Source organism: Oncorhynchus gorbuscha, linkage group LG18 (assembly GCF_021184085.1).
Source record: "Oncorhynchus gorbuscha isolate QuinsamMale2020 ecotype Even-year linkage group LG18, OgorEven_v1.0, whole genome shotgun sequence".
Lineage (NCBI taxonomy): Eukaryota > Metazoa > Chordata > Actinopteri > Salmoniformes > Salmonidae > Oncorhynchus > Oncorhynchus gorbuscha.
This window is the reverse complement of record NC_060190.1, coordinates 19,829,047-19,973,225: the sequence shown is the minus strand read 5'-3', so window position 1 is coordinate 19,973,225 and position 144,179 is coordinate 19,829,047. Positions and strand designations below refer to the sequence as shown.

The 144,179-nt window shown below is 41.8% G+C and overlaps 3 protein-coding genes across 8 annotated transcripts in view; all 3 read right to left on the bottom strand.

Annotated features, from left to right (window-relative positions):
* Window positions 1–6,514, bottom strand: part of LOC124003952 (heme-binding protein 1-like) — a 24,451-nt gene extending 17,937 nt beyond the window's left edge. The window contains exon 1 of the mRNA XM_046312621.1: window positions 6,406–6,514. The gene's annotated coding sequence lies outside the window, so the exon portion shown is untranslated. The remainder of the gene's footprint in view (window positions 1–6,405) is intronic.
* A 2,460-nt stretch (window positions 6,515–8,974) lies between these two features.
* Window positions 8,975–42,366, bottom strand: LOC124004258 (kinesin light chain 1-like). Of its 3 annotated transcripts, none has more exons than XM_046313045.1 (16): window positions 42,054–42,366; window positions 30,971–31,246; window positions 29,913–30,143; window positions 28,402–28,480; window positions 27,841–28,069; window positions 27,502–27,589; window positions 26,811–26,912; window positions 24,817–24,990; window positions 24,167–24,266; window positions 21,948–21,997; window positions 21,368–21,423; window positions 21,129–21,237; window positions 20,655–20,771; window positions 14,837–14,961; window positions 9,998–10,061; window positions 8,975–9,668 (listed from the first exon to the last, which is right to left on the bottom strand). In XM_046313045.1, exons 2-16 carry the CDS (start codon window positions 31,217–31,219, stop codon window positions 9,585–9,587), a joined length of 1,857 nt encoding a protein of 618 aa, XP_046169001.1. In that variant the 5' UTR covers window positions 31,220–31,246; window positions 42,054–42,366; the 3' UTR covers window positions 8,975–9,584. The 3 variants fall into 3 exon arrangements, with proteins under 3 accessions (XP_046169001.1, XP_046168998.1, XP_046169002.1); XM_046313042.1 differs by having other exon boundaries at window positions 30,971–31,250; window positions 42,054–42,365; XM_046313046.1 differs by lacking the exons at window positions 8,975–9,668; window positions 9,998–10,061; window positions 14,837–14,961 and adding an exon at window positions 15,847–18,473 and having other exon boundaries at window positions 30,971–31,250; window positions 42,054–42,362.
* Window positions 42,367–53,736: 11,370 nt separating this feature from the next.
* Window positions 53,737–135,893, bottom strand: LOC124003073 (phosphofurin acidic cluster sorting protein 2-like). 4 transcript variants are annotated; one of them, XM_046311106.1, is made up of 25 exons: window positions 135,499–135,893; window positions 95,301–95,388; window positions 91,550–91,639; window positions 91,093–91,218; window positions 88,545–88,707; window positions 87,353–87,444; window positions 86,837–86,920; window positions 83,695–83,754; window positions 80,867–81,018; window positions 80,307–80,400; window positions 77,513–77,602; window positions 74,897–75,048; window positions 73,852–73,984; window positions 73,418–73,522; window positions 72,756–72,862; window positions 72,237–72,433; window positions 71,818–71,928; window positions 68,455–68,557; window positions 67,906–67,938; window positions 65,261–65,303; window positions 63,063–63,105; window positions 62,541–62,679; window positions 61,608–61,831; window positions 61,190–61,303; window positions 53,737–57,034 (listed from the first exon to the last, which is right to left on the bottom strand). In XM_046311106.1, exons 1-25 carry the CDS (start codon window positions 135,729–135,731, stop codon window positions 56,916–56,918), a joined length of 2,895 nt encoding a protein of 964 aa, XP_046167062.1. In that variant the 5' UTR covers window positions 135,732–135,893; the 3' UTR covers window positions 53,737–56,915. The 4 variants fall into 4 exon arrangements, with proteins under 4 accessions (XP_046167062.1, XP_046167065.1, XP_046167064.1 ...); XM_046311109.1 differs by having other exon boundaries at window positions 72,279–72,433; XM_046311108.1 differs by lacking the exon at window positions 67,906–67,938.
* Window positions 135,894–144,179: the final 8,286 nt, after the last annotated feature.

Sequence of the window (144,179 nt, the reverse complement as noted above, 5' to 3'; positions counted from 1 at the left end):
TAGATACTGCTGGTTATGTAACATTATCATTTAATAATGCAAGCAAGGTAGGCTAGCTATCTACAGGCTAGCTAACATTTGCTAAAGTGCTCATACAAGTTTATTCTGTATTGTCTAGGGCAGGTATTCCCAAACTGGGGAATACCAGTTTGGTACCCCCAGGGGTACGCGCAATGCCGAAGGGGGTACGCCAAATAAAAATATGATTCACAATTAAAAGAATATCTAAAGCTTGTTGAGGATACACAGGTCTCTAGTGCCAAGCTCAACTCAAAAGATGGCACACAGAATGCAAAAATATTATTAGAAATATTTAACCTCCACACATTAACAAGTCCAATAGCTCAAATGAAAGATAAACACGTTGTTCATCTACCGACTAAATATACATGTTCTACATATAGTTAGAAAGATACACTGCTTCTTAATGCAACCGCTGTGTTACATTTATTTTTAACGTTACAGAATTCGTTCACTAGGCAATAATATGAGACGGCGCTCAGACATTAGCAATATGTCTACGCTATGTTGGAGTCCACAGAAACACAAAATTACCACATAAATATTCCTTACCTTTGATGTTCTTCGATCTGAAGTCGTGGAAGGAGTCATACTTACCAAAAACTGTGTTTGGCTTTCAAGTCTGTGTCTTTGTGTTATCAAACGCGACAAATTCTGGCTGAAATGCAGCCATTATTCTAGGGGATGCGCATCAAAACTTAAAAAATGCATATTATATGTCGACTAAACTGGTCAAACTAAGTGCAGAATCAAGCTGTAGGATGTTTTAAACGTGCAAAACAATTCTCAGCTCGAACAGACAAACTGACATCGTTTGGTGAATCCTGGAACAAAGAGAGCTCCAGACGCGACGCGCGCATGAGAGTACATGTATTTTCGCATGACCCGAAGGTTTTAGCCCGCCAAAGGGTGCTGGGGCGCGCGATTTTCACAATGAAACGCCCCATTGAAAGGAGACATCGCGCTGAAGAGATAGAAACTGTTCCCAGATCCGTAGCTGGTTGGGAAGGGTGTGGGCGTTGACGTCAAAGTTAGCCCAAATGTCCTGATGACAAGAGAGAGTTTGGGAGAATGGCTGCCCTGAGAGTTCTGCTTTACATACAGACATAATTTGAACGGTATTAGAAGCTTTATAGTGTTTTCTATTCAATAATAATTATTATATGCATATATTAGTAATTTTGGAAAGATTTATTTTCTGTTTACTATGGGCACGCAATTCCTCCAAAGGGGGCAGTATTCAGCCTAGCCCAAACAGGTTTTAAATATTATTATAAGTTATTTTTTTACATTTTTTAAAATTCACATTTTCAAACAGTCCATTTATATTTTCCAACAGGGCTATATATTTGGGTGAGGTTTTTTCTCGCCTGAGTAGCCTTGTTTCACTGACAAAAATAAAATTAAACCATCTAGTTTTCAGCAAAATAACAACACAATGTCAATTACAGGTAGCCCAGTCAAATAAATAACAAATCCAGTTGTTTGTGTCATCCATTTCAGGAAGGTACATTTGACATTGTCCGTAAGCTTAAGTACATTTGCACACAAAAAAATCATACAATGATGGAAAGACCTGTGTGTTGTCCTTGTTAATGCAGACAAAGGAGAGCTCCAGCTTTTTAATCATAGTGTCACGACTTCCACCAAAGTTGGTCCCTCTCCTTGTTCAGGCGGCGTTCGGCGGTCGAATTCACCGACCTTCTAGCCATCGCTGATCCTCTTTTCATTTCCCTTTGGTTTTGTCTTGTCTTGTATCATATCTGGTTCCAATCCCATTCATTACCTGTTGTGTATTTAACCCTATGTTCCCCCTCGTTGTCCTTGTCGGTGATTGTTTGTCTGTAAGCTTTGTGCAAGATATGTTCTGGTGTGCGACGGATTTTGTTTTATTTTGTGTATTTTGGTTTTCAGAGTTTTTTAGCACTTATTAAACTGCTCCGTTTATACCAAGTTCGATCTCCTGCGCCTGACTTCCCTGCCACCAGCACGCACCCTTACAGAATCACCGACCCACTGTGGAGTCAGCAGGATCAGGTACCCCGGTTATAGGGGTGGAGGAGCGCGTCTGGGAGCACACAGCAGTGCTTCACCATCTTGGCACCGCCATGGACCGCGTTGTCCGGACTATGGATTGCTGGGAGAGACAGGGAGTTCTTCCAGTGCCTCCACCAGCACAACCAGGGTCTTCTCTGAGCACCTCTTTTCCACCTGATTCAAGTGGGATTCGTCTCTCCCTGCCCCAGGAGTACGATGGAGAGGCTGCGAACTGCCAGGGGTTCATGCTTCAACTGGAGCTACCGTTCACCCGGTTCCATCGGGCTGTGAGAGGGTGTCCGCCCTCGTCTCGTGCCTCACCCGAAAAGCCCTGGAGTGGGCCAACGCCGTGTGGAGAGAGGGAGGTGCGGCGTTGGACCAGTTTGAGGAGTTCACCCGTTTCCGGACAGTCTCTGGCCACCCGCCTGAGGGTAAAGCGGCGGGTGAGCGCCTCTTCCATCTGAGGCTGGAGACGAGGAGCGCCCAGGAGTTCGCCCTGGAGTTTAGGACCCTGGATGCCGGCGCGGGATGGAGCGACAGGGCCCTGATCGACCATTACCGCTGCAGTCTGCGTGAGGATGTCCGTCGGGAGTTGGCCTGCAGAGACACCACCATCACGTTCGACCAGCTGGTGGACTTGACTATCCGGCTGGACAACCTGTTGGATACCCCGCAGACGTTCTGATCGGGGAGCCCTCTGTTGCACATACAGTGCCTTGCGAAAGTATTCGGCCCCCTTGAACTATTTAAAAAAAAAAAAAATTTAAACTAATTTTGCACGCCCAATTTTTCAGTTTTTGATTTGTTAAAAAAGTTTGAAATATCCAATAAATGTCGTTCCACTTCATGATTGTGTCCCACTTGTTGTTGATTCTTCACAAAAAAATACAGTTTTATATCTTTATGTTTGAAGCCTGAAATGTGGCAAAAGGTCGCAAAGTTCAAGGGGGCCGAATACATTCGCAAGGCACTGTATGTCTGAGTTTTCCCTGCATAATGCGCTCATGGATTCCGGCGCGGCTGGGAATTTTATTGATAGAGCTTCAGCCCATAATTTAGGGATCCCCATCGTTCCCGTGGATGTGCCTTTCCCCGTTCACGCCTTAGATAGTCGACCATTAGGGTCAGGGTTGATTAGGGAGGTCACCGCTCCTTTGGGCATGGTGACACATGGGGGTCATACGGAGAGAATTAGTCTCTTTTTTTATTGACTCTCCTGCGTTTCCCATGGTGCTGGGCCTACCCTGGTTAGCTTGTCATAACCCCACTTTTTCTTGGCCATAGAGGGCTCTCACGGGGTGGTCGCGACAGTGCTCAGTTAGGTGTTTATGGATTTCCGTTGGTGTTACTATGGTGGAGAGTCCAGACCAGGTCTCCACCGTACCCCTGAATATGCTGATTTGGCTCTCGCCTTCCCCAAAAGAAGGCGACTCAATTACCACCTCTTCGACGGGGCGATTGATCTCCTGGTAGATGCTGCACTTCCCAGGAGTCACATGTATCCCCTCTCACAGGAGGAGACGGAGGCTAAGGAAACATATGTCTCCGAATCGCTGCGCCAGGGGTACATTCGGTCCTCCACTTTACCCGCCTCCTCAAGTTTCTTTTTTGTGAAGAAGAAGGATGGAGGTCTGTGCCCGTGAATTGACTATCGGGGACTGAATCAGATCACTGTGAGGTATAGGTACCCGCGACCGCTCATAGCCACAGGGATTGAGTCAATACACGGGCGCGCTTCTTCACCAAACTAGATCTCAGAAGCACTTACAACCTGGTGCGTATCGAAGAGGGAGATGAGTGGAAGAAGGCTTTCAGTACCACCTCTGGACACTATGAGTACCTCGTCATGCTGTACAGGTTGATGAATGCGCCATCAGTCTTCCAAGCATTTGTAGACAAAATTTTCAGGGACCTGCATGGGCAGGGTGTAGTGGTGTATATTGATGACATTTTGATATACTCCACTACACGCGCCAAGCATGTGTCCCTGGTGCGCAGAGTGCTTGGTCGCCTGTTGGAGCATGACCTGTACGTCAAGCCTGAGCAATGCCCTTTTTTTCCAACAGTCCGGCAACTTCCAAGGGTTTCACATTTCCACCTCAGAGGTGGAGATGGAGAGTGACCGCATTGCATACAAATTAATTACTTAAAAATCATACAATGTGATTTTCTGGATTTTTGTTTTAGATTCCGTCTCTCACAGTTGAAGTGTACCTATGATAAAAATTACAGACCTCTACATGCTTTGTAAGTAGGAAAACCTGCCAAATCGGCAGTGTATCAAATACTTGTTCTCCGAAATGTATGTGAGAGTGGATTCCCAGCCCTCACTAGCATAAACACTAAATACATTCACAGACTGTGTGGGAAATGATTTAAGACTAAGACTCTCTCCAATACAACCCAATATTGCAGAGTTATGTGCATCCTTTCAAGCACACCCTTCTCATTAACCTGTGGTGAGTTATTCACCATTTTCGTTGAACAAATAAGGTTTTATATATAAGAGGGCTAAATAAAGAGCAAAATGATTGATTATTATTATATATTATTTGTGCCTTGGTCCTATAAGAGCTGTTTGTCACTTCCCTTGAGCCAGGTTTTGAGAAAAACTCGCATTCATTCTTATGTTTAATAAATGTATCCTATAGTGTGTGTAGCAGACTTACATTAAAGGTCAAAAAACAACATTTGAGATTTCGCTGACCCTGGTGCTAGAAGGGGTACGCAGCTGGAGGTTGAATGTTTGAAGGGGAACGTGACTATAAAATGTTTGGGAACCACTGGACTAGGGCAAAGCGAAATAATGGATGCAGCTGTGGTCGTAGCTAACTCATGTCTGAATCTGACTAATACAGTGATCTAGGAGCAAAAAAACGTAATGGCGTCACCGGCCTGAATCTAATCCAATCTGGAGCTTCAGTCAGGCTACATTTGTAAAGCATAGAATAGAATTTGCTTGACCCGAGTTACTGCTCTGATGACACAAACGGCTTCATCGACAACTGTAATGTGTGTTATTTGAAAAGTTTAATAAAAAATATCCGGTTTGATAAACTAGTAGGTTAATTACCCAGCTAAGCAGATACAAGTAATAGAGTCATTTTGGTTGTGAAGTGCATAGTAAAAAAGCTTTGTCCTTTCTTTATAACAAAATGCAATTTACCACTTGACTGTCTATTGTACAACCTTGTCACAGGCCCTCTCGGTCAACACCACCTCATAAAATGAGGAAGTACATTGTTAATGAGGATTGCCTGCTGCAGTTGTTCGAGACATGTCCAGCCGAACACGCAACACAGAGGAGACCAGCAAGGGGACCCTTCAGCATCACGGACATGTCCTTGCTTTGAGCATTGCTATAAATGGAACAGGGAGTACACTTAAACCAGGTTGGTGACATTTGACCTGGTCAAAGGTCAAAACTGTTTCGATTTTTGTCCAAATTCACCTTCATAACCTAGCCTGGTGAAACCAGCCTGATCACTGTGTTTACCATTCTATTTCACTTCACATATCATGATATCTGAAGTGAAATAAAAGGTGACTCCACCATGCTAATCATAACCACCATTGATAATGTAATCAGTGCTCTGGGAGTGTGCTTGTGTGTGACTGTCCAGTATCTTTGAGGGGCCAGGGCTGATCTACGCTGCCATGCTCATCAATGGGGCGCTGGTAAAGGCCTTACCTCCAGCCTCACCTCTTTCCCACTCACCAATGGTCATAGATTAGGCAGGTTTGAGTCTGGACCTGTTCAAACTTCAACATAGAAACATGCCTATGGTAATTCAACAGTGACTGTGTGTGTGTTCACAGAAACATGTATGGAGCCAGAACATGGAGACTTGCAAGATAATGTGATTAAGTCCAGTCTGACAGATGGGCTTGATACTGATGTCTTTAAATGTAGAAAGACCTGGCACTCAGCATAAAAAATGTAGTAATCAGCTTTTACTTGTATTGCCTTTTTAAAATTATTGAATTGAATCGTATCATTCAATATGGCGAGGGAGAAACCCTATGTATTCTGCACCAGGATCAAGGAACTCCTTTTGTACACAGGAAACCACACAGGAAGGTATGACCACTGTGACATGTTTGCCAAGGTAGCCTCATTTCCATCAAACAAAATTATGATAGGACCAGTATCTGTATCAGCTGGGAATGACAATGAAAGACGCACGTTGTTATATTAGCAGAACACTGCTTCTATGGTAATTATGTACATGGTGGTTTATTCTACACGGACCTGTTATTACATTTGAATATTATCAAAACACTTTGATTAGAATATCTACACAAATTCAGCAATTGCATTCTTAAATTACTCTGCAGGCTACTGACCTATTTGAAGCTTCCTCCAGCATCTCACCGCACACCTATCTGTCTGTAGTTATTGAACTCAACCCGCATGAGGTTTGTTGATTGAGTGGGATGAAACAGCTGCGAGCAAAGCTCTGGCAGATGGGTGTGTCTTGATGGTGACAATGACACAGCCAAGAAACATCCACGTCAAACTTCACAGACCCAAGCCAACTGAAGTTTTGCATCTGTCATGGCCACCAACATTTTTTGAGGAGCAACCCAAAAACAAGGCCAAAATAGCAGGTCCAGATCCCCTTTAAATATAACCTGCCCTACACAATAGCTTTCAACATACCAGTATTGGTGTAAACCTTTTAATACATTATACAAATAAAAAGTATGTCAAAATATCAATTTTTTCACATAGGTGGTTGCAATGCTGTGAAAAACAGTCGTACTGCACTAGAGTGTTGAAAAAACATCGATATGCCAAAAGTTCAGCATTAATTTGCAGGGGGACTTGTCAAAAATAAATCCCCGGTCGTGCTGCCAGCATAATATCCTGCTGCGATGAGAACAGTACTCAATGCCGCTGTGCGATAGGAAGCGGGGGTGTCACGTGTGCATGTCCTTGGAAAATAAAACACGTGCTACGTCAAACCGAAGACGGTGTGAATAACAATGCTTTTTATAAATATGGTTTATATAAATCCTTGGTATGTCAGCCACCAGTATTCCATTAAACGATGCCTGCACTATACTTGACTCTTAAAATTATAGTTTATCATTAGGGCTCGATTCCTCCTCGGGCTCAATTTTGTTCATTCTATTCTATATTCTCTTCTATTCCATTTCTATTATCAGAAAAGCAATACCCCTTGACAAGTTAAATAATTTGATTCATTTTCTCAAGACAACTGCTGACGGCTTGCTATGATTACCCAGCACTGACATGACATTGTTTGTTGTTGCAGTTATGCATTGGCACAGAGCGTTGTGCCTACATTATGTTCACTGTCATCACAGGCTATCAAAAGGTTAGTAATAATAATAATAATAAATACCAGGACATGATAGCAGCTATTTTATTTCGTGTTTATTTGCATTCAATGAATGAATTCTAACTGAAAATGATCACATGAGATGAATATCATAACCTGAGAATGTTAAACAATCAGTTTTACACCAACAGAGAGACCCTTTAAACAGCGAGTAATCTGAATAAAAAAAACTCATCTACATATAAACACATATATAGCACCAAAGTGATACATTTTAAATATAACAATCATATTTAAACAAATATTAATCATTTAAAAAAACATTCACAATTAAAGCCTAATGATATTTTTTAGTTCAATACTATATTCACATGACTGAATAATACAAACTCAATAAAACGTTATCATTATATTTAAGTAGAATCCTTTTTCATTATATAATTGAATATATGTGCTACAACTGGTAAATAAATCTAAAGGAACTTATCTCTTACATGGCTGAATGAAAAAAAAAGTATTACTTTTGGTATCAATCCAGTAACGTTCTTAGGGAGGAAAACCTATAGAATTTTTTTGTTTGTTACCTTCACTCTTCAACATTGAAACATTTTGACATTCATACAAAAGTTAGCCTTCGCCTGTGCCGGTCTGTTTGTGCTATTATGCCAACTTAGATGTCACTTATTATCATGCCAAACATGACAATTTTGCTGTGAGGCTAGACTGTTGGGCTTGAGAATGTGCAATGGAGTGGTCAAGAGCAGAAACAGATCAAGAACAGGGAAGATATGGCTATACTCTTAGAAAAAAGAGGTGCTATCGAGAACCAAAAAGGGTTCTTCGGTTGTCCCCATTGAGAAACCCTTGACACAGAGGGTTCTACATGGAACACAAAAGAGTTCTACCAGGAACCAAAAAGGTTTCTTCTATGGGGACACCCAAAGGATCCTTTTGGAACCCGTATAGCATGAATTAGAACTAAGATACAGCATTGTAAAGTATAGATCCCGGACTCTGAGATAAATAATTACTGTATTACTTTCTTATACAGAGCCTGAAGAAATGGAAAATAACCAGGTCAATATGTGGTTACAATCTAACCTAAAATGATAATTACATCATGACATTTGACCTTTACTGAGTAAGTACTGAGATTAAGGTTGATTTCAGTAGCTGCGCTTTCCCCTAGAGTTATTTGTGCTCATATTGCTCCTTTAACTTGAAAATCTCTGAGGAACACCCAAACTAATGAACATGGTAAAAAAATAAGTAATTTGGAACAAGCTACCAGCGGTCCTGGCACCACTTTAATTGTTTTTACACTCAACCATGCTAAAGGCTAAGCTGTAGTAAGAGCTATATTTTTTATTTAACTCGGCAAGTCAGTTAAGAACATATTCTTATTTACAATGACAGCCTACCCCGGCCAAACCCTAACGACGCTGGGCCAATTGTGCGCCATCCTATGGGACTCCCAATCACAGCCGGTTGTGAAACAGCCTGGAATCGAATCAGGTAGTGACACCTCTAGCATGGAGATGCAGTGCCTTTAGACCACTGCGCCACTCGGGAGCCCCCTATATAAACAAGAAATATCTGATTCCATAAACAATTTCCTTTGTGTACATTTTTATTAGGTGAAGTACCCCTTTCAATCTCAGATATATTTGATTCTATATTCTAAATTCATGAATAAAATCTTCGTGACTTAATTACTATTTAACTACAGTAGCGAGTATCTTCATGTTTATGGAAAGGGGGAGAAAACACTGCAAAAAGAAGCGTAATAGCTCAATTGGACAGCTCTTGAAAATACTAATCCTCTCTGATTTGGGAAGAGTACTGACCCACCATGCTTTCGGAAGTTTCGGGTATATTAAATAATAGATCCAGGCTTGGTCTCCATGGGAAACACTATAGTCCACAATATACTGCCCTGAGTGTCTGATTTCACAGAGCACCTTAAGGGGATTTGTATCAAACTGAGCTAAGCAGTAAGGATTCTCGCGGTCTAATCTCACAATATATCAATGACATTAAAACCAAGCACATTTTTACAATATATTTTTTGTATTCTACAGAAAGTCTACAAAATTAATACAATGTCTAGAAATCAGCAATAACATTAAACAGTGTTTAAATGTAGGAATGGAAACTACAGAATTTAGGTTTAGAATTAAACATAATATTTGGTAAAACTGTTGGGAGTGTGTGTGTTCAGTTTCCAGTTCCACTGTAGAGCTCAACAGTACTGGAACTCAGGTTCCTGCTCTGCCTTAGCCTCCTGCCACCTGCTGGACTCTGTAAAGAGAACGAGAGAGACAGAGACAGGAGGAGAGCGATAGGGAGACAGAGAAAGAGAGAGAAAATGAAAGAAATACAGATTTAAAAAAAAATACAAGGTCATGCTTTATCACTAAACCTGATTCTGAAGAGAGAGAATGGTGAGAATGGTATCACTAAACCTGATTCTGAAGAGAGAGAATGGTGGGGGTGTTTTTAGAACAGGTATCTTGGTCTTGGGTGAACTAAGGTGAACTATTCAGCAGGCAGCCGATAAGTTGCTACAAGGCCATAATGCAAACTAAGCAAGTATTGAATATCGCTATATCAACTAGGGGACGTGTTACCTGAAAGGAGTCGTCGTCATCACTTCTCTTGTTCAAATGGTTCAGAGAGGCAGCTCGTTTCATACTGCAAAGAAAAACAAAGCATTTTCATTTAAGCACATTTAGATTAAATGTCTTATGCTTTGGCGAGTGTGTGTGTGTCTTTGTTCGTGTGAGGCCACTGAAGGGTATTGGACCTAGAATGAATAGAGGGGTGTATCATGTTGTGTGAATTTGTGTGTCAAATGAATGTCACAACATTTTAATTTGTTTACACAGTTGTTAAGTGCATTTGCTTTGTGTGAGATTAATCATTAATATAACAGTACATTTAAGATGATTTTTGTGCTATTTATCTTCAACTGAATCGTATACAGAAATACTGGGCTGGTCGTCCTAATAAAGAGGCAGACAATAGCTGTAAAAAACAAAACAAAAAAACACTGGAGCATTATTCTTAACCAAAAACGCAGTGTCAGACTTGAGGTGATGTAGTTGCAGAAACACAATTAAGATCATGAAGATTGGAGTGGAGAGGGGATACAATTTTTTTTTTAGATTCTTGGTTAAAATAATCTCCAGTGTGTGAATAGTCATCTAAATATATATATATATTATACATATAAAATGGTATTTTGACACTATTGAGAAAGCATGGAAATAAGATGGGGATACAGGCAGGTGGGAGAAACATTGTACTGAAATGAATCACGTTTGACATTATTGGCTATTTTGGCATTTAATGCCCCATTCAGCCTCCAAAGCACCTAATTTTCTCAGCCACTTTGTGATGAAAATATATATATTTTTAACTTTTCCCATATTCAAGTCATTTCACATGTCTTCTTAATAGCCTCATGAACATAGCAACTTGGTTGCACCTTCTATCTGTGCTAGAATGGTTGAGAAGGCCATAAAAAGAAAAAGAAAAGGATATTGGTAACAGCCGAGAATATCCACACCGGTGCATCCCTAATTGAATGTCTAAAACCAGATCGAAAGTATGTAGTCAGGTCCAAAATTATTGGCAAAAGATCAGCAAACAAAAATTGTATATAATAAATAATAAATACTGAGCAATATAATTTATATTATTTTTTACAATTATAATATTTTATACTAATACAATTGCTCAGAGAAATTGATTTTGTTAAACAAGTAATAAGTAAATACAACTCTCTAAAAGACAAGGATCAAATATATTGGCACCCCTGTTTAATACTCCAGGACCCTCCGATTGCAAAGATTGACAATAGATTTCACAAGCTGTTGTGCAAATGGAATAGACAACAGGTGGAAATTATAGGAAATTAGCAAGACACCCCCAATAAAGGAGTGGTTCTGCAGATGATAACCACAGACCACTTCTCAGTTCCTATGCTTCCTGGCTGATGTTTTGGTCACTTTTTAATGCTGGCGGTGCTTTCACTCTAGTGGTAGCATGAGACGGAATCTACAACCTACACAAGTGGCTCAGGTAGTGCAGCTCATCCAGGATGGAACATCAATGCGAGCTGTGGAGGCGCTACCAGGAGACAGGCCAGTACATCAGGAGACGTGGAGGAGGCCGTAGGAGGGCAACAACCCAGCAGCAGGACCGCTACCTCTGCCTTTGTGCAAGGAGGACCAGGAGGAGCACTGCCAGAGCCCTGCAAAATGACCTCCAGCAGGCCACACATGTGCATGTGTCTGCTCAAACGGTCAGAGCGTCTGCTAAATGACTTAAATGTAAATGTAATGTAAATGTAGAAACAGACTCCATGAGGGTGGTATGAGGGCCCGACGTCCACAGGTGGGGGGGTTGTGCTTACAGCCCAACACCGTGCAGGACATTTGGCATTTGCCAGAGAACACCAAGATTGGCAAATTCGCCACTGGCGCCCTGTGCTCTTCACAGATGAAAGCAGGTTCACACTGAGCACGTGACAGTCTGGAGACGCCGTGGAGAACGTTCTGCTGCCTGCAACATCCTCCAGCATGACCGGTTTGGCGGTGGGTCAGTCATGGTGTGGAGTGGCATTTCTTTGGGGGGCCCTACAGCCCTCCATGTGCTCGCCAGAGGTAGCCTGACTGCCATTTGGTACCGAGATGAGATCCTCAGACCCCTTTGTGAGACCATATGCTGTTGCGGTTGGCCCTGGGTTCCTCCTAATGCAAGACAATGCCAGACCTCATGTGGCTGAAGTGTGTCAGCAGTTCCTGCAAGAGTAAGGCATTGATGCTATGGACTGGCCCGCCCGTTCCCCAGACCTGAATCCAATTGAGCACATCTGAGACATCATGTCTCGCTCCATCCACCAACGCCACGTTGCACCACAGACTGTCCAGGAGTTGGCGGATGCTTTAGTCCAGGTCTGGGAGGAGATCCCTCAGGAGACCATCCGCCATCTCATCAGGAGCATGACCAGGCCTGGTAGGGAGGTCATACAGGCACGTGGAGGCCACACACACTACTGAGCCTCATTTTGACTTGTTTTAAGGACATTACATCAAAGTTGGATCTGCCTGTAGTGTGGTTTTCCACTTTAATTTGTAGTGTGACTCCAAACCCAGACCTCCATGGGTTGATAAATTAGATTTCCCTTGATCATTTTGTGTGATTTTGTTGTCAGCACATTCAACTATGTAAAGAAAAACGTATTTAATAAGAATATTTCATTCATTCAGATCTATGATGTGTTATTTTAGTGTTCCCATTATTTTTTTGAGCAGTGTATATCAGGTAAATCGAAAAATACAAATGAATAAGTGTGATTTCCAAAAGCCAACCAAACGAAACATCATTACTTTTATGATACGTGTTTGAGCCGTCATGTGCATTAGTAGCACAATTTGTAACTTATTTACATTAGTTGTTACTTATACTTGTATGTGGACTTCTCCATATTAAGTGTTGGTTAAGTTTTGGCGAACTTTTCTTAGAGGATATACAATCATCGCAAATTGAATTATGGAGCGTTTCAGGCCCGGAGTGAACGAAGGCTGAGGGGCTTTACGTTGCCAACTTCCCTTGTTTGGCTAATCATTTGCACAAAACGACAAAGGTGGCCGCAGGAATCCCCCAAGGGCATAAGGCGACGGTAAGTGGAGGAGGGTGTGTCTTTTATGAGTTTAAAACGCAGTCAACACTTAAAAAGACACACCCTATCCCCTCAGCCCTAAAATTAAGTGGGCACTTCTGATGACGTTTCATGAGGTCCGAAGAGTATACACTTGCAGGGCTGAAAATTCGTCACGTGTTCATCCCCCGATGATTGTGTTTTCAGCCACTGGTAGTTTGTGAGTGCTTTATATGCACTACAGTCAATTATGACTACTTATATTAAATATATCATTATTAATATTGTAACGACCCTGGGTTTACTCTGCCGCACCAGCATGCTTTTGCGGCACTGTCGATTGCGCGCCGGACCTCGGGCTAGAAGGTTGAGGATTCGAGACCTGCTCCCTGCCTGTTTCATTACAATGTATACCTAATGTATGAAAGCTAGGAAATTAATTCACGTAAACTCACCTGACTTTTGTACATCGCCATGGTCCGTACAATTGACCTTAGTTGAGCGCCCCCAAAAACGTAATACTTCCAGATCAACTGTAATGTCAATACCATTGTGAAGCACAATTTCTCCCCTTTCCAACAGAATCAATTGCATGACCCCCACACGCTGCCAGTTTCGGCATGATTCAAGAAGGCAATGAGCCACGTCGGGTCTTTTTAAAAATGGCGAATGGGGAAGCGAAACTAATGCTTGATAGTGAGTAGAGATGTTGTGTGGGAAAATTGCTTTTTTCCCCACTCGATCTGTCCAATTTATCGCCTCTAAAATGTAAATAAAACACTATAAAGAGTTTATATAATGTGTCATTACATACCTGTTTGAAGGTTTGTGTCGAATTTCGAATCGGGTTTTTAGGACGGTGCTAAAGTGATCTTCAGAAGTAAACATCGGCTTTGAGAACGATCGCTTGCAGTGATGACGCAAAAAATTACTTGGTATCCCCCTTACCCCCGTCACTGTCCATTTCTTGTTTTTAAAGGATGAGGGAAGTGTTACACCTGGTGGAGAGAGATTGTAATAAATAGTTTCTTTATGCGTGCTGTACGTTACGGCATGACACGTCACAATCTAACGGAGTGTCAGTTCTCAACTTTTCTCCAATACTATAGAGCCATTACCATGTCGATCAACGCTGAATAGAAACGTGGTTCACACCCCAGATTTTGAAGTCAACGCAGTCCCATTAGTTTTCTTTGTTGCCTCGTTTGAATTTTGCGGTTGCGCACATTTGTAAGGAATGGGGCGAGTTTAAGTGAGCTTACTAACGTTAGCCTGCCTAGCTGGAACTTCTTAAGGGAAATGTTTAATTTCTACAATTTCCAAAAGATAACCAAACAAAAACATTACTTATTACGAGACGTGTGTGTCGTCATGTTCATTAGTAGCACATTTTCGAACTTATTTGCATTTGTTTTTACTTACACATGTATGTTGACTTCTCCATTGATGTTAAGTTTTTGCGGACTTTACCAATTTATGTGGTAAATATGTTCTTAACTCTTCTTGAACTGCACTGTTGGTTAAGGGCTTATAAGTAAGCATTTCAAGGTAAGGTCTACACTTGTATTTGGCGCATGTGACAAATTAAGTTTGATTTGCCAGATGGGCAACATTGGGGTCTGAAGTTATCATGTAATCATCAAAGCATTTTATTCTCTGATCCTTGCCACTTATGGCCATTTAGAGCCAATTGAATGAAAAAGTCTTCCATATTGTAGCTTTAAGGCAGCAAAAATGTTAACTGTGCATGTGGTGTGAGAACTCACTAGGCCCTGTGTATTTGTGCATGTTTGTCTCTTACTGGGGGTTGCGTGGGTCGGGGGGACCGTTCCCCTGTAGTTTCTTCACCAGCATCTCGCTGCTTCGCCGTATGACGTCCCGGAGCTTCCCCATCGATCCTGCTCTTCTCAGAACCCAACTGCCATCCTGAAACAACGCCCAGGGTCAGACAGTCCTGTAAACTCAGTCTCCCAATCCCTTCCTGACATTTTTTATTCCAGTCCAGCCCAAACATATCAGATTGCTTTGGAAAACTGTCTCCAAAAAGCATCAGCAATCAATCTAGGCTGCCAGCCTGAAACTTCCTTCACCATACCCAATATGTTTTTTTTTTTGCGCTGGCCTAGAACAAAAACCTGCAGACTTTGTAGCTCTCCAGGGTTGCATCTAGTAAAGTGGTTCTCATACTCACCTTGTCTCCTTTCCTTCATCTGTTATGGTGGGTTAGGGTTAGTACTGGAAGATTATAAATCAAGTCCACAAATTGGTAGCCACCCTATGGTTTTATACTGTTCAGTATTTTTCAGACCAGTACAAATGAAGGCTGCATGAGAAGCTACCGAACCAAACCCTGCCCTTACTAAGGCATAGTCAAGGGCATTATTTCAAAATTAGTACTTCTCCAGTAGGGGGCTGGAGATATAAGAATTTACAGTGTGTTGAAGATAATACCCTACATTTCAAACAAGAATGCATGAATAAGATGAAGCTGTAGAAATGTTATTTGCTTCGAGAAACTAGTCTTTGATGCCACACCACCACGGAAGTAAACCTTCAGTCCTTAAACTGACACACTTCGAGGGAGAATGTACAAGTGCACACTTCAGGTAGAAGGTGGTGAAATGTGATTGGATTCATTTGCAGCCTATTGCTGTGTACTACATTTTAGTATGGCAGTGAAGCCATCATGCGCCAGAGCTTCCGGGTAGTGATACTAGGTCAATGGTCTCCAGAGGGAGGGAGGGAGGAGAGCATATCGGATGTGCGGTTCCCCCTCAGGTCGGTTTACACAAGCATCCAGCCAAAGAAAAGCCCAAAATGAAAGTCTTTATTTTCAGTCGATGTCAAACAAGGTTAAGAGACACATTCATCACAATACAACAAGAGAGGGTGTGCGTAGGCCTACACAATGCCGGGAGAGGAGAACCAGTAATGGAGAGCACAACATTCAACAGATGGACCGATTAAAAAAAGTATGACAGCTAAATTGCTCCACCACATAGGTCTACCAGCCAGCCAGTGTGTGTCAGAATTGGCTAGCTCCACTACTACTGCTTTGGCTCTACAATTACTGCTCATTTTTTATATATGTATATTTAATCTGTTTGCGGCGTTCACTGAGATGCTAAAATGCCACAGTTAAGTGGAATTGCATTTTCATACGGTAACAATAGCGTAATTACTTTAAAATACACATTAACTACTTGAACTAATAGTCTCATAGTACCGCATCAGTTTTGGTATAGCACATGCACTTTTAAACCATTATCTTTAAATCTACTATAATTGAGTATATACCTGCAGATTGTGAAACAGTTATAATCATCGTTAAAGTGCTTAGAGTAACTACATGGCATACAGGCAACTTCAATTTGGTGGTGTTTGCTAATGCTGAAACGACTGGCTAGCTAGAAGGTTAGTTACTAATACTACACAGACTAAAATACATAGTTTCCCCTCATTCTATATTTATACTAACTAAACTAAAAGTGACTTAAACATGGGAGATACAAAAGAAACTGGGACAGTCAAGTCGTGTACATCAGTGAGTACATTTCAAGAAACAGCGTTGTTTGAAACATCTTTACAGTGAGGAAACATAACTGTTCAAAGATGTCTCACAATATGATCACACCCAACTTCAATCCAACCGAAAGTCGATCTTTAAGCTGCTAAAAGCGTAGCATAACAATAGTCATCAGCAGCATTCATAAAATCTCATGTCAATTTATAACATATAGCTTTTGAGCAACCAGCTAGGTCTCATGTTACTGTGTTCAAGGTAACTAGGTTGTTGGCTGACAAGATAGCTAACCTTGGTAATTGCATTTGTGCCCTGGCTATTCATAGTGGTGTCAAACTAACATAAGCTGTTATGACTGCCTTACGTCATGGCAGGGTAAAATAGGCTTTTAAGACGAGAGGATAACAAGAGGGAGAGCTATGCGAGGAACAACAAGAGGACCATCAAGGTAAAACCAAATAATTGACCTCACAAAATTTAACTTGGAAGCTTACAAAATACAAAGTCAAATACAACAACTTTGTGCGGCAGAGTGTATATTAATTTGTGTATCTGCTGTTTGTGTCCCTTTTCAATGGCTACTTCAAAACATGAAACAAGATCTCGCTTGGAGCATAATTACAGATTATTATATATTTTTTTTCAAGATGGGTTTGGAGAAGCAATTTGCAAAATGCCATTAAATTCAAACATTTATTCTACTGTTCGCAAGCTGTTCCCCTTTAAAAAGTCAATACCATAATTCCTAAACTTATGGCTATATAATAATAATAATAATAATAATAATAATAATAAATGGCTTAAAATATTAAGCAATTGCTTAGAGGGACAATGCAAAGAAATAAGCATTATGATAAACACTATGCTATATAAGAAACTATTTCAAAGTAAACAAAATAAAACAGGAGACTGATACACATCTCAATAACACAAGTAATCGATGTGTAAACTCAAAAGGTGCTTGTAAGTGGCGACGTGACTTGGAATCATGATAGGGTCACAATATTTATTTATTTTCTTACATTTCCTCCTATATAACATAATAGTACGCATAAATATTTAACAAGGGTCATGGTCACACTTAAAACAAGTAGCAAGATAACAAAATAAGTGAAAAACAAAATAAGTTAAAAAAAGGCACCTAGGTAGTTCAATCCCGGTCAAACGTCAAGGCAAAAAAATGGCTGCAGCAAAATAAAAACCACTATTGTAGCTAGTTGCTCTTCAGTGGCAAATAATGTTATAGCGATAACAAAATGGGATAAAAATTCTGACTGGTCTCATTTGGTAGTGGACTAATAATTGATGCCGTTATAACTGCTTGTTGAAAGATCAATTGAAAAACAATCATATTTGCATACAAGGAGCACAGAAGAGGGAAAATCAAACAACCAATCCGAAGCTTTGATAGTTAAGTTTCCAGTGTTCAATTGGCCTCTGGTGCCACTGTCCAACATCTCTTATTGGTTAGAATATAACACACTATACAAGCGATGACACAGCAAGAGAAAGGGAGGGACAGATGGATAGAGGAAGAGAAGGGCTGAAAGATGATGCAGAATGATGAGAGAAATCAGTGGGCATGAATGAGATAGGAAGATAACTAGAAAGAAAATGAGGTATAAAGAAAATGCAAGAAGAGGGCAAGAGACAAGGAGTAGAGTGTAGAAGAAGATAGAGAGCATGCGTGGCAGTGTGAGAGTGACGAAGGAGGGGAGAGAAAGAGGGGGCGGTGAAAGGTATAATCAGTTTGGGCCAGGATTTGGAGTGGGGATGAAGGAGGAGTCCTCCATGAGAGATTAGAAGAGGCTTCACACAGAGGAAATGACGAGGGGCATCCATTTTGATTCGATTGGCTTGATTTTGATTGGTTGAGAAGAGTGAGGCGGAGGAAGGTCATCCCACTGATTTAGGCCTAATGAATGAATGAAGGACAAAGAGAAAAGAGAACAAGAAGAAAAGTGGAGAGCAAAAGAGACCGATACAAGAGAGAGATGAGGAGAGACATACAACAAAAAAAGAAAAAAATGACAGGCAGAAAAACACAAGGTTAACACACCATTCTAGAGAGGAACATCGCAAGATTAGAACAAAGCTTAGAACATTATTTTATGACCAACATAAATAAAATCAGTATCAAACATGACTGCACACTTGCATTTGTCGTAAAGAATTAAATGTAGAAGACACAGTGTAGGGCCACAAATGATGACAATTATAAACCACAGTAATCATTTGAAAAGGTTTAGAGAAGACAAAGCTTTTGTAGTATTCGCTACGCTGCACTGAACGCAATATCGATGAGTCAGCTAATGACAATCAGTGTGAACCGCAGTGGGACTCAAGGGGCACCTTGGCAGTCTGCTCACCCTGCAATGCAGCGTGCACCTAGCCATCTACAGTTGGGAGCAGGGCTGTGGAGAATCTGCTTTAAAACTGATTAGAAACCATTATACACAGAGTATACCAAACATTAGGAACACCTTCCTAATATTGAACAGCTTCAATTTGTCAAGGCATGGACTCTACAAGGTGTCGAAAGAGTTCCACAGGGATGCTGGCCCATGTTGACTCCAATACTTCCTACGGTCTTGTCAAGTTGGCTGGATGTCCTTTGGGTGGTGGACCATTCTTGATACACACAGGAAACTGTTGAACGTGAAAAAAAACCCAGCAGCTTTGCAGTTCTTGACACAAACCGGTGCGCCTGGCACCTACTACCATACCCCGTTCAAAAGGCACTTACATTTTTTGCCTTGCCCATTCACCCTCTGAATGGCACAATCGATGTCTCAAGGCTTAAAAATCCCTCTTCAACCAGTCTCCCTCCATCTACACTGATTGAAGTGGATTTAACAAGTGATATCAATAAGGGATTATAGCTTTCACCTGGATTCACCGGGTCAGTCTTTCATGTATACCTAGTATATATTAAACCAAGTATAATATATAAAATACATTATTAGAGGATATAAATAACATGTCTTCTGGATTGACAAGTGCTCGTCGAACATCTCATTCCAAAATCATGGGCATTTAATATCGAGTTGGCCCCACCTTTGCTGCTTTAACAGCCTCCACTCTTCTGCGTAGGCTTTCCACTATATGTTGGAACATTGCTGCGGGCACTTGCTTCCATTGAGCAACAAGAGCATTAGTGAGGTCGGGCATAGATGTTGGGCGATTAGACCTGGCTCGTAGTCAGTATTCCAATTCATTCCAAAGGTGATCGATGGGGTTGAGGTCAGGGCTCGGCAGAGCAGTAAAGTTCCTCCACACCAATCTCGACAAACCATTTCTGTATGGCGTTGTGCGCAGGGAATTGTCATGCTGAAACAGGAAAGGGCCTACCCCAAACTGTTGCCACAAAGTTGGAAGGACAGAATGGTCTAGAATGTAATTATATGCTGTAGCGTTAAGATTTCCTTTCACCGGAACTGTGGGGCCTAGCCCAAACCATGAAAAACAGCCTCAGACCATTATTCCTTCTACACCAAACTTTACAGTTTGCTCTATGCATTGGGGCAGGTAGCGTTCTCCTAGCATCCGCCAAACCCGGGTTCATCCATCGGACTGCCATCGAAACCCATTTCGTGAAGCTCCCAATGAGTTCTTGTGCTGACTTTGCTTGAAGAGGCAGTTTGGAACTCGGGAGTGAGTGAGGACAGATGATTTTTACACGCTTCAACTGTCCCATTCTGTGAGCTTGTGTTGCCTACCACTTCGCGGCTGAGCCGTTGTTGCTCCTAAACGTTTCCACATCACAATAACAGCACTTACAGATGAGCGGGGCAGCTCTAGCAGGGCAGAAATCGACAAACTGACTTGTTCGAAAGGTGGCATCCTATGATGGTGCCACGTTGAAAGTCACTTTTTTTAAGGCCATTCTACTGCCAATGGTGGCCTATGGAGATTTCATGGCGGTGTGCTCGATTTTATACACCTGTCAGCAACAGGTGCAGCTGAAATAGCCTAATATACTAATTTGAAGGGATGTCCACATACTTTTGTATATATTTTACAGCACATATGCACTCAATACCTTCCTAAATAATATAAGAAGGCTTAGGTGTGTGCGTCTGTGCAGTGCACTCACCCCGTTCCAGTCCACGCTGCCGTCCTCCCCTGCTTCGGAGGGGCTCTCATATTTTACGCTGCTCAGACTCTCCCTGCTCCTCCTCCTGTCTCCGTCTCTCTGCAGCTCCACCCCACCCTGAACAAAACACACAAATCCTTCCAATATAATTTCACCTTTTGTTCTTACATTATTATTAAAAGTAATTGGTGCAACTGATTGGTAAAAATCAGTAAAACATGCAGTCACAAACACACAATTAAGCAAAATAGTCCATGACTATATGGATGTGCCCTGGATCAAAGGCAAGCAAGAAATAGGGAAATACTAATACTCAATATGCAACAATAGATCTTAAAAAGTCTCTGTGAATGTCAACATTCAGTTCAAGCATTTCCATAACTGAATATACACAAGTTTGGATTTAAGCTTGAACGTGTGTGCGTTTTTATAGATTTGAGGGTTAATGTGTGTGTGTGAGAGAGAGAAGCTGACCTGTTTTCGGGACCTCAAGGCACACTCCTCCAGGGTCTCAGCGGCCTCCATCTTGCCTTGCCGGCGGTACAGAGCTCCCAGATTACGTAGCGTGGTGTTAACAGTGGGGCTGATAGACACACAGACACACACACACACACACACTTCAAAATCACTGCAGTGACTACAGAGATGCTAATCAGTACCATTCCTTTACTTCGGTAGTGCTTACAAGTCTTTAAGTGGACTTATTTTCTTACCTGTTCACCTTGCAGTTTTTATACCAGCCACCATAATCTCCATAGCCGTCTTTGCTCTGGTGAAAAATAGAGTTGGATTTTTTTTAAATCACAGAAAGGGAAACCCCTCACATTTTTGAAAATGACTCAGCTATGACAAACAAACACAGTGGGGCAACATCCTGCTTACAGAAAACAGAATTTAAATCTGTCCAGACCACCACTACTGACTGTTAGCAATGTGCACCTTGAGGCATGCTTGGGAAAAGCTTTTTGTTGTTTTCAGCTAGCAGGAAGTTGCTGCCTCGGTGTATGATGTCATATCGCTGCGTCTAAGCATTCTTCCCCCTAATTTTTGTCATTTAGCAGATGCTCTTATCCAGAGCAACTTACAGCAGTGAGTACACACATTTTAATGTTCTCTTACTGGTCCCCATGGGAATTAAACCCTCAAACCTGGTGATTTCAAGCGCCATGCCCTACCAACTGAGCAACACGGGACCAGACCGAATTGACAAGTAAACAAACAGGCGTTCCTGAAAAGAATTGCCACCCCTGACACATGTCCGTTCATGCCCACTCGCTCTCACACACACTTTACCTTGCACTCCTCCCGCTCCTCAGCATGCATCCAGATGGGTTTGTTCTCAGCTGCAGAGACAGAGGAGAAAGAGAAAGGTGTGCTGTGTGCTGGCAAAAACACCCCCAACGAGTAACAGACAGGCGTTGAACAAATGGTAGGATACAGACGTAGACAGCTGCACCTTGCTGACATGTAGGCAACATTAGTTCAACTTTGTTCCTTTTTTTCCTGTGACAAGATCGTATCGCAGCCTCTCAATCTCAGTAATGGTTTGAGATGGTTTTAAAACGCTGTTTCAACCTGAGACCAGAGTTCTGCTAATCCCTCAAATTCATCCCCACCCCCTCACAGAATCATGTTTATTAACCGTGCATTATATTGGCATGGTATGAAACTCAAGAGAGAGACAAGGTCACAATTCTGCCTCAAATTTATTGAGAATATGGAAAAAGAAATGCGTGAAAATAAAGTTGGCATGAAAGGCACTTGTGTGTAAAAATACTAAAACCTCAAATCAACGTCAACCCATCATTTTGCATGTTACATCTTGAGAGATAACTTTGATGAAAGCATTTAATTTCATTATGGATAAAAAAATAAATGCATATTTAATTGATTTCATAAAAATGTCAAAATAAAATGAACAGAATATTGTCAATGTCAAAAACATTCAATAAACTCAACATAACATGTGACTGCGAAAGACAATGAAAGTACAGTAAAGAAGAATACATGTGGAGCTAACTTGAAATATCTTGGCATGTTAAGCCTGAAAAACAATATCATAATGAAGACACTTATCAATTTTTTAAAAAACTGTATGATAACCAATCTTTGTTTTCTTTACAACGACATAAGTATTATGCTAGTAGTTATAAGTGGTCATGTATGTTATGTATAAAAAATTACATGTGATCCTATAACAGTGTTACGAAGGCATTGTGTTACTACTTCAAGAAGGGATTTCCAAAGAAAGGTTTGAAATAAGAGACGACTTCATGACAGATGAACCAAAGAAAAACACCAAAAAAATACAATGCCACTATTATAAAGTATAACAAAGTATGGAATTTTACACAAGACAAAAAAATAATAATAAAAACACAAGAAACTAACAAAGTCTAGACAATTCCATGCCCTCATGCATGAAGACACACAAAACCGAGACTTAAATATCTTTGTATCGCAAATGGTAATAAATAATTAAATGGAGAGCAATATAATAAGAAACACCTATGTAAACCAAGTTGGATTTTGTTCTTGTTTCAGATATGTGCATATTTCACTCTGGGAAAAACCCCACCAATGTTTCCACTTACCTTCATTGCTGTGTATCATATGCACACGCCCAGTGATTATCCTACAATAATATGGCATTTAGAGAGAAAGTTCAAGAAGACCTTTAATGGCACTTCGATCATCCGTAACACCGCAAATGAAAACTATCATTCATCTGCATATCAGGTACAGCTTGCAAAATGCTAGAAAATAGGAAAAAAAGTTTCCAATACATTCAATATGGGAAGAAGTCAAATTCTCTTCTTCCAATGGGGTAATTTAACCAAAAAAGTAATTGTTTAGTTAGCCCTTAAAAAATATATTCAAAATCTTTACATCTAAATTTATTTTAATTTTAAATATACTAAACAATCCTTTTATATACTCTATATTCTTAGTAACCAGTTGCTTTCTTTATAATATAGAAATTCAAAAATGATTGAAGTATTTCTTGAACAGCTCTTAAAATCAGTCTGCTCTAGCCTGCACCATTCTGTATTTCAAGTCGAATGTTGACTATGTTCTCATTAGCAATGAACCGCTACACTTCATTGTCATTAACTTGGTGTCATAATAACCCATCCTAACAATTGATGGCAAAATGTGACAAATTACAGTTAGCATTGTCTGCTGGCAAACTAGCTGTGTGTGAAAGAACGGTGTTCTAAAATGTCAGAACCAGACTTTTTGTACGTCTATGGTCAGTACAGTCAGGTGCTCTATTGTTCCTTCTAGAAACCGAAGACTTTGAATTCACATAAGGATTTATGTAAATGGACTCACGTTGATGTCGATTGAACGGAACAGCCATTTAATGTGAAAGCAACACTAGATCGTACTGTAACTTTGTGTATATGAAAAACATTCTGAAAAAAAAAGTTTGCAAATAAGGAGGCAAAGTGACTACTATCCCCAAGTGTTTGTTGTGGCCCTTCCGAGTTTTGGACTAGTTTGCTCACCATCCACGGATCCAAATTCCTTCTCGTGAGCTTGGGTGAGGATCTCTTTGTAAAGGATTTCCGCCTCCTTGTACTTCCCCTGCTTCAAGTAACACGAAGCCTGGGAGATGGGAGAAAATAAGAGCGTCTGCTAAATGACTTAAATGTACATGTAAAAGGTTCAGACATTTCACCTTTGAACTACAAGTACGCACAAAGCAAATCACTGAACCAGATGCAACCATCACGGTTTTTGGATCTTTAAAAGGAAAACAAAGTTCATTCTCATCCTTGCACCATCTTGTTTAGTCTAATACCAATATAAATAAAAACAACATAACAGGATCAAAGAGCTATGGTATGGATGAGCAACTTTGGTTCTCATAGGACAGGGGTGTCAAATTCATTCCATGGAAAGCCTAGTGACTTTTAAATATTTGTATTAAGCCCTAGACAATCAGGTGTCGGGAGTCAGTTCACCCCCCCGTGGAATGAGTTTGACACCTGTGTCGTATGGCCTTAGTGTCTGCTGGTTTTTGTTCTTAATTTGAAACCACTGTCTGACTTGTGCAATTAGTGTCAGAGGAAAGAGAAAACCAGCAGACATGAGTTGTTCACCCCTGAGCAGCAGTAGACTCAAGCATGGCAGTCAAGCCAGGCAGCCCCCTCACCAGGTTGTTCTTGGTCTTGGCCACGTTGGGGTCGTCAGGGCCCAGCCGGCGCTCGTAGATCTCCAGGGCACGGCAGTAGTAGTACTCCACCTCCTCGTACTTGCCCTGATTCTGGCACAGCAGGGCCAGATTGTTCAGCTGCTTGGCCACATCAGGATGGTCCTTGCCCAGCACCTATATGGGAGGCGAGAGGACAGAAGCATCAACCAACACGAGTTGAGGTGCAGCCAAATAATCATTGGAACATTTCTAGAGATAGCAACTCATTCTGAAAGACGTATTGTATAAAGTCTCAGTCAAAAGTTGACACCTACTCATTCTAGGATTTTTCTTTATTTTACACATTGCAGAATAATAGTGAAGACATCAAAACTATTAACTAACACATATGGAATCATGTAGTAACCAAATGGTGTTAAATCAAAATATATTTTAGATTATTCAAAGTAGCCACCCTTTGCCTTAATGACAGCTTTGCACACTCACAGCATTCTCTCAACCAGCTTCATTAGGTAGTCACCTGGAATGCATTTCAATGAACAAATGTGCCTTGTTAAAAGTTAATTAGTGGAATTTATTTCCTTCTTAATGCATTTGAGCCAATCAGTTATGCTGTGACAAGGTAGGGGTGGTATACAGAAGACAGCCCTAGTTGGTAAAAGACCAAGTCCATATTATGGCAAGAACAGCTCAAATAAGCAAAGAGAAACGACAGTCCATCATTACTTCAAGACATGGCCAGTCAATGCGGAACATTTTAAGAACTGCCATAGAAAAGGAAGACCCGGAAGTTACCTCTGCTGCAGAAGATAAGTTCCTTAGAGTTAAATGTAGCTCAGATTGCAGCCCAAATAACAGACCATCTGAACAGCAACTGTTTAGAGGAGACTGCGTGAATCAGGCCTTCATGATCGAATTGCTGCAAAGAAACCACTAAAGGCCACCAATAAGAAGAGACTTGCTTGGGCCAAGAAACGCGAGCAATGGACATTAGACCGGTGTAAGTTTGTCCTTTGGTCTGATGAGGCCAAATTTGAGATTTTTGGTTCCAACCGCTGTGTCTTTGTGAGACGCAGAGTAGGTGAACGGAGGATCTCCACATGTGCGGTTCCCACCGTGAAGCACGGAGGTGGTGTGATGGTGCTTTGCTGGTGACACTGATTTATTTAGAATTCGAGGCACAATTAACTAACAAGGCTACCACAGCATTCTGCAGCGATACATCATCCCATCTGGTTTGCACTTAGTGGGACCATCATTGGTTTTTAAACAGGATTATGATCCTAAACACACCTCCAGGCTGTGTAAGGGTTATTTGACCAAGGAGAGTGCTGAATGCTGCATCAAATGACATGGCCTCCACAATCACCCGACCTCAACCCAATTGAGATGGTTGGGATGGGTTGGACCGCAGAGTGAAGAAAAAGCAACCAACAAGTGCTCAGCATATGTGGGAACTCCTTCAAGACTTTTGGAAAAGCATTCCTCATGAAGTTCTTTGAGAGAATGAGTGTGCAAAGCTGTGATCAAGGCAAAAGGTGGCTACTTTGAAGAATCTAAAATATAATTTAAATTGTTTAACACTTTTTTGGTTATTACATGATTCCATGTGTTATTTCATAGTTTTGATGTCCTCACTATTATTCTACAATGTAGAAAATAGTAAAACTAAAGAAAAATGAGGAATGGAATGAATAGGTGTGCCCAAACTTTTGACTGATACTGTATATATGATAAAACATTGATGTGTTATGGCTGCCATGAAACCATTAGAACTGTTATGGGACAGAGTGACGGCATCATTTATTAAAGAACCTCCGTTATCATCAAAGCTACAAAAAAATATAATAGGACCTCATATCAACGTCTCGCCAAGTTAAAAATGATTAATGAGCTGGTGATGAACTTCGGTTATTAGCACCACCTATGTAAAGTTACTAAAATGAACTGACATGGTATCAAGTATGTCTGCACTGGGTATGTACTGCACCCACCTTCTCTCTGATCTCCAGAGCCCTCTTGCAAAGGGGCTCAGCTTCCTTGTACTTCCCCCTCTTTCCATACAGCACTGCCAGATTGTTCAGTGTCGCAGCCACCTGAGAAACAGAAGGATTAGTGAGCAGCTTTCATCATGTTATGTAGCTGCTCTGTGCCTGCAGTGAGGTGAGTCAAACAAGGGAGCCTGTACTGTTTTAGTGCTCCCAAAAGTACAACTACAAAATGTGTAATCTTATAGACCTCTAACACTACTACATTATGACATTAATATAAATTGACAATAGTTATACAATTTGTGATAATGGACATTTCACCTTTGGGAGCACTTTACACTACAGTGACTGAGGACCTTTTGCATTCCCATCATGCCCATGTACTTTCCAGGAGCCTGTGATGTGGATGTATATGAATGCATATTAAATAACATCTCTCTGGCTAGATGCCTGTCCAAGTGCTGACAACCAGATTTGCCATTAGGAACGTGATAAATAGTACCTTCCTGTAATGTATTAATGGCCCACATGCTTTAGGATTAACCAGCCCTTGGAGCCGCTAACGGCGGTTTCAACCTGACCAACTCCAACCCATGTCTTAGCAAATCTTAATATCCAACCAAAGATTAACAACAAAAAAATGCAGAAAAGTCCCTTTCGTCTAGTGAGAAAAGAGATTGGTAGACTAGCTCACTGCAGGGTGGTCTTTCCCAAGGGTTTTCTCCCGGATAGACAGTGCGTCGTTGAGCAGGTGAGCCGCCTCCTTGTATTTGTTCTGGTCCCTGAAAAAAAAGGAAAAAAAAGATAAGGGAAATACATAAGTCTAAAGAAAAAGATACTGAATACACTCTGTACAGAAGAGAGAAGCAGTGTGTAGATAAGTGGTATTGGTGGTGAAGATGTGTGGTTACAGAGGTGTTACAGTATAATGACAAAGGACAGCAGCACATAAGTGTGATAACACGGCTCCAGCAGGAGAAGGGTTAATATTGTGGGCTACGACACAGACACACTCAACCACACACACACACACCTGTAGACCAGGGCCAGGATGTTGAGCATGGTGGCCACGTCAGGGTGGTCGTGTCCGGATGTCTTCTCCAGGTCCTCCAGGGCCTGTTTGCAGAGGGGTACTGCCACCTCGTAGCGGCCCTGGGAGGCGTACTGGATAACCAGGTTGTGGAGGGTCCTCAGGCGGGCCGGGATCTCATAGCCACCCTGCTGGGCTGCGGCCACCGCTGCGCTGTTATGCTGATGCGGCACTGAAGGAGAGGACGGGGCAGGGGCATATGCGGTTTGTTCACAGTTAGAAGGTTTGGGCTGTTGCCGCAGAGTTTTACGTTCGTATAATATGGATTTGGAATTCTCAATCAATAGAATATAAAGATTTGAAGAATTATCGGATTTGAGGGTCCTCAGCTCAATATTAGAGCAACTCCATTTCAAATATGAGACCTTAAATAAATAAAAAATAAGATGACGCAACAGGTTGTTGTTTGACGTTATGCACCAAAGATATGAACATGAAAGAATCTATACTAATCCGATACTGTATGACGACGCAGGATATGGTTGTAATAGACAGACCGCTTACTTCCTTGACTGTTTTCCTCCTCATCATTGGGGAAGAGGTCGTCCAGTGTATCTTTAGGAGGCTCTCCATCTTTCTCCTCCTGGAAAAAAAACAATGTCGCTTATTGCCAATATCATCCTTTTTCAGGACATCTGGTTTGGTCAAAGGAGTGGAATTCTAATTATATACTCAGTGGCAGTTACATTTGCCAAGACCTACCCCACAGTTTACAAACAGCCAGGGTAGTGCTTTTGACTAGAAATTAAAGTTACATTGTGCCTTTAAAACCCAGCTGGCCACAAGAAGTTTCCATCGAATTTAGAGTCAATGTTTGACAGACAGCAGGGTGCTCAAGGAGACTCATGCACCTCATCACAGTTCCCTTCAGGCTGAACTAGAAACACTCCAGCCCACCTTCCACATTCATACCCTCTGTCCTTACATTCCCAGACACGTACAAGAACTATAAATATTCAACAACCGACATCATTTGAACAGTGCTAAATTCCAGTCTGGACTACATTTGGTACATATTAACGAGCTCTCGTCAATATGTATAAATGTTAATGGCTAAATGAATTGCCTTAACAGCAGCCAAGGCACAGATGACTTCCGCCCAACATACACTTTAATCAGTTCATAATGGTTGGGGCGTCATTGTAAATAAGAATTTGTTCTTCTTAATTTGTTCTTTCTGTGGTCCTTCTGTAGCTCAGTTGGTAGAGCATGGCACTTGTAACGCCAGGGTAGTGGGTTCGATCCCCGGGAACACCCATACGTAGAATGTATGCACACATGACTGTAAGTCGCTTTGGATAAAAGCGTCTGCTAAATGGCATATATATTATTATATTATTATATATATTCTTAACCAACTTGCCTAGTTAAAGGGTAAATGAATGATTATAATATATATATATATATATATATATATATATATATATATATATATATAAAAGATGGTGAGTGAGACCCATTCATTCCCCTTGGCAGCCTGCATTGCTCATGGAAAGGGAGAAAAAGAGGGAAGAATAAAGAAGGTTACAAGAGGAGTGAAATGGCTCTTTTATGACAGAATATGGCACTCGTCTGTCTAGTTAACTAATAGGCTGCTAGGTTTTACAAAAGACGTGCTCTCAGCTCTCATTTCATCTCGTAGGGAGAATTCCCTCGCCCTCAATCCGCTCTAAAAATGATCTTGCACAAATGGAGAGATCCAAATCCTGGTTGAGAATAGAGAATGGCAGTAGAGAAGAGGTCAAGTATTATCGACAGGTCACAGTTGCAACCCCCCAGAAGCGACTTCATCAGCAGAGGCTTATGCAATGGCTGATTACTTGCATTAGGATCACAGCTCTGGAGCTGGTTCAATTGTTTATGATCAGGGAGTTTGTGTGTGTATTACCTCAGAGAAAGAAATGTGTTCTCTTCATACTTCATGAACTGATTTGGCAGCAGTGCGTTTGTGCTTGCGTGCAAGCGATTGTGTTGTGCATCTAAGTATGGGTGTATGCGAGTGCAGAACAACTCACAGTAGGGGACACATCCTCGTCGTACTTCTTCAGCTGATTCATGAACTCCAGATGCTTCTTCTCCTCTTCCAGCTGGGCCACACTCTGCTCGCTCTTCTGCAGCTTTTGCTGGGTGCCCGCCAGCTCGTCCCGCAGCCACTGGTTCTCTTGGCACAGTCGACGTACCTGGGCACGCAGCTTCTGCTTCTCAGACTCCACAGCGTTCAGGTGGGCAGACAGGGCCATCATCACCTGATAGAGAAAGGTGCATACATGTAGAGGGATCAATTAATTATGTATGCGAATCAGCCCTAGGACCATGCCTCAGAACGACCTGGTGACTCCTGGCTGTACCCGTCTCCCTGGTCATGCTTCTGATCCAGTTTCTGCTGTTCTGCCTGTGGCTATGGAACTCTGACCTGTTCACAGGGTGTATTACCTTGTCCTGGACCTCCTCTCTCTCTCACCCTCTCCTGCACCTGCTGTCTCAGCCTCTGAATGCTTGGCTATGAAAAGCCAGCTGACATTTACTCCTGAGGTGCTGACCTGTTGCCCCTCTACAACCACTGATTATTATTTGACCCTGCTGGTCATCTATGAACGTTTGAACATCTTGAAGAACGATCTGACCTTAATGGCCATGCACTCTTGTAATCTCCACCGGGCACAGCCAGAAGAGGACTGGCAAACCCTCAGAGCCTAGTTCCTCTAGGTTTCTTCTTAGGTTCCTGCCTTTCGAGGGAGCTTTTCCTTCTACATCTGCTTTGCTTGTTCTTTGTGGTTTTAGGCTGTGTTTCTGTATAAGTACTTTGTGACATCTTTATAAATCCAATTGATTGATTGATTAATAATGAAGGTCGCAATTTGTGGCAGCGGTGGATTCATGTGGACAGAGACAGGCAGCCTACATAACTTGTCTTTCTCTGGTTTAACTTCAAAACATGAAACTCTGACGCATGCAACATTAACTCCTGTTAACGTTAACTTATGGGGACCCCCCCCCCCCAAGAATGGATTGAGAAACCGTGCTATAACCACCCCAGGTCTCTTCCCATCACCCTTGGACCCTCAACCCTTACCTGCGCCTCGCCCAGCCCCAGCTCGATCATCTCCACTGACTTGCGCAGCAGGCTGGACTTCTCGTGCACCAGGTTGGCCTCCTCGTCCTTCTTCAGGCAGCGGATGGTCTCCAGCAGGCTGTGCAAGATGGAGTTGTGCTCGCTCTTCAGCGCCTCCAGGCCCTGGATCACCAGCTTGGTGCTGGAGATAATCTCCTCCTGGGACAGCTTCTCCAGACGGTCTTCCCTGGGGTACACCATGATTGACATTGCCTAGTGGACCTAGGACCTAATACACTTACTTAGTGGAGGGAAGTGGAAGAAAATGAAGGTGGATGTTAGGTCACTCTTCGGGTAGTGGTTCCTTTTAATGCCATAACCTCACTTTTGGGGATTTTCTTTGGACCCATCAGAGCAAAACAAAAGCCTACTTCTTTTCACAAGTTGTTTTTTAGTGACACAGAAGGGACTAGCCCCTACTAACCTCCATTTGGGAAACTGCTCTAGGGTCAAGTGGGGGGATTACACAGCTCAATTGTCTGGTCTTGTTACGAGCTACACAGAAAGCTTGTCAACAGGAGGCTTAATAATGCTCCAAGACAAGTCAGAGTGATGCTCCTGTTAACCATTTACAAAACATAAATATTCTATAGGCTATACATAGCTACTATTTTGACTGTGCCATGCATAGTTGATATACCTAAGTTCTACAAGATTCCAACATCTTGAGACTTCCACTGTCATTATTAGCAGAAAAAAAGCACAGCTCAAGCAAACATTAATTCATAGAGGTTGCTCCGTTTACAATCCACACTACACGTTTTGAATTAAACTGGATATAGATGTACAAGAAAATGGAAGCCTTGGGATACAAAATGACAGAGTAGGAGTCCAATCTAGCCCACAATCTCTACACTCCCTGGAGTCGACAAAGCCAGAGGAATAAAAGACTTTGCTCCCCCTGCCTTCACAAGACAGTCACATGATTATGCTTGGCGTGGGCATAGCAGCAGAAAATTAGGCTAACCCCCGAGCATTTAGCCCTGAGTTCATCATCAAAGAGCTTGGAGATAAATATTAGGAAACTGTTGTAGCTGGCTGAATGTGCATTTCCATTGTGGAAAAATTCTGCTCTAGTCACTCGTATTAGTATTCTTATTCCAAAACAGGCAGATAATCGAACTTTGTGGTGATTTTTCATTTAAATTGAAATATCCCATTACAAAGTCTGTTTAGAGCCATGGAAACAGACTGCCAGAAATAGAGCACCAAGAGCCAATCATAAAATGAGAACTAGTCCAGCAGTGTGCCTACATATCATTTCACCTGGATGCAGAGTGAACGCAAGCGCAGCTTGACAGAGTAGTACAGTAGGCTACTAGCTTGCATGACATTATTTTGATATTGAAACCACACATGGCATTGAGCCTCAATCCATTCTTTTCAGCAAGTTCTAAAATAGGTTGATGATACAGCCAAAGTCTATAGATTCAGAAAAATACAGAATTGGTTTTAAGAATGGGATTCAGCTAAATGTAATCTGGAAACAAACTGAATGGATATCTAGACTCTAGACTACATTGAACACAGGGTAAATAACAACTAGTTCAAATGGTAGCACATAGGCGGTCACCAAAGTTGAAACTTGGCATGACGGATTACAGAGGTCCAATTTCAAAGAGTAATGGCGCTTTTATAAGAGCATGAGTCATATTTAATGAAAGTGGCTACAAAGCCACTATTAAGCTTCTCAATGGGCATCTGTAGGAAATTCCATTTCAGATTAACCTCGAGGCATAGTCAACAGCGTGGGGGGGGGTTCATTGAGCAAGCATAGACAAGACGTTTCCAATACCATAACGCAGTTAGTCCATACATCCAAAAGGTAATGAGATCTGCTATCAAAAACACTAGATTTATTTGCATGGTAAAGCAAAGTAGTATAGTACAGAAATAATGCCACACATGCGAACCAAGCATACAGCAGTGATTAGTCTTCACAGGGTCAAGTACTGTTCAGCTACAATAGGTTAAGATGTGAGTTGGTAGAATAATTAGGCCTAATTATTCATTGCGGTATGTAAGTTAGCTGTAGGCTAAAGGGAAGCTTGAAATTAGCTCTCTTAATTATTTACACAGCGTCCCAAGGTGCACTCAGAAGAAGGAAAAGGCACAATGCAGAAAAACAATTATGTTAGCTCACATGAATAAGGGATATTGGGTTCCCTCAACAGAAAACACTAGCCAGGGTTGTACTAGCCTACATTGTATTCCCTTTCAGTTAATTCAGAGGAATTCATTGAAATACAACTAATTAATTAACAATTGCTCATAATTCTCTACTGTGGAGTTATCAATGAATGAAGTTGAATAAAGTTGCTGATTTGACATGGTATAGACCACAAACAAAAGCTTCTAGCAAATATGACGATGGTGACCGGGACACACTGCCATTTAAAGGAGAAGGAAGCTGAAATATAAAAATTGCCCTCCTTCTCACTTCCTCTGCATAATAGACCACCACCACGGGTGACATTAAAATTGCATGAGAACAGTGTGGTTAATTCATACGCTGTCTCCATCTCCATGCCCTGTCTCGTGTCATCCAGTCTCTTTGGTAGCATAAAGCCATTCCTCTACAATCCCATCACATCCAGATGGAATTATAGGGCCCATTGGTGAGCTATCTTTTAGCTGCTGATGACTTATGGGAGTGCTTTATCTTCTCTTGCCTCTGGTCTCTGCCGGTTACCAGTGGATAGGAGGGATTGCAGACTGATGTTTCTGATTTAGGGACATGTGGGAAGGAGGCACAGGTGGCTTTGGTTGGGGAGATCATATGTAGGGACGGCTGGAAACGTACTGGGGATGTCAATCAAAAAAAGAATACAACTTAAAAATACCTGAAATAGCTTGGTATACACGGTCATCATAAATCGCAAAAGCCTTCTTTGCAAAGTGGTGAAATATTGTTGTAGCCTCGTTTACATTTTGAGCTTCCATAAACATGAGTTGGGTCTACAGACAATCACAGACTACAAAAAGAAAACCAGCCATGTCACAGACACAGACGTCTTGCTTCCAGACAAACTAAACACCTTCTTTGCCCGCTTTGAGGATAATACAGAGCCATCGACGCTGCCCGCTACCGAGAACTGTGGGCCCCACCCTCTCCATGGCCGACGTGAGTAAGACATTTGAAAGTGTTAACCTTCACTAGACTGCCAGCCCAGACGGCATCCCTAGCCGTGTCCTCCTAGCATGCGCAGACCAGGTGGCAGGTGTATTTACCGACACATTCAATCTCTCACCATTCCTAGTATGCTGTCCCCACATGCTTCAAAAAGGCCACCATTTTTCCAGTACACAAGAAGGCAAAGGTAACTAAACTAAATTACTATCGCCCTGTGGCACTCACTTCTGTCATCATGAAGTGCTTTGAGAGGATAATCAAGGTTCATATCACCTCCACCTTACCTGTCACCCTAGACCCACTTCACTTTGCTTACTGCTCCAATAGGTCCACAGATGACGCAAATCGCCATAACACTGTCCTATCCCATCTGGACAAGAGGAATACCTACATAAGAATGCTGTCGTTGACTACAGCTCAGCATTCAACAACATAGTACCCTCCAAGCTCAACCCCACCCTGTGCAATTGGGTTCTGGACGTCCTGACGGGCCGCCCCCCAGGTGGTGAAGGTAGGAAACAACATCTCCAGATCGCTGATCCTCAACACTGGGGCCCCACAAGGGTGCATGCTCAGCCCCCTCCTGTACTCCCTGTACACCCATGACTGCGTGGCCATGCATGCCGCCAACTCAATCATCAAGTTTGCAGACAACATTAGTAGGCTTGATTAGCAACGACGACACAGCCTACAGGGAGGTGGTGAGGACACTGGGAGTGTGGTGTCAGCAAAACAACCCCTCACTCAACATCAACAAAACAAAGGAGATGATCGTGGACTTCAGGAAAGAGCAGAGGGAGCACCCCCCTATCCATATCCACGGGACAGCAGTGCAGAAGGTGGAAAATTATGTTCCTCGATGTGCATATCACGGGCAAACTGAAATGGTCCATCCATACAGCATCCTGCTGGGTTGCATCACCGTCTGGTACGGTAACTGCACCTCCCACAACCGCAAGGCTCTCCAGAGAGTGGTGCGGTCTGTACAAGCAACACCGAGGGCAAACTACCTGCCCTCCAGGACACTTACAACACCCGATGTCCTGGATAATCTTTTTGGCCTTCCTGTGACAACAACCACCCGAGCCACTGCCGGTTCACCCCACTATCATCCAGAAGGCGAGGTCAGTACAGGTGCATCAAAGCTGGGACTGAGACTGAAAAAGAGCTTCCATCTCAAGGCCAACAGACAGTTAAATAGCCATCACTAAACACAGGAGGCTGCTGTATACATACAGATTTGAAATCATTGGCCACTTGAATAAATGAATCACTAGTCACCTTAAATAATGTTTCCATATCTTGCATTAATCAGCTCATATGTGTAAATTGTATTTTATACCATCTTGCCTATGACGCTCTGTCATTGCTCATCCATATATTCTTATTCCATTCCTTTATTTAGATTTCCAGGTAGTTGTTGTGGAATTGTTAGATTACATTTTAGATATTGCTGCACTGTCGGAACTAAAAGCACAAGCATTTTCCAACACTCGCAATTACATCTGCTAACCAAGTGTATGTGACAAATAAAATTTTATTTGAGTATAGCGAAACACGAAAACACTGCTGTTTATACTGAAGCTAAGCCACTTTATCTTCTGAAGAATCCGACTTTGCTCTTCACTACTTCTATTAAGGATGTATTGACATTTACAAGTAGACATTTTACAGAAAGTAACTAAGATTGACAGTTTGTGTCTTGAACAAATGCATCTGCAACCTTCTAATATATCCATTAACTCATTCAACGTCAACAATCAATAACATAGCCTCTCACAAGTTAATTAATATTGTATTTATTTATTTATTTAACTAGGCAAGTCAGTTAAGAACACATTTTTATTTACAATGACGGCCTACTGTGCAAAGTGCACATTCTATAACATAAGCTACCCAATAGTGGTGCTAAAACTACCACATGCTTACAGGCCTAGGTCACACATGCATGCTATGAAGTCTTGCTCTGGACCAGACATAAAAGGCTTGGATCAGCATTTAGTGTCTGGTTCCTCTCAGGGAACCAGTTTATTAGTAAGACTACACTTTCCATCTAACTGTGGCTAAATTGTTGATTTACTGTATGTGAATATAGGTAGGCCTATTTGTACACAATATCAAGTGAAAATAATGCATTGATGCTCACAGAACTCTTCTTGCTTAGATACACCGAAGGACTTTAGACTAGAGGTCGACCGATTAATCGGAATGGCCGATTAATTAGGGCCGATTTCAAGTTTTCATAACAATTGTAAATCGATATTTTTGGGCATCGATTTTTTTTATACGTTAACTTAGCTAAGCAAGTCAGTTAAGAACACATTCTTATTTTCAATGACGGCCTAGGAACGGTGGGTTAACTGCCTTGTTCAGGGGCAGAACAACAGATTTTCACCTTGTCAGCTCGGGGGATCCAGTCTTGCAACCTTACAGTTAACAAGTCCAACATAATAACGACCTGCCTCTCTCTCGTTGCACTCCACAAGGAGACTGCCTGTTACGCAAATGCAGTAAGCCAAGGTAAGTTGCTAGCTAGCATTAAACTTATCTTATAAAAAACAATTAATCATAATCACTAGTTAACTACACATGGTTGACATTATCTAGCGTGTCCTGCATTGCATATAATCTGACTGAGCATACAAGTATCTAAGTATCTGACTGAGCGGTGGTAGGCAGAAGCAGCACTTTCGTGCGTTTTGCCAGCAGCTCTTTGTTGTGTGTCAAGCATTGCACTGTTTATGACTTCAAGCCTATCAACTCCCGAGATGAGGCTTGGGTAACCGAAATGAAATGGCTAGCTAGTTAGCACGCACTAATTGTCGTTGTGTTGCTGGTTCGAGCCCAGGGAGGAGCGAGTAAGCTATACTGTTACACTGGCAATACTAAAGTGACTATAAGAACATCCAATAGTCAAAGGTTAATGAAATTCAAATGGTAGAGGGAAATAGTCCTATAATAACTACAACCTAAAACTTCTTACCTGGGAATATTGAAGACTCATGTTAAAAGGAACCACCAGCTTTCATATGTTCTCATGTTCTAAGCAAAGAACATTAACTTTAGCTTTCTTACATAGAACATATTGCACTTTTACTACCTTCCCAAACCTTTGTTTTTGTTTTTGTCTTTGTTTTTGCATTATTTAAACCAAATTGAATAGGTTTCATTATCTACTTGATTGAATTTATTGATGTATTATATTAAGTTAAAATAAGTTAAAATAAGTGTTCATTCAGCATTGTTGTAATTGTCATTATTACAAATACTTTTAATTAAAAAATATATATATTATTTTTTTTATTTTTAAAATCGGCCGATTAATTGGTATCAGCTTTTTTGGTCCTCCAATAATCGGTATTGGTGTTGAAAAATCATAATCTGTCGACCTCTAGACTATAATGGACACATGCTGACTTGAGATCCACGCATATAATTTCAAATTTCTCAGAACTCTCCTTTTGAAAGTCCAATTTACACGCGCATATTTAAAGTTAGGATAGGGCCCGTAGATCAATTCTATCAAATCCAGTAAGTCAAAAGCAATGTTCTTCCGATGTTTTCCAGCAAAAGACAAATGTTGTTTTGAACATCCTAGACAACCAGTTACGGAGATTGAATGAAAAGCCCTGCTGAGTCGCTAACCACCCTCTCCCCTTTGTCTCCTCGATGTGAAGCACCAAGGCTAAAGATACTTTTATAAACAGCTGGTCTGATATAATGGCTCTTCAAGCTGACATTTTCCAACCATTCTGGCAATGGTGAGTCATGGCAATGAATCATTGATGCTGGTTCAAATGCCACGCTGCCTCTTTCAGTGAGGCAAAAGGAACAGGAAAGAGGGATACCTTGTCAATTGTACAACTGAAATGTGTCTTCCACATTTAACTCAACCCCTCTGAATAGAGAGGTCATGTAAGTCGTCTGTGCCCGGGGAATAGTGGGTTAACTGCCTTGCTCAAGGGCAGAACGACAGAGGGGCTCCCGAGTGGCGCAGTGGTCTAAGGTACTGCATCCCAGAGCTTGAGATGTCACTAGACACCCTGCTTCGAATCCAGGCTGAATCACAACCGGCCGTGATTGGGAGTCCCATAGGGCGGTGTACAATTGGCCCAGTGTTGTCCAGGTTTGTTCTTAACTGACTTGCCTAGTTAAATAAGGATTAAATAAATAAAATTGTATTTTGTAGGCCTCTTTGTATGTACATTTTTGACTGACAAAGGAGACAACAGCCCAACGTGATTTCAGAAGTCTGTATCACGAGGGTCAATTATAGGCCTATTACCGTTTGCGTCAGCCTGCTTTGAGGTTTCACCACCAGGGCATACATTTATTTGACAGAGCACGTTGAAAGGAAACTTCACTGCAAACTACTATGAAAATAATTACAGAGGAACAAAAGCTTTCATACAGTACTGTATGTCTTCTGGGTGTGTGCACTTGAGCACCTGTCTGGTAAAACTAACTAGGGGACCAATTTCTTCCTTTTATCTCACTCTTTCAGATCCAGTTACATATCGGACTGCCGTTGTTATGAGATGTAAAGTGACCTTTGGACTGCAGACTTTTCCACTCTAGTAAATAAACAGCCAAGTGGACTGGACAAGCATCTCTGCTCAAACCGTTTGATGTCTGTTATTAGGAAAAAACATCTGGGGGCAGGGCTCTAAATTAACATTTTTCATTTGTGGCAATGGTGCTCCCAATTTAAATTCGAGCTACTTTTGAAGCACACGTTGAGCCCTAGAAACTAATATAGAACTCTGTAAATACATGACTTTATTATAAAAGCTTGGTAAGAATACCTGTCATTGAAAGTACAAAGTCATTTGTGGAATATTAGGTTTCTACATTGTGTTAAAGCACTATTTTCCTATTGAGATGCATTACATTGAAAAGAAACCAGCAGGTTTCTGATGAGGACACTCAAGAGATGTCATTCATTCATTGCAATGATCATTGATATGCTGAAGAAGCTATCCCTTTTCCTTTCTTTGCGCCCCCAAATGTTTGTATATACTGGTAAGGTTGTTAGCCAATGAGGTAACATGACTGAAGAAAGACAAATGGTTATTATCGTCGACAAGCGAGTAGTTTTAGAACATCTCACGATATGGTTTATTAATGTAAAATGTAGTCCCATCGATTAGTTTGACCAACTACGATTTTTCAACGCCAATACCGATATTGGAGCAACAAAAAAAGCCGATACTGATTAATCGCAATGAACACTTATTTTAACTTAATATAATACATAAATGAAATCTATTTAGTTTCAAATAAATAATGAAACACGCTCATTTGGTTTAAATAACACAAAAACTGTTTTGGAGAAGAAAGTAAAAGAGCAATATGTGCCATGTAAAAAAGCTAACGTTTACATTCCTTGCTCAGAACATGAGAACATATTAAAGCTGGTGGTTCAATATTCCCAGGTCTTCAATATTCCCAGTTAAGAAGTTTTAGGTTGTAGTTATAGGAATTATGAAGCGTTTACTATTTCTCTCTATACCATTTGTATTTCATATACCTTTGATTGTTGATGTTCTTATAGGCACTTTAGTATTGCCAGCCTAATCTAGGGAGTTGATAGGCTTGAAGTCAAACAGCGCTGTGATTCAAGCATTGCAACGAGCTGCTGGCAAATGCAGTTTAAATGAATGCTTACGAGCCTGCTGCTGCCTACCACCGATCAGTCAGACTGCTCTCTCAAATCCTAGACTTAATTATAATAAATACAGAAATACAAGCCTTTGGTGATTAATATGGTCAAATCCGGAAACTATAATTTAGACAACAAAACATTTATTATTTCAGTGAAATACGGAACCGTTCTGTATTTTATCGGAAGGGTGTCAACCCTAAGTTTAAATATTGCTGTTACATTGCACAACCTTCAATGTTATGTCATAGTTATGTAAAATTCTGGCAAATCAGTTCACAGTTCGCAACAAGCCAGGAGGCCCAAACTGTTGCATATACCCTGACTCTGCTTGCACTGAACGCAAGTGAAGTGACACAATTTCCCAAGTTGATATTGCCTGCTAACATGAATTTATTTTAACTAAATATGCAGGTTTTAAAAAATACATACTTCTGTGTATTGATTTTAAGAAAGCCCTTAATGTTTATGGTTAGGTACATTTGTGCAAAGATTGCATTGCCCGAAAAAAAGCACCCTTTTGGCGGAGTTGAATTAGGCTGTGATTCAATAAATTAACAGGCACCGCATTGATTATATTCATCGCAGGACAAGCTAGTTAACCTAGTAATATCATCAACCATGTGTAGTTAAGTAGTGATTATGTAAAGTTTGATTGTTTTTTATAAGATACGTTTAATGCTAGCTAACAACTTACCTTGGCTCCTTGCAGCCACAAGGTCCTTTTGATGCTGCACTCACGTTAACAGGTGATCAGCCTGCCGCGCAGTTTCCTTGTGGATTGCAATGTAATCGGCTCCCAAAAAGGCCAATTACAGATTGTTATGAAAACTTGAAATCGGCCCTAATTAATTGGCCATGCCGATCTCTACCATCTATATACTACAAGAAAGACCTAGTTGGGCTACAAGCAAACCTTTTTCACTGCAGTAATGGTGAAACCATGACACTACTGAGCCTGCACTTCATCGTCTCTCTAGGGCAGTGTTTCCCCAAACTCAGTCCTTGGGACTCCATGGGTTTACCTTTTGTTTTATGCAATAGCACTAAACATCTGATTCAAATAATGAACTCCTCATCAAGAATTCATTATTTGAATCAGCTGTGTAGTGCCTGGGCAAAAAAATAAACGTAAACACCTTGGGGTCCACAGGACTGAGTTTGGGAAACGCTGCTCTAGGGCACTTGAAAACAACAGTACAGCGAAGCCTTATCATTACAATAATTATTATCTGGGAGATTTGTTTTCATAGGCGCACAGTTCTCCCAAAATTAAACTCCTGGTCACACTAGATGGGTGCAATTGCGGCCCCCTTTACACTTCTATTGGTTAATTTTTATGCTCGGACTCCAGTACACAGGCGCAAAGCGGGGGCGCTCCAGTACAGTAGGTGGCGGTAATGCACCATAACGTCAAATGCCAACTGGCGATAAACCCCAAAGAAGAGGCGGGGGTGACAATGGTAGCTAGTTAACTAGGACACAGGTATATGCAAAACTGGAGATTCCACCAAGTAGGTGTGGATATCACAATTGTCTACATTGGGCCATTTGATAGGGTTGCCTCTCCAGCTATGGGTAAACAAACAGTGACTGTGACAGTATACTGCGATAGCTGAATGCTACGACTAACTGTAAAGCTAACAAATTAGTGGCAGAATAATGTTCATGCAAATCATTTGTTGTTGTGATCGACAAGTATGTTAATATTAACGGACGACACTTGAGGCTGCTGAAAACGTTTATTGAAACGACAAAATGCGTCAGCAGTTTGTTTAGGATGCCGCCAAACCTAGGTTAATTAAATGGGAGTAACAGGAGTAACCTACCGCTGTATCATTCTCGGGGGCGTGGTCACGTTAAACCACGCCTTGCCGTGTATCTAGACAATAGCATGAAGACAGCGGGGGCGTCCGTGCATCAATCAATGCAATGCGCCCCTGCCCAGTCACGTGAAATCCATAGATTAGGGCCTAATGTATTTATTTCAATTGAATGATTTCCATATATGAACTGTAACTCATTTAAATTTTTCAATGTTAGGTTTATATATTTTTTCAGTATAAATAAAATAAGCCTTTACAAGAACTGTTATCAATAGGCTACTTACTGTTTGTAGTTAGGCTGTGTAGTCAATAAGGCAAGAACAAACACACTACCTCTCTGATGTGTCTTTCTTATGCAAAGTGTTGAATTCTGTGAGCCAAGGACAAAAACACAGATGCTGTTATATGTATGTGGTTACATACCTAAATTGGTTAATTCCTCGTAGGACAGCAAGGAACTATAGGAGCCTTCTCGATGTACATGCAACAGCAAGAAACCTATCCCAACAGAATTCGCAGATGAGCACGGCGATTTGGTTCGGGAAAAATGCGTGTGTTTTTTTTTACAAGAACGACGCCATTTCATTGCGCACAACTGACAAACAAACTCTTTGACGGTACATTCTAAATAAATATCAGGGCGACCGCAATGATAAATGTGTTGCCAACGGAGCTTATTTTAAATCCAAAATGTCTTCCATGGATATTGATCTCCCAGCATCCACAGCGAATATTTTTGAATGACGTCGTCATGTATTGGATTTTTCGGGCGTGGCTGCACAGAGGCTGTGTATATGAGTAACAAATCCAAATACATCATTCCCATAAATACATCATTGGTCATATAGATAAATAAATCCCCCATTAATTTGAATGGATACTTGCCTTCAACTGGTCTACATAGCAAATACATGAAATGTGTTGATTTGATTAATAACCTAGTTATACAAAAAATATAAATAATTAAATAGTTCTAACCAAACAAAAAAATAACAAAAATCCAGATGTTCGAATATGGTAAAAAAAAGTTCAATATTTCACAACTTAATGTTAGATGGTTCGTTACCCTGAAAGTAGTCTACGGGAGAAACTAATCCATTGTTCAGTTTTCCTTGAACATCCACTAAACTATTTAGCTAACATTAGCTACGACTATCTAATAATAAAAACATCTTTAAAGGAAATGTATTAAACAAACGGTCCTCAAGAAGGAAATAGATCAATCGTTTCTAGTAAATCATTGTGTGATGCATTTATTCATATGATACGAAGACAATTAGGAACACGGAAACTCATTTAAACGCGGCAGAAGAGTTGCGGGGTAAACCACAGATCACTCGACGAACAACATTAATAATGCATTCAAAGCAAATTGGAACTCGGAAATTTGAGACATGTAAACTCGTTGTAGAAAGATGAGGTCAGAGTTTCCCACTTTGATATGATCAATATATGACCAATAGGAAGCTCAACGCAAGCAAATTCAAGTTGTCATGAACAAGGCATAAACGTAATTCAGAGCCCACATACCCAGGCTTCATTCCAAACACATAAAAGACACACCCTATCCCCTCAGCCCTCAAATTAAGTGATTGCAGGGCGAGGGAAGAAGGAATGATTTTTAAATGGATCGCCCTTGCCTGGAAATTCGTCACTCATTCATCCCACGATGACGTTGATTTCAGCCACCGGTAGCTTGTGGGTGCTTTATATGCTCTACTGTCAATTATGATTGTATGTCTACTTATATTAACTATATAATTATTAATATACGACTACTGTATGATAGCTTGCAAATGAATTAGCTAACTAACATTAGCCTGCCTAGCTGGAACTTCTGAATAATTTAAATGTTTTATTTCTACAATTTCTAAAAGTCAACCAAACAAAAAAATCATTACTTTTACAAGAAGTGTGTGTGCATTAGTAGCACAATTTCTAACCTTTTTACATTCGTTTTTACTTACACTTGTATGTTGACTTATCCATATTGACATTGAGGTTTTAAGTTTCGGTGGACTTTTCTTAGCGGATGTACAATCATCGCGAATTGAATTTATGTGGCGTATTCTGCCCTTGAGTTGCGTTCCATTGCAAAACTAGACAGATAGCTAACAACTAAGTCTTCAATAAAACACACAAGGCGTGACTTTTCTTGAATTAATATATTGAAAACATTTGTTGTGAAACTGCAAAATACAGAAAATAATCTACTTTAGTGTTCAATTCACTCCGACATACTGTAGCTGTACATTAAACATTTGAAGTTGCATAAATACAAAGCACGCGCTAAGGTACCATGCATCTGGCATGATGCCAAACCATATAGCTAATAGTTAACCATATGGTAATTGGCTCCTTTCATTACTCTAATAATGTATAACCATCTATGTAGAATAACAAAGCATATTACACTAGAAACAGTAACAAAACTACAGTATTGTATATTTTACAATTCGTTTGCATGAGGCACGAGCAAAGTAATACAGCTAACGACATACATTAAAGGCATTGCAATTTGTGAGTAAATGCAACCAACATTGATATGTAAGCAACTCTATCAATAACAAGATTATCATCATTAGCTAAATGCTTGAATTGAACTTACAAACAAATATTTTTCCAAGGCTGAAGCGTGACAAGAAATAACTACATTGAAAGACCTGCACCGTAGCGTTGTTTGTAGCTGCTTCTATGCGTGCAAAACAAATTCTGTACTTCCTGTTTGCGTCGTCTTTCTAAGTACCAGAAAGCGCCACAAGGGGGCAAATAACACCATTGAACACAATGAAAATCCAATTTAACCATTGTAATAAAATAATCTGTTACCTTCTAACAGGATGGCAGCACATGGCGTTTCAGGCCCAAAGTGAACATAATTGTACACTCACAAACTCAATAAAAAAACAAGGGCTGAGGTGCTTACGATTGTTTGGCGAAGGTAGGTGGATGAGGGTGTATCTTTTTTAAATTTGAAACGCAGCCTGGAGACGTGATAGTCCGGTGTCCCATTGTGATATAGCTACATAGCTCTGACAGATGGGATCCACTTTCAGCGATAATTTGTCAAACCACACTAGCTTCGCCAGGAGTGGCTCAAAATGTGGTTGCTAGCAAACCGAGAGCATGCTAGGTATCAACCGGCCAATGCATTTGTTTGGGGTGGCAGTTAACCAAGTGGTTTGAGCGTTGGGCTAGTAACCGAAATGGTTGCTAGATCGAATCCCTGAGCCAACAAGGCAGTTAAACCACTGTTCCTAGGCCGTTCTTATCTGACGTAGTTAGATAAAGGTAAAAAATCAACACCCAAACCAGTAGGTTCGGTTAGTCAATCACGGCTCGATATTGCAGAGAATCCCGCCATTTTCATATTCTATCGCCCGTGCTCGCATTGCCCAACGGTCCCCCGCCCTCTTCGCTTCCCTTAGATGGAAATGAATGGATTCTGTTTTTTCATTGCCCCCTATCACCATCAGTGGATAGCTATTGTGGACACGCAGCTCGAACACACACCTTCTAAAATGTGCCGTGGATTACACACTGTTCAACCTTACTACATTTTTCAAACGATTGGACCTTAACGGTTATATTTCCAGACAGAAATATCACAGACTACCTGATCGAACCTGGTTCTCCTGTGACAATCACCCCAACAAGCAACCAATTTAGTAACCACACCAACAAAGGAAACAGCAGATTCCCATTTTTGAATTGTTCGGTCACCTCTGTCCTGAGCTACTGCTAACAACACAACACCTGTGAGATCTGAGGCAGATAGACCTGCAAAAAGTAAGAAGTCCAGGGGAGGAGGCTATAGAGGATCAACAGGGAGAGGATGTTGCTGACAACGAGGATGAACGCTTCATGAAGGCTGCGCACACACTGGTTGAATCAAAGTTGTAATTTGTGACGTGGAATCAACGTGGAAAATACATTGGATTTGAAAAAAGTAATCAACCAGTAATGTTTTCATCCCTGGGGGTTCGCCCAGGGAGCCATACAAGCCAGGACAGACACTGGGCCTAGGTCACACATGCATGCTATGAAGTCTTGCTCTGGACCAGACATAGGCTCAGCATTTAGTGTTTGGTTCCTCTCACTTACACTTTCCCATAACGTTCCCGCCTAACTGTGGCTAAATGGTTGATTTACTTTATGTGAATATAGGTAGGTCTATTTGTTTGCAATATCAAATAAAAATAATGCATTGATGCTCACAGAATTCTTCTTGCTTAGATACACCGAAGGCCTTTAGACTATAATGGACACATGCTGACTTGAGATCCACGCATATAATTTCATATAATTTCTCTGAACTCTCCTTTTGAAAGTACAATTTACATACACGTACATACACGTTAGGATTAAAGTTAGTATGTCCCCATTCTATCAAACACAGTAAATCAAAAGCAACGTTCTTCCGGTGTTTTCCAGCACAAGACAAATGTTGTTTTGAACATCCTAGACAACCAGTTACGGAGATTGAATGAAAAGCCCTGCTGAGTCGCTAACCACCCTCTCCCCTTTGTCTCCTCGATGTGAAGCACCAAGGCTAAAGATACTTTTATAAACAGCTGGTCTGATGTAATGGCTCTTCAAGCTGACATTTTCCAACCATTCTGGCAATGGTGAGTCATGGCAATGAATCATTGATACTGGTTCAAATGCCACGCTCAGAAGGAAAGGGAAAGAGGGATACCTAGTCAGTTGTACAACAATGCATTCAACTGAAATGTGTCTTCCGCATTTAACTCAACCCCTCAGAATTAGAGAGGTGCTGGGGGGTGCCTTAATCAACATCCACATCGTCAGCGCCTGGGAAACAGTGGATTAACTGCCTTGCTCAGGGGCAGAACCACAGATTTTTGACAGGTGTATAAAATTGAGCACATAGCCATGCATTCTCCAAACATTGGCAGTAGGATGGCCTTACTGAAGAGCTGTGACTCCCTCTTAGAGTCAACTGTAAGTGCTGTTATTGGGAAGTGGAAACATCTTTCATATTTTAGATTCTTCAAAGTAGTCACCGATTGCCTTGATGACAGCTTTGCACACTCTTGGCATTCTCTCAACCATTTTCACCTGGAATGCTTTTCCAACAGTCTTGAATGACTTCCCACATATACTGAGCACTTGTCTGCTACTTTCCCTTCACTCCATTTACATTTACATGTAAGTCATTTAGCAGACGCTCTTATCCAGAGCGACTTACAAATTGGTGCATTCACCTTATGACATCCAGTGGAACAGTCACTTTACAATAGTGCATCTAAATCTTAAAGGGGGGGTGAGAGGGATTACTTATCCTATCCTAGGTATTCCTTAAAGAGGTGGGGTTTCAGGTGTCTCCGGAAGGTGGTGATTGACTCCGCTGTCCTGGCGTCGTGAGGGAGTTTGTTCCACCATTGGGGGGCCAGAGCAGCGAACAGTTTTGACTGGGCTGAGCGGGAGCTGTACTTCCTCAGTGGTAGGGAGGCGAGCAGGCCAGAGGTGGATGAACGCAGTGCCCTTGTTTGGGTGTAGGGCCTGATCCCCTCACAGCTCCGTAGGCAAGCACCATGGTCTTGTAGCGGATGCGAGCTTCAACTGGAAGCCAGTGGAGAGAACGGAGGAGCGGGGTGACGTGAGAGAACTTGGGAAGGTTGAACACCAGACGGGCTGCGGTGTTCTGGATGAGTTGAAGGGGTTTAATGGCACAGGCAGGGAGCCCAGCCAACAGCGAGTTGCAGTAATCCAGATGGGAGATGACAAGTGCCTGGATTAGGACCTGCGCCGCTTCCTGTGTGAGGCAGGGTCGTACTCTGCGGATGTTGTAGAGCATGAACCTACAGGAACGGGCCACCGCCTTGATGTTGGTTGAGAACGACAGGGTTTTGTCCAGGATCACGCCAAGGTTCTTAGCGCTCTGGGAGGAGGACACAATGGAGTTGTCAACCGTGATGGCGAGATCATGGAACGGGCAGTCCTTCCCCGGGAGGAAGAGCAGCTCCGTCTTGCCGAGGTTCAGCTTGAGGTGGTGATCCGTCATCCACACTGATATGTCTGCCAGACACGCAGAGATGCGATTCGCCACCTGGTCATCAGAAGGGGGAAAGGAGAAGATTAGTTGTGTGTCGTCTGCATAGCAATGATAGGAGAGACCATGTGAGGTTATGACAGAGCCAAGTGACTTGGTGTATAGCGAGAATAGGAGAGGGCCTAGAACAGAGCCCTGGGGGACACCAGTGGTGAGAGCGCGTGGTGAGGAGACAGATTCTGTAGCAAGAATCTTATTGACTAAAATGATTAAAATGATACAGTACTGCTGAAGTAGGCTAGCTGGCAGTGGGTGCGTTGTTGACACTACACTAATCAAGTCGTTCCGTTGAGTGTAATAGTTTCTGCAGTGTTGCTATTCGGGGGCTAGCTGGCTAGCTAGCAGTGTTGTTTACGTTACGTTGCGTTAAAAGAACGACAATAGCTGGCTAGCTAACCTAGAAAATCGCTCTAGACTACACAATTATCTTTGATACAAAGACGGCTATGTAGCTAGCTAAGTAGCTAGCTACGATCAAACAAATCAAACCGTTGTACTGTAATGAAATGAAGTGAAAATGTGATACTACCTGTGAATGCGATCGGGTTGTTGAGTTCTATTCAGAAGACGTTGGCTAGCGTTGGCTAGCTAGCAGAGTCTCCTACGTTAAGGACGACAAATAGCTGGCTAGCTAACCTCGGTAAATTAAGATAATCACTCTAAGACTACACACTCTAAACCTAAACAACACAATTATCTTGGATACGAAGATACGAAGGCAGCAAAGACAGCTATGTAGCTAGCTAACACTACACTAATCAAGTCGTTCAGTTGAGTATAATAGTTTCTCCAGTGCAGCTAATCAGTGGACGTTAGCTAGCTGGCTAGTGAAGACTACGTTAGGACGGCGAAATACGATAATTACGCAATTATCTTTGATACAAAGACGGCTATGTAGCTAGCTGAGAAGAAATTGCTAAGATTAGACAAATCAAACCGTTGTGCTATAATGAAATATAATGAAAATGAAATGTAATGAAAAAGTTATACTACCCACGGGAGCGAAGTGCCGATGCGACCACTCGCTCCAAATCTACAGAAAAAAACTCACCGGTCCAACTTATCCCAAACCATCTCAATTGGGTTGAGGTCGGGTGATTGTGGAGGCCAGGTCATCTGATGCAGCACTCCATCACTATCCTTGGTCAAATAGCCCTTACACAGCCTGGTGCTGTGTTGGGTCATTGTCCTGTTGAAAAACAAATGATATTCCCACTAAGCGCAAACCAGATGGGATGGCATACCGCTGCAGAATGATGTGGTAGCCATGCTGGTTAAGTGTGCCTTGAATTCTAAATAAATCACTGTCACCAGCAAAGCACTCCCACACCATCACACCTCCTCCTCCATGCTTCACAGTGGGAACCACACACGCGGAGATCACCTACTCTGCGTCTCACAAAGACACAGTTGGAACCAAAAATCTCAAATTTGGACTCATCAGACCAAAGGACAGATTTCCACTGGTCTAATGTCCATTGCTCATGTTTCTTGGCCCAAGCAATGCTATTATTCTTATTGTTGTCCTTTAGTAGTGGTTTCTTTGCAACAATTCCACCACAAAGGCCTGATTCGTGCAGTCTCCTCTGAACAGTTGAGATGTGTCTGTTACTTGAACTCTGTGAAGCATTTATTTGGGCTGCAATTTCTGAGGCTGTGAACTGCATCAGAGGTAACTCTGGTTCTTCCTCTCCTGTGGAGGTCCTCATGAGAGCCAGTTTCATTATAGTGCTTGATGGTTTTTGCAACTGCACTTGAAGAAACTTTGAAAGGTCTTGAAATGTTCCACATTGACTGACCTTCATGTCTTAAAGTAAGGATGGACTATTATTTCTATTTGCTTATTTGAGCTGTTCTTGCCATAATATGGAATTGGTCTTTTACCAAATAGGCCCATCTTCTGTATACCACCCCTACCATTTCACAACACAACCGATATGCTCCAACGCATTAAGAAGGAAATAAATTCCACAAATTAACTTCTATCAAGGCACACTTGTTCATTGAAATGCATTCCAGGTGACTACCTCATGAAGCTGGTTGAGAGAATGCAAAGCGTGTGCAAAGCTGTCTGACATCAAGGCAAAGAGTGGCTACTTTGAAGAATCTAAAATTATTGACCACTTTTTTGGTTACTACATGATTCCATATGTGTTATTTAATAGTTTTGATGTCTTCACTATTATTCTACAATGTAGAAAATAGTAAAAATAAAGAAAAACCCTTGAATGAGTAGTTGTGTCCAAACTTTTGACTGGTAGTATAAATCAATGTATATGCAAAAACACATTTATTGAAACAAACAATTGTGAAAATCAACCTGCAATACATGCTGTGAAATATGATGATGAACGTGGTTTTGAGTGTTTTTTTTAGCAAACATACATTTATCTTTTTCTCAACAAGCTTGTTCAAATTCAGCTCACTTCGAGTAGTATTTCTTTAGTAAACCCACTTATACACATTATCTTAAATTCTTGTCCTTTTGCCCTCAATCCACATAATAATTTTGTTTAAGCCATTTTTTTTCATTCACGAAAGAGTTGGAACAATTCTTGAAAGTGTTGATTTTTAAAAACATATTTGGCTTTTTTTTTACCGTGAAGATGATGACACCATAGTCTAGGAAAGGAAGCAGTAGTTGGGTTAATGTCTTTTTAATGGATACAGTAAAATACAGTAAACAGTTATTTGATCTGTACTCTAACCCAAGGTTATTCATTGTTTTTCTTAGATTATCAATATGCTTTCCAAAGGATTAATCAAACAAATCCAAATATGTTTTTAAAAATCAAAACTTTCAAGAATTGTTCCATCTCTTGCATGAATTAAAAAATTGCCAGCTGTGAAGTTAATTCTTTGTCATGTCCCATACAGCATGATATGGGACTTTGTTTGATTTAAAACCAAATTATTTGCTAGAAACCATTTGTGTTCATCTTGGAGACTTGCTCGTATCTGCAAAACATTTGCACCATACAGTATTTATATAGAGGACTATCGTCAGCAGACCTGGGTTCAAATAGATGCCTTTAAGAGCCGCATTGTTGACAGCGCTCTGCAATGCGTGATCAAATTGAATCCCGGCCATCACCTTCTTTGGAATCTGTATCCGACACAGAATGTGGGGCTGGACGCTTGCTCAAGTCCGCTATTGTTGATTGTGCTTATGAGGAGATGACCAAGATGGCAGAGAGGGAGGGTGAAAGCTTCCTATTTGACAACCAAAGCTGGATCGGATGTAATTCATATTAAATCCAAATATTAAATTAAGCTCTGGTGTGTGGAATATCTGACCTTATTAACATTAAATTGAAAGATTCAGATCATGATTCAGATGTGTACAATGACTCTGCCATCTGCTGTTGGTAAGGGGAATCCAACACCATGTAAAACTGTCCAGACTCAGGTATGAGCTCATATTCTGTGTGTGTGTGTTCTGTATGCAAAGACAGGTCTAAGTATGGTTAATAGGTACATGGTATCATGACAACATGAGTATCTTTCCAAATTGAAACAGTAATAAAACAATGCAAATTATCTCAACACTCCTTTAATAGTCTGTTTTCACTTACAACACTTCAAAACCCAATTTCCAAACATCATTTTTTTATACAAAAGAGCTCAACTCTTTTCTTACAAAGGGTTAGAATCATAAAATGGCCATACAAAAACTTAATAAAGAGTAAGATTGAAATAAAAACAAAAATAAACAATAAACTAAAACTGATATGAAAAAAAAAAGACATACCGACATCATAAAAACAAGAGCTTCTACCATGTATTCTTTAGTGGTTCATTTAAAAAGAAAGAACACTGTCTGTCACATCATTTAAAATAATGTTTGTGCAAAAACATCAGCAAACTTGAAATATACTTAAAAGAGCTGTAAAGCTCAATGTTGGAGTTATTTGACTGTCCAGTTTTTCTTGGTATTACTTGGTGCCGCTTGACTTCCCAAAAGTAGTGCTATAATATACAGTTGAAGCCAGACGTTTACATACACCTTAGCCAAATACATTTAAACTCAGTTTTTCACAATTCCTGACATTTAATCCTAGTAAAAATTCCCTGTCTTAGGTCAGTTAAGATCACCACTTTATTTTAAGAATGTGAAATGTCAGAATAATAGGAGAGAATGATTTACTTAATCTTTTATTCTTTCATCACAGTCCCAGTGTGTCAGAAGTTTACACAAACAATTAGTATTAGGTAGCATTGCCTTTAAATTGTTTAACTTGGGTCAAACGTTTTGGGTAGCCTTTCACAATCTTCCCACAATAAGTTGAGTGAATTTTGGCCCATTCCCCCTGGCAGAGCTGGTGTAACTGAGTCAGGTTTGTAGGCCTCCTTGCTCACACACGCTTTTTCAGTTCTGCCCACAAAATTTCTATAGGATTGAGATCAGGGCTTTGTGATGGCCACTCCAATACATTGACTTTGTTGTCCTTAAGCCATTTTGCCACAACTTTGGAAGTATGCTTGGGGTCATTGTCCATTTGGAAGACCCATTTGCGACCAAGCTTTAACTTCCAGACTGATAACTTGAGATGTTGCTTCAATATATCCACATAATTTACCTTCTTCAATGTGCCATCTATTTTGTGAAGTGCACCAGTCTCCCCTGCAGCAAAGCACCCCTACAACATGATGCTGCCACCCCTGTGCTTCACGGTTGGGATGGTGTTCTTTGGCTAGCAAGTCTCCCCCTTTACCCTCCAAACATAACAATGGTCATTATGGTCAAACAATTATATTGTTGTTTCATCAGACCAGAGGACATTTCTCCAAAAAGTACGATCTTTGTCCCCCTGTGCAGTTGCAAACTGTAGTCTGGCTTTTTTTAATGGCAGTTTTGGAGCAGTGTTTTCCTTGTCGATATAGGACTTTGTTGTACTGTGGATATAGATACTTTTGTACCTGTTTCCTCCAGCATCTTTACAAGGTCCTTTGCTGTTGTTCTGCAATTGATTTGCACTTTTCGTGGTCGCGTGGTGTTTATACTAGCGTACTATTGTTTGATGAACGTGGTACCTTCAGTCATTTGGAAACTGCTCCCAAGGATGAACCAGACTTGTGGAGGTCTACAATTTGTTTTCTGAGCTCTTAGCTGATTTCTTTTAATTTTCCCATGATGTCAGGCAAAGAGGCACAGTGTTTGAAGGTAGACCTTGAAATACATCCACAGGTACACCTCCAATGGACTCAAATGATGTCAATTAGCCTATCAGAAGCTTCTAAAGCAATGACATAATTCTCTGGAATCTTCCAAGCTGTTTAAAGGCACAGTTAACTTAGTATATGTAAACTTCTGACCCACTGGAATTGTGATACAGTGAATTATAAGTGAAATAATCTGTCTGTAAACAATTGTTGGAAAAATTACTTGTGTCATGCACAAAGTAGAAGTCCTAACCGACTTGCCAAAACTATAGTTTGTTCACAAGACATTTGTGGAGTGGTTGAAAAAACGAGTTTTAATGACTCAAACCTAAGTGTATGGACACTTCTGACTTCAACTGTAAATATGCATTATGAAGTAGTGGAACATATTTATGTTTCAGTTATGTATAGATACACTACATGACCAAAAGTATGTGGTCACCTGCTTGTCGAATGTCTCATTCCAAAATCATTGGCATCAATATGCAGTTGACCGGGGCAGCTCTAGCAGGGCAGAAATGTAAGGAAAATACTTGTTGGAAAGGTGGCATCCTATGACGGTGCCACGTTGAAAGTCACTGAGCTCTTCAGTAAGGCCATTCTACTGCCAATGTTTGACTAGGGCGATTGCTCGACCGTGTGCTCGATTTTATACACCTGTCAGCAACGGGTGTGGCAGAAATAGCCAAATCCACTAATTTGAAGGGGTGGTCATATACTGTTGTATATATGGTGTCCATTTGGATCATGAAATAGTGTAACACTGTATAGTCAAATGAGTGGCATTGACCGAAGACCTTCCCCCTTTCAGAGGCAAAAACATGAAACACCTTGACCGTCAGCAATGCACGAAGAAAGGGTCAAATATACGGTAACATACACTGTTGTTAATACTCAGCTACCACGGTGAAGATGAACAAAAAATACATCAAATGTAATACTATCCATGTAGTATCTAATCGCAAGAGAAGCCATAGTTTTCAAATGGTTGATATTGACAAATGGGGTTACACAGTACCCCTTCTGAGCGCATGCACACACAGACACACACTTAAAATCTCCAAAACACACTTTCATCCAAATGAAATGCATTTTCGTGTCAAGTCACAAACATACAAGGTAAAAAGATGGAGAGAGGCAAAATAACTAAGGAAGGAAGCTTTGACTTCCAGGTGTCCTGCATAGCCTCGACTGAAGAGGCACAGGACGTTAATTTCCCTCATAGGTCTATGAGAAAATACACCTCATGAAAAAACAACACACAATACAACAACATTGCTGACATTAAAATCCTGGCGATTCCCTAAAAACCAATTAAGCCTGTGGCCCTTTTTGACTCAACATTATGAGTGGGTCTATCTTTAAAGAAAGTATAAAAACAGAGAACAGTGGACAGCAATTAGTTCATTGTTGAATACGGCACGCTAGTTTTATAGAAAGGGATTCTTGTCTTTCAGAATGGATAAAGTTAGAAAAAAGAACACCACTTCAATGTCACTGGTAAATAGTTTAACAACCTGTGGAATTCTGACCCTTTTCACACTACTGTACCAAGCCAAACTGTACTGTGTTTAACTGTTTTTTCCCCACATGGTCATTTTGAACACAGTTCCAACAACCATAGTGGATGCTTAACCAGGCCAGTGCAGTACAGCTTGGCTTGGGTCTTCTCAGTAGTAGTGTGGGAAGGGTATTACTGAAAACTGCACTGCTGAGCCCTTTGCAGAGAGTAGACTAATCAGGTGTGTTAGAGCAGGGCACTGCGAACAATACATTTGTTTCCTTCTTTCTTTGCCCTCCCTTTCTCTCACTCTTCTCTCTCCTGTACACGTTTGTGTCCAGAAATTCTTGCATGCACCTAGGGCCCGCGTCACAAATTCACAAGTGAAGTCATTGCATTGAACTCGCCTAAGGATACATTCCACTCTCTGATGAATGTCTCTCGTTATACAGTGCCACGTTTCTTGGTTACTGATTGTCCCAATTCTGTTTCCATACAATGTGCTTCTAAATCAAAAAGGCAAGTATACTAGCTAGAAAGTAGTGTATCAAAAACTTGAGTAAGTCACTTTTCTCAATAGAAAAAGAGAACAAAATACATCTTTTCATAGCAAGAGGGGTTCCTCTGCAAATTTCACAGCAATTCCTCTCTCAGCATCCCACCCTTTCCCCTAAAAATCAGTAACACACTGCCTCCCGGCACACACTGCGAACACACACCAACACACCCCTTCAATCCTCTTACATTATATACAGGACATTTCCCCACATAGGATTTCACAGAAATAATAATATAGTAACAAAACAAAGTGCCAACAAAGCTGCCATTACAGGTGGCCATTATAAGTGTCTAACCACAATATACACTATTCTACTTAAAAGGCAGCATACATTTTTTAACAAAACATGTTTTTTTCCTTCTTTTTTTTTGCTGGTGTATAAAACAGTAACATTTGACGTTGACAACAACATCCATTTTATACTGGGAACACAGGTTTGTAACTGGACAGTTTCCACAGGAAAAGGACTAGGGGGTTTGTTTCCGTTTTTTGCTTAGTCAGAGCAGGGCTGGGTTCCAATCTGGTGGATTACTCCCAGCCTTCCCCACTACCTTTAGCAACTTGGAGAGCCCACGGAGCTGAATGACTTGGAGTTGGATTCATTTCAAACTTAGACTTAGAAATGTATTTCTAATAATTACATTTTGAAACATTGGGAACCAACATATAAGGACCTATAATCTTCACTTCATGGAGCCATTACCATATTGATGGCCTCAATACCTAGTAAATACAAATATTAAAAGGACAGAACGGAAGGGAGTGATTTTTCAGAATGTATTCCAGCTTGTCTCTCTCTATGGAATATGAGGACTGTTCAAAGGGAACAGAATTATTTTTTTCAGAATTGAACCCAGCCCCATTCTCTCTATGGGAGATGAGGTTCGTTTTAAAGGACGGAAGGAAAGGAGTAATTTTTCAGAATGGAAACCAGCCCATCTCTCTCTATGGGAGATGATAAAGTCTGTTCAGGGGTCAGGGTTTAAGGAGAAGGGGGTAGCTGCAGCCCAATTTGTCGACCGGCGTATAGGCGAGTGGATGTGTTCGAAAGGAAAGTAATTGGCGTGTGGAAAGGAGTGGGTGTGTCGAAAGGAAAGTAATGGGCGTGTGGAAAGGAGTGGGTGTGCTGAAAGGAAAGTAATGGGCGTGTGGAAAGGAGTGGGTGTGTCGAAAGGAAAGTAATGGGCGTGTGGAAAGGAGTGGGTGTGTCGAAAGGAAAGTAATGGGCGTGTGGAAATGAGTGGGTGTAAAGCGCTCTGTTGCAGGCTAGACGTTTTAGTCCGGTTCTTACCACACAACTATCGTACTGCGAGAGTTTGGACTTGAGTCTGAATCATCCAGAGGATGAGTCTGAGTCGCATTTCGCTGGTAGTTAAACACAAATAATTGTAGATTTTTAGTTGTAAAACTGACGATTGTTTATTTTTTATTAAAAGTACTGATGATGGGCGTACTATTGCTTGTATGCATGTGCTCACTGTGACGGTCACCCTGATATTGGCTACTAATTAGCTACTTCCCACGCCGGGACAAGCACTTGGAAAGCGAGAGCAAGGACACTGTGTCCAGGTGTTGTTGCCCTTCATGTCATGCCCAGTGAGTAGACTGTATGTATGTATCAACGTGAAATCTCGATGGTTATCAATATTAGTTATTTCTTGTGTAGGCTTCTATCCTACTTGAAATAAAATCATAGGAGAGAAGAAGAAAATTGGCACGTTATCTACCGCTGGTGACAACTTGACACAGCTGCTCAGTGGGAAGCACCTCCGGTCAGCAGGCAACTCGATACAAAACCGGTGCACCGGTCGGCGGCTTACGAACTAGTATCAGCCATGCAAAAGGGTCTTGAGGGGCAACAAGTCTGCTCAATTAGCTGATTATCTTTCCAATCACCCACTCCTTTCGACACACCCACTTGCCCATACTCCGGTTGCCATATTGGGCTGCAGCTACCCATACTTGGGTTTATGTGGCAGTGATATGTCACATGGCGGGCTTGGTGTAGCCAAAGATGCCAACAGGGAAGTGCTTGACGTGAGTGGGCCACTGGGCAGCCAGCTGGAAAAACTTGACATCATTCCACTCCACGCCGTCAATGGACACTATGGAGAGTGGGAGCGAGAGAGAGAAAGGAGAAAGAGACGCAAAAATGTTAATTTCAACCACTTGGTGGCGATATTGCACTTGTTAAAGACTCAAAGATTGAATTGAGGCTATTCGGGGAATTCACATGAACCTATGTGTGTGTGTCTTCAGCATGTACACTACAGTATGTGTTAAAACAGGATAAGTATATAGTATACATGTATGATTGAACATGTTGGTGCATGCTTGCGTTGAAGGGATGCAGAGTGGGGTGTTTGGGTAGGGCTGTGGCAGTCATGACATTTCGTCAGCCCCGTTTATTGTCTAATTACTGTCGGGCTCACGGTAATTGCCCGTTAATTAACATAAACATGTTTAGCCTCCACGCATACAAGCCTCTGATGTGCGCCTTTGGAACATCTACATTTAATATACACCATCATAATACATCAATTTCGAAGGAAACATTTTTCAAAGGAAACATTATTTGGTAAAGACAATGTATTTCAGAAGAAGAGAATAGATGTCATCTGGCTATGCGCCATGCCATAGCCTGTATGCTAGTTCATTTAGCATGCAAGATATGCATAAAAGTCCCGTGGCGTTATTTTATTATTTTATTATATGATTTTATAGTAAGAAGAATATAATTGAACTTAGCTGAATAAAATAGAAAGGATATTTTTCCTATTCCGGAGCGACTGCGCATATGAAGTGGCTATGTTGAGCGTAAAAGTGATCATTTGAAACAGGTCCTATATGCTAGATTTAGATTTGAAAACTTTAGTTGTGTTTATACAAACCTTACAATGTCTTAGAAATCAAAACATATATGGGCTGCATGATGCGACTATAGACTATTGATGATTTGAGAAAGTTCCAAAGAAAAGCTTCCGCTCGTTCCTTGCCTCAGGCTGCACACGCTGCTCTCTCATCAAGTGCACTCGAATAGTAAAATGGGGCCGCTTTCCACGGTTCATTTTTCAATCATGCCAGGTAGGCTATTCCGGTATTATAGTGGAGCATGTTCTTAATATGAGCAGCTGAGAAATAAATAGAGTAGCGGCTGGGTTCCTCCTCTTTTTGGTGGCAACCATCGAAACTCTGCTTTCACACGGGATTGCATATCGAAATGTCTGGACATAGTACCAGTCAAAAGTTTGGACACACGTACTCATTCAAGGGTCTTTATTTTTGAAAACTATTTTCTACATTGTAGAATAATAGTGAAGACATCAAAACTATGAAATAACACATGGAATCATGTAGTAACCAAGAAAGTGTTAAACAAATCAAAATATATTTTAGATTTTCAATTCTTCAAAGTAGCCACAGCTTTGCACACCCTCATTCTCTCAACCAGCTTCACCTGGAATTATTTTCCAACAGACTTGAAGGAGTTCCCACATATGCTGAGCACCTGTTGGCTGCTTTTCCTTCACACTGTGGTCCAACTCATCCCAAACCATCTCAATTGGGTTGAGGTTGGGTGATTGTGGAGGCCAGGTCATCTGGTGCAGCACTCCATCACTCTCCTTCTTGGTCAAATAGCCCTTACACAGCCTGGAGGTGTGTTGGGTCATTGTCCTGTTGAAAAACAATTCATAGTCCCAACTAAGCGCAAACCAGAAACCAGATGGGATGGCATACCACTGCAGAATGCTGTGGTAGCCATGCTGGTTAAGTGTGTCTTGAATTCTAAATAAATCACTGACAGCGTCACCAACAAAGCACCATTACACCTCCTCCTCCACGCTTCACGGTGGGAACCACACATGCAGAGATCATCTGTTCACCTACTCTGCATTTCACAAAGACATGGCGGTTGAAACCAAAAATCTCAAATTTGGACTCATTTCCAGATTTTCACCGGTCTCATGTCCATTGCTCATGTTTCTTGGCCCAAGCTCTTCTTATTGGTGTTCTTTAGTAGTAGTTTCTTTGCAGCAATTCAACCATGAAAGTCTCCTTTGAACAGTTGATGTTGAGATGTGTCTGTTACTTGAACTCTGTGAAGCATTTATTTGGCCAGCAATATTTGAGGCTGGTAACTCTAATGAACTTATCCTCAGAGGTGATTCTGGGTCTTCCTTTCCTGTGGCGGTCCTCATGAGAGCCAGTTTCATCATAGCGCTTGATGGTTTTTGCAACTGCACTTGAAGAAACATTCAAAGTTATTGGAAAGTTTCTGGATTGACTGACCTTCATGTCTTAAAGTAATGATGGACTGTTGTTTGCTTATTTGAGCTGTTCTTGCCATAATATGGACTTGTGTCTTTTACCAAATAGAGCTATCTTCTGTATACCACCCTTACCTTTTAACTTTTAACAAGGCACACCTGTTAATTTAAATGCATGCCAGGTCACTACCTCATGAAGCTGGTTGAGAGAATACCAAGAGTGTGCAAAGCTGTCATCAAGGCAAAGGGTGTGTAAGAATATTTCGAAGATAAATACACAATGCAGAGAACGAGGTCAAGAGAGTACTAACGATCAATGGAAATAGTGTTTTTTCTGTAAGAGAGAATTATTGATCTATGGGTCAGAGACATGGTAGGAATTTGTCTCGTCATTGAGCCTGAAATATGATACTTACTATTTGGTCATTGGCCCAGTTTTAATGCAAGGAATTCTAATTGGTCAACCACAGGCTAAGGCTGGGTTATAAAACTACATCCTGTCCCTTTGTTCTGTGGCGAGAATCACAGGAGAGAATCACTGAGGACAGGGGAGCATGAACATCTACCATCTACCTCCCCGCATGAATTGTTCTCTTTGAATCAACATATTTTCCTCCCCTGATTTGCTTTTGGGTTTGTGTAATTGAAGAGGAACGTCAACTGCTAACAGGTGGCTAATTTGAAGAATCTCAAATATAAAATATAGTGTTCGGGAACATTGATAGCAACATGTTTTCACAACGAAACATAATTAATTTAAACTGTTGACAGCCCCTCTCTCTGCACGCTCGAGAAAGGAATAAAGGAGAGAGGAGATGGAAAATCACAGTGGTGAGATATTCTGTAGCTAAATGTAACGTGTCAGCCTATTAATTCTGAAAATATAAATTATTTCCAATTACTAGGCTATTCAAATTCAAATTCACTATAATTGTAGGCTAACTCTGTGTGCCGCCCTGCACAACCAACCAACAGCATCGCCTAGGCCTATACGTTCTCTCCCAGACTCATGGATAGAAAGTTTGGAGCGTAGCACAAGGTAAGGTAACCAGTCCATCCAGTATGCATAATAATGCACAATAATAAAGTCCACATTCAAAGGAGATTACTAGAATTTGTTTAATTTTGGAGTATAGGCGAGACCAATTACAAAGACATCTTAAATCAATGTTGTTTTTATATATTTTTTTGCTGAATAGGCCTTTGCGGTAGGCTATGTATTGTATGGCACAAGCATGTGCTCTAATATGTGTATGAGTGTTTTGAACGAATCATCAACTTAGAAAGCGCTGTCCATTTCGTTATGTTAGACTTTGATACAACATATACAACAACCATGCTTTCCACTCAGGTTCAACCTGCTGTTGAACTTCTTTCTTTAAATTGATCAATCACAGTAAGTTGAGTTTTAAAAACACAATACTGTTATGATGATAAGTGTTTGATGTGATTTTCGTTTTTTATTTGCATTGAAGTCAGAATGGTTAGAGGGACAATAGAGCCCTGAGTACCAGGCCATTAGGACCTGATGGTCGTTAGCGAGTTGGGTACTACTACTAACACAATCTCCAGAGGAGATTACTGTGACTCAATGGTCACTTGGAATTTGACTGCGGTCATGACTCATGACTGCAGGTGTGATGGTAATATGGTCACCAGTACTTGACTTGGACTGAAATAGGTAGGTGCCAGTACTCATTTTAGGTGCAGGTACTTTATATATTTAGGTGCAGGAGCTCCACAATACTTTTGAGCACATTGTTTTTGAGCACATTTTGTATTAGAGGAATAGGAGCTCAAGTAGTAGAAAATGTGATGTGCCAGTACTCAGCTCTGGTGAGCTCCTGCCCAAGTCGAGCTCTGGCGGTCAACGCAACAACCCTATGTGTGGGTATGTGTTTATGCTTACGTGTGTGTGTGTGTGTGTGTGTGTGTGTGTGTGTGTGTGTGTGTGTGTGTGTGTGTGTGTGTGTGTGTCTGTCAGGCCCGTACCTCTCAGCATGGTGTGCTGGTGTTTGGCAGTGCAGATCAGCCTGCTGATGCCCTCGATCACCTGGCTCTTGGAGTCCACCTCCTTCTCCTTGGGCTTTTTACTCAGGAATATCACTGCTCATCAAAGTGTGAGAAAGAGAAGAGCGAGAGAGGACATCAGTGAAGTAAGGAGATAATAAAATAAAAATGAAAGATGTAAAGGTAAAGACTTCTTTTTCATGCCGACATCAACACAAAATCTGGTTGTTGCTGTATTTGGCCAGATAACTAGATTACAACCAGAAAAAGACGTCTTCTTCATCAGGCACACATTTCCATATAGAAAAACACAACATGCTATGAGTTGTAAGGTGGCATTAACACTTATAACGGGTAATAACACATTCAACCCATCGGCTTTCAGTAAAGCGCCACCCACCTTTCTTGTTCTTCTCCTTCATGACAACGGTCATGGCCATGCCGGGAGGGGGTGTCAGCTCTCCCCCGTTGGGGATGCGGGACACCTGCAGCGAGCGGAAGTTGCTCTTCAGGGTATTCTTGATGCCCACGTCGCGTTTCTCGCCCTCCTTCTTCTTGTCGGCGCCGTGACATGTCCAGTAGTCCACCTGGAGCCCCATCACCTCCCCGCCTGTCACCGGAGAGCTGCACGGCGGAGGGATATGGGAGAGAAACGGTTTTAGGAATGTAACAGGAACGTTTTGTAGGCATGAAAGGGAAGAAAAAGGTTTAAAACGGCGAGGTTTAGTACCGTCTGAACTTGTGCGTGGCAGTGTGGGGCTGTAGCCAGTTTATTTTATTATGTACAACTTACAGGTCAAGTCATAAAAAGGAAGAAGACAAAGGGTACAAGTAGAGCTCCAGTGAAAGACAGTACGGAACACAGAACAGTGGTTATTTCCCTTCCCCTCACCCCACCCAACGTCTGGTCTGCAAGGAACATCTGGATGTAGTAAGGTCATTCATCTGGGAAGCATGCAGAGTGGCGGGAAAGTGGGGTGGTGAAGGATGGCTATCCACTCTCACTCGCTCCAGATTGGTACATCTTTGGCCTTTTAAATTAATAATATATAGTTTACGAATGACTCATTAAATTAATAATATATCGTTTACAAATGCCTCATGAGCATAGTTCAATTGCTCTACCCCATCAGAACCCAAAATATAATAAGAAACGCATTAATGTGGAAGGTGTGGTCTGTACCTTGTGAAATTGTTTTTATTGGCTATTGTGGCCAATGGGCCTCTGTGGGGGTTGTAGCCATAGTTATAAGGTTGACCTTCAGATCAAATAATGGTTATGAGAGAAGGGAAGATAACTTAATTAACAAGACAGCTAAGGTACAGTACGTACCCGGCTCCGGCGAGGGTGGCTGAGACGGAGGGGGAGGGGGGCGGGGTGCAGGTCAGGTCCTTCATGTAGGTTGGTCCCGGCTGGGGGAGAGGGGAGGCCAGCATATTGATGTTCCCCATCACAGCATCATCAGAGTCCACTGAGGATTAGGGAGGAGGATTTGTTAAATTATTTTCAGCAACCAGAAAAATACATCTTTATCTGGTTTAAAATCGGGTTATCTAACCAGATAACGACCAAAATATGACGTCTGTCCCATGGCATCTTGATCTCGTCATGAAAAAGTTGCTTTACCTGGTTGTATCAGTGGTTGTAATCTAGTTATATGATGCCTTTTAACCAGAAAAACCACTCTACAGGCAAAATATTACATGATTATGACATCATACATACAGTATTTTACCCGCTGGGCCCCTTCTCTCTGTCTTCCCTTCTTCCTTCCATCTCATTCAAAACAAAGGATTACCAAACAAGACAAAGCAAACGCATGGTCAAAGGAAAATAAAGAGTAGGATGTCTTACTTGAGGTCGAGAGGTTGTGCTCAACAATGCCCACTTTCACCAGCTGAGGGGGACAAAAGCCCAGATTGAGATTTACATTTTGGTCATTTAACAGACACTCCTATCCAGAGCGACGTACAGTCAGTACATTTAACCAAGGTACAATACATGACCAAATGTGTGTGGACACCTGCTCGTTGAACAAATCTCATTCGTGCATTAGTGAGGTCGGGCACTGGTGTTGGGCAATTGGGCCTCGCAGTCGCCGTTCCAATTCATCCAAATCAATTCAAATTTTATTCGTCACATACACATGGTTAGCAGATGTTAAAGGTGTTCGATGGGGTTGGGGTCAGGGCTCTGTGCAGGCCAGTCAAGTTCTTCCACACCGATTTCAACAAACTACTTATGTATGGACCTCGCTTTGTGCACGACGGCATTGTCATTTTGAAACAGGAAAGGGCCTTGCTACAAAGTTGGAAGCACAAAATCGTCATTGTATGCTATACAGTTAAGATTTCCCTTCACTGGAACTAAGGCCCCTAGCCTGGGCTACTGCTGTGTGGGATGCCCAAAGTCCCTGCTGTGCCAGCTACTCTACCTTTGCTGAGGAATTCAAGCGAGTGTTTCAAGGTCCTACCAGCGGCCCTGACTCAGCCAAACAGCTCCTGACTCTCCGGCAAGGTCAGCGCAACGTGACGGACTATGCCATCCAGTTCCGCACGGTGGCAGCAGCGAGTGGCTGGAACGACGAGGCGCTCACAGTGTGCTTTTTGAAGGGTCTTTCCGACACCATCCAAGATGAACTGGCCACTCGGGAACCACCGGACAACCTTGAGTCCCTTATCAAGTTGGCCTCGCGCATAGACCAGCGTCTGAGAGAGAGAGCTCAACCGCAGACCTCTCACCCTAGCTCCTATCGGTCCCAGCTCAGAGTCTCCACCTTTATCCTCGCTGGCTCCACCGGAACCCATGCAGATTGGACGCATCTCCCAGGCTGAGAGAGACCGCCGGTTGAGGGAGTGATGCTGTCTATATTGCGGCAAACCCGGGCCATTTCCGCTCCACGTGTCCCGGGCTCCAGGGAAACGTACTGTCCCGTGCAGGCCTGGGAGGACTGTAACGGGAAACATAACCTCCTCCCATCCATCCAACTCCTGCCTGCTCATTCCAGTCACCCTTTCCTGGGACAACCACAAGCTTACCCTTCAAGCCTTGGTAGACTCTTGAGCCGCAGGTAACTTCATGGATGGTGTCTGGGCTAAGGAGAATGGTGTTCCCTCTGAACCTCTACGTTGGATGGAAGTCTTTTGGGATCTGGATTAGTGGCTCAGTTTACTAAGTGACTGTTTCTCACACCGGAGACCCGAGTTCGTAACCGGGTCCTGACAACTATGGTATCGTTCTCCTGGCATCTGCTAAACCCAGATTCATCTGTCAACTGCCAGATGGCGAAGGGTGATTCATCATTCCAGAGAACGCATTTCCACTGCTCCAGAGTCCAACAGCAGCAAGCGTTACACAACTCCAGCTGACGCTTGGCATTGCGCATAGTGATCTTACGTTTGTGTGCGGCTGCTCGGCCATGGAAACCCATTTCATGAAGCTCCTGACGAATAGTTCTTGTGCTGACGTTGCTTCCAGAGGACAGACGATTTTTACGCGCAACTTGCTTCAGCACTCGGTAGTCCCATTCTGTGAGCTTGTGTGGCCTATCACTTCGCGGGTGAACCGTTGTTGCTCCTGGATGTTTCTACTTCACAATAACAGCACTTACAGTTGACTAGGGCAGGTCTAGCAGGGCAGAAATTGACAAACTGACTTGTTGGAAAGGTTGCATCCTATGACGGTGCCACGTTGAAAGTCACTGAGCTCTTCAGTAAGGCCATTCTACTGCCACTGTTTGTCTATGGAGATTGCACGTTTGTGTGCTTGAATTGTATACACCTGTCAGCAACGGGTGTGGCTGAAATAGCCAAATCCACTAATTTGAAGGGATGTCCACATACTTTTGCATATTATAGTGGAAGTAAAAAACAAACATATCCCAGTCATTGCAAGTAAAACTTTCCTCAATAAAGCAGCTATAAATAAAATTCTGTTCTCATTGTGCATTATCGTGACAGCTTCAAATAAATTACAGATAATTGTCAGTCTAATTAGAGATGAGCGCTCAAAGATAACACTCGCGTTATTTAGTTGCAAGTGAATATTCTTACCCCAATAAATGGCACAAACTTCTGACAGGAGTCCTCGTCAGGGCTGAGGGAGAGAGAATGGATAACAAATAGTAATGTTAGTATTGGATCCAGGATCAACACACTCCCTGTTTAGGATGTGGTGGTGTGATGGGTCTGAAGGAAGAATGAGTTTGTGTGTGTGACTAAGGGATGTCCAATCGGAATCGATGAGACATGGTGGCTCCCAAGTGGTTCTGGAAAACCCGGAACATTTTGGGAATGAAGGTCATGCAGTGATGGGAATGCCAGAGAACGCTCCTTACAACCGACCCCTAAACGGGTGCGTTGTAAGCCTGCCGTGACGTGAGCAGTGGATGTGGGGTGGCGTGAGTGAGGTGGCTAAAATTGTTGGTAACATTGAATGTGAACCTAATATACAGGGTGAGTTCTGCAATCCCGCTGGTTTTGGTTTCTCAGTATTTGAGGTTACTGAGAATCAGACGAAAATTAACAAGGACAAAAATATACAGAACTACGGCACTCAAGGACCAGCGCCGTGCACATCCATTATACATTGTGGGGCAAATCCTAACTTCCATTTAGGTACATTTTCACTTAGTCATTCATTGATGACAATGGGAGAATAAGCTAAAAGTTGACTTAAGTGGAAGTTAGGATTCACCCCTGTATTTGTAAAGGGTTGCTTAATAGACTGAGGGTTAAAGTACTGTTAGCAATTTCATATGTTCGGTCCCAGTCAACTACTTCTGCGTGACGTTGGTAGTGCTGCCTTCGTTTTACCAAAGCTATCCTTGCCTATTTCTCACAAATCCCCCAAAATATGCTCAAAAAGATGGATATGGATGGTGCAAAACCAAAATAACCTGCAAAATGAGGCCAGAGAAGGTGCATTTTTGGAGAGCATGGTGAAAAGAGCTGTGAGAAAAACATGTTAGGATAGCAAAGAGGCAGGACAAACAGAGCATGACAAGTTCATATCCCTCGCGAGACACACTCGAGAGTAGCATTGAGAGTTTTCCAGAGTTTTTAGAGATGGAAAAAGCATTGACTAAAATATTGAGTATACACATCTGAGACTTTGCACCCTTGCTTTTCAAAGAGAAAGAAGACAAGTAGGTACAAACATAGCACATTGAGCAAACTCAGTGGTGCACAGTAGTTTCCACTGCCTATCTGACCAGAATATTATCTAGGACAGGGCTCTCCAACCCTGTTCCTGGAGAGCTACGATCCTGTAGGTTTTCACTCTAACTCTTAGCTAGCGCACCTGATTCTAAAAATGAGATGTTTGATGAATCAGTTTAGTTATAATTGGGGTCGGAGCAAAAACAGTCCAGGAACATTGTTGTAGAGCCCTGATCTAGGATAATCTTCAAGTGCGTCTCAATATTCTAACGCGGCTTCCTCTCCTGGTCTCCTGTTCTTCAATGGCACTGATCTGAAAACACATGATAGATGAAAGCATTACTCCTCTCTGCAGAGTTTGGACTCGATCGGCTCTTTTCATGTTGTGACAATGCTCAGTGGACTCTGTCCCTGTCACCAAGGGGAGACCGGGATTAGCCAATCAAAAGTCACCCTTTGTGCCTATAATACAGTGCACTGTGCCTTTTATACGCCTAGTAATTGTTAAGGTGACCTTTAAATGTTTACGTGCTCATCCTCCCTGGTGGATATAAAGTGTGTGTCTATGTCATTACACTCTTAAAGGCCAGAATTGTTTCTGAGGTGGGTCAACAGTGACATCTGAGCAGAGTTTTGAAAATAAAAGTCACTAAAAATAAAAACACGCAGGTGTGTGTATCGTGTGTGTTTGTGTGTGAGAGAGTGTCAGGTGGCTGGTATTCTCTACCGCCACACTATCCACGCTTCCTTCCTTCCTCCCTCCCTCCCATCTCTTCAAACCACCTAATTAGATCTCCACTGTCATCTCTCCTTCTTTACACTCATCCTCCTCCTCATTTTTAATCTTGTTTCATCCCCTCTTTCTTGATCTCCCCCACATCTCTCTTCTCTCTCCGAGGTAATAGGAAAGAACACATCAATGTCAACCTTTCTCTCTTAGATCTCATTGCGTCGAGTTTGCCCTACCGTTCCCAACTATAAAGACCAAAGTACGTGGGAGACCTTAAAGGTAGAGTCAGCAATGTGACATCATCAAACACAGCGGGGCGACTTCCTGATTACAGATTTCAACGATAACAGGGTTTCAATCCACTAAGACGGTCATTATTGGCTCTTCCCAATCTGTACGTTTGGCACTCCTTTGAGGCATGCCGACATCGGAAAGATCCAACAATGGCAGCCTTGGCAGATTTGACTTTTGTTGTTGACTTCTGTAAGCAGGAAGTCACCCTGCAGTGTATAGTATGATGATGTCATATTGCTGACTGTATCTTATCCAAAATCCACATATCCAAACCAAATCCAAACCAGAAGCCAACCAAGCCAGACAAACAAACAAGTGGTTAAGACAGTAAGACATGCAAAAATTCAAATCAATACGGGGGTAGTCGAAGCAGACCAGATAGGAAGTTAAGACGAACAGCGAGTTATGTGTGGGCGGGTTAGGCATTAGACAACAAGGGGTCACAGGTTATATTGGTGGACAAAATGCAACACAGCAGGGGGGCGGGGTCAAACAAAAGGCTGCGGCCAGGTACCTGATGTAAAAATCAAAATATAAGCTTCTCTTCCTTGAATGCAAATGAAAGAAAAAGGTAGAAAAACTCAGTGTGGTAAAATGGTACAAGTCGTTGTTGTTCTTCATGAGTTCATGACTTCTGTATGAGTCAACTGTCGCAAAATATGTGCTGTCAAAGTGTAGTCGACATGTTGATATTCTGTTGGTGCTAATTTGAATAAGCAAATGTTGTCGATGTCATTGAATGTGGTTGAAATTAGCAATACTGGTTGCTTTATCCAAAAATAAATTCATGAGAATGTAGCCACTAAATGTAATAATCTGAAGTGTAGAGGGAGCACTTGCTATACAATAGATAATCCAAATATAGTTTAATAGCATAATAGAATACAAAACTATCTACATACATAATATCTACATTTTACCAGACATTTCATAAACACACACACATGCACACGCGTGCATTGGCACACACACACCCTTAAATATCCACCATTCATGCTGCACTCACATGCATGCACACGTTTGCTTTCTTGCACACACACACGCACACACACACACACCTTACCTTTTCTGTTTGTAGGTGAGCATGGCCTCAGAGATGGGACACTGGTGTGAAACACTGGCCCCAGCCAGGTACTGAGAAACGCGGCCTGCCACATCAATGTTGTCTTGGGAAACCCAAAGTGGAGGGCACAACCTATTATGTTTTTGTTTTTACACCCTTTTTAAATCTCATGTATTACTATTTTTATTATTTTATTTTTAATGTATTGTATTATCATTCAACACCTACAGTAATGCAACAGTAGAAGCATCATAATATACGAATATTGTGTGTATGTGAGCATATTACACTTAAAGAAGTATTCGGTAAAACTTCCTGCTATGAATACCCTGTACATAAATAATAACTTACATATTTTGTAATCATGTTTTTAATAAATAAATACAATATTCTAATTATAACAAACTACTACATTTTAAGAACATTTAGAAACACTTAAGCAAATTTGAAGAAAAGGATGCCTAAATTTTATCAGCATATTGACTGAAGTACTCTTGCTGCTAAAACACAAGACCACTGTCACTCCAACTTCCGGGATGCATACAAGGCCCTCCCCCGCATTCCTTTCGGCAAATCTGACCACGACTCCATTTTGATCCTCCTTTCCCATAGGCAGAAACTTAAACAGGAAGTACTCGTGCTAAAGACTATTCAATGCTGGTCTGACCAATCGGAATCCACGCTTCAAGATTGTATTGATCACGCAGACTGGGATATGTTCCGGGTAGCTTCCGGGAATAATATTGACGAATATACTGAAACAGTAACTGCCTTCATCAGGAAGTTTATAGGAGATGTTGTACCCACTGTGACTATTAAAATCTACCCTAGCCAGAAACCGTGGATAGATGGCAGCATTCATGCAAAACTAAAAGCGCAAACCACCGCATTTAAACATGGCAAGGTGTCTGGGAATATGGAAGAATGCAAACCGAGTAGTCATTTCCTCCGCATGGAAATCAAAACGTCAGTGTAGAGACAAAGTGGAATCACAATTCAATGGCTCAGACACAAGACATACAGTTGGGAGAACAAGTATTTGATACACTGCCGATTTTGCAGGTTTTCCTACTTACAAAGCATGTAGAGGTCTGTAATTTGTATCATAGGTACACTTCAACTGTGAGAGACGGAATCTAAAACAAAAATCCAGAATATCACATTGTATGATTTTTAAGTAATTCATTTGCATTTTATGTCATGCAATAAAATGCAAATTAATTACTTAAAAATCATACAATGTGATTTTCTGGATTTTTGTTTTAGATTCCGTCTCTCACAGTTGAAGTGTACCTATGAAAATCGGCAGAGTATCAAATACTTGTTCTCCCCACTGTACGTGGCAGAGTCTACAGACAATCACAGACTACAAAAGGAAAACTAGCCACGTCTTGCTTCCGGACAAGCTAAAACCAATGAGGAGATGGGAGAGGCCGGATTTGCAGTGCGTTGACGCGAGTGGTGTGGTCAGTACGTAACACAGTGCCACCGACGCGGCCCGGTATGGGCTCTCCTTCTCAATGGCCGACGTGTGTAAGACATTTAAACGTGTTAACCCTCGTAAGGCTTCCGGCCCAGATGGCATCCCTAGCAGCGTCCTCAGAGCATGCGCAGACCAGCTGGCGGGTGTGTTTACCAAAATATTCAATCTATGCCCGTTCCAGTCTGCTGTGTCCACATGCTTTGAGTTGGCCACCATTGTTCCTGTACCCAAGAATGCAAAGATAACTGAACTAAATGACTATCGCTCCATAGCACTCACTTCTGTCATCATGAAGTGCTTTGAGAGGCAGGTCAAGGTTCATATCACCTCCATATTACCTGTCACCCTAGACCCACTTCAATTTGCTTACCGCCCCAATATGTCCACAGACGATGCAATCGCCATCACACTGCACACTGCCCTATCCCATCTGGACAAGAGGAATACCTATGTAAGAATGCTGTTCATTGACTCAGCATTTAACACCATAGTACCCTTCAAGCTTCAAGCATGAGGCCCTGGGTCTGAACCCCGCATTGTGCAATTGGGCCCTGGACTTCCTGAAGAGCCGCCCCCAGGTAGTGAAGGTAGGAAACAACACCACTTCGCTGATCCTCAACACTGGGGCCCCCACAAGAGTACGTACTCAGACCCCTCCTCTACTCCCTGTTCACCCATGACTGCGTGGCCAAGCACGCCTCCAACTCAACCATCAAGTTTACAGATGACACAACAGTAGTAGGCTTGATTACCAACAACGATGAGACAGGTGAGGGCTCTGGGAGTGTGGTTCCAGGAAAATAACCTCTCACTCAATGTCAACAAAACAAAGGAGATGATCGTGGGCTTCAGGATACAGCAGAGGGAGCATCCCCCCATCCACATCGACAGAACAGCAGTAGAGAAGGTGGAAAGTTTTAAGTTCTTCGGTGTACACATCCCTGACAATCTGAAACGGTCCACCCACACAGACAGCGTGGTGAAGAAGGCGCAACAGCGTCTCTTTAACCTCAGGAGGCTGAAGAAATGTGGCTTGTCACCTAAAACCCTCACAAACTTTTACAACTGCACAATTGAGAGCATCCTGTCAGGCTGTATCACCGGCTGGTACGGCAACTGCACCGCCCACAATCGCAGAACTCTCCAGAGGGTGGTGGGTCTGCACAGCGCATCACCGGAGGCAAACTACCTTCCCTAAAGCACCCAATGTCACAGGAATGCCAAAAAGATAATCAAGGACAACAACCACCCAAGCCACTGCCTGTTAATCCCGCTACCATCCAGAAGGCGAGGTCAGTATAGCTGCATCAAAGCTGGGACAGAGAGACTGAAAAATAGCTTCTATCTCAAGGCCATCAGACTGTTAAATAGCCATCACTAGCACAGAGAGGCAGCTGCCAAAATAAACAGACTTGAAATCATTGGTTACTTTAATAAATGGAACACTAGTCACTTTAATAATGTCACTTTTAATAATGTTTACATATCTTGCCTTACTCATCTCATGTGTATATACTGTATTCTATACTATTCTACTATATGCTCTGACATTGCTCATCCATATATTTATATATTCTTAATTCCATTCCTTACTCGTGTGTATTGGGTACATGTTGTGAAATTGTTAGATATTAATTGTTACTGCTGCACTGTCGGAACTAGAAGCACAAGCATTTCGCTACACCCGCAATAACATCTGCTAAACACGTGTACGTGACCAATAACATTTGATTTGATGTGATGGATAATGCACCATAATGCTGTAGATAGATGTTCCTAAACATCTATAACTGTATTTATGAAGCATTACGAGCAGAGCCCTATTATACATGGCATTGTGGCTCATAGTAAGCGCGAGCTGCTCCAGTTCTCTGCTGTACCTGATGTTGGGGCCTCGAGTCTGCCAAACAAGTCCCTCCAGCCGGCGTCCATGAAGATGTTGTTGAACTTGCTGTCGAACGAAGACATGTGTTTGGCCAGAGGATGAGTGCCTGCAGAGGGAGGAGCAGACTGATTAGAAGGCCACAGGAAAACAAAACAGAGTCCAACTTTTCTAGTCTGTATGTTGTTAGCCTGCTATGATACCCAGGGTTGTATATGAGATCTGTTCCTGTAACTAGTGTTTTGCATGCAGTTTTCTGTTTGACGTCAATGTATGATTTATGGGAGCCTTGAGTTATGTGTGCAGAATTGTAAATAGGCCATCATTTTCTATTGTTTGTGGACTTTTCCAATGCACGAATGAGAGTTTAAATGTATCCCCTAAATCTACTGAATTGAAATGGAATTGACGACTAACCCGAACCTGGACTCCATGGCGATCGGCTGAATTGCTGCTTACCGACAGGGATGACCAGGAAGCGGATATAGCTGAGCCAATCAGGCGTCTTGTTGGCCAGCTGCTCCACGAAGCACCTGAGGATGGTGCTGAGGTAACTCTGGTCTCCGGCCACCGCCACTTTGATGGTGGGGGGTGTCTGGGCATTGCAGTTACAGCTAGTCAGAGAAGTGGGGGGGAAAACATTGAGAAACAGTAACTTGTTTCCACTTTATAACATTATTACCCCTTTATTCTGCGCTGTAATGGAAAGTGCTACCAAAACGTTTCACATATCAAAAGTTATACGGGCCTAATCATGACCATAATAAGATCCACTCGCCTTGGTGACCACTGAATTAAAATCCACATTAAAAAGTCTACAAGAAACATTTACATTTTTACAACGAAGCCTAGTTAAAGTGAAATCTATTTGTTTCTCTGAACTACAACCATTCAATTAGAAAGAGAACATGTTCTGCAAAGGAAGTGAGTTCTTACAATCTCTGGATCCTGGTGACGATGGTGTTGAAGGCTGCATGGACATCCGCACCAGAGATGGTGCACACGATAGGCTGGCTGTGCTCATGGAGAATCTCAGATAGATACTGCAGGGAGGGAGGGAGGGAGGGACAGAGGGCAAAGAGAGAGACAGAGAGAGACAGAAACAGAGAGAGAGAGGTGAGATGGGGCTTGGGATAAACTGAGCTTGTCAACCAGAAGCCGACTCAAAAGACCTCAGGTCTGTGCGTGTGAGTGTACATCCACGCACGTCTGTGTTTGTGAGCGCACATGCTCCAGAGTTGCATTATGTTTACATAACAAATGGATCCCCCCTGATTGCTAATCCTATCTCCAGCTAGGCTTAGAGATATGAATGTCTAAAAATACCTGGTCTGGCGCATGTTCCTAAAAGGAGTATGTTTGTTGAGTGCACAGCTGACGCAAATGCTACTGATAGAATGAGAAGCATAATACACTGGTAAGACGGTAAATTACATAGTATTTATACAATACTGTAATTACAATTTTGTATCTTTACAATTTGTTAATTGAAAAAAAGTGGATACCAACTGTTTTGAATAATTGTATATGCCCAGATAGTACCCTTGTTTTTACCACATAACTTGGCACACAGACCCCCACACACAGAAGTAGCCTACCTGGCCCTGCCAGTCTGTGGTGTTGATGAGGATGATGCTCTCTGGGAGCTGCTCGTCAGAGATAAGGATCTGGTTGAGCTGGTCGTACACTGACTTCCTGGGGACCTGGCGGAGGAAGAGGCAGAAGTCAAAGAGATGGTCTATCTGTATACACATATGTTGATATTGTACACACACACACACACACACACACACACACACACACACACACACACACACACACACACACACACACACACACACACACACACACACACACACACACACACACACACACACACACACACACACACACACACACACACACACACACACACACACACACACACACACACACACACACACACACACACACACACACACACACACACACACGCACGCACACGCACGCACACACTAGCTTACTTTACTATTGAGCACACACTCACACACACCTGGACTGCGATCCTGGATTCCGGGGATGTCTCGCTGTCAATGCTGCTAGTCCTGTCACTCTGGGCCTTGGAGTTCTGCCGGTCCTTCATGGACGTGCTCCTAGGACGCCTCTGCAGCTTGTTCTCTGTTTTACTGTGGACCACAAACAGGCACGGACCCAATGAAGCACTGAGCCACAACTGAGCCAGGTTGAGCCACTGCTGAGAAATCTTAATAAATAAAAAATCTCCATAAATTCTAAGTAGTAGATATGCCTACAGCAGAACTCCTCAGACAATCCTGGCCATCTAATCATCCCCCGTGACTCTCCCCAGCAAAAGCTTTTCAAGCTTTTCAAGCTTTTGTTCTGGAAGCATTTTGTGAGCACAAAATGTCTGTCACGCATTATCAATGTGGTTGCTGTAAGCCAGCTACACATTCATGGTTGAGTTAAATGATCTTTGCACAATAGAGAAATGTACAAAGACACATGTGCAATGTCTGTACTAGGCAGATTGCTTATTCAATGGATCTGACTTTGGTTCATCAGATGAGTAGAGCGTCGGTGGAAGTGGTGCTAGGGGACGTCCTACTGCTGATTAGTTTGTTTATAGATAGACGTAGCGGGGGAAATCACTGTATGGCGCTGAACAACCAGAGGTAGACCTGATCTCTCCCTCTCTTTCTCATTCGGTCTCTCCCCCTCTCGCTCTTCCTCCCCCTCTCTCATCCCATCTATTTTATTTAGGGCATGTGTCTTATCCAACTCAGGCCCTGGAAAGCTACTGGGTTTGCAGGCTTTGTTCCAGCCCAGCACTAACACACTAGTTTCAAATAATGAACTAGTCATGATCAATCTGGATCACAGTTAGTGGTATCAGGTGCATTAGTGCTGGGTTGGAATAAAGCGTGCACACCCATCCTTGTTTAGTCAGAGTGTAATGGTTAATAAGCAGCACTTTGTGTGTGACTGTGTGTGTGACTGTGTGTGTGACTGTGTGTGTGCGTGCGTGACTGCAAACATGCGTGAATGCATAAATGTCATACATGCAAGTGAGCAGCTACCTGGGCGACATGAGTGTCTGGGACTCGGTCTTGCAGAGTTTGGCCACTGGGCCGGGCAGTTTGTCCGTGCTCAGGTCCCAGCTGGTAGGGGTGGGGTTGGGGTTAGTCTCACCTGGCCCTGTGCCAGCCCTAGTCTCCTCATCCTCCGCGTCCTGGACATAATGGGAGAAATATAGTTCAAAATATATACAGGAATGTAGAGTACATACTAGGGTATTTCACGCATTCATTGGATTTCCATCCGCTGCACAGTGCTCCCGCGGGTTAATTTCTCTCCCTGGAGATGAATTAACACTTTACTTAACAGTCCTTTTCCAGTTGGTATTGTCAGTGGGAATTCACTGACACCAGAGACACAAGTCATGAAGGTTCACCCTGTGCGACCTGTTTTACAGGTAAACTCAATTATCTGCATCCTATACGGCACCCTATTCCATTTATAGTGCACTACTTTTGACCGGATCCCTACAGGCCCAAAATGAGTACACTACATAGGGAATATGGTGCCATTTTGGGGTGCAGTCATTGAGATCATTGTTTCCTCAATGGGATCATTCCCAAGAGGTTGCAACCAAAACCAATACGTAACAGACGATGAAATGCACATAGTACATAGAAAACAGCTATTTCTGTGCAGGGTACCCGTTGTCGATGCATTTCAATGTGTTGTCATGGTGACCGTGAAAACATAACATAACGCCTGGCAGATGTCCGTGAACACATTCACATGAAGCTCAGTGTGTGCATGTAAGTATCATGTGTCCGTGTGTGAATGTGTGTGCATGTAAGTATCATGTGTCAGTGTGTGGATGTGTATGCATGTAAGTATCATGCATCAGTGCATGGATGTGTGTGCATGTAAGTATCATGTGTCAGTGTGTGGATGTGTGTGCATGTAAGCATCATGTGTCAGTGTGTGCATGTAAGTATCATGTGTCAGTGTGTGCATCTGTGTGCATGTAAGTATCATGTGTCAGTGTGTGCATGTAAGTATCATGTATCAGTGTGTGGATGTGTGTGCATGTAAGCATCATGTGTCAGTGTGTGCATCTGTGTGCATGTAAGTATCATGTGTCAGTGTGTGGATGTGTGTGCATGTAAGCATCATGTGTCAGTGTGTGCATGTAAGTATCATGTGTCAGTGTGTGCATCTGTGTGCATGTAAGTATCATGTGTCAGTGTGTGGATGTAAGTATCATGTGTCAGTATGTGCATGTAAGTATCATGTATCAGTGTGTGCATCTGTGTGCATGTAAGTATCATGTGTCAGTGTGTGCATGTAAGTATCATGTATCAGTGTGTGGATGTGTGTGCATGTAAGCATCATGTGTCAGTGTGTGCATCTGTGTGCATGTAAGGATCATGTGTCAGTGCGTGGATGTGTGTGCATGCAAGTATCATGTGTCAGTGTGTGCATGTGTGTGCATGTAAGTATCAAGTATCATTGTGTGCATGTAAGTATCATGTGTCAGTGTGTGCATGTAAGTATCAAGTATAATTGTGTGCATGTAAGTATCATGTGTCAGTGTGTGGATGTGTGTGCATGTAAGTATCATGTGTTTGGCCACTGAAAATCCCATCCTTGGGCCCCAAACACAAGCCTCCTTAGAATCTCTCCTTCTCCCCCTCTCTAAAGAAATGCTTTGTCAGGTGCCCCTCGTTGCCGGGGTTCCCGGGGTGAACGATTGCAGAGGAGGCAACGGAGCACGAGAGACAACGATGAAGAATAACAAACACTGCTCTTCTCACGGACGAATACATACGCTGACGCTCTCTCTACAGCCAGCTGGACCTGGGCCTCAGAGCGGTGTCGGTGTGTTTATACATCATGTGTGTGTGTGTATGTATGCGTGTGTGTACGTGTATGTGTGTGTGTGTGTGTACACAATGTCTGTGTGTGTGCGCGTGCATGTATGCTTGTGTGTAATAATGGAGGTCTTTGTGGTAACAGTGTAAATGTACTCTTGTTCGCATCAAACTGGTCGAGTGGAAGATAAACAGATGGGAGCTGATTTATGATAATGGACAAAACAGCCGTGCAGAGAGAGAGAGAGAAGAGAGAGAAGAAAAATGTTTAAGAACCCCAGATCTATTTCTCCCATGTCTACCATATTTTGTTCTGTCTACATTTTAGGAATGTTTACTGACAATTGCTGTTTCCATCAGGCCTGTGTTGAGTTTTTCATCCAACAGGTACATTACTTATAAAAATGGTTGGATGGAAACACGGTCAGTCAGAAAGAGAGAGAATGGGGGAAAAAGACAGGTAGAGAGAACGACAGACATTAAATGAGAGAACAGGAGCGAGTTGTGGCAAAGAGACAGGCAAAATCAGAGACAAAGTGGAAAGAAAGAGAGAAGTACTAGAAAATCCTGAGACAGAGATAGCAGCCCAACCACTGGGGAAGAGAGAGAACAGCAAAAGAGACAAAGAGCACTTGGGAACAACACAAAATATGTTAAGCCTATAGGGATCCTCCAGATTACCCGCTGTAGAGTAAAGTTGTCCACAGACACTGATCTTGGGTCAGTTTTACCCCACCTATGGTTAAGGTCAGAATTGGGGGAAGGGAAGCTGATATTAGAGCTGTCCCTAGGGGCAGCTTTCCCACTCACCCCCGCAGGAGACTCCAATCCGGCGCTGTCGTCTGTATACTTGGTCCCTATTAGGACTTTGGCCCTGTCCGGGGTCAGCAGATCTCCACCCTAAAAGGAGCAGAACACAGGACGCAGTTACCAAAACTGACTGCTAGGGGACGCCCTTGAGCATATCCTAATTCCGTGTCTCTAATATAGAAAAATAAATCACATGAACTCTATTCACAGTGAGCTTTCATATGCGCCAGCTGGCAGCGAAATAGCGGACTACTAACCCTTAGGTGGCTGGCTACCCCCTTAGCTGGCTACTTTTCCTTGACACAAGCTGCATCAGACTTTCAGGAACACACTGTATTCATGACATTTCTATCTGCAACATTCCACAAGTTTGCTTACTTAAAGCTGGAATCCTTAATGGTGAAACTGTCCCATTTCTTTGTGATATTACAACAACAAAGAAGTTACTGCAAACAAAGAACACCCTTTTCTTCCCTACGACATCATTGCATGTGCAATACAACAGTAAAATATGTACTGCCATTTATTTTTACCCACGTCCCGCGACGCTCCTCACCGCTTCATCAACAAAACAAAAGGAATGGCGGTGGGTCAGACAGTGGAACTGTTTCCCCTACTGCGGAATCCATCTTTAACGTGCGCAAGGGTCAAACTCTGAAATGCCTTTATTGATACTTTGTTCTCACATATTTGATGAGACAATCAATGTTCTCGCTAGAATAGATCCATATTTTGTGGCCATGTTTGACCCGCTTGAATGAGCGACAATTCCTCCTCAGGACAAATCATTTCTGCAGGGCTTAGGACACCGTGCACGCAGAATCGATCTGGCCTTACTCAATGTCTGACACTCACACTAAGAAACCACCCACACAGTTACAAGGTGTCTGGTGCAGTACACAGTCGTACTACCTTACATACAATTCCGAGAATATCCAGAAATAACCGTCTAAAATGCCTGGCATATGGACTATTTAAAGGGTATAGCTAAAAATGTACCTAATCTAAAATACCTGGCATATGGATGTCAAAAATAATGTAATATTTTTAAGGATAGTTCACCCAAGCTACAAATGTACCTAAACTAAAATGCCTGGCATATATATGGATGCCACAAATCATTACTATTTAAAGGGATAGTTCATCCTTTCGAAATGCACGGGGCTTCATTTATCAATCACGTGTAGCCACAAATCTGTTTGTAAACTATGCGTGAGATCATTTCCACACAGATTTATTTGCTTGAGAGTGTGCACATTTAGGCACAGCCATGACCATGCGTAAGCACAGTGCCAAGTGGTAGAAAAAGGGAACTGCTTGTCAAGCATAGAATTGGGAAAATAAACTGAGTGTACAAGACATTGAAACGCATGCCATTCTGGTGCACATTAAAGTGGTCCTTCTGTAGCATTAAAGTGGTCCTTCTGTAGCTCAGTTTGTAGAGCATGGCGCTTGTAACGCCAGGGTAGTGGGTTCGATCCCCGGGGCCACCCATACGTAGAATGTATGCACACATGACTGTAAGTCGCTTTGGATAAAAGCGTCTGCTAAATGGTATATATTATTATTATATATTGCTATCCCAACGGACACTTTTCAGCGGGAGCTTGCTGATCGGTATCTCACATTCCTGGAGGAGCCAATGTTTCGCACGCAATCATCAGCAAAACGAACTGTAACATACCATTTCCATCACACAACAGGTTGAAGTCAAGAGGGGTTTCTTTGCCATCAATGGGTTCCCAAATACGAACGGAGCAATAGACGGCACCCACGTCGCCATAAAAGCACCATCACAAAATGAGTTCAACTAGGTGAACAGAAAAGGCTTCCACTCTTAACGTGCAGGTGAATGTCATGGCCGGGTGGAACCCACGACTCGTTCATTCTGCAGAACAGCAATGTTGGTCTATACGCCTACAGGAGGGAGCTGTTGAGGATGGATGGCTTATTGGTGACCGTTGCCTACTCATTGAAGTATATTTGCCATTGTTAAAGCAACTTGAATTGTCCTCTTTTTGTAGCTATGTTTTTATTTTTACTGGTCAAACCACAACTGAGCAAACTAAATAAAACCTTTTGGTTGTACTCTATTTCAGTCTAGGAGCAGTTTTATTTCTTAGCTTGTTTTGGTTGCGCCGTTGTAGGCTATTGATTGGTACGGCGTTGTATATTACCTACTGGCATTAAAGGGATGATTTTGCTCATATATGGTTAATTGGGGGTGTTTCGAAACGCAAATAGCCAAGGTCGTGCACAAGCACTGAGGCTGAGAACATTTGGTGTTTATCAACGGTTACCTCCTACTGGTGTGTGTATGACGCTCGTAGGATTGTTTGATAAAACACTTTTTCTATTCGATTTTTAGGAATAGTTTCTATGCAATGTTGATAAATGATGCCCCTGGGATATATATGGATGTCACAAATCACTACTATTTAAAGGGATAGTTCATCCAAGCTACAAGTGTTCCTCATCTTATGGATAGCTAAATAGAGATAAACCTGGAGATCTAAATAGACAATGGATCTGGATAGTCAGCAACCTACCCATGTTTGCATAACTTTAGAGCATGTGAGCGTTGTTGGATTTTAAAAAAACAATGGGAGCGGTAGGACACATGTTAGCATTAGCATGCTAATCCAAATTCTATTAAAAAGATAGTCCTATAGAGTAACAAACAAAAACATTTGTGTGTGTGTGTGTCAGTGTGTGTGGCGTGGGATTGTTGTGACCTTATGCTCCAATTGCAACAAAGAGGAGTGAGTGTGTGTGTGTGTGTGTGTTTGCTTACGATGCAGGCCAGGTCCCTGGCCTGGCTCTTCTGACTGTGCAGACTCCCAATCTCAGTCTGGGAGCTCGAATGGGACATTCCCTCAAAGAAGGGCCTGGGTGACAACCACATAAAAAAAAACATATTTGAAACTTTCAGAAAAAATACATACTTGAGAGACTGTGCTGCGATGGGTAGTAGGGACACTAACTTGTGTACCCATTTAGGTCATGTTTTCACACTAGTCATTCAGCTGCAGTTGTCTCTCACGTTTCTCCCCTGCAGCGACTTTCTTTTCTCTCTCTTTTGATTTGATGTACAGTAACAATGTACAAATAAACTCCCCTTAACACTGTGGAAAATATGAGTCTTCACTTTGACTAAAGTGTGAACATTATATGGGGCCCTGTTTGAGTTTAGCTGTACTCACAACATTTCGTGCGGCCATATTTGAGTGTAGGTGTACTGGCGACATGATGTGGGGCCCTACTTGAGTTTGGGTTTATCTGTATTTGGGACATTTTGTGGGGCCTTACTTAAGTTAAGGTGTACAGTACTGATAACATTTTGCAGAACCTTACTTGAGTTTGGGTTTGGGCGTGCTGAGGACACTCTCGTTGTCCTCCATCTCAGGGCCGCTGTCACTCTGGTTGTAAACCTCCAGACTATCATAGAGCAGGTCCAGATCCTCCTCCACCTCCTGGGTCTGGTCCACTGGGTCCGAGTCCAGAACCTAGCAACAACAAATGGACAGTGAAATAATCAGTCAATCAATCCATCAGTCAATCTTTTATCCATCCATCCATCAACCAATAAAATCACTTCCAAAGAGCAAGTAATAGCACACTGGCAAGGAATAACTCCTTTGGCTGATGGAGTTGAAAGTTCAGAGTAGCATTGGTAACTCAGAAAATAGTATACATACACCACCAGTTTATTAAATACACCACCCTGTTCACAAAAATGGTTCGCTCCTACAGACAGTGACAATGGCTTGCTATATAAATCAGGCAGACAGGCATCCAGTTACTGTTCCATTGAATGTCCGAATGGGCAAACGAGTGACCTAAGCGACTTTGAGCGTGGTATGATCTTCGGTGCCAGGCGTGCCGGTTCCAGTAACTCAGAAACGGCCCGGCCTCCTTGGTTTTTCACGCACAAGTGTCTAGGGTTTTACCGAGAATCACGCGACAAACAAATAACATCCAGTTAGCGGCAGTCATGTGGGCGAAAACAGCTCGTTGATGAGAGAGGTCGAAGGAGAATGGCAAGAATCATGCAAGCTAAGAGGCGGGCCACAAACAGGCAATTAACGCCGCAGTACAACAGTGGTGTGCAGAAAGGCATCTTGGAAGGCACAATTTATGGGTCCTTGTCACGGATGGGCTATTGCAGCAGACCACCTCACCGAGTTCCATTCCTATCAGTTAAAAACAAGAAGAAGCGGCTCCAGTGGGCAGGCCATCACCAACACTGGACAATTGAGGAGTGGAAAAACATTGCCTGGTCTGATGAATCCCAGTTCCTGTTGCATCGTGCTGATGGCAGAGTCAGTATTTGGAGTAAGCAGCATGGGTCCATGGCCCCATCCTGCCTACTGTCAGCAGTACAGGCTGGTGGCGGTGGTGTAATGGAGTGGGGAATGTTTTCTTAGCGTAGGTTAGGTCCTTTGATACCAACAGATCAATGTTTAAACTCTACACCTTGTAGAATCCATGCCACAAATAATTCAGGATGTTCTCGAGGCAAACAGGGGTTCAACCCGGTACTAGATGGGTGTACCTAATAAAGTTTATATATCTTTAGCCATACTGCTATTGTAACAACATGATGAATACATTTTCTCTACAATAGCAAGTTGTTTTCTTTGGAAACATGACAGGTCTCAATGGAGGAAATTGGAAGTTTTCCATATTTCCCTTTGAATAACTATAATAACTTTGAATAGCTATAACAGTTATTTGGAATACCGTGCACACACTGTCACATGATACGTACATGCACACACTGACACAAGCTATTGTAATGGAATATGCATACAGAATGCATATAACAAAGATAATGTTCTTTCAGCTAGGAGAGTATTTATATTATTTCTCAATTAGTTCTGAAATGACTTGGAGCACAAAACAAAATTGATTAATTTAAATGAATTCCCACAGGCCATACATTACCGACTTGGTTGTTTCTGTGCCTTTTATGAATCATTACCGACTGAGATGAGACCAATTAAAAATATCGAAACATCAATTAAAAACTCACTGCTAAGCGATAATAAATCAGCGTTCTGTTGTAAATCTCAAATGTAGTTTTTGTTGCAGAAAGAGTAATTAATTTCCCCTCATATTCTCACTAGCTGAATATCTCAATTTATTTTGACTCAATTGACGCTCATAGTTTGTGATTGGCTTTTACAAACAAACCAAACGTCTGGATTGGTGCAGTAATAAACTAGTGCTGCCAATCAAGGGCTCCCACACCCCTGCTACTCTCATCAGTTCCAAGTGAAGTGACACTCAATGAGTAATTTACAAGTATGTAATTATGATTAAATATATTGGCAGGTGCTGAAGCACAACTTTGGGTTAGGGAAGACTCGAACAAAGTGAAACACTGGCTCTAATGGACAATAATTTTCCAAAGGTTTTCGACGACAGGATGCATGACAAAGCTGTGACCGGGGTCAACCAACTGTTCCATAGAATGTCCTGTCAGTAAAATAGTTATGTTGATCCAATCCTGCACATAACCAACCATTAATGAACCCAGCCAGGCCTGTACATGTTGAACCATGGGTTGTGTCCCAAATGGCACCCTACTCCCTACATAGTGAGAGATGGGCCCTGGTCTAAAGTAGTGCACTATACAGAGAATAAGGTGCAATTTGGGACATACAAATGATACCACAGTTGCCTTTCCTACTTAGGTCACTTCCTGCTTGAAGGAGAGGTAATATCATTAAGGAGTTAGGTGATAAAGGAGAGCGGCGCTCTCAGGGCGAGACTGGCAAACAGCGAGCGAGGTTAGGTTAAAGAGACTACAGTGGGCCGACAGTAGCAAAAGCGCTTAAATCAATTAGATTGATCTGTAAACAGAAAGGGTCAAAGACAATACGCTCCATATATATGGGACTTCATTAACAGATTGCATGGTATAATGGTATAGTTTTTTGGTTGGTAGAACCTTTTCACAAAATGGTTCTTTGAGGGTTCTTCATTGGGTGAACGGGTTCTACATAGAACCAAAAATGCTTCTCCCAAAAAACAAGAAAGGGTTCTCCTACAGGGACAGATGAAGAACACTTTATGAACCTTGTAGCATTCTACAAACACTTTGAAGCAGTGGCAGATGAATCCCTTGCAGCGTGCTATTCATATATAACAGAACAGCTCAAGCGTGCAGTACAAACCTCATCCGTCACTTTGAATCGCTTCAACAGGGCCACAAACTTCTGTTTGAAATTGGGTTGCTGTAAAATGAGAGTGAGAGAGAGGGTGGAGGAGAGGGAGGGAGAGGAAGAGAGAGTTTGGTGTCAACAAGAGTACACCAATAACTTGTCAGAACGATCATTTTAGTGTGATCCCCATTTGCTGACGCCATGACGTAAGCTAATCTTTCAGAGACATCAGTGTAACCAACAAAGCTGTCTTCAAACTCATGGGATGACAGCTCTATAATACTGAGAGCTCAATAAATCACAATAGACTTCTGAGTCTAGTCTTCACCGCCAAATGTTATTACGTTCCGGAGTGAAGTTTCCCATAGGTAAAAATCTAGGAAAAGCTTCCCCTTCTCCAATCCTAACAATATTTATTCATTGGGAAAAAGCTAAACTGACCAAAATCAATGTCTAGGGGCAATTTCACCCTACTCCCATTAATATGCTTATCTGAAGAGTGCCAGCATCTGAAGAGCACTAGGATGCACCATTAAAAGTCAGTTAATGTTCACACGGCTTAGTGGATTCGACCTCGGTGAACTTATGTGTGCATGATTCGCTGATTCACCAAAGGCACATCAGGTCATTGGAGAGAGCCAGACATTATTAACAACATTAAGGATTATTGATTGAAGCAAATACCCAGACCTAGGGAAAAGTATTTGTTAAAGTGTGCGTTTATTTGTGATTTATGTTTGTGTGTGTATGTCTGTGTGTGTTACCAGCTACCATGTGTGGGTCTCAGTTTGTGCGTGTTGGTGCCTGCTTAATTTGTATCCTTAGTTGGTGTCTGCGTCATCTACACAGTGTTTTGGTCTAAAAGTGGACATTGAACTCATTCCAGGACAACTCTCCTGTCACTACTGCTTACTACTGATTAGATTTGGGGGACAGAAGACATCTTCTGTGCCATCCCTGAAAAGAACAAGACTGAGTAGCAGACCTAACACAGACACACCTTAAAGAGATTATAGTGAACTATTGATGACTGCACCCATTTGCACTGGCTTGGAACTTTCGAGACAGCACACACTAAACCCGAGCATAAAGTTATTGAATTGGGACCGAAAAACTGTATTGCATTTAAATGTAGTTTGTACTTACAGTGCCTTCAGAAAGTATTCACAACCCTTGAATCTTTCCACATTTCGTTGAGTTACAAATTGGGATTAAAATAGATTTAATGGTCTTCTTTTCTTTTTGACGATCTACACAAAATATTTGGTAATATTAAAGATTCATTGTTTAAAGACGAATGAAAAATATTACACTAATATATATTGATAAAATAATTAGAATCCCCTTTGGTAGTGATTACAACAGTGAATATTTTTGGGTAAGTCTCTAAGAGCTTTACACACCAAGATTGTACAATATTTGCCCATTGTTCTTTTTTAAACCCTTCAAGCTCTGACAAGATGCTTTTTAGTAATTGACAGACATTTTCAAGTCTTGCCATAGACTTTCAAGACGATTTAAGTCAAAACTGTAACTAGGCCACTCAGGAGCATTTAATGTCGCATTGATAAGCAACTACAATGTAAATTTGGCCTTGAGTTTCAGGTTATTGACCTGCTGAAAGGTGAATTTATCTCCCAGTGTTTGTCGGAAAGCAGACTGAACCAGGTTTTCCTCTAGGATTTTGCCTGTGCTTAGCTCTAATCCTTTTTTTATCCCCCGAAATAATTCCCTAGTTCTTGCTGATGACAAGCATACCCATAACATACCCATAAGAGTGGTACTCAGTGATATATTGTGTTCGATATGCCCAAAACATAAAACATAATGCATTGTATTCAAGACAAAAATGTAATTTATTTGCCACATTTATTGCAAACAGGATGCATGTTTTGGAATATTTTGATTCTGTACAGACTTCCTTCTTTTCACTCTGTCATTTAGGTTAGTATTGTAGAGTAACTACAATGTCGTTCGTCCATCTTCAGTGTTCTTCAGTGTTCTCCTATCATAGCCAACTGTTTTAAAGCCACCATTGGCCTCATGGTAAAATCCCTGAGTGGTTTCTTTACTCTCCGGCAACTGAGTTAGGAAGGATGCATGTATCTTTGTAGTGACTGGGTGTATTGATAAACCATCCAAAGCGTAAATTAATAACTTCACCATGCTCAAAGGATATATATATATATATATATATATTTTTTTAAAATCAATCTACCAATAGGTGCTCTTCTTTGCGAGGCATGGGAAAATCTCCCTGGTCTTTGTTGTTGAATCTGTGCTTGAAATTCACTACTCGACTGAGGGACCTTACAGATAATTGTGTGGGGTACAGATATATATTTTAAAAAAAATATATATTTTTAATTGAACCTTTATTTAACTAGGCAAGTCAGTTAAGAACAAATTCTTATTTACAATGACGGCCTAGGAACAGTGGCTTAACTGCCTTGTTCAGGGGCAGAACGACAGATTTTTACCTTGTCAGCTCGGGGATTCAATCTAGCAACCTTTCGGTTACAAGCCCAACGCTCTAACCACTAGGCTACCTGCCACCTCAGACATGGGGGTAATCATTCAAAAATGATATTAACCACTATTATTGCACACAGAGTGAGTCCATGCAACTTATGTTAAGCACATCTTTACTCCTGAACATATTTAGGCTTGCCATAACAAAAGGGTTGAATACTTACTGACTGAAGACATTTCAGCTTTACATTTTTGTAAACGTTTCTAAAAACAAAAACAAAATTTCACTTGTTGTGTGTAAATCAGTGGCACAAAATCTCAATTGAATACATTTTAATTTTAGGCTGTAAAAACAAAATGTGGAAAAAGTCAAGGGGTGTGAATACTTTCTGAAGGGCACTCAAAAGGATTTGACAGTGCTGTTCTAAGTGAGTCAACATGCATAGTATGAAAAAGCATGGTATGAAAAACACATAATTGAAAACAATCCCCTTTCAAGAGTTTGTACCTGCAGACCCTGCCATCACATGAACAGGTGTTGTACCTCAGGGCTCTATGCTGGGGCTATTCTCATTCTCTCTGCACTAAAATAAACTTACAAGCTAGGCTTGATGTGTATTTGAATGAATTTATCCAACCACATTGTAAAGTTGTTGATATAGTTAGGCTGCCCCATCCTTACCCTTGTCATGGATGTTGTTCGAATCATTTTCCTCCGGTTTTTCTTTGGCTTCCTTTGTCCATCGTCATCCTCATCGTACAGGTCCTATAAAAGAGAGTTTTGTGTCTTAAAGATCAGTGTTTTTATAACCCATTGGAATGTACCTTTTTGTTCCAAGCCCAGCACTAACACACCTGCTCATCAAGATTAGTTGAATCAGGTGTGTTAATGCTGGACTAGAACAATAAAGTGTTTGTTCTCAAAACAAGGTCTGGGCGTACTGCTACATTGCAGCTACTGATAAGTGAGGATTTGTACAGTCAGCCACTTGCATGAACACATAAATTGCTTAGTAGAACAGCACATGAGTAGTAGACAGAAGTTTAGTTAAAAGAAAAGCACAAACATAGAAAGTCCCTTACATTCCATCCTCTTACACAACAACAGTATACAGTGTGTATTTTTGGGTGTCCATTACAGATAATTAGAGCTGGAGATCTTCCCCAACAGCTAAGTGTAAGATGTGCTGTGTCTCACCACTGGTTGAACAGCATCGTCACTAGCTTCCTGCTCCGAAGAGTAGCTGTCGTCGTCATCCTCTGAGTAGTTATCCATATCTGGGGAGCGATCTGGGGTCAAAGACAAGAACAACTGTTTACATGTCAATTCTCCATTCACTCACTGGGAAACTGTGGGGAATTTAGCATTGATTTTAAATGTCTATGTTCCATTGCTCCACTCAGAGGCTCTGAGCTAAAAGGAAGAGGTCAAGTAAGTTTAAATGCCTCTAATGTCACTCCATACTTCCTCAAGGAAGGGAAAATAGAATGAATGAATGAGTGAGTTTAGTAACATTTTTCAAAATATTTCATATAGCTTGCCGGCCATCTGGCTAATATTGCATCCTTGACAGATGATTTTATTTTGGGGTGCGGGCCGTCAGTTTCACAGTGAATCCCTTTACATTAGTGCAGCTGACATCTGTATCGTTTACTCAGCGTCCATTTTGGCTCTGGGAGCACGAGGATCCTAAGGGAGCATCATGTGCCAGGCTGTAATCGCCTTAAGAACCACTGAAAATAATATCCTGCATTTTCCCCCAGTAACATTGGTCCTAATGTACTTAAGCTGTCATGGTTAGGGGTATAGGCACTGATAGTAATGATCTGTGGACACAGGCAATATGTAGGAAGGACCCTTCCCATGGGGCGATTAGTGGGTCTGTGGTGGGCTTATTGCACTTCAGGAAATAGACGTTTAAGTAGTGAATGTATGGAAATCTCTAGTTACACAAGGACGAGTGAAACATTGAGACACTGAGAGGCTACACAGAATACGTTTCTTTCAAAAGCATTTTCTTTAGAAAAGTTAACATTTGTGAAAACGAGCTGTCAATATAGAAACACGTCTATTAAAATGTGCAATTGCCAAGGAACTGGTTTCACTCACATGACTGTCAGTCTAAGTGCAATGTAAATATGCACTTTTTATGCAATTAAAAGCCGATAGACTAGTGTCCAATCCAGCGGGTGTACTTGTACATCAAGCTGACTCATGCTACAAAAACAAGAGATAGGCTCCTGCCCCAAGGGCCATTCTGACTCGGGTAAGGATACTTTATGGAATTAAATAACATTATGCAAAAAACATCGGTTTTCAGGATGAATAGCTTTCCTTAGTGTGCGGGCCAAACACTTGTGATGATAAGCACTGATTTCCAGGTCCCCACCTAAGGCTTTGGCCTTGGTCCCTGTCTGCCCGCTGCCGTCCTCATGGTCAATGGGCTGACTGGACAGGGAATACACACTGAGCTCGGCCGCACGCACCGGCACCTCCTTCACGTTGCTATGGAGACCCAGGATCTGGGCTCCATCTGTCGGGTGTTGCATCACCTAAACACAAGTCAGGACAGAAAAGTGTGTGAGCGACATACAAGTGTTGTTGCGTTCATTCATACAGAACAATGAGTACCTGAGTAAAATACATAATGCAGAAGCACACACACAAACACACACAGACACACAAACAGACACACACACAGATACACACACAGCCATAAACACAAGCTCACAAGCGCAGGCACACACACACATACATTTGCACATACACACGTACATTCAACTGAAGCAGACAGTTTTTGTTAGAAACGGGGCAGCTTTATTTTCCTCCCCATTTCTTCCTCATGTCTCACCAAATCGGATTTGTGCCTCTCACCTTGACACAGTTCGCTCTAAGCTCTAGGCTGTGTACCAAATCGCATACGGTGCCATTTGAGAGCCAGCCCTGGAGTTTCATTAACCATCAATCACTTCGGCAGGTTGCATCGAGAATGAAAGCCCCAAATATTCTCCAATCACTGCTGTCATTCAAATCCAAGAGAAAGCCTGACAGCACTTTGTTCATGCAGTCACATCTCTACATCTCATTCTCTCCGGCATGCTGTATTATTTAGCCGTTTGTGGAGGCGGAGTTTGAAACTAATTGCGAGTGTATTGCGGATGGAGACCTGAGGAAATGTAGCTATGGTAGTCCTGTAATGTAATTGGGGGAATGGGGAAGCATGGCTACATCCGGGGGCATTGTTTAATGTTGGCTGGTGACTGTGCGGAATAGTTCATGGATGTGCATATAATGACATTGGCTGGTGTTCAGTCAATTTCAAATAGTGGGTTTCTGAATATCGCCTCTGTTCACTTTATGCATTCGGTTACAGTTCCTTGTTATGGCCGGTTAATAGGTTCCTTCTTGCTTTGCCAACTTTGAATTTAGCACAGACCTGGCTAAAAATGGATTCTGAATTGGAACTGGTAGAGCAGCCTGATCTCATAGACTAGACGTAACATAATATACATCAGTATGATATGTTACATTTGGTATGGTTACATAAGACAGAAGGTTACTTAACGCAAAAATGAAAGGAGGGTGGTGGGTCGAGGTGGATGAGTAGCACGTAGGCGTATAACGCAAACGTCTAGCAACCCAAAGGTTGTGTGTTAGAATTTCATCATGGACAACTTTAGCATTTTAGCTAATTAGAAACTTTGCAAATATTGACTACTTTTTAGCTACTATGCAGCTACTTAACATGTTAGCTAACCCTTCCCCTAACCGTAACCCTTTAACATAACTCCTAACTCTAATACTTTAACCAACCCCCTAACCTAACCTTAACTCCAACCCCTAGCCTAGCTATGATATACATTAGCATTAGAAACCTAGCCAATGTTAGCCACAATAAATTGGAATTCGTAACATATCATACATATTGAAAATTCCGAACAGATTATACAAATTGCAATTCTTACATATCAAACAAATTGTAATGCGTAACATATCATGTCAAATGGATGAAGGACATCCACAAAGTAATGCATATCACACAAAACATATCATACTGAATGGAGTGTTTCGAATTTACATACAGAATAATATGAAATGCTCTGAGACCAGTAAAGGCAGGCTATGTGTTGAGGTATAAGTGTTTGCTGGGGTATGTGTTGAGGTATGGGCCCTGCCAGAGTGCGAATTAAAGCCTGTTTTGAGTCCACACGCTTAATAATAAAGGCATCATTTAAACTGTAAAAATGGACCTTTTAATGTGACATGAACACAACCAGTCATGATATTTTCATCTGATTGTCAAACAAATCTCTTTAAAAAGTAGGAATGTTTGTCCACTCCAAAATGTATGAATGGAAATAGACATCTGTTACAAAACACCAAAAAGTGTCTAATGATATTCCGTGATTGCCATTGATTAGGCCTACATTAATTGTCTTGCTGACAAATTTAGCTTTTTTGTAGCCTGAAAAGTTGGGACACCTGAAATGCATTGGAATAAAGGCTATTTTTCTCAAGGACGCAGGGCAAACAAATGGCAAAAAATGAGGAAGTACAAAGGAAAATCTACGAGGAAAGGAGCTCATCTAAAGCCGAAATTCAGCACTACTGGATGGACAGTGCTGCCACAAAGAAATAATGTTTAAACCATGAAAAAAAGAGGTGGGGGTGTTCATGTCATTGGAAGATTTTATTTTCATATTTACCACTGTAAAACATATTTACCACTGCATTTTAAATGAATAGGAAAATGGTTAAATTAGCATTACTTAGAGAGACCCCCAAAGTTGGACTTTTGTTGCATTCAGGGGAGCTGAGCCCCCCCCCAGTTTCCATAGTTACAGATGTATAACCCCATCACAAGCAATGTGCATTTGACTTCATATGCTGTTGTGATAAAAAAAAAATGGCCACAAATATTAAGCTGTTGTCTTTACCTCTGCCATATTTATGACGCCCACAGCTAAGGTCTTATACCCCAGGATGGTACGGTTTTTATATCGCTTCCTCCTCTGCAGCATGATCTGCAATCGGTTGGCGTCCCTTTTGAGGAAGTGGGGATACTAGGGGGGACAGAGAAGGGCGTAACACACAGGTGTTACAGGAGGTTACATCACACCTTACATCATGTCTGTAGCCATGACAATGTTTTTCTTCAGTCAGTCATTTCTTTGATGCCTTCAGATCCGCCACCTCAGATGGGCTTTGAACGCCAACCTGAGGTGTAGGAAATACACTAAAACTAAAAAAGGGGTATGATATGTTTACACAGGCACTACCATTCATTTAGCAAAAAGTGCTGTACATCAACCGTTGGCTAATGAAAATACGTATTTCAGTCACATAACGGATCACTCTTTGATACTTTTGAAAGCCATGTTAACCTGGCCATACCTGGAGTGAGAAAGTTAGCTCAAGGTCAGTCTCCATCAGTCCGTCTGGGGGAAGGACATACTCGTTGGACCTCAAGATGCGCTTGGACCCCTGTTGGCGGAAAATTTACAGAGAGGTACAGAGAGAGTTAGGGATCTAATGGTGACTGAAACAAAGACATTTGGTGGTAACACTTCGGCTTTGCAATGTTCCTTTCCCTGAGAAACGTGTATAGAAACTAAATTCTAAAACGTGAGTGTTTGCCAACGATGCCTAGAAGGTAGGGGCTAAAGTTTAGGGGTTGTTTCTGGACACGGTCTTGGAGTTGCATGTTACCTCAGTAACCTACTGATCCAGCCAATTTAAAGGTAGACTCAACGATATGATGTAGATACAGAAAGTAAACAGCATAATGGATCAATTTCCGCAACAACTAAGAGGACTAAGAGCACAGAAGCACGAGGCTCACCTTCTTTGGTGCCCTCGCTAGCACGTTTTGAACAGCGTGATGCACACACGTGCACAGATACTGTGTGCGACTGTGAGAGAGCATCTCGCTCATCTCAATATCTCTGGTGCTGCTCGTGTCAACGTCATTTCGCTGAGTCTATCACCTCACCCCACTTCCAATACCAGCTTTCATCGTGTGTCAGTGGCCGTGTCTGAATACCCAAACTTGCGTCCTAAAAAATAACATTTTATACTATGTGGCATTTTGAAAATCACGTACACTTTAAATGCCTGGATGTCATACTCATTTCAGTTTTGACAACAGCTGATCAATTAGATATGGGGATGCGCTACCGAAATCAATTCATATTGCAGGATATCTTTAGATATTTGGCCATTAGAATTCTGTTTTTTAATGGGAATTCAATACAAAGCTTTACTGCTTGGCTGAGATCTGGGGATGCGCTACTGAAATCAATGAATAGCTGGGAAACAACACTTTCGCGCATGACACAAAATATGACGTTTTATACTACGTGCATTTTCCGGCTCGTTCTGATATTTCTTAATTTCTTTCTTTTTACTTTTTGGATTATGTGTGTATTGTTTGGTATTTCTATATTGCACTTGTGATTTCATGAAAATTAAATATTTTTATTCATTTCATTTGGCGCTCTGCAATTCAGAGGGAAAATGATCCCGCTAAGGGGATGGGTGCGCCAAGATGTTTTAAGAAGTAAATGTATGTGTTTTGTATGCATTTCATTTATATCTATTCATTTTGTACTGTTTTTGGTGAAGTTCTTTTTATGAACCCAAATTGGATTTCTGTTCTCATTTAAAAGTGTTTCTTGTTTGTAATTATAAAATTCTACTGTTATACTTCCAACTTTTCAGCATAAAAGACATCTGAGCTATGTTATTGCATGTGCAATACATAATCTTTAGTAGCCTAGCTATAGTTGCCTAGATCAACTAATAGAGGCCAAGTCTTTGAGAGCATGCATCCTCCAAAGATGGAGAGGGACAGTTCATGGCTTGATCAGAGGAAGAGTAGCTCTCTGCGTCATTCCTCTACTGCATCTCCCCATTCATCTCAAGCTACAGGTGATTCTTCAATTGATGCATGCTTAGGCCTACGGTTAACTCAAGTTTACTCCGAACACGTTTTTCCAAATGTTAGCTTCTTAGCTAACAACAACACTCTGCTGTAGTGAACGGTCACTGGGTGGGGCTACAGACGATCCTTTTCAGTTCATATGCAAAGCCATAACTGATGGTGCATTCAAGACAACAGGGAACTCTGAGAAAAATATTTTTGAACAGTCATCCAACTCAGACGTCACGATGTCCCCCAGTCTGAGCTTCGTTTGCTTCCGAGTTCCCAGTTGTACGTTTGGGCCGTAGCATACTACAGCACACCTTTTACTAAACAATACGTGCTAAATAGTACGATTAATATGTATGCAGTTTAAGTAAGTAGTAGTCAAGCCAGAATTCGGACACGGCCAGTGACATGCAGAAAAAAATAGGGGGAAAAGCTTATTTTCTTTCAATCACGGTCAGTTAGCGCTTTACTAACTCTCCATGCTGACTGTTTTGTTTTCCTTTGGGAGGCTAAGCTAGCTTCACATCCAAATTAACTGACTGGAAAAGCAACAGGCTAATCGCTAACAAGACAACAGGGACCAGCAGCAGTCAGCATCAAACTTCTAATGAGCTATCGCACACAGCTGTACTAAAATGGACCAGCAGACAGTTATCAGTGATGAAGCTTCACGGAACATTCAGTCTTTAGAGATGAAAGGGAGGAGGAAGGTTTGTGAGGAAAACAAAACACATGGGAAAAAATCTGTATTCGGACCTGCATTCCTCATGGTGACTCAGCAAACTAAAAAAGGGCGCTAGCTACAAGACATTAATGCTAATTGATCCCAGAGCAGGAAGAACAGACATGTGGCTTCCAAGAGTAGTCCCATCGGGCCCTGACAGACAACTACGTGCATTGGTAGGTGTTGACTTCAGACAAGTCTGCAACCAAAGCTATTGGCTAGCTCAATGACAATACAATTAACTAACTTCTGAATGCATTCAAAAATACTGAAAAGTCCAAAAACAAGTATGCATTAGCGGGTTTTAACATACGGAACCAAATTGCCACTGTCTTCTGAGTTCTGTAGCTAGAGATACAGAGAGTGACCAAGAATAAACATTTTTCACACTATTTTTCCTCCTGTCAATGGGGAATAAAGAGCAGTCGAGACCCGTCTTAACTCCTGCATACGCTGCAGCTTGAGGTTCTTTTGTAGTTGCCGCTCAACATGCCGTCATCAGAGGATCAGATGTGGCCATTTTAAGTCCCTTTTCTGACAAGTAGCAGGCAGACAGGTGCTAGCGAGCCATTACAATGACCAATCGAGGAAATTAATAGACCTGAATGGTGTTCTCAGAGATATGCTGAAGTACCGAGTTACTTGAGAAGAGAGAAGCAGTGGGAAATATTGACTGTCACTTTGGTCAATATATCTCTGTGTGCATCTGAAAGGTAAGCACGCCATGTACAGTGTATAGAATTATTGTAAAGATTTCTGATAATCTACTGCTCAATGACCAGTGAATTTACCACCAGCAATTAGAGAGAACAGAAAGAACACAGTTCAACCACACAATGCTATGTCTCTCTGACTGCATAGAACCCTGAGCAATACGCGAGCACTGGGCCGTACCACGACCAAAGCGAATAACTTTGGAATGCAGAGTGCCCCAAGTAACGGTCAGACATAACTGTAATCTTTTTCCTTTCTCTCTCTGTTCCTATCGAACAAGATGTCACCTTGGTAACCGCTTGGGCAGTCCTCTGAGACTATTGAGCTTAGTTGAAGGAGAGATTCTGGAAGGTTGTCAGGTGTGAAAGGAAAAATATGTCGCTACGTCGCAGCTAAGATGCGTGAAATAAAGAATGTAGAAAATATGTGCAATGATTATAGAAATAGCTTGTAAGGAGGACCACAGAGAAGTGAAAAACACTTCCAATGTTGATCATGAGCTTTTGTTGGCCATTAGCTTTTGTTAGTTATTGCCATATTTGAGTAAATTGACGAGTAGTATTGACCTTGATATTGTCCTTTGATTCTTCTGTTCATTTCAGAACAAAGTATCAGCCAATTGATGCAAACAGTTGTTACCAAACCATCCCATCACACAAGACTTCAACGGTCAACAGCAATCCAAGTTCCTGTGTTTTTATGGATACTCCATTTGACACTAATACAATCCGAAGCACATTACTTAAATCGTCATAATCTTCTTAAACTGGACTCACCTGCATTTTGACAGCTATCACCACAGAGCTAAGCTCTCGGTCCAGTTCTTTGAGGACAATCAGTTTCTTGAGGGTCAGGCTGCACAATCTGTGGTCAACAGGGGAGACAGGGAAGGGATTTAGTTTCGTTTCATTAATTTAGATCATTTCAAACATGCACAATGATACACAAACATCGTCATATATGATACAGTGGTGAACTGATAGCATGTAAACAAAGCTATTGTAGGCATATTCCATTAGGGTCTTTAATGGAACATATAGCGATGTTTGAACAAATCAATTCAAAGGAAGTCTGCTTTACTGGTATGAATGGCAACACGCATAGTACTTTCAAAGCAAATGCAACATGTACACATACTGTACAATGAATAATAGAGCTGAAGGAAGAAAAAGATGAAGTCATGCATAATAAATGTACAGCTGAGCGAGAATATAAAAAGGTATAGATTCATATTTGACAACCCTTGTGTTATGATAACTTGGAAATTGAGAAAGACGTCAAAGAAATGATGAATACATACATATTTCATTATTTCACACACAAAACAAATTGGCAGTAATAATGAAATAAAGTCATGACTGCCTATCATAACAAATACCGTTTGTATTTTTCACGATAATCACATATTATCTTGATGCACCGCTTCATCCCTCTCAAGAGTTGCTGTCGTGAGGAAGGATCATGTATTTCAAAAGGATAGAAAAACACCAGTGTTGAACAAAAGGTACTCAGCCCACTACGTGAGATGAGTAACGCTTTCATAGACATAATGTCTGTGGGCATAATTCTATTCAGACTAGGCATACTGTATTCACTGTGTGTGTGTTTGTGTGTGTGTGTGTGTTAGGGCTAGGCGGTAAACCGTAAAAAAAGCTATACACCGGTAATCATTCATGGACTGGTTTGGATTTTTACTTTACCTTCTATAACAGTATTTTAATGTTTGATTTATGACATGAAATCATTCAGTAATGACCAGTCAATCGCCAGTAAGAAACTGCAAACAACTGAAAACTTCTAGCTAACACAACAAGTCAACAACTTCGAGAGGGCAAGCTTGCAAAATAGAGACCCCCTGAAATTGTCTGACTACCCCATAGTGGAGAAAGTAAGAACTGCAATTGAAGCCGACAACACACAGTCAGAGGAAAATAGTTATTCTGTCAATAAAAGTTGACGAAATAGAGACATACTAAGACAAAAGAAATGTGACACAGTATGTAAATGATAACAAATTAGTACAGGAAATTAAATTAAGAAATGAATTAAAATGCTGGAAGTGAATTCTGGAATGTAACAAATCATTTGGATTCCTATGCAATTCCAACGCAACAATGTGTCAGTTTTGTCCTATTATTTTTGGTTGAAGTTCCATTGAACAGTAAAGCAATTAGAATGGAGAAAGCCCATTAAAACCACTTAGAATTAATTTGTTGCCAACCTAGGGTCATCCACAAGCCATAAAGACTATTTTTAACTTTTATTATTAAGAAACATCCAATGCTGTCAAATACTGAGAAGAATACTGTGATATGATAATTTGGCAACATCACCGAACCTAGTGTGTATATATATATATATATATATATATATATATATATATATATATATATATATATATATATATATACATACATACATACATATATATACACACATATATATACATACATACATATACAGTTGAAGTCAGAGGTTTACATACACATCAACCAAATACATTTAAACTCAGTTTTTCACAATTCCTGACATTTAATCCTAGTAAAAATTCCCTGTCCTAGGTCAGTTAGGATCACCACTTTATTTTAAGAATGTGAAATGTCAGAATAATAGCAGAGAGAATTATTTATTTCAGCTTTGATTTCTTTCATCACATTCCCAGTGGGTCAGAAGTGTACATACACTCAATTAATATTTGGTAGCATTGCCTTTAAATTGTTTAACTTGTGTCAAATGTTTCGGGTAGCCTTCCACAAGCTTTTGGCCCATTCCTCCTAACAGAGTGGGTGTAACTGAGTTAGGTTTGTAAGACCTCCTTTCCTACACACACTTTCTCAGTCCTGCCCACAAATGTTCTATGGGATTGAGGTCAGGGTTTTGTGATGACCACTCCAATACCTTGACTTTGTTGTCCTTAAGCCATTTTGCCACAACTTTGGAAGTATGCTTGGGGTCATTGTCCATTTGGAAGACCCATTTGCAACCAAGCTTTAACTTCCTGACTGATGTCTTGAGATGTTGCTTCAATATATGCACATACTTTTCTTCATGATGCCATCTATTTTGTGGAGTGCACCAGTCCCTCCTGCAGCAAAGCACCCCCACAACATGATGCTGCCACCCCCGTGCTTCACGGTTGGGATGGTGTTCTTTGGCTTGCAAGCCTTTCCCTTTTTCCTCCAAACATAACAATGGTCATTTTGGCCAAACAGTTCTATTTTTGTTTAATCAGACCAGAGGACATTTCTCCAAAAAGTACGATCTTTGTCCCCATGTGCAGTTGCAAACCATAGTCTGTCTTTTTTATTGCGGATTTGGAGCAGTGGCTTCTTCCTTGCTGAGCGGCCTTTCAGGTTACGTCGATTTAGGACTCGTTTTACTGTGGGTATAGATACTTAATGACCTGTTTCCTTTACAAGGTCCTTTGCTGCTGTTCTGGGATTGATTTGCACTTTCCGCACCAACGGTGTCTCTAGGAGACAGAACTCGTCTCCTTCCTGAGCAGTATGACGGCTGCGTGGTCCCATGGTGTTTATACTTGCATACTATTGTTTGTACTGATGAACGTGGTACCTTCATGCGTTTGGAAATTGCTCCCAACTATAAACCAGACTTGTGGAGGACTACACAATTTTTTCTGAGGTCTTGGCTGATTTCTTTTGATATTCCCAAGATGTCAAGCAAAGAGGCACTGAGTTTACAGGTAGGCCTTGAAATACATCCACAGGTACACCTCCAATTTACTCCAATGATGTCAATTAGCCTTCTAAATCCATGACATAATTTTAAGGAATTTTCCAAGCTGTTTAAAGGCACAGTCAACTTAGTGCATGTAAATTTCTGACCCACTGGAATTGTGATACAGTGAATTATAAGTGAAATAATCTGTCTGTAAACAATTGTTGGAAAAATGACTTGTGTCATGCACAAAGTTGATGTCCTAACCAACTTCCCAAAACTATAGTTTGTTAACAAGAAATTTGTGGAATGGTTGAAAAACGAGTTTTAATGACTCAAACCTCTGACTTCAAATGTACATCAGATACGTTCCTTGGCCTTTTATAAATACATTTCACCCAATTCTACTATACTTTATATGATTGGAGACATTGGCAGAATATTTTTTAATCCGACAAAAATGACAGTGTAGCCTACTCTGCTGACACTGACAAAAATATAAATAAAAACGACATCCATATAATAGGCCTACGAGAAGGGAAGAAAAGAATGCCTACAACATGACATCCATTTAACCTGGAGGAGGAAATGATTGTCCAAAAACTGGCATAACAATGATAAAGAGTGAATGTGCACACACCAATGCTCTCCGCTGGTGCCAATAAGATAGGCTATACAGTTCAAACATTTAAGTTAAGAATGTTGATAACTTTCAACGACAGATGAGTCTTTTCATTGTCTTCTCTTTACAGCAATATTGGTTGGAAATTAGCTCATGTCATTTTTGCTACATTAAATAGATGCTTAATCATGTGAACAAGTATCCTGCCTCTATTGTATTGTGTTTTGGAGAAAATGGAGGTCATGTTAGCAGCAACTGCATAAAGTTACAGTGAAACCAAGGTAAATAAAAAAAACATTTTTCTCAGTTCTGCGCTATGAGCAGTTACTGCCTTTTTGCTTGGTAGGACAGAATAGCCATTTGCTTTCCCAACTATGATAAAATATTGCGATACACCTGGCTGGGCATCTCTACTTTTCACTGACAGTCACAACTCAACAATCTATGTGGTATTTGCATAAAACCAGGGTATTTGCCGTACACACTGCTCAAATGACGGGCTATTTCGACTTTAGTAAATGCGATTTAAACAATCCACAGCTTTTGTTTTAGAAGCCAATTATCATCTGTGGCCAAATCATGCGTTCTGGTCTAGTAGCCTATTTTGAATTATTTTATTTGTTTTTGTATAGACAGGAGTAGGCTAATTAGGGTAAATCATTTTGGCAATTTAATTCAATTTACTTTAGGGGAAGTGTAGTATTTTATAACATTTTTATTGAACTTTTATTTAACTAGGCAAGTCAGTTAACTTATTTGGGGTATGGGGCAGTATTGGGAATTTTGGATGAAAAACGTGTCCAAATTAAGCTGCCTGCTACTCAGCCGTAAAAGCTAGAATATGCATATAATTAGTAGATTTGGATAGAAAACACTCACGTTTCTAAAACTGTTTGAATGATGTCTGTGAGTATAACATAACTCATATGGCAAAAACCTGAGAAGAAATCCAACCAGGAAGTGGGAAATCTGAGGTTTGTAGTTTTTCAACTCAGCCCCTATTGAAGATACAGTGGGATATTAGTTATGTTTCACTTCCTAAGGCTTCCACTAGATGTCAACAGTATTTAGAAACTGTTTTGAGGATTCTACTCTAAAGAAGGGGCTCATAAGAGCTCTTTGAGTGAGTGGTCTGGCAGAGTGCCACAGCCTCGGTCTGGCACGCTCACGTGAAAGGTGAAAGGTCATTTCTACAGACAAAGGAATTGTCCGGTTGGAAAATTACTGAAGATTTATGTTAAAACACCCTAAAGATTGATTCTAAACATTGTTTGACATGTTGCTACGGACTGTAATGGAACTTTTTTTGACTTTTCATCTGAAACTAGTGAACATGCTTGGTGAGTTTAGATTGTGTACTGAACTCGCCAACAATGATGGACATTATCGAACAGAACAAGCATTTATTGTGGACCTGGGAGTGTATTCTGATGAAGATCATCAAAGGTAAGGGATTATTTATCATGATATTCTGACATCTGTTGACTCTTAACATGGCGGAAATCTGTTTGGCTTGATTTTGTCGTCTGAGCGCCGTACTCAGATTATGCTTTTTTGGTAAAAAAAAAAAAAAATCTGACACAGCGGTTGCATTAAGGAGAAGTGTATCTATAATTCTGTGCATAATTCTTGTATTTTCATCAACATTTATTATGAGCATTTCTGTAACTTGATGTGGCTCTCTGCAAAAATCACCGGATGTTTTGGAACTACTGAACGTAACACGCCAATGTAAACTCAGATTTTTGGGTATAAATATGAACTTTACCGAACAAAACATACATGTATTGTGTAACATGAAGTGCTATGAGTGTCATCTGATGAAGAGCATCAAAAGTTAGTGATTCATTTGATCTATATTTCTGCTTTTTGTGATTCCACTCTTTGGTTGGAAAATGGCTGAATGCTTTCTGTGACTTGGCTCTGACCTAACATAACGATATGTTCTGCTTTCGCCAAAAAGCGTTTTTGAAATCGGACACTGTGGTTGGATTAACGAGAATTTTATCTTTAAAATGGTGTAAAATACTTCTACGTTTGAGGAATTTTAATTATGGGATTTCTGTTGTTTTGAATTTGGCGCCCTGCAGTTTCACTGGCTGTTGAGAGGTTAAGAACAAATTCTCATTTACAATGCCGGCCTACACCGGCCAAACTCGGACGAAGCCGGGCCAATTGTGCACCGCCCTATGGGACTCCCAATCATGGACGGTTGTGATACAGCCTGGATTCGAATCAAGGTGCCTGTAGTGACACCTCAAGCACTGTTTTCAAAACAAAAGGCCACTGGATTGATGCAAATAATAATGGTTCTGCCAGGTAGGAATAGGCTACTTTGTAGTGACATTTTACTTATATTTCTATCTCCTCGACCACAGTTAAGCTATCATTAGCATCACTAAAGACTACACAAAGTGGTAGACATAGGCCCTACGTGCACTGCACACACACAGACAGGGGCATTCCCATGCTGTTTCCTCTTCAGAAAGTTGTTATATTGTTTGGTAAATTGCACATTACTGTTCGAATAAATCATGGTAATCAAAAATAAAAAGCAAACTGTGAAACGAAAACTAACGTGGCCAGGTCCATTTGAAGCCCTGGCACCCTTGCGATCATTTAAAAATGTGTGTAGCAATGCCAAGTAAAACGGTCGCAAATGCGACTGTTTTGGTCGCAGTATCAAACCCTGTATAGAGACCGAATTAGTTATCTATCATTAATCTAAGAGCTCAAGGAGAAGATATGCTATTGGATCGTAGGCTTACATAGGCTTAATACAATATAGTACTGTTCATTAATAAATGGTTATGAATCCATATCTTGAATTTCTAAATGATAAAAAAATGCCTATAATGCTTAGGATTTTGAATGTATATATTGCTAATAAATCTTAAGGTTTTATTAAAAGTGGGTACTGGCAAAACTTTATTTATCCAATAGACATAGGCGCTCGTGCCAGATTGTTGATTATTGGTTAAAAAGCTACTGGATTGATGGAAATAATCAAATAATCATTGTATTGTCAGTTCAGCTTATTTCCATAAGGAAATATAAAAGACACTGCTTGTGAGTCTAGCAACATTAACACAACACAAACAAACGGGAGGCAGTGAACCATTGAACCTCAAATGTATGAAAACAAGGTAGAAAATAAAAAACATCTGCACACCATCTGCATGCTCCGAATAGATATCTTTTTAATTATTACAACATTTCAAAACTGCAATAGGTCTTTGTCAGGAGACCATGAAACCAATGTATGTAGGCAGCCACATGAAAACATGACAAAAAAGCAGGAAACAAAACGGATATTGTATTGTCAGTTCAGCTCTGAATAGGAGTGCTGCTGTGAGCTTCATTAAAATCTCACAGTGGCCCTGAGCTCTTCGTTTTCCCCTCAGACTGTAAGTGCGCCCGAAATGGCAGCCTATTCTCTAAAGTGCACTATGGGCCCTGGGCAAAATTAGTGCACTAAATAGGGAATAAGGTGCCATTTGGGATGTAGACTCTATCGAAGTACTACATTGCCAGAGTATGAGTCATACAGGAAGCTAGAGACAGCTCCTATTCTTCCAATCTAGTGCATTTGGAGGAGAAAGTAGAGCTGGGGTTGAATGAATGTGTTTTCTTTCCCCTTTTCACTCTCTCTCACACTCTCTGTGACGGGGTGGCAACCTTGGTCAGCAGAGTAGAAAAACATTCACTTTCCAATTTTCCATGCACACAGACACTTACACACGCAAAAAAAAGACTTACACCAAAAAACACACATCCTCTGACCCCTATCCCCTCCACCACACACACACACAACCGCGGGGAAGTTGGGGTCACAGTCTCTGTCTTTGAGAATTTGGACTCGTCTAGAGTGTAGTTGACAGGCACACACAAACAGGCCAACATCCAGCACTGACAGCACACACACACAACAAGAGACATGCACGCGCTCACAGGCAGACCATACAAACACAAATACAGAAACGCACTCAAAGAGATGCACACAAACACACATGGACACAAATGGGCTGGAATGTTCGGATGCAGTCATGGAGAAAACTTTGCGCTAACTCAGCACAAAGCCAGACCACCTGATTGAAAGCATTCTGTACCGGCCATTCATCGGAAGGACAGAGGCAGAGAGAGCGAGAGACAGGGGGAGGGGGCCTCGATGGACAGAGATGAAAAGAGAGGGTTGGGGGAGGGAGATTGAAATGTCTGGACATTCCAACACAGAGGCCAGTACACTAAAACTATCACAGTACCATAGAAAAAATAAATGGAGGAACATATTCAAGATAGATCAAGGGCAATATATTATACAAGAAAGCGAATTTGATGGAATATGGGCATAAATGCATCAAATGATTTTTTCTATCTTCGACATAAAAATGCTACCAAAAATGATTTACTTGCAAATTATTTGATTTGTTGCAAATTATGGAGTCAATGATGATTCACTAAACGATATTTTGAAAGAAGAAGCAAAGTATTTTAATGTAATGCTCGTCGTCCTAAGGAAGAGTGGACCAAAGTGCAGCGTGCAAAGTGTTCATGATCTTTACTGTCAAGAATCACTCAAACAAAAATAACGAATACAAACGAAAGTGAACAGATCCGTCAGGCACAGAGATACTAAACGGAAAACGACTCCCCACAAAACCCAAATGGAAAATGACAACGTATACAGTATATGATCCCCAATCAGAGACAACGATAGACAGCTGCCTCTGATTGGGAACCACACAACAAAACAACAAAGAAATAGAAAACATAGATTCTCCCACCTGAGTCACACCCTGACCTAACCAAACAGAGAATAAATAAGGACCCCCCCCCCCGGTACGGGTGGGCATCTACTCTCGGTGGGGGCTCCGGTGCGGAACGCAGAACCCGCCCCGCTTTAGGCTCCCCCCACTTTGGTGGCGTCTCCGGTCCAGAGATCGTTGCCGGGACCTCCGGACCGTAGATCATCGCAAGAGGCCTCCTTGCTCGCACACGCTTTTTCAGTTCTGCCCACAAATTTTCTATGGGATTGAGGTCAGGGCTTTGTGATGGCCACTCCAATACCTTGACTTTGTTGTCCTTAAGCCATTTTGCCACAACTTTGGAAGTATGCTTGGGGTCATTCTCCATATGGTAGACCCATTTGCAACCAAGCTTTAACTTCCTGACTGATGTCTTGAGAGTGGTTGAAAAAAAAGAGTTTTAATGACTCCAACCTAAGTGTATGTAAACTTCTGACTTCAACTGTATTTATATATAAACTCAGCAAAAAAAAAGAAACGCCCCTCACTGTCAACTACATTTATTTTCAGCAAACTTAACATGTGTAAATATTTGTATGAACATAACAAGATTCAACAACTGATATATAAACTGAACAAGTTCCACAGACATGTGACTAACACAAATGGAATAATGTGTCCCTGAACAAAGGGGGGAGGGGTAAAAATCAAAAGTAAAAGTCAGTATCTGGTGTGGCTACCATCTGCATTAAGTACTGCAGTGCATCTCCTCCTCATGGACTGCACCAGATTTGCCAGTTCTTGCTGTGAGATGTTACCCCACTCTTCCACCAAGTCACCTGCAAGTTCCCAAACATTTATCGGGGGAATGGGCCTAGCCCTCACCCTCCAATCCATTAGGTCCCAGACGTGCTCAATGGGATTGAGATCCGGGCTCTTCGCTGGACATGGCAGAACACTGATATTCCTGTCTTGCAGGAAATCACGCACAGAATGAGTAGTATGGCTGGTGGCATTGTCATGCTGGAGGGTCATGACAGGATGAGCCTGTAGGAAGGATACCACATACGGGAGGAGGATGTCTTCCCTGTAACGCACAGCATTGAGATTGCCTGCAATGACAACAAGCTCAGTCCGATGATGCTGTGACACACCACCCATGACGGACCCTCCAACTCCAAATCGACCTCACTCCTGAGTACAGGCCTCGGTGTAATGCTCATTTCTTTGACGATAAACGCGAAACTGACCTTCACCACGGGTGAGACAAAACCGCGACTCATCAGTGAAGAGGACTTTTTGCCAGTCCTGTCTGGTCCAGCGACGGTGGGTTTGTGCCCATAGGCAACGTTGATGCCGGTGATGTCTGGTGAGGACCTGCCTTACAACAGGCCTACAATCCCCCAGTCCAACCTCTCTCAGCCTATTGCAGACTGTCAGCACTGATGGAGGGATTGTGTGTTCCTGGTGTAACTCGGGCAGTTGTTGTTGCCATCCTGTACCTGTCCCGCAGGTGTAATGTTCGGATGTACCGATCATGTGCAGGTGTCGTTACACGTGGTCTGCCACTGCGAGGATCTTCAGCTGTCCATCCTGTTTCCCTGTAGCGCTGTCTTAGGCGTCTCACAGTACGAACATTACAAGTTATTGCCGTGGCCACATCTGCAGTCCTCATGCCTCCTTGCAGCATGCCTAAGGCACATTCACGCAGATGAGCAGGGACCCTGGGCATCTTTCTTTTGGTGTTTTTCAGAGTCAGTAGTATGGTCTCTTTTGTGTCCTAAGTTTACATAACTATGACCTTAATTGTCTACCATCTGTAAGCTGTTAGTGTCTTAACGACCGTTCCATAGATGCATGTTAATTAATTGTTTATGGTTCATTGAACAAGCATGGGAAACAGTGTTTAAACCCTTTACAGTGAAGATCTGTTAAGTTATTTTTACGATTTTTACGAATTATCTTTGAAAGACAGGGTCCTGAAAAAGGGATGTTTATTTTTTTGCTGTGTGTGTGTATATATATATATATATATATTTTTTTTTTTAATGTTATATTTTTTTTATATATCCATACACAGTCGTGGCCAAAAGTTTTGAGAATGACACAAATAGTAATTTTCACAAAGTCTGCTGCCTCAGTTTGTATAATGTCAATTTGCATATAGTCCATAATGTTATGAAGAGTGATCGGATGAATTGCAATTAATTGCAAAGTCCCTCTTTACCATGCAATTTAACTGAATCCCCCAAAAACATTTCCACTGCATTTCAGCCCTGACACAAAAGGAACAGCTGACATCATGTCAGTGATTATCTCGTTAACAAAGATGTCAGTGTTGAAGAGGACAAGGCTGGAGATCACTCTGTCATGCTGATTGAGTTCGAATAACAGACTGGAAGCTTAAAAATGAGGGTGGTGCATGGAATCCTCCTCTGTCAACCATGGTTACCTGCAAGGAAACACGTGCTGTCATCATTGTTTGCACAAAAAGGGCTACACAGGCAAGGATATTGCCAACTGACAATTACTCCAGAGATGCTGACTTGTTGCACCCTCAACAACTACTGTGATCATTATCATTTGACCATGCTGGTCATTTATGAAAATTTGAACATCTTGGCCATGTTCTGTTGTAATCTCCACCCGGCACAGCCAGAAGAGGACTGGCCACCCCTCATAGCCTGGTTCCTCTCTAGGTTTCTTCCTAGGTTCTGGCCTTTCTAGGGAGTTTTTCCTAGCCACCGTGCTTCTACACCTGCATTTCTTGCTGTTTGGGATTTTAGGCTGGGTTTCTGTACATCACTTTGATATATCAGCTGATGTAAGAATGGCTATATAAATCAATTTGATTTGATATATAAGATTGCACCTAAATCAACCATTTATCGGATCATCAAGAACTTCAAGGAGAGCGGTTCAATTGTTGTGAAGAAGGCTTCAGGGTGCCCAAGAAATTCCAGCAAGTGCCAGGACCTTCTCCTAAAGTTGATTCAGCTGCGGGATCGGGGCACGACCAGTACAGAGCTTGCTCAGGAATGGCAGCAGGCAGGTGTGAGTGCATCTGCACGCACAGTGAGGCGAAGACTTTTGGAGAATGGCCTGGTGTCAAGAAGGGCAGCAAAGAAGCCACTTCTCTCCAGGAAAAACATCAGGGACAGACTGATATTCTGCAAAAGGTACAGGGATTGGACTGCTGAGGACTGGGGTAAAGTCATTTTCTCTGATGAATCCCCTTTCCGATTGTTTGGGGCATCTGGAAAAAAAGCTTGTCCGGAGAAGATAAGGTGAGTGCTACCATCAGTTCTGTCTCATGCCAACAGTAAAGCATCCTGAGACCACTCATGTGTGGGGTTGCTTCTCAGCCAAGAGAGTGGGCTAACTCACTATTTTGCCTAAGAACACAGCCATGAATAAAGAATGGTACCAACACATCCTCTGAGAGCAACTTCTCCCAACCATCCAGGAACAGTTTGGTGACGAACAATACCTTTTCCAGCATGATGGACCTTGCCATAAGGCAAAAGTGATAACTCAGTGGCTCGGGAACAAAATACCAATATTTTGGGTCCATGGCCAGGAAACCGCCCAGACCTTAATCCTATTGAGAACTTGTGGTCAATCCTCTAGAGGCGGGTGGACAAACAAAAACCCACAAATTCTGACAAACTCTAAGCATTGATTATGCAAGAATGGGCTGCCATCAGTCAGGATGGCCCAGAAGTGAATTGACAGCATGCCAGGGCGGATTGCAGAGGTCTTGAAAAATTAGGGTCAACACTGCAAATATTGACTCTTTGCATCAACTTCATGTAATTGTAAATAAAAGCCTTTGACACTAATACAGAACCCAAACCGACTGTGCGCGTGCGCTATCATGCATAAATAAATCCCCCCCCCCCCCACACCAAACGCGATCACGACATGCATTAATTTGGGGACAGGTCGAAAAGCATTAAACATGTATGGCAATTTAGCTAGTTGTCCTATTTGCACTTGCTAATTTGTCCTAACGTTAATTTGCCATTTCCTATTTAGCTACAGTTTGCTGTTGCTAGCTAATTTGTCCTGGGATATAAACATTGAGTTGTTATTTTACCTGAAATGCACAAGGACCTCTACTCCGACAATTAATCCACACATAAAATGACCAACCAAATCGTTTCTAGTCATCTCTCCTCCTACCAGGCCTTTTCATCGTTTATTTTATATGGTGATCCATCTAAACTTTCATTGTATTACCACGACTACCGGCAAAACAGTTCGTCTTTCAATCACCCACGTGGGTATAAACAATGAGGAGATGCACCTGGGTACCTGCTTCTATAAACCAATGAGGAGATGTGAGAGGTAGGACTTTCGACGCGATCTGCGTCAGAAATAGGAATGAGTTCTATTTTAGCCCTTGGCGTCGCAGACGCTCGTTGGCGCACGCGAGCAGTGTGGGTGCAATAATTGAATAACTTGGATTTCTAAATGTATTTTGCGACGCGTCCGGTCTGGTCAGCATGTTATGAAATGCATATAATTATACTTCAGTATTCCATAGTAATAAAAAGCTGAACTACCCCCTAAAATAAAGAAAAAATGTATTCATGCCAAACCCATTTTCTCATAACACCATTAGGTCCACTTTGCTTGACAGCACCCAAGGACAAACAGGGGGAGTGTAACGGTAAACTGCACCTCCGACGAATTGTGTTTCATTAGCATGACAGGAAGAACATGTGCTCTCAAACCCCAATTCCCTGGAGATGAGGGGAAACGTGTTGAGGTAAAATGACGGATTATGCGCAAATTTTAAGCAATCAGCTACAGGGAACACATGTTGCATCTGTCAAAAGAATGATTAATGCCCTTGGGACTATTAACATGGCAGCTGGTGGAGCACTACAATAGGCTTGGGCGTAATTCAGATTGTCATACCTTCATACCGACCTTGTGCCACATTTGGTAATACCAGCACTGAACACAAGGGACACTATTTTCAAATCCCACTAGGCATTTGTAATCTGAAGGTTTAGAGACTGCCATAGAGAATGCTAACTAAATGCTAACGAGCGCATTGCAAACATTTTCCACGGGCTCTGACCTATTTCTTTTGTATTTTATTTAACCCTCTATTTAACTAGGCAAGTCAGTTAAGAACAAATTCTTATTTACAATGACGGCCTACCAAAAGGCCTCTTGCGGGGACGGGCTGGGATTAAAAATAAAATATAACTATAGTACAAAACACACACCGACAAGAGAGACAACACTACATAAAGAGAGACCTAAGACAACAACATAGCAAGGCAGCAACACAACAGGACAACAACATGGTAGCAACACAACATGGTAGTAGCACAAAACATGGTACAAATATTATTGGGCACAGACAACAGCACAAAGGGAAAGAAGGTAGAGACAAAAATACATCATGCAAAGCAGCCACAACTGTCAGTAAGAGTGTCCATGATTGAGTCTTTGAATGAAGAGATATAGATAAAATTGTCCAGTTTTAGTGTTTGTTGCAGCTCGATCCAGTTGTTAGCTGCAGTAAACTGAAAAGACGAGCGACCCAGGAACGTGTGTGCTTTCGGGACCTTTAACAGAATGTGACTGGCAGAACAGGTGTTATATGTGGAGGATGAGGGCTGCAGTAGATATCTCAGATAGGGGGGAGTGAGGCCTAAGAGGGTTTTATAAATAAGCATCAACCAGTGGGTCTTGCGACGGGTACACAGATATGACCAGTTTACATGACCTAAACAATGACCTAAACAATTTTCAGGATTAACATCCCAGCTAATAAAGTTTTACAAATAACAAAAGAAATGCTACTCACAGATGGCTGAATGCTCAAACCTTTATATTAGACAGAAAGGCTCTTGATCCAGGAGGGGATTCTCTGCTGTTTCCAGAAAGCGAAGATTGATTTTGGAAGAAGCTAACCACTTAGTTAGACAACTAGTTACTAAATTAGCAAACCAAATGCAAAACTGCAGAGTATTTAGTATATTTTAGACAGTTAACTTAATAGTTCTAAGATGTCTAGCTGGCAAACATTTATTTCTGAATTCCATACGGTAACTAGATCACCTGGTGCATGTTGCACAACAGTGAGAGACAGTGACTCACCAATAATGTTTGTACCATGTTTTGTGATGCTACCATGTTGTGCTGCTGCCATGTTGTGGTGCTACCATGTTGTTGTCATGTTGTGTTGCTACCATGCTGTGTTGGCATGTGTTGTTGCCATGCTATGTTGTTGTCTTAGGTCTCTCTTTATGTAGTGTTGTGTTGTCTCTCTTGTCATGATGTGTGTTTTGTCCTATATTTCTATTTAATTTATTTAAAAATATATATTTAAACTTGGAGGACTGAGATTGAGGCCAATGCTGACCCCGCATCAGCAGTTTTAGCCCTTTCCTGCAGTCAAATGACCTAGTGGCCTCATGGGTGGAATGTTATTCATATTTTTCATTATTTCATCATTAATAAACAATACAAATCCGGTGTTTCTGTGTCAAACTGTTTTGTTTTATTTCGGTCTTCTGTGATGTATATAAAGTGTAAAATTGGGATGCAAACTTAACTGAATACATTTCAACTCTACATCTCACATGTTACAGGTGTCTTCTTTTTGTTAAGCCCATAACCACGTGTGTGAGGTATATACTTTTGTTTCAAAGTAAATTTGTTTAAGACTACCAAGAAACACTCTGTGTGACCCTGATGTAGTCCACTGTAGTAGAAGTTTGAGTCAGAACAACTGACAAAGGTTAATATTAGGGTAGGGAGAGGTGATCCCACATCAGTTGTTATTGGCAGAACTACTAATAATGGTTGACATTAAGGTAGGTCAAACTGATCCCGGATCAGTTATTAAAGGCATAAGGTTGTTAACTGGGGATAAGTTGTGGCATTCAGGGCAGAAAGAAAGCCAGACATAAAGGCTTATCCCGGGTATTGATAGTGTCTCTGTCCCCGGGGAAACGTTTGGGTTAATGGGAAAACTAAAAGCTGTACTTAATTACAGTGTGTGTGTGTGTGTGTGTGTGTGTGTGTGTGTGTGTGTGTGTGTGTGTGTGTGTGTGTGTGTGTGTGTGTGTGTGTGTGTGTGTGTGTGTGTGTGTGTGTGTGTGTGTGTGTGTGTGTGTGTGTGTGTGTGTGTGTGTGTGTGTGTGTGTGTGTATGTGTGTGTGTGTGTGTGTGTGTGTGGCATATGTGACTAAGAGAAATAATGAATTGAGAAAAGCTGCTGTATTGAACCCTTTCAGACTGAAGTGTACCGCAAGGTTCTGTATCGAACCATCTTAGTTCTGTAATATACTGCACTTTAGTCTTATCTACCCTTTCTTCTGCTATTATATTGTACTCTCACCTTTTCTTAACAGTAACAACACATCTAGGCTTCCTATTTGGAAAATGTTAATGGCATTACAACTTCATGAAGGATAATGTAAATGCAGCAGGCTTGAATTCAGCCCTTATGTCTCTGTGCAGTATGGCTGCACAGAGACAGTAACACTACCATAAAACCCAATACACACGGATAAAGTCATGTGTTTTTTTAAATACGGACTTGTATGAAGCCATTAATGGAGTCCTATAGTATTTAATTTTACAATGCATTATGTGGTTCTTTTCAATGTAGTATTTCCCCCAGCACTTGGCTCAGTGAATGAGTGATATCCCTGACCTTATGCAAACACATACTACCACACATACACCACAGACACAGACACGCACTCATATTTTTTTATTTTACCTTTATTTAACTAGGCAAGTCACTAGGCAAGTCAGGCCTAGGAACAGTGGGTTAAATGCCTGTTCAGGGGCAGAACGATAGATTTGTACCTTGTCAGCTCGGGGGTTTGAACTTGCAACCTTCCGGTTACTCGTCCAACGCTCTAACTAGGCTATCCTGCCGCCCCAATATGCATACACACACACCAACCCGCACCCACACACACACATATTCATGAAAAACACCCCATGACTATCGAAAGGACAGTGGCAGAATTGCTCCTTACTACTGTATTTCCCCCCGAGTCGCAGCACAGATGTATAGAAAAGAGAAAGGGCATTCAGAGCAGTCAGAACACAAGGGGCTGATTGAAGAAGTGATCTGTCACCCACGTACACACAGACATATCCATGCAAGCTTTATAAAATAGAACACAAATGCACGTGCATGCGCACATACACACACAAAGGGAGTCTTTATGTGGCCCATTCATACATTGTGCCCATATGTCATATTACTAGAGGGGTGCTATAAATAATGGAAGGACGTGAGGAGGTTTGTGATTGGCTGATGATACTGGAAGGCAGTGGAGAGGATGTGATAGGCTGACAATAATGGAAGGACATGGGGAGGAGGTTTCTGATTGGCTGATAATACTGGAAGGATGTGGGGAGGAGGGTTGTGATTGGCTGAAAAAGCAGCTCAGATTGTGTTTGCTGAATCTTCTCTGCACCCCAAGGGAGTCTCAAGGAGAAGTAAAACAGAGTTAGAATATATCATATTCAGTGGAGGCTCCTCAGAGGAGGAAGGGGAGGACCATTCTCCTCAGCGAATTTCCTAAAAATAAAAATGGTAAAACATAGAAAAAGGTATCCTTTTTGGATAAAACTATGTCACCAGATAATTGATTAAAACACACTGTTTTGCAATGAAGGTCTACAGTAGCCTCAACAGCACTGTAGGGTAGCACCATGGTGTAGCCAGAGCTTCCGTCCTCCTCTTGGTATATTGACTTCAATACAAACCTAGGAGGCTCATGGTTCTTACCCCATTCCATAGACTTACACAGTAATTATGACAACTTCCGGAGGACATCCTCCAACCTATCAGAGCTCTTGCAGCTTGACATGTTGTCCACCCAAAAAAAGGATAAGAGAATAAATCTAAAAATGTGGTGAGTTGGAAAGGTTTTTTCGCCTGGTCACATACGGACGTCATTGAAGTCCATAAACAAAGGAAAAAGGTGAGAGGAGGAGGGTGCATAGAAGCTAGAATGGATACAACATGGATGCTATGATCAGGGGTGTATTAATTCTGCTGATTCCGTTGAAAAAACTTCTTAAACGTTAGTAAACGAAACTGGTATAAAAATACCTGAATTTGTCCAATAAAACGAATGATTACATCCTAGATAAGCTATATGCAGGCAAGAGTGTGCAAGGCGGTATTGAATATGTCACAGTCTGTTATCTCAAATGTTTCCCTCGATCTGTGTGCACTTACGTTGTAAACGTTCCTTCATAGGCTAGGTTGTAGCAACCTCATCATGGGTATAGGGAACATGTGTGTATCATGTAGCAGACTAAACTACGATATTACATTGAACTGGGTGAATGGAATATGAATGACAGTAATCCAACATGCTATAATAGAAATAAGGCCATGCTCATGAAAAAAAAAATTGTCCTCCCTCATCATAAATGGCACTAACTGCCACTGACTGTATTAAGCTTACATATGGTCAGAATATGGAGTAAAAACACACACACACACACACAGACACTTGTATAGGCAATCATTTGACAGAATGAAGCACACATATCATCACACAACTCTACTGAAAAATAGGGGACAAATGTCAAGAGGACATCGTAGCTCCCAAAATATTATATAATTTCTTTCTATTCTTTCTGCCTTTGATCATGACCCAATACATTGTCTGTGAAGTTGCTAATCTCTCTGTAAGTACCTTGACACATTAGAGAGAGAAGCAGGTTGCTTCCTGACGAGTTGTTCAAGACTTTAAGAAGATTAACTATGATTGGTCTAGCTCGTCCCATTTCAGCACCAAAACAGGGACACAAAAACACACGGCTCCTAATCTCCCCGCCTCCCGTCAGGAAGAGGATTGGACGTTGAATTGGTCGGATTCTACTTTTGGATGTTGGTGAAATCTGCGGCTAAAGGTTGTGTTATTGTCATGCCTTTAGATTATGTTGTGGCTGTACAAGTGTTTTTTAAAATTATTTAATTAAATCAAAATCAAATCAACCCACCCATGAGTGACAATTACCTCAGTGTTTCCCAAACCTTTATGATCGATCCCCTCCCACTTGCTGTGATTTCATGTGGTTACATTTGAATATTTCAAAGTTGGAAGCCGTCTAAGACTATTGGCTATAGTCTGATTACCTCCGATGACACAGCAAAAAAATAAATAGGAGTGTGCACCATATCCATTTTTGATTACAAACTACTTCTCTCTCTCTCTCTCTCTCTCTCTCTCTCTCTCTCTCTCTCTCTCTCTCTCTCTCTCTCTCTCTCTCTCTCTCTCTCTCTCTCTCTCTCTCTCTCTCTCTCTCTCTCTCTCTCTCTCTCTCTCTCTCTCTCTCTCTCTCTCTCTCTCTCTCTCTGCTGTGCCCTATATTATGCCCACAGCCTTGTGGGTTGTGTAATCCTGTGGTCGTGCCACACAGACATGGCACAATATCAACAATCCTCAGCTTGTGACATTTACAGGGGGTGGCCATGACTCTTCAAGCTTTACGAGCAAATGTACTACTCAATTCCTTCCAAAGCAAGTCCAAACATGCTAGCTCGGACACATTAAGAGCAGCTTCATCACCTTTATGTCACACCCTGATCTGTTTCACCTGTCCTCGTTATTGTCTCCACCCCATCCAGGCGTCGCTTGTTTTCCCCAGTGTATTTATCCCTGTGTTTCCTGTCTCTCTGTGCCAGTTCGTCTTGTATGTCCATGCCTACCAGCGTTTTTTCACGTTTTCCTGCTTTGCCTTTTCTCCTTTTTCTAGTCCTCCCTGCTTTGAACCTTGCCTGTTCTGGACTCTGTAGCTGCCTGCCTAAACATTCTGCCTGCCCTAACCCCGAGCCTGCCTGACCATTCTGCCGTCCCTAACCCCGAGCCTGCCTGACCATTCTGCCTGCCCTAACCCCGAGCCTGCCTGCCACTCTGTACCTACTGGACTCTGATCTGGTTATGACCTTTTGCCTGTCCACGACCATTCTCTTGCCTATTCCCTTTGGATTTATTAAATATCTTAAATTGCAAACTCCTGTTTCTGCACTTGGGTCTTGCATAGTGTCATGATACTTTATTGTTTGGGTTAAGTTGAAAGACAGGTTTGGTTGCACTTTACTACACATTACTATTGCAGTAATATGATGCAATTGCTTATTACTTATAAATGAGTCAACATAGTGAAAACGGGTCATCTCTGGCACTAAATGCAAGTACACAAGCCGGTTATAAACTTTGTAACTGTAACTATGAAATGGCACTTAAGGTCATATTATGGTAAAATTGTACTTAAAGGGTAATATCACTGCCTGGATAACAATTGCTATCATATCATTTGAAAATACATGTAATAGTGTATTGCAATATAAAGTGCAAACAAATAGTTATGTTGTGAATGGGATGGCTACTTGCTTTGACTAACCGTGTGGTACTGAGCAGCCTGCCTATTTATGTTGGAACCGAGCAATCAACAGGAAATGCCTGCGCCGAGCGCCAAGAAAAGATGGGAGCACTATCTTCCTTATTGAGACATACAGAACAATAGCTGGGAGGGATATTATTATTTTTTATTTAACCTTTATTTAACCAGGTAGGCCAGTTGAGAACAAGTTGTCATTGACAACTGCGACCTGGCCAAGATAAAGCAAAGCAGTGCGACAGAAACAACAACACAGACTTACACATGGGAAAAACAAACGCACAGTCAATAACACAATAGAAAAATCTATATACATAGTGTGCAAATGTAGTACGATTAGGGAGGTAAGGCAATAAATAGGCCATAGTGGTGAAATAATTACAATTTAGCATTAACACTTGAGTGATAGATGTGCAGTTGATGATGTGCAAGTAGAAATATTGGGGTGCAAAAGAGGAACAAAAAAAGAACAATATGGGGATGAGGTACTTAGGTGTGCTATTTACAGATGGGCTGTGTACAGGTGCAGTGATCAGTAAGCTGCTCTGAAAGCTGATGTTTAAAGTTAGTGAGGGAGATATGAGTCTCCAGTTTCGGTGATTTTTGCAATTCGTTCCAGTCATTGGCAGCAGAGAACTGGAAGGAAAGGCGGCCAAAGTAGGAGTTGACTTTGGGGATGACCAGTGAAATATACCTGCTGGAGCGGGTGCGCGGGTCAGTGTTGCTATGGTGACCAGTGAGCTGAGATAAGGCGGGGCTTTACCAAGCAAATACTTATAGATGACCTGGAGCCAGTGGATTTGGCGACAAATATGTAGCGAGGGCCAGCCAACGAGAGCATACAAGTCACAGTGATGGGTAGTATATGGGGCTTTGGTGACAAAATGGATGGCACTGTGATAGACTACATCCAATTTGCTGAGTAGAGTGTTGGAGGCTATTTTGTAAATGACATCGTCAAAGTTAGGATCGGTAGGATAGCAGAGGTCCGGACAACAGGCCCTCCAATTTGACACACTGAACTCTATCTGAGAAGTAGCTGGTGAACCAGGGGAGGCAGTCATTTGAGAAATCAAGGCTATTGAGTCTGCCGATAAGAATGCGGTGATTGACAGAGTCGAAAGCCTTGGCCAGGTTGATGAAGACGGCTTCGCAGTACTGTCTTTTATCGATGGTGGTAATATCGTTTAGGACCTTGAGCATGGCTGAGGTGCACCCATGACCAGCTCGGAAACCAGATTGCATAGTGTATAAGGTACGGTGGGATTCGAAATGGTCAGTGATCTGTTTGTTAACTTGGCTTTCGAAGACTTTAGAAAGGAAGGGCAGGATGGATATAGGTCTGTAACAGTTTGGGTCTAGAGTGTCTCCCCCTTTGAAGAGGGGGATGACCGCGGCAGCTTTCCAATCTTTAGGGATCTCAGACGATACGAAGGAGAGGTCGAACAGGCTAGTAATAGGGGTTGCAACAATTGCAGCAAGGAAATTTTAGAAAGAGAGGTTCCAGATTGTCTTGCCCAGCTGATTTGTAGGGGGTCCAGATTTTGCAGCTCTTTCGGAACATCAGCTATCTGCATTTGGGTGAAGGAGAAGTGGGGAGATTGGGCAAGTTTCTGTCGTCGGAGGTAGGGGTAGCCAGGTGAAAAGCATGGCCAGCTGTAGAAAAATGCTTAATGAAATTCTCGTACATTTATAGGTGGTGACAATGTTTCCTAGCCTGAGTGCAGTGGGTAGCTGGGAGGATGTGCTCTTATTCTCCATGGACTTCACAGTGTCCCAAAATGTTTTGGAATTAGTGCTACAGGATGCAAATTTCTTTTTGAAAAAGCTAGACTTTGCTTTCCTAACTGACTTTGTATATTGGTTTTTGACTTCCCTGAAAAGTTTAATATTGGGGGGCTATTCGATGCTAATGCAGTATGCCATATGATGTTTTTGTGCTGGATAGTATGACAGAACTCTGCAGGCTTCTCTGCAGTAGATTGCAACTCCGCCCCCTTTGGCAGTTCTATCTTGACGGAAAATGTTGTAGTTGGGGATGGAAAGTTCAGCATTTCTGGTGGCCTTCCTAAGCCAGGATTCAGACACGGCTAGGACATCAGGGTTGGCAGAGTGTGCTAAAGCAGTGAATTTAACAAATTTAGGGAGGCGGCTTCTGATGTAAACATGCATGAAACCAAGGCTTTTATGGTTACATAAGTCAAGAAATGAGAGCGTCTGGGGAATAGGTGTAGTACTGGGGGCTACAAGGCCTGGGTTAACCTCTACATCACTAGAGGAACAGAGGAGGAGTAGGATAAGGGTACGGCTAAAGGCTATAAGAACTGGCCGTGTAGTGCGTTGGGAACAGAGAATAAGATGAGCAGATTTCTGGGCATGGTAGAATAGATTCAGGGCATAACGTACAGACAAGGGTATGGTAGGATGTGAGTACAGTGGAGGTAAACCTAGGCATTGAGTGACGATGAGAGAGGTTGCATCTCTGGAGGCACCAGTTAAGCCAGGTGAGATCTCTGCATGTGTGGGGAGTGGGACAAACAAGCTATCTAAGGCATGTTGAGCGGGACTGGGGGCTCTACAGTGAAATAAAACAATAAGAACGAACCGAAACAGCAGTAGACAAGGCATACTGGCATTAGAGAGAGAAGCATAAAGCAATCACATGTGTTGATCGGGAGAGCTAAGACAACAATGGGTGAATGGGGTGGCAGGTAGCCTAGAGGTTAAAGCATTGGACTAGTAACTGAAAGGTTGCAAGATCGAATCCCCGAGCTAACAAGGAAAAAATATGTCTTTCTGCCCCTGAACACGGCAGTTAACCCACTATTCTAGGCCGTCATTGAAAATAAGAATTTGTTCTTAACTGACTTGCCTAGTTACATTTACATTACATTTAAGTCATTTAGCAGACGCTCTTATCCAGAGCGACTTACAAATTGGTGCATTCACCTTATGACATCCAGTGGAACAGTCACTTTAGTTAAATAAAGGTAAAATAAAATGTCCTGCGGCAGTGAAACATTGTGTTCTGCACTGCTGAGACAAGTCTAGCTAAATGTGAATGAAACAACAAGAGCAGAGTCATCACAGACTGTGTGTGTATGTGTGTGTGTTTTGTGGCTGAGAGAGAGTTAACGCCACAGCCACTCTCTTTCAGGCCCATTCACTACTAACTCATGCCCGTGCCACCCCGAGGGCAGGAAGTGAGTCAAACAGGAAGTGACACAAGCTAGGTCAAACTTTAGTGTAGCAGTATTTGGCGTATTTGAATAGGGTTGGACTAAAACAAATTTCAAGCACAACATCTGCAGTGATAACATTAGTTATAGTTTTTGGCTGGGGGAGGAAGATAGCAGGAGTTGAATTCAGGTTTTATATAAATTCCTACAAGTCTGCTGTAGCACAGGAAATGCTTGAATGAACATCTTCAAGTAACTGACTGCCAGGCTTGATGGCTGGTTTCGTGGCGAGATAGATAGATGGTGGCTCTTCCCACTCCCAAGTCTGTGGCTTCCTACCTGCCTTTGTGCTTAGTGCTCTAAACACGCAATGAAGACCGGACTCCGAGCCGAAGACATAGGTAACCCAGCAAAAAATTCAACAGTGCAGTTTTCATTAGGCACCAAAGGGAAGAAAACATACTGAAACAGGATGGAACTACCCAGACTCCTATAAGCAGCGGTAATTTTTATTGTCCGTTGCAAATCTTCTTCTTTTTTAACGTTCTGCCTCAAAGAATATGGCCCTGGCTCTAACGGCTCGGATGGAATGATAACAAATGAGAGGGTTTGTATCTGTGGCCTTAGCCACCGGACCACAGACTAAGCACATCAATTCCACACTGCTGCTTCAGAATCAATCAAATCAATCAAATGTATTTATAAAGCCCTTCTTCATCAGCTGATGTCACAAAGTGCTGTACAGAAACCCAGTCTAAAACCCCAAACAGTAAGCAATGCAGATGTAGAAGCACGGTGGCTAGGAAAAACTCCCTAGAAAGGCCAGAACCTAGGAAGAAACCTAGAGAGGAACCAGGCTCTGAGGGGTGGCCAGTCCTCTTCTGGCTGTGCCGGGTGGAGATTATAACAGAACATGGCCAGGATGTTCAAACGTTCATAGATGACCAGCAGGGTCAGATAATAAAAATTACAGTGGTTGTCGAGGGTGCAACAGATCAGCACCTCAGGAGTAAATTTAAGTTGGCTTTTCATAGCCAATCATTCAGAGTTAGAGACAGCAGGTGCAGTAGAGAGAGAGTCCAAAACAACAGGTCCAGGACAAGGTAGCACAATGACAATGACATGAGTCTGACAGCCCCGGCCTAAAACCAGAGCCAAGCATTCGTATCAATGTGTCTGTTTCTGTCCCTTCATATAGGCATCAAAACTGATCCGAGGCCAGTTTTTAGTTAACAGATGATAGTATTGATCACTCAGCACTTCTAGCCTGACAATGTTTGGACAGCTGGGGAAATCTGTGTTGTTGTGTTGGTTGGCACGCACGCGCACACACACAAACACAGCGTCACTAATGCCACTAATGGCTGGCTGGTCGGAACTCAAAAGTAAGTAAGCCCGGGATACTGGAATGCACTATTTCCCCATGCTTATCCTGCTTCCTGCCATCAGCGCAGTGAGACAGAGCATTCCATAAGTCAGGCTTACCCCCCTGCAACCCCCGATGGACCTCTCACCCTGCCCTCCCCAGTGATTCAATAAAAACATGGATGACAGGATGTTTCATCCTGAATGGAGATGGGGGTGGCTTGTACATGGATTATTACTCTGTGGAGATCAAAACCGGACATAGGCCTATCTCAAGTGATTCCCTGTATGTGTTCATAGGTGCATCATGAAGCAGGGGGTGGCCATTCATGTCCACACAGCTGATGTGGGAGGAGGATTTTGTTCCCATCAATCAATACAGCTGATTCAACTAATCAAAGTATTTGAATGATTAATCAGGGTGGTTACTAGGGATGCACAATATATCGGTGAGCATATTGGAATCGGCCAAAATTAGCTAAAAAGGCCAACATCGACATCATCTATTTTAACGTCAATGTGCAAAACCGATGTCAAAGCTGACGTGCATACATATATAACATAAGTAGATGGCGTATTGACGCCACGAAAAATACAGCACTACACAGAACAAAAGCCCACGCTTCCAACAACCAAACAAGTTCAAGTTTAGCAGTCATTTGAAAGAGTAAGAAAATTTCAGCGAGACAACTCAAAGGCGAAACCCATTAATGCCAAGATAATATAATTTATTATGCTACTTGCTATGGGCGTCACAACTGACATTTGGACCAGCGATGTCAGTCCCATGAGCATGCTGAGTCTGACAGCACAGTGGGTCGATGAGGATTTCATACCAAAGAAAGCTGTATTGCATGTTCAAGAATGTGCTGGTTCTCATACCGCTGCTGCCATTTCAATGGCATTTGAGAACATGTTTGAAACTTGGAAACATGAACACACTCCTAGCCCAATTGGAACAACTGACTCGAGAAATAAGCTCAACTGTGTCTGCAGCAGACGTGATACCCTCTGTCATGGCATTGAAACGCCTTGACAGAGACCATGGGGTTAAAACGTACAAAAGTACTTGAGGCTGTGAATAAGCGAATCGGCGGTATTCTCTCTGAGCCTCTTTACTGTTTCTCCACCATGCTCGATGCCAGGTACAAGGACCGCTACTTCGATGGAGATGAAAACCGGGGTTTACATGAAATGTTACATCCAAGCCTTGGTTTCTCAAATGATTGCCTCGCCTGGTTCAACAACTACTTCTCTGATAGAGTTCAGTGTGTCAAATCGGAGGGTCTGCTGTCCGGACCTCTGGCAGTCTCTATGGGGGTGCCACAAAGTTCAATTCTTGGACCGACTCTCTTCTATGTATACATCAATGAGGTCGCTCTTGCTGCTGGTGAGTCTCTGATCCACCTCTACGCAGACAACACCATTCTGTATACTTCCGGCCCTTCTTTGGACACTGTGTTAGCAACCCTCCAAGCAAGCTTCAATGCCATACAACTCTCCTTCCGTGGCCTCCAATTGCTCTTAAATACAAGTAAAACTAAATGCATGCTCTTCAACCGATCGCTACCTGCACCTACCCGCCTGTCCAACATCACTACAAAGGAAGTTGAGAATTCAAGCAGCTTTTCGCAGCTTTTTGTTAAAAATCGCGCAACATTTCAGCGCCCTGCTATTCATGCCAGGAATATAGTATATGCATATGATTAGTATGTGTGGATAGAAAACACTCAGACGTTTCTAAAACTGGTTAAATCACGGCTGTGACTATAACAGAACGTGCGTTTCATTGAAAAGTGCATGAAAATATGATCACTGAAAATGGAAAAAAATATCCATCCGCGACTTCAAGGAATTGTTCAAAGTGAACCGAATTAAAGTAGGCAGAGGTTGCAGTGCCTACAGCTTCCACACGTTGTCTAGAGTCTTATCATTTGATTCGCAATTGATTCTTGGTCTAACCGAATCAAGGGAACTCCTTCCCTCCGGTCTCCGACCGGATGTTTTGATCGAGCTCTCTACGGACATGTTTTATACACGGATAGCTAAAGAATTTACATCGCCTCCTGATGAATTTTATCGCTTATTAACGTGTACTAATACCTAAAGTTGCATTACAAAAATATTTCGAAGTGTTTTGTGAAAGTTTATCGTCGACTTTTTGAATTTAAAAAAATGACGTTACGTTATGAAACGCAAATTTTTTCCGTTTATCACACAGTATTCTTAGATCGATATCTAGGCTATATATGGACCGATTTAATCGAAAAGGACCCTAAATGATGTTTATGGAACATCTAGGAGTGCCAAGAAAGAAGCTTGTCAAAGGTAATGAATGTTTTATATTTTATTTCAGCGTTTTTGGTTTGCGCCGGCTAACGCAAAATCTGTCGTGTTAGGTGACGTTGCAGTATTTTGAGGGTGCATGGTATCAGATAATAGCTTCTCATGCTTTCGCCGAAAAGGATTTTACAAATCTGACTTGGTGGATAGATTCACAACGAGTGTAGCTTTAATTCAGTATATTGTATGTCAATTTTAATGAAAGTTTGAGGTTTATCAACCTCTATAGGTGGCGCTCTTTAACATTAATAATTTTGCACGCCCAATTTTTCAGTTTTTGATTTGTTAAAAAAGTTTGAAATATCCAATAAATGTCGTTCTACTTCATGATTGTGTCCCACTTGTTGTTGATTCTTCACAAAAAAATACAGTTTTATATCTTTATGTTTGAAGCCTGAAATTTGGCAAAAGGTCGCAAAGTTCAAGGGGACTGTACTTAGGTGTCTGGTGTCTGGTTAGACTGTAAACTCTCCTTCCAGACCCATATCAAACATCTCCAATCCAAAGTTAAATCTAGAATTGGCTTCCTATTTCGCAACAAAGCATCCTTCACTCATGCTGCCAAACATACCCTTGTAAAACTGACCATCCTACCAATCCTCAACTTTGGCGATGTCATTTACAAAATAGCCTCCAATACCCTACTCAACAAATTGGATGCAGTCTATCACAGTGCAATCCGTTTTGTCACCAAAGCCCCATATACTACCCACCATTGCGACCTGTACGCTCTCGTTGGCTGGCCCTCGCTTCATACTCGTCGCCAAACCCACTGGCTCCATGTCATCTACAAGACCCGGCTAGGTAAAGTCCCCCCTTATCTCAGCTTGCTGGTCACCATAGCACACGCTCCAGAAGGTATATCTCTCTAGTCACCCCCAAAACCAATTATTTCTTTGGCCGCCTCTCCTTCCAGTTCTCTGCTGCCAATGACTGGAACGAACTACAAAAATCTCTGAAACTGGAAACACTTATCTCCCTCACTAGCTTTAAGCACCAACTGTCAGAGCAGCTCAAAGATTACTGCACCTGTACATAGCCCACCTATAATTTAGCCCAATCAACTTCCTCTTTCCCAACTGTATTTAATTCATTTATTTATTTTGCTCCTTTGCACCCCATTATTTTTATTTCTACTTTGCACATTCTTCCATTGCAAAACTACCATTCCAGTGTTTTACTTGCTGTATTGTATTTACTTTGCCACCATGGCCTTTTTTGCCTTTACCTCCCTTCTCACCTCATTTGCTCACATTGTATATAGACTTGTTTATACTGTATTATTGACTGTATGTTTGTTTTACTCCATGTGTAACTCTGTGTCGTTGTATCTGTCGAACTGCTTTGCTTTATCTTGGCCAGGTCGCAATTGTAAATGAGAACTTGTTCTCAACTTGCCTACCTGGTTAAATAAAGGTGAAATAAATAAATAAACAGCTGGACGAGATAGAAACAGACACAGTGACAGCGCCCACCGAGGAAGAGAGGCCACGGACAGACAGAGCTGAAACTTCACTGCATGACATGTATGATGGGGACATACGTAAGTGGCTAGAAAATAACGTTTTGGTCAGTGTGGTGTGTAACCTTTATTTAACTAGGCAAGTCAGTTAAGAACAAATTCTTATTTTCAATGACGGCCTACCCCGGCCGACGCTGGATAAATTGTGCGCTGCCCTATGGGACTCCCAATCACAGCCGGATGTGATACAGCCTGGATTCGAACCAGGTACTGCAGTGACGCCTCTTACACTGAGATGCAGTGTGTTAGAACATTGTGTCACTCAGGAGCCCAATGTGTAGTGCATGTTGACTTTGACATGCTGTGGCTTTTGTTTGCTATTCATACACATATTTCATTAGGGATTATGTATTTGTGAATCTCTTACACGGATCAGTCGTCCTGGTCCCTTTGCAGAAAAGCCCCAAAGCATGATGTTTCCACCCCCGTGCTTCACAGTAGGTATGGTGTTCTTTGGATGTAACTCAGCATTCTTTGTCTTCCAAACACGACGAGTTGAGTTTTTACCAAAAAGTTATATTTTGGTTTCATCTGACCATATTACATTCTCCCAATCTTCTTCTGGATCATCCAAATGCTCTCTAGCAAACTTCAGACGGGCCTGGACATGTACTGGCTTAAGCAGGGGGACACGTCTGACACTGCAGGATTTGAGTCCCTGGCGGCGTAGTGCGTTACTGAGGGTAGACTTTGTTACTTTGGTCCCAGCTCTCTGCAGGTCATTCACTAGGTCCCCTGTGTGGTTCTGCGATTTTTTCTCACCGCTCTTGTGATCATTTTGACCCCACGGGGTGAGATCTTACGTGGAGCCCCAGATCGAGGGAGATTATCAGTGGTCTTGTATGTCTTCCATTTCCTAATAATTGCTCCCACGGTTGATTTCTTCAAACCAAGCTATTGCAGATTCAGTCTTCCCAACCTGGTGCAGGTCTACAATTTTGTTTCTGGTGTCCTTTGACAGCTCTTTGGTCTTAGCCATAGTGGAGTTTGGAGTGTGACTGTTTGAGGTTGTGGACAGGTGTCTTTTATACTGATAACAAGTTCAAACAGGTGCCATTAATACAGGTAACGAGTGGAGGACAGAGGAGCCTCTTAAAGAAGAAGTTACAGGTCTGTGAGAGCCAGAAATATTGCTTGTTTGTAGGTGACCAAATGCTTATTTTCCACCATAATTTGCAAATAAATTCATAAAAAATCCTACAATGTGATTTTCTGGATTTTTTTTCTCATTTTGTCTGTCATAGTTGAAGTGTACCTATGATGAAAATTACAGGCCTCTCTCATCTTTTTAAGTGGGAGAACTTGCACAATTGGTGGCTGACTAAATACTTTTTTGCCCCACTGTAAGCTAACAGAATGGGACAGGTAACTGCTGAAGCGTGTAGCGAGTAAAACTAGTCTGTCCTCGGTTGCAACACTGACTACCGAGTTCAAAACTGCCTCTAGATGCAATGTCAGCACAACTGTTTGTCGAGAGCTTCATGAAATGGGGTTCCATGGCCAAGCAGCTGCACACAAGCCTAAGATCACCATGCACAATACCAAGCATTGGCTGGAGTGGTGTCAAGCTCGCCGCCAATGGATGTCAAGAGAACGCTACCTGTCCTAATGCATAGTGTCATCTGTAAGGTTTGGCAGAGGAGGAATAATGGTCTGGGGCTGTTTTTTATGGTTCGGGTTAGGCCCCTTAGTTCCAGTAAAGGGAAATCTTAATGCCACAGTATACAATGACATTCTTTACAATTACAGCTTTGTGGCAACAGTTTGGGGAAGGCCCTTTCCTGTTTCAGCATGACAATGCTCCTGTGCACAAAATGAGGTCCATGCAGAAATGGTTTGTCAAGATCGGTGTGGAAGAACTTGACTAGCCCTGACCTCAACCCCATCAAACACCTTTGGGATGAATTGGAACGCCGACTGCGAGCCAGGCCTGTTAGCCCAATATCAGTGCCTCAATAATGCTAGTGGCTGATGCTAATGCTAGTGGCAGGTCCACACAGTAATGTTCTAACATCTAGTGGAAAGCCTTCCCAGAAGAGTGGAGGCTGTTGTAGCAGCAAAGAGGGGACCAACTCCATATCAATGCCCAGGTATCCATATACTTCTGGCTATGTAATGTATTTCCAAATACAGAAATACAGCTGGTATGATGCATTTTGAATCATATGATGCAGAGTGCCTCATATGATGCTGCGTTTTTAAAAGTTATACATCTTGAAAACTTTTTGGAACTATATCAACAATGGACTAATGAAACAAATACTAATTGATCGTTTTTGGGTGGCGTTTTCCTTTAATGGCGGAAAGCAGCCAAACTGTCTCAACCCAGGCAGAAATAGATTGAGTCAACATAGTTTCCTTGCTTATTTCAACAAACATTTGAATGTATGATTTTCTTGTGTCAACTAGTTGATTGAATTTGCAATGAGTCATAACCGTTCACAGGTAAGCCATTTTTCAATTCCGTATTTTTGGTGTAGTAGGACTACCAACAAAATATCTGTGAACTGGGGAACAACAGTTTTACTACTAGTAAGTCCAACTTTATAGCGTTGAACGGCTGGTGCTCTATTGCTCTGCTGTAGTGGCTTTGAGCGGAGCTCACGCCCTGGTTTCACATTGCACCCAAATGTTAGCTGAGCTGTCTAGCACTCTGGCGTCGAAACAGCTGCAGAAAGAAACACATGCTACAGCAGGGGTTGTAAACCTCAGCTTATCCCCACTAGACCAGACTATTTTCCTGACACACACACACACACACACACACACACACACACACACACACACACACACACACACACACACACACACACACACACACACACACACACACACACACACACACACACACACACACACACACACACACACACACACACACACACACACACACACACACACAACAAAGATCCTGTAGGTGATTGCCAAAGTTCTGTGCTAGTTTTTGGAAAAGAGAGCATGTGCTTCTGATTTGGGGTGAGGCCTTTTTGGTAATTCCTCCAATAACAATATGAAGCTGGGCATCTTACACTTGGATACACATGCACGTAAACACAAGCCCCAAAAGCTGATTTGAAAAAAAATACACAAGCGATTGTCCACTATAGCTCAGACAGCATAACAAAAAAAAAGCATAATGTGCATAATATGTTGGCATTTTTGATGACCAAGGACCAGATTTGGAAATATTCACCACAAAAACAGGCCACAAATAACAACACAATGACAAAGGCATTGGCATTCAACAGCGTATGTGTATCGTATGCTAACTAGGTTAGCGTCAGGAGGGTGAATGCTCTGACCATGTTCCATTCCACACATTAAAGGGGTCTGAGGCAATGACATCAGAAACTCACAATTTACTCAAACCCGTGGGGTTTGGTTATCTGCCTTAAAGCCAGTAGTTGGCCTTCAGAGAGAGCACGGTATAAAAAACGAGCACAGCCAGGGTCCGTAAGCACTCCCTTTCAAATTGCAATTAATTCCGCACGAGGTCTGCCTACCATAGTAGTTTTAAATATTGAAGAGGAATCAGAGCGAGACAGAGAAATACTTTTTTTTCTTCTAGCACTGACTTTACTGATAGCTACCTTATTGAGGAATAATGTTCTTACTATGACTAGGATATGTGGTTGTCCCACCTAGCTATCTGAAGATGAATGTACTAACTTTAAGTCGCTCTGAATAGGAGTGTCTGCTAAATGACAAAAATGTGAATGTAGAGGGAGAGATCAGCACCAGCTGAATAAAGACATCAAATCCACTGACAGGGGATAAGGAATCAGGATCTTTAATCAGGGATTTGCGCTCAGCGCCAGATCAAGTAATAGAGTAGATTTTTCTTTGGTTACAAAAGTGCCATGCTTCATTACTGAACTAAGTGAATTCTGTAGGTTGATGTTTTAAGCATTAAAATTGAAGGGAAAAAGATTAAAGCTAAAGGGCGATGGCCACAAAGTTCAACCCCTTTTTGTGAGTATTAGTTGAGAAACCCATTCCATTTTCCATATAGGACGCATTTGAGAATCGCTGGTTATCGTACTATACATTAGCCTATATAGTATTTTTGTCACTTCCAGTATTAAATAGATCACTTCCTATCGTACAGCACATTCAGTTAAGTCAACCCCATCCATCTTAAACGCAGCTAGCCCACTCCATAAGAAATAATGGGTCCTGCACCAATTAAACACCAATGAAACCACATGAATAATAGTGGCTGGCTAACTTGATTTCAGCACACACATTTAATTACTGTGGGTCCATCTATTCCTGGATGGGTTCTCCGTCATTTATCTCTCCCTTCTGAGGAGAAACCGTGGTTGGGGTTGGTGTGTGTGTGTGAGCGTTATATCAGAGACATAGTTTTTTTTTAATGACAATGTTTGTGTGTGTGCGTGTGCGTGTGCGTGTGTGTGTGTGTGTGTGTGTGTGTGTGTGTGTGTGTGTGTGTGTGTGTGTGTGTGTGTGTGTGTGTGTGTGTGTGTGTGTGTGTGTATTAGGGCTGGGTGATATATTGAATTCATTCAATTCATTCAAATGTATGTTTTTGCGCAATGCTTCAAATGCCTGTATAGCGAGAATAAAGGGTTTTATACTTTTTGTTTCCGTCTTTTGGGTTGTCTCCTTCGCTCCTTCTATGCCGTGTGCACCTCTCCGTTTGCTATTTCAGCCACAACCATTGTTGACAGGTGTATAAAATCGAGCACAGATGGAGCTGGAGGAGATGGCCGCCGTTTTACGGTCAATTGTGCTATTATGTGGGGGGTTTTCGCGATAGTTGGAAATAATTTTGTACATAACGTTTCTGCAACCGTATCTTTACGGCAGAAAAGAGCTTCTGGATATCAGGACAGCGATCCCTCACCTCGGATTAGACAAAGATTTTTTCAACATTTACAACAAGCAGGACTCACACGATATTCTCCAAACATATTTGTAAACAACAGCTGGTGCACGAAATGAAGTCTCTAGATTTTGCTCACCTGAATGACAAAGAGAGAGAGTATAGAGTATATTGTCATAAATTGCAGGCCACAATACTTGCCTAGAGTCCACGGCTATACTTTTCGTGGCTGTTTATTTACCACCACAAACAGATGCTGGCACTAAGACCGCACTCAGTCAGCTGTATAAGGAACTAAGCAAACAGGAAACCACTCACCCAGAGGCAGCGCTCCTAGGGGCCGGAGACTGTAATGCAGGGAAACTTAAATCAGTTATACCAAATCTCTATCAACATGTTAAATGTGCAACTAGAGGGAAAACAATTCTAGATCACCTGTACTCCACACACAGAGACGCGTACAAAGCTCTCCTTCGCCCTCCATTTGGTAAATCCGACCACAACTCTATCCTCCTGATTCCTGCTGACAGGCAAAAATTAAAGTAGGAAGCACCAGTGACTCGGTCTATAAAAATAATGGTCAGATGAAGCAGATGCTAAACTACTGGACTGTTTTGCTATCACAGACTGGAACATGTTCCGGGATTCTTCCGATGACATTGAGGAATACACCACATCAGTCACCGGCTTTATCAATAAGTGCATTGAGGACGTCGTCCCCACAGTGACTGTACGTACATACCCCAACCAGAAGCCATGGATTACAGGCAACATTTGCACTGAGCTAAAGGGTAGAGCTGTCAAGGTGCTTACAAGAAATCCCGCTATGCCCTGCGACGAACCATCAAACAGGCAAAGTGTCAATACAGGGCTAAGATTGAATCATACTATACCGGCTCCGACGCTCGTCGGATGTGGCAGGGCTTGCAAACTATTACAGACTACAAAGGGAAGCACAGCCACGAGCTGCCCAGTGACACGAGCCTACCAGACAAACTAAACCACTTCTATGCTCGCTTCGAGGTAAGCAACACTGAGGCATGCATGAGAGCATCAGCTGTTCCGGATGACTGTGTGATCACTCTCTCCGTAGCCGACGTGAGTAAGACCTTTAAACAGGTCAACATACCTGGGGCCAGATGGATTACCAGGATGTGTGCTCTGGGCATGTGCTGACCAACTGGCAGGTGTCTTCACTGACATTTTCAACATGTCCCTGATTGAGTCTGCAATACCAACATGCTTCAAGTAGACCACCATAGTCCCTGTGTCCGAGAACACAAAGGCAACCTGCCGAAATGACTACCTGTAGCACTCACGTCAGTAGCCATGAAGTGTTTTCAAAGGCTGGTAATGGCTCACATCAACACCATTATCCTAGACCCACTCCAATTTGCATACCGCCCAAACTGATGATGCAAACTCTATTGCACTCTACACTGCCCTTTCCCACCTGGACAAAAGGAAAACCTATGTGAGAATGCTATACATTGACTACAGCTCAGCATTCAACACCATAGTATCCTCAAAGCTCATCACTAAGCTAAGAAACCTGGGACTAAACAACTCCCACTGCAACTGGATCCTGGACTTCCTGACGGGCCGCCCCCAGGTGGTGAGCGTTGGTAGCAACACATCTGCCACGCTGATCCTCAACACTGGAGCTCCACAAGGGTGCGTGCTCAGTCCCCTCCTGTACTTCCTGTTCACCCACGACTGTATGTCCAGGCACGACTCCAACACCACACAACAGTGGTAGGCCTGATCACCCACAACGACGAGACGACGAGACAGCCTATAGGGAGGAGGTCAGAGACCTGGCCGGGTGGTGCCAGAATAACAACCTATCCCTCAACATAACCAAGACTAAGGAGATGATTGTGGACTACAGGAAAAGGAGCCCCGAGCACATCCCCATTCTCATCGACTGGGCTGTAGTGGAGCAGGTTGAGAGCTTCAAATTCCTTGGTGTCCACATCAACAACAAACTAGAATGGTCCAAACACACCAAGACAGTCGTGAAATGGTTACATTGTGTGCCACCCCCAACCCCTCTTTTACGCTGCTGCTACTCTCTGTTTATCTTATATGCATAGTCACTTTAACCATACCTGCATGTACATACTACCTCAATAAGCCTGACTAACCGGTGTCTGTATATAGCCTTGCTACTCTTATTTTCAAATGTCTTTTTACTGTTGTTTTATTTCTCTACTTACCTACACACACACACACACACACACACACACACACACACACACACACACACACACACACACACACACACACACACACACACACACACACACACACACACACACACACACACACACACACACACACACACACACACACACACACACACACACACACACTATTGGTTAGAGCCTGTAAGTAAGCCACCTGGTAGATGTAGTCTCTTAAGGTAAATTTTCCAATGATTTGCCTACAAATACGTCACAATGCTGTCGACACCTTGGGGAAACGACAGAAAGTCTAAGCTCATTCGTGACCCATACACAGCCATATAAGGAGACATTGGAACACAGCACATTCAAAATCTGGGGCACGTCCTGTATGAAATTTCATCTTGGTTTCGCCTGTAGCATTAGTTCTGTGGCACTCACAGACAATATCTTTGCAGTTTTGGAAACGTCAGAGTGTTTTCCTTCCAAAGCTCTCAATTATATGCATAGTCGAGCATCTTTTCGTGACAAAATATCTTGTTTAAAACGGGAACGTTTTTTTATCTATAAATTAAAAGAGCACCCCCTATATCCAAAAAGTTCATCGGTATCGTTTTTTTTTGGTCCTCCAATAAAAAAATCATCATCAATAAGAAAAATCATAATCGGTCGACCTCTAAAGGAGACGCATTCTGTCTCCTAGAGATCAACGTACTGTGGTGCGTAGAGTGCAAATAAATCCCAGAACAACAGCAAAGGACCTTGTGAAGATGCTGGAGGAAACAGGTACAAAACTATCTATAGCCACAGTAAAACAAGTTCTATATCGACAAAACCTGAAAGGCCAGAAGAATCCACTGCTCTAAAACCGCCATAAAAAAGCCAGACTACGGTTTGCAACTGCACATGGGGACAAAGATCGTACCTTTTGGAGAAATGTCCTCTGGTCTGATGAAACAAAAATGGAACTCTTTGGCCATAATGGGAATGCTTGCAAGCCAAAGAACACCATCCCAGCCGTGAAGTATGGTGGTGGCAGCATCATGTTGTGGGGGTGTTTTGCTGCAGGAGGGACTGGTGCACTTCACAAAATAGATGACATCGTGAGGAAGGAAAATTATGTGGATATATTGAAGCAACATCTCAGGACATCAGTTCAAGCTTGGTCACAAATGGGTCTTCCAAATGGACAATGACACCAAGCATACTTCCAAAGTTGTGGCAAAATGGCTTAAGGACAACAAAGTCAAGGTTTTGGAGTGGCCATCACAAAGCCCTGACCACAATCCGATTGAAAATTTGTGGGCAGAACTGAACAAGCTTGTGTGAGCAAGGATCCTACAAACCTGACTCCGTTACACCAGCTCTGTCAGAAGGAATGGGCCAAAATCCACCCAACTTATTGTGGTAAGCTTATGGAAAGCTACCCGAAACGTTTGACCCAAGTTAAACAATTTAAAGACAATGCTACCAAATACTAATTGAGTGTATGTAAACTTCTGACCCACTGGGAATGTGATGAAAGAAATAAAAGCTGAAATAAATAATTCTCTCTACTATTATTCTGACATTTCACATTCTTAAAATAAGGTGGTGATCCTAACTGACCTAAGGTAGGGAATGTCGGGAATTGTGAAAAACTGAGTTTAAATGTATTTGGGGCTAAGGTGTATTTAAACTTCCGACATCAACTGTAAATTGAAAAATGTATCTCTAAAAAACATATTTGGGAGAAAATCAAAGTTCAATCAAAGATGCATAAAATAAAGAACAAATTGGATCTTAAAGGACAATGGCCTATATTAGAATTTCAATAAAAGGCGTTATTAAAATCCATGCATTTTCGCGCTCTGTTTAAAAAAAAGATAATAAAGTAATTTTCCTCCAGCTGAATATCTTTGCTAGATGTTCTTCATTTCATGCACCGTGGTATAGGGGTATGCTACTGTGTATTACTGTGGAGTGGGTAGCGACTGTATGGAATATGTACCCACAAGCCTGTAATGGGCTATAGAACGAGTTCTGAGAAAAAGAAAATGGCAGTGTGGATATAGGACACTAGAGTAAAAAACCCATCTCGGTGAACACAATTACTTCCTTTCCTTTTCACCATCTGCAGGGCACTTTCTGGCATAGCTACTGAAAATGTATGTGTACATGTGTTAGGCGAGTACGAGAACAAGACAAAGCTAATATGATAAGATGATATGCATTTTTTAAATCGCTTTCAACTCTGCTCTGCCAAAGTAGACTTAAAAAATATATATATATTATACGTGAAGAATTTGTGTTACATGGGGCTTACATTTCAAGATGGCAAGTTAAAGGAGATAGATTGAAAAAGATGATAAAGAACATTGAGGAAAAGGACATCAAATCTATGAGAATGTATTTATGTATGAAGCATGAAGTATTTCTAAAAGTCACTGCTGTAATGACAGAGGGTGTGCCATTAATCAACAGGTAAAACCTGGCAAGCCTGTTACCTCATACAATATACATTTAGCTAAGAGCAAAAACACAGGCACAATTTGTTCAAAAGTTAGGATTATGGATATTGAATCAATCACAAAATGTGGCAATGAAGCATATAGAGTTATGACAGTGGCTAGACCTACTGTATGTGTGTTCTGTACAATGTTACTTGACATTCGGTGAAATAAGAACATGCTATGACATGTTTATGACACCATTCTGACAGTGCAAATAAATTGCTGTCAAATGTTGAGTGAATAGGCCTAAACGTAATGTAAGTGGGTTGGGCCGAAAAACAATGCTAAGTAGCCTATACATACAAGAAGAGAGCCATTGGGGGTAATCATAAGCCAAGTCAACTGTCATCATTGAGCCTGTGATTTCTGGGTTATTAGAGCAAATAGATTAGGCTGACTGACATACTGTATACAGGTAACTGCCAAAATAAAGGAAACACCAACATAACGTGCCTTAAAGGTCCAATGCAATCATTTGTATCTCAATATCAAATCCTTTCTGGGTAACAATGAAGTACCTTACTGTGATTGTTTTCAATTAAAAAATTGTCAAAAAGAAACAAAGATAGCATCTTAGCAAAGAGCAATTTCTCCATCAAGAATTTTGCTAGGACTGTGGGAGCGGTCTGAGTGGAGAGGGGAAAACTGAAAATTAGCTGTTAATGGCAGAGAGATTTGGAACTCTGTTTAATAGGCCTATTAACTCATTTACTGCATGGCAATGTCACCAGGGGTGTAATTATTAGTCCAAACAGTAAACTGGAACTTCCATTGGCCAAATTCAGGCAGGTCCTTCCCAGTTTCGTTCCATTTTCTTAGGTTTAAGAAACGTTTTGCAACAAAATCGGTGTAATGAATACATCACAGGGAAAGCCAAAACACCATCCCACCAAAACAGGCTTAAATGTCAGGCAGTCTTTTCAAACAACCCTTACACTAAAAGGGTATTATAATCATGTTCACAATATTATTCCAACCTCAGTGTGGAAATATATATAAAAAAGAGGAAAATCACGTTTTTGACTGCACTGGGTCTTTAATAGGGTATTGGGCCACCATGAGCTGCCAGAACAGGTTCAATGTGTCATAGTTTCTGCAACACCATTCTTCAACGTGAAATTCCACCATTTGGTGTTTTGTTGGTGGTGGAGGAAAATGCTGTCTCAGGCAGTGTTCAATAACGGAGGTGCATAAAGATGACGGCCCCCATGCACTTACCACAAATTCCTTGTTTATCTAAGTTCCCAATATTGTACATTGCTCTCTGTCACTCTTTTTTTTTGGTATGGTCATTAGCAAAGTACAGCCTACATGATCCACTTTAAGCTTCAAGATGCCGGCAATTTGAAAAAACTAAAAAGTATAGTGTGTTGATTTATTGGCACATTGAACCAACTCAGTTGATAGTGCAAAAACAATGACGTCATATCTGAATTATGCCATTTTTACACAGTTCGCAATTGGGTTGAGAAATGGTGACAGACACACACACAGCCTATGCTCCTTTGAGACACCTATTTCAAATTCACTGATATCTCTTCTTCAAGCCATGATAATAATGGGCAATAGGTATTTTTATACATGACCCTAAGCATGATGGGATGTTATTTACTTAATTAACTCAGGGACCACACCTGTGTGGAAGCACAGCCTATGCTCCTTTGAGACACCTATTTCAAAGTCACTGATATCTCTTCTTCAAGCCATGATAATAATGGGCAATAGGTATTTTTATACATGACCTAAGCATGATGGGATGTTATTTACTTAATTAACTCAGGGACCACACCTGTGTGGAAGCACATGCTTTCAATATACTTTGTATTCCTCACTTACTCAAGTGTTTCCTTTATTTTGACAGTTCCCTGTTGATTCGCGAGGCAGTTTCATTGACTGGCAAACAGATTTTCTAGCTCCATATCAAGTCTGTTTTGCCATGCAGCTCTGGAATGTAGGCTATGGGTGGGTGGAATTCATATCAAACGGTTTAACTCGGTGAAAATAACTCCATGTAGCCTAGAATAACGGTTATCTGCATCAAATAACGGGAAAGTGTCCCGTTGAAAGTCAAGAGGGAACTATGCAAGGAAAACGCTTTCTATGGAGAGCAAAACAGTAATACAAGTAGGCTATTATTAGACTAAAGTAGCCTATTATTATTAACAAGCTAGCAATTTAGACTATGCAATTACATATTTTTTTTTGTCCAGAAAACGTTTGTTCAGTCTGCGTATAGCCTAACCTTCTGTGGGAATAAGATAGCTTTATCGTCATGTTGTTCTTTGTTGTCGTATATTCTTAAAATAAACAAACAAAGCAGACTACGAGAACAGACTTTGATTTGATAAATCCCGAGCAATTAAATGTCTAGTCCGAGTGACCTACACCAACAACAAACTCAACCAAATGTCATTCAGTTATGGATGTGTGAGGTTGTTGCCATGGAACAGTCCTAAAAATGTAGCCTGGCTATCCTGTAACAACAATGTAACAACCACTCCGAATTGGAAACACTACTACAGACGCCCACTCACAAAGAAAAAGGATTACATGTGTGCTGGGCAATGTAAGTAGCTTAGCCTACCTTGGAACACAACTCGGAGAAGAACGGTCTATTTCCCACGTTGCAAAAAGGTTCATAGGCACGGGTATGGGACCATCTGACCCACCCGAATTCGAACCCATGCCTCCTGCTCCAACCGCGGCTCCAGGAGCAGTTGCAATAGGTGCCGGGGATGGTCCACCGATCCCGCCGCCGCTGCCTGGATTCAGGAAAGCGGCCCGCACTCCTCCTCTCTCTACGGCCGCCGCCATCATCGCCTCTCCCCGGGTAGCAGCAGGCTATAGGCTGTGATGCTTGCTCGCGTAGCCACTCTCCGCAATATCACAGAAAGTTGTCAATGTAGCAGGCAGCTCAAGGCTAGCAAATCGAGAGTGCTGAAACTGAGGCATTGGAATACAAATCTGGGCGGGGCGTTGTTCAGCACGCACAAACAAAAACGAGGCAAAGTTCTACTATTGGACGCTAGGGGCGCCCGCAGACCATTTGATTTTTCAAAGGCGCGGATCATTGGTTGATTGTAAATAAAAAAATCAGAGCTGAATATTGTTGGATTATCAAAATATTATTGCAATTGAATTAACCTCAATGTGATTGTAGCTAGTAGACAATTATTAGTCTATGCATAATTATTGATTGGACATTTTATGACCATAGTAAGAAACGTTATATATTATATAGGCTAATGATACAATATATCAAATCCAATCAAATGTTGTTGGTCACATACACGTGTTTAGCAGATGTAGCGACATGCTTGTGCTTCTAGCTCCAGACAATGCAGTAATATCTAACAAGTAATATCTAACAGTTTCACAACATATATCCCCAAAACACACACATCTAAGTAAGGAAGGGATTAAGAATATACATATACACTACCGTTCAAAAGTTTGAAGTCACTTCGAAATGTCCTTGTTTTTGAAAGAAAAGCACGTTTTTTTGTCAATTAAGGTAACACAAAATTGATCAGAAATATAGTGTAAACAATGTTAATGTTGTAAATGACTATTGTAGCTGAAAACGGATTATTTTTTAAATTGAATATCTACATAGGCGTACAGAGGCCCATTATCAGCAACCATCACTCCTGTGTTTCAATGGCACGTTGTATTAGCTAATCCAAGTTTATCATTTTAAAAGGCTAATTGAACATTAGAAAACCCTTTTGCAATTATGTTAGCACAGCTGAAAACTGTTGTGCTTATTAAAGAAGCAATATAACTGTCCTTCTTTAGACTAGTTGAGTATCTGGAGCATCAGCATTTGTGGGTTTGATTACAGGCTGGAAATGGCCAGAAACAAAGAACTTTCTTCTGAAACTTGTTAATCTATTCTTGTTCTGAGAAATGAAGGTTATTCCATGTGAGAAATTACAAACAAACTGAAGATTCGTACAACGCTGTGTACTACTCCCTTCACAGAACAGCTTAAACTGTCTCTAACCAGAATAGAAAGAGAAGTGGGAGGCCCCGGTGCACAACTGAGCAAGAGGACAAGTACATTAGAGTGTCTAGTTTGAGAAACAGACGCCACAAGTCCTCAACTGGCAGCTTCACTTTCAAAAACAAGGACATTTCTATGTGGCCCCAAACTTTTGAACAGTAGTGTATGTCAGAGCGGCATTGGACTGAGATACAGTGGCAGAGTATAAAGTACAGTATACACATATGAGATGGGTGATGCAATATTTACAAACAATTAAAGTGACACTTGATACCGTATAATAGTATAGAGTACACTTTACACATATGAGATGAGTAATGCAAGATATGGAGACATTAATAAAGTGGCTAGTGTTTAATTTCCTTGTGGCCAGTGATTCCTAATCTATGTCTATCGGCAGCAGCCTCTGATGTGCTGGAGATGGCTGTTTAACAGTCAGTGGTGTGGTATAGAATACAATACAGTATATACATATGAAATAGGTGATGCAATATGTAAACACAATTTAAAAGTGACTAAGTTACCGTAGAATAGTGTGGTGCAGTTTATACATATGAGATGAGTTATGCTAGATACGGAAGATTGTTCAAGTGGCTAGTGATCCATTTCTAAAAGTAGCCAGTGATTCCTAATCTATGTCTATAGGCAGCCGCCATTGATGTGCTAGTGATGGCTGTTTATCAGTCTGATGGCCTTGAGATAGAAGCTGTTTTTCAGTCTCTCTGTCCCAGTCTCTCAGTCAGGGATCATTCATTCACAATAAAAATAGCTGCAACAACCAATTATGTATTCCTTAATATAAAATCCTACTCCTCTAAAAATGTTATTTTTTTAGATATAAAAAATTCCACATTCCATTAACAGTTGGAAAAAATATGCTTCTGTTACACTTCATTTGAAGGTCTGCTTGTAATCTGTTTATTATATAGTTTATTACATAGTTTATTTTGTGTGTGCTTCATTTAGATTGGTATTTGCACTTTTGGGACTTTTCCATTGGATCCATTGTACTGGGAAAACTAAATTACTTTACATGTAGGCCTATTTGACCCAGTTCTGATCCCCAACTGTTATTTCTGTCAGTATTGGTGCTGATGACTAATGAACAGGGGGGCTTGACTTGGTCCCAATTTAGCCATAAGGAGCACCCACACCTTGTTTAGTGTGATGTAGTGCCCTCCAGTGGCATTCAAAGATACATTGACTGCTCCTACTAACTAATGTTCTGTCTCTTCAGCAGTTTCTCAAAACATTGAGTTGTCTATTTGATTATCTAAAATCCCAACATAATCCAAAATGTAATCACCCTCAGTAGTTTAGGATACATGGTAGATTCAGAGCAATAGATACATAGCGTGGTTTCAGTTAATTGATAGAAAAAACTCAGAAGCGGAAGGATGTGCTGACCAACTGGCAAGTGTCTTCACTGACATTTCAATCTCTCCCTGTCTGAGTCTGTAATATCAACATGTTTCAAGCAGACCACCATAGTCCATGTGCCCAAGAACACTAAGGTAACCTGCCTAAATGACTACCGACCTGTGGCACTCACATCTGTAGCCATGAAATGCTTTGAAAGGCTGGTCGGTTTCAACTGTTCTGCCTGTGGCTATGGAACCCTGTCCTGTTCACCAGACTTGCTACCTGTCCCAGACCTGCTGTTTTCAACTCCAGAGACAGCAGGAGGGGTAGAGATACTCTGAATGATTGGCTATGAAAAGCCAACTGACATTTACTCCTGAGGTGCTGACCTGTTGCATCCTCGAAAACACCTGTGATTATTATTTGACAATGCTGGCCATCTATGAACATTTGAACATATTGGCCATGTTCTGTTGTAATCTCCACCCGGCACAGCCAGAAAAGGACACACAGACATTCCACAACAGAACTTTTAACAAGGCATACCTGTTAATTTAAATGCATTCCACGTTAAGTTAACTGTAAAAACTCTAAATATGTGATTTCAGAATCTTTCATTGAAAAAATAAAAATCCCCATGTGCTAACATTGAGAGAATGCCAAGAGTGTGCAAAGCTGTCATCAAGGCAAAGGGTGGCTTTGAAGAATCTCAAATTAAAAATATATTTTGATTTAACAGTTTTTTGGTTACTACATGATTACATACAGTTGAAGTCGGAAGTTTACACCTTAGACAAATACATTTAAACTTAATTTTTCACAATTCCTGACATTTAATCAGAGTAAAAATTCCATGTTTTAGGTCAGTTAGAATCACCACTTTATTTTAAGAATGTGAAATGTCAGAATAATAGTAGAAAGAATTATTTATTTCAGCTTTAATTTCTATTTCACATTCCCAGTGAGTCAGAAGTTTACATACACTCGATTAGTATTTGGTAGCATTACCTTTAAATTGATTCACGTGGGTCAAACGTTTTGGCTAGCCTTCCACAAGCTTCCCAAAATAAGTTGGGTGAATTTTGGCCCATTCCTCCTGACAGAGCTGGTGTAACTGAGCCAGGTTTGTAGGCCTCCTTGCTGCTCCATTTTCAAAAGTATGATACAATGATAAGCTGTCAGCTCAGTTTTGCTCAGACTTGCATCTTTTCCCGTTTCTTCCGCCGCCAGTCCGCTCCTGTGTGCAGGTGCTCCGTCGGTTTGTGAGTTTTTCCCAAGGCAGCTCCATCTCATTTACACATCCATGGGCAATGTCAGAAATGTCGGTGCTCTCATCGACAGCCAAGGAATATGCAATGAATCTTTTCCCTTTTCGTTTCAAGCTGCTCTTTTAGATTGATCTTTGGTGCCGCCACTCTCTCGACTTTTTCAGTTCTGCCCACACATTTTCTTTGGGATTGAGGTCAGGGCGTTGTGATGGCCACTCCAAAACCTTGACTTTGTTGTCATTAAGCCATTTTACCACAACTCTGGGAGTATGATTGGGGTCATTGTCCATTTGGAAGACCCATTTGCGACCAAGCTTGAACTTCCTGACTGATGTCTTGAGATGTTTCTTCAATGTATCCACATAATTTTCCTTCCTCATGATGCCATCTATGTTGTGAAATGCACCAGTCCCTCCTGCAGCAAAGCACCCCCACAACATGATGCAGCCACCCTCGTGCTTCACAGTTGGGATGGTGTTCTTCGGCTTGCAAGCGTTCCCCTTTTTCCTCTAAACATGACGATGGTCATTATGGCCAAACAGTTCTATTTTTGTTTCATCAGTCCGGAGGACATATCTCCAAGAAGTACGATCTTTGTCCCCATGTGCAGTTGCAAACCATAGTCTGTCATTGTTATGGCAGTTTTGGAGCAGTGGCTTCTTACTTGCTGAGTGGCCTTACAGGTTATGTCGATATTAGGACTCGTTTTACTGTGGATACAGATAGTTTTGTACCTGTTTCCTCACCTGTTTCTTCACAAGGTACTTTGCTGTTGTTCTGGGATTGATTTGCACTTTTCACACCAATGTACATTCATCTCTAGGAGACAGAACGCGTCTCCTTTCGGAGCGGTAGGACGGCTGCGTGATCCCATGGTTTTTATACTTGCATTCTACTGTTTGTACAGATGAACGTGGTACCTTCAGGCATTTGGAAATTGCTCCCAAGGATGAACCAGACTTGTGGAGGTCTCCAACTTTTTTTCTGAGGTCTTGGCTGATTTATTTTGATTTTCCCATGATGTCAAGCGAAGAGGCACTGAGTTTGAAGGTAGGCCTTGAAATACATCCACAGGCACACCTCCAATTGACTTAAATGTCAATTAGCCTATCAGAAGCTTCTAAAGCCATGCAATCATTTTCTGGAATTTTCCAAGCTGTTTAAAGGCACAGTCAATTTAGTGTATGTAAACGTCTGACCCACTGGAATTGTGATACAGTGAATTATAAGTGAAATAATCTGTCTGTAAACAATTGTTGGAAAAATACATTTTGGGGCCAAAACTATAGTTTGGCATTCGTGGAGTGGTTGAAAAACAAGTTTTAATGACTCCAACCTAAGTGTATGTAAACTTCCGACTTCAACTGTATTACCTCAAGTACCTCGACTAACCGGTGCACCCGCACATTGACTCTTTACCGGTAACCCCTGTATATAGCCCCGCTATTGTTATTTACTGCTGCTCTTTAGTTATTTGTTATTCTTAACACCTACATTTTTTTAGGCATTTTCTTAAAACTGCATTGTTGGTTAAGGGCTTGTAAGTAAGCATTTCACTTTAAGGTCGACACCTGTTGTATGTGACAAATACATTTTGATTTTGTTGTTCCCTTGCTAGCACCACCATGTGGTCATTTGTGTGCCAATTTTTGAGTGAATACCAAATATGTAAAATCAACTGTATGTACAGGCTGCCAAATATATGATTGCATTGTGCTTGTGCTTTAAGGGAACATACAGTCGGTTACAAAGAAGTATAAAATAATAAAACATTCTGAGCTATATTGTACACCAAAACAATTTGTAAAATTATATTATTTTCTTCTAATTCAATTCAGAAAAATATTTTGTTTGACACGTAATACAAACATTTCTCAAAAAGGTAGATGTCAAATTTATTGACATGAATTGATAAATGATTACAAGGGAACAAGGCGAGACCCAAATACGGACACATGGTTGAGCTCTGATATTTATTATAACAAAAGGGGTAGGCAAAAGGCAGGTCGGGGACAGGCGATATTCAGATCCATAAACCAGATCAGAGTCCAAACAGAACAAGGCAATAGGCATGCGTAAGGTCAGAACAGGCAGAGTGGTCAGGCGGGTGGGATACGGCATCAGGACAGGCAAGGGTCAAAACCAGGAGTGCTCGGAAAAAACAGAGCCTGGGAAAAATAGGCGCTAGTAAAACCGTTGGTTGACTTGGCAAAACAAGACAAACTGACACATAGAGACAGGAAACACAGGGATAAATACACCGGGGACATGGGGAGAAATGGTGACACCTGGAGGTAGGTGGAGACAATCACAAAGACAGGTGAAATAGATCAGGGCATGAAGATGATTGACCTTTGTCACGCCCTGACCTTAGTATTCTTTGTTTTCTTTATGATTTTAGTTAGATCAGCGTGTGACATGGGTGATATGTGTGTTTTTGTCTCATTCTAGGGTGTTTGTACTGTCTTGGGTTTTTTGTAGATTTATGGGGTTGGTTTTATCTAGGTGTTTATGTTGGTCTATGGTTGCCTAGACTGGTTCTCTATTAGATGCAGGTGTTTATCGTTGTCTCTGATTGCGAACCATATTTAGGCAGCCATCTTTTTTGGGTATTTCGTGGGTTACTGTCTATGTTATGTTGCACGTTAGCACATTGTTTATATAGCGGTCACATTCGTCTTATTCGTTTTGTTGTTTTTGTTTAAGTGTTCTTCGTGTTCTTCATTAAATTAAGAAGAATGTATTCTAACCACGCTGCGCTTTGGTCTACTCCATACGACGATCGTGACAGAATAACCCACCAACAATGGACCAAGCAGCGTGGTAACGGACAGCAGCAGCAATCAAAGGACTTCTGGGAGGAGATTCTGGACGGCAAAGGACCCTGGGCACAGCCAGGGGAATATCGCCATCCCAAAGCAGAGCTGGAGGATGAGGAGGCAGCACGGCGGCGTGTCTGGAAGCCCGAGTGGCAGCCCCCAAAAATGATTGAGGGTGGGCACATGGGGAGTGTGGTGAAGTCAGGTAGGAGACCTGCGCCAGCTCCCCATGCTTACCGTGGAGAGAGAGGGCGTTGTACCGGGCAGGCACCGCACTGTGTCCCCGGTGCGTGTGGATAGCCCGGAGCGGTACATTCCAGCTCCTCCTATCGGCCGGGCTAGAGTGGGCATCGAGGGCTATTCCACCTCGCATCACTGGCCTGGCTACAGGGAGCATTCAACCAGGTAAGGGTCTCCCGTCTGTCCTGAGCCGCTAGAGTCTCCCGTCTGTCCTGAGCCGCTAGAGTCTCCCGTCTGTCCTGAGCTGCCAGAGTCTCCCGTCTGTCCTGAGCCGCTAGAGACTCCCATCTGTCCTGAGCCGCTAGAGTCTCCCGTCTGTCCTGAGCCGTCAGTCAGCCAGGAGCTGCCAGAGCTGTCAGCCAGCCAGGAGCTACCAGAGCCGTCAGCCAGCCAGGAGCTGCAGAGCCGTCAGCCAGCCAGGAGCTGCCAGAGCAGTCAGCCAGCCAGGAGCTGCCTGAGCCGTCAGTCAGTCCGGAGCTGCCCTTCATTCCGGAGCTGTCCCTCAGTCTGGAGCTGTCCCTCAGTCCGGAGCTGCCCTTCATTCCGGAGCTGTCCCTCAGTCTGGAGCTGTCCCTCAGTCTGGAGCTGTCCCTCAGTCCAGTCCGGAGCTGCCCTTCATTCCGGAGCTGTCCCTCAGTCTGGAGCTGTCCCTCAGTCTGGAGCTGTCCCTCAGTCTGGAGCTGTCCCTCAGTCTGGAGCTGCCCCTCCGGTTTTGAAATGAGAATGCATAAGCAGAAAATAACCCCATACCTACAGTAAAATATGGTGGTGGGTCTTTGATGTTATGAAACTTGGCCGCAAGTGGATCTTCCAGCATGACAATAACCCCAAGGATGCATCAAAATCCACAAAGAAATGATTATTTAGCCACAAAAGTCTCTGGACTTGAAACCCATTGAAAACCTGTGATTTTAATTGAAGAGAGCTGTCCATCAGCACAAACGAAGGATACCAAGGATCTGGAAGGATTATGTATGGAGAAATGGTCTAAGATCCCTCCCAGTGTGTTGGAAAGAGGATCAGTGCTGTTATCCTAGCAAGTTGAGGTTTTGAAAGGTATCAAAAACAGGGGTGTCAATCATGTTAACCCCTTTCTTATTTAGATTTTTTTTAATATCAATTGTTAAAATCTCTTTCTCTGAGCAATTGTATTAGTATGAAATAATATGTAAAAATAATAAATAAAGCTGAGTATTAGAATGATTTATTTTCGACAGTAATTTTTGCTCGTCTTTATCAAGGGTGCCAATAATTTCGGTCCCCACTGTACCGCCATAATATATATTCCCATAACTAAAGCACATGCCTATATCATTATAACACATATTCTTTGGAACATATTACAAACTGGACCATAAAAACCTTTATAGAGATGATGGAAACTAACTCTCATGAAGAGGAACTTGTTCTTTCATAACAGATGTTTAAAAACAGGATCTAGGTTTACTATGATCCTTATATAACACCACCCACATCATAAATATCAGAAGGCTTGATACAGCAAAGAGGAAGCATAAAAAATATAAACCATTATATTGCTTTCATTTTCCCCTTACATCGAGGCAGGACC

Bases quoted from the DNA above. Each gene is read 5' to 3' on its own strand.
- LOC124004258 (XM_046313045.1), bottom strand. From the start codon at position 31,219: ATGTCAATCATGGTGTACCCCAGGGAAGACCGTCTGGAGAAGCTGTCC. The intron at 27,590-27,840 runs GTGTGTGTGTGT...CTTTTTTTTCAG, and splicing joins ATCCTGGCCCTGGTCTACAG to GGACCAGAACAAATACAAGG. The intron at 24,991-26,810 runs GTGGGTGCAGTA...CCTCCCATATAG, and splicing joins CTCTGGAGATCAGAGAGAAG to GTGCTGGGCAAGGACCATCC.
- LOC124003073 (XM_046311106.1), bottom strand. From the start codon at position 135,731: ATGATGGCGGCGGCCGTAGAGAGAGGAGGAGTGCGGGCCGCTTTCCTG. The intron at 68,558-71,817 runs GTACAGCAGAGA...GGGTTTCCCAAG, and splicing joins ACTCGAGGCCCCAACATCAG to ACAACATTGATGTGGCAGGC. The intron at 62,680-63,062 runs GTAAGACATCCT...CCTAATCCTCAG, and splicing joins GCACAACCTCTCGACCTCAA to TGGACTCTGATGATGCTGTG.